This window comes from Cydia strobilella, chromosome 14, assembly GCF_947568885.1.
Source record: "Cydia strobilella chromosome 14, ilCydStro3.1, whole genome shotgun sequence".
Lineage (NCBI taxonomy): Eukaryota > Metazoa > Arthropoda > Insecta > Lepidoptera > Tortricidae > Cydia > Cydia strobilella.
Window position 1 is genome coordinate 10,316,012 of NC_086054.1, and position 142,753 is coordinate 10,458,764.

At 37.3% G+C, this 142,753-nt stretch overlaps 8 protein-coding genes across 8 annotated transcripts; 7 read left to right on the forward strand and 1 right to left on the reverse strand.

The window, feature by feature from the left end:
• The first annotated feature begins 778 nt into the window (after positions 1–778).
• LOC134747466 (acidic mammalian chitinase-like) lies at positions 779–9,257 on the forward strand. Its single transcript, XM_063682089.1, has 9 exons — positions 779–833; positions 3,189–3,371; positions 3,676–3,776; positions 4,043–4,174; positions 4,456–4,583; positions 6,417–6,537; positions 7,028–7,213; positions 8,107–8,232; positions 9,121–9,257. Exons 1-9 carry the CDS (start codon positions 779–781, stop codon positions 9,250–9,252), a joined length of 1,164 nt encoding a protein of 387 aa, XP_063538159.1. The 3' UTR covers positions 9,253–9,257.
• Positions 9,258–16,011: 6,754 nt separating this feature from the next.
• On the forward strand, positions 16,012–26,581 carry LOC134747467 (acidic mammalian chitinase-like). Its single transcript, XM_063682090.1, has 9 exons — positions 16,012–16,051; positions 16,830–17,012; positions 17,342–17,442; positions 20,123–20,254; positions 20,535–20,662; positions 21,363–21,483; positions 21,987–22,172; positions 24,819–24,944; positions 26,450–26,581. Exons 1-9 carry the CDS (start codon positions 16,012–16,014, stop codon positions 26,579–26,581), a joined length of 1,149 nt encoding a protein of 382 aa, XP_063538160.1.
• Positions 26,582–53,751: 27,170 nt separating this feature from the next.
• Positions 53,752–59,014, reverse strand: LOC134747468 (acidic mammalian chitinase-like). The gene is made up of 8 exons (XM_063682091.1): positions 58,824–59,014; positions 58,452–58,552; positions 58,077–58,208; positions 57,663–57,790; positions 56,326–56,446; positions 55,769–55,954; positions 54,151–54,276; positions 53,752–53,883 (listed from the first exon to the last, which is right to left on the reverse strand). The coding sequence occupies exons 2-8, from the start codon at positions 58,533–58,535 to the stop codon at positions 53,752–53,754; spliced, it is 909 nt and encodes a 302-aa protein (XP_063538161.1). The 5' UTR covers positions 58,536–58,552; positions 58,824–59,014.
• A 2,358-nt stretch (positions 59,015–61,372) lies between these two features.
• LOC134747470 (uncharacterized) lies at positions 61,373–62,779 on the forward strand. The gene has a single exon (XM_063682092.1). It carries the CDS (start codon positions 61,373–61,375, stop codon positions 62,777–62,779), a length of 1,407 nt encoding a protein of 468 aa, XP_063538162.1.
• Positions 62,780–69,965: 7,186 nt separating this feature from the next.
• On the forward strand, positions 69,966–79,192 carry LOC134747182 (acidic mammalian chitinase-like). The gene is made up of 9 exons (XM_063681767.1): positions 69,966–70,078; positions 72,936–73,115; positions 73,762–73,862; positions 73,980–74,111; positions 75,962–76,089; positions 77,107–77,227; positions 77,647–77,832; positions 78,313–78,438; positions 78,821–79,192. Exons 1-9 carry the CDS (start codon positions 69,994–69,996, stop codon positions 79,025–79,027), a joined length of 1,266 nt encoding a protein of 421 aa, XP_063537837.1. The 5' UTR covers positions 69,966–69,993; the 3' UTR covers positions 79,028–79,192.
• A 1,728-nt stretch (positions 79,193–80,920) lies between these two features.
• LOC134747471 (chitinase-3-like protein 1) lies at positions 80,921–85,053 on the forward strand. The gene is made up of 9 exons (XM_063682093.1): positions 80,921–80,999; positions 81,628–81,813; positions 82,087–82,187; positions 82,550–82,681; positions 82,862–82,989; positions 83,406–83,526; positions 83,844–84,029; positions 84,393–84,518; positions 84,853–85,053. Exons 1-9 carry the CDS (start codon positions 80,921–80,923, stop codon positions 85,051–85,053), a joined length of 1,260 nt encoding a protein of 419 aa, XP_063538163.1.
• A 6,052-nt stretch (positions 85,054–91,105) lies between these two features.
• Positions 91,106–110,632, forward strand: LOC134747472 (acidic mammalian chitinase-like). The gene is made up of 14 exons (XM_063682094.1): positions 91,106–91,188; positions 91,664–91,843; positions 93,404–93,435; positions 97,936–97,951; positions 99,095–99,174; positions 100,870–101,001; positions 101,469–101,596; positions 101,937–102,057; positions 102,916–103,101; positions 106,916–107,041; positions 107,304–107,430; positions 107,652–107,814; positions 109,644–109,785; positions 110,540–110,632. Exons 1-14 carry the CDS (start codon positions 91,116–91,118, stop codon positions 110,630–110,632), a joined length of 1,599 nt encoding a protein of 532 aa, XP_063538164.1. The 5' UTR covers positions 91,106–91,115.
• A 2,826-nt stretch (positions 110,633–113,458) lies between these two features.
• Positions 113,459–120,761, forward strand: LOC134747473 (acidic mammalian chitinase-like). The gene is made up of 9 exons (XM_063682096.1): positions 113,459–113,573; positions 115,023–115,202; positions 115,583–115,683; positions 116,621–116,752; positions 117,231–117,358; positions 117,830–117,950; positions 119,024–119,209; positions 120,327–120,452; positions 120,627–120,761. Exons 1-9 carry the CDS (start codon positions 113,459–113,461, stop codon positions 120,759–120,761), a joined length of 1,224 nt encoding a protein of 407 aa, XP_063538166.1.
• The last annotated feature ends 21,992 nt before the right edge of the window (positions 120,762–142,753 follow it).

Below are 142,753 nucleotides of genomic sequence, written 5' to 3' on the forward strand. Positions count from 1 at the left end.
AAGTGCGAAACGGGCTCACGTTGCGAGGGCTTCGTACCATCCCACTTTTTTACAACGTTTTTCTAGTTTTTCTTTGGACCGACCGGTTAATCGTGAATTTGATTATGCTGTATGTTTCTAGACTAATTTTGAGCGTGAGCTTTGTTTTATTATTCGTTTACCTACGGAACCCTAAAAAATTAAGATGACAGGGTTTTTTGTAGTTCCGTGCCTTAAAAGGAAAAAGGAACCCTGTTTTTTCGTACAAATCCTTAAAGATATATTTATGCGAGATAAACAAGAATTTAGGATGGCAAGAACGGTCGCTAATTCTAGATTTGAACAAATCCATAATAATTCAATGTTTTTAAGAATCATCAATAATCTGATGTTTAGATTAAGGTAATATTTTTTAAACTTAACAATTTAAAAGTGCTTGTTGCTAGGTCTATTTGAATAAAGAATATTTTGACTTTGACTTTGACTTTGACAAATTCCACCACTATTACAATTATGACAATAACAACTTATAAAAGCGTATGGTAAATTAGCATAATTTAAAATTCAGAATAAAATAAATATACACTTACATTTATATAGACTGGTTCATTTGTAATTATTTGCAATTTAATGCTTAATTATCATTGTTTAAACACGAAATACAATAGATTACAAGAGTATATAAAGGCGTAGTTTTTCAACTAAACCCCTAGTGCTATATTTTGTACAGATAAGATAGAGTTTGTTATTGTCATAAAAGGCATTTGAGTATCCGTATTTGCTCTATTAACCTTTAACAATGAAGGTTTTACTAGTTTGCGCGTTATTGTGCGTCGCCGGTAGCCTGGCTGCTGGTAAGTATAGGAGTAAGTAGGTTCTAAGTAGGTACATCATCTTCAATTCACTTTGTATGAATAATCTCTAATCTATTTATTTGTATGGTAAGCCAAGTCGAGCAAAAAAAGAGGCACGGCCGTACCATCCTTTTCTCAAAGCCATTCAAGCCATTTTAGACGTCCTGTAATTTTGGTCTGGCTAAAGCTAGACCCCTGAATTTTCAGTGACATATAGGGCATAATATGGCTTAGATATATTTCCAAGAACATTCAATTTGAACTTGTAGTTTAAGAATTATTGCACGTCAAAGTTCCTTAGTTTTGTCACTGACACGCTCACTCACTCACCTATCATCATAATTCTAAGGTACTTCTAGCAGACCCACAAGATTCAAATCTAAAACATAAGTAGGTTTTACCATATCAAGCCATAAAGAACCTGAAAATATTGCAATATCAGTCTCTTTATAAAGATTAAAGAAATGCATAAGTAAGTTTGTAGTCACATATAAATATATGCTATTACAAAGTTACTTTTGCAGTTCCTACAAATAGTAGGTAATACAAAGGTCTAAGATGTACGATGTGAGTATGAAGATAATTATGTACAATATGAGTATGGTAAGGATATGAATATGGTATAGGTTTTAGTACGAGTATAGTGTGGAATGGGTATGAGCTTTGAGAAAAGTGGTAGCTGACGTACGGTACAAGAAGTAGCACCCGAAAAGAAGGACTACTTACCTACAAAAAGATATCCCATGATATTACATGACATGACATGACATGAAATTACATGTAAAAAGATGCAAGTCTCGTAACGCAACTCTTCTACTAAAAACAAGTTTTGAGATGTAATGTGTAAGTCAGTTATTTTGGGCAGTGCCAGATGCTAATATAAAACCGTATCAATATTAGATTAGATATCTTTAAGTTTTAATACATATAATGACTTGGCAATCGCACATAATGCTTTACTCGTACCGTACTCGTAATAATGTGTAATGCCAAAGATAGATATAACTTCGTAATAGATGGATACAGTCTAAGGAAAAAACGTGCCTCGAAAATCAAGAAAATTTGATTCTCGTTCAGAGGGCGCTACGAGTTTTGGCCTACATTCGTATAGATGGCGTTGACGGTTTCGTTTGTTATTTAACAATTTTAACGCATATCAGTGAAAGAACATGGGTCAAAATCATCAAAATAATTAATGCAAATAAAAAAAATCATTTATCTATATTTAAATACATTTTATCGTATTTTTACAAATTTTCAATTTTAGTTTTAAAGTGTGTCGACAGATGGCAGTGAATTTACTGGGGTTACAAAATTTACTATGACAGTACCGCTCTAGTATAAGTTACTCTATGGTAATGCTCAAACTGCATGTGATTAGCGCAAGTGTTATGTTCAACTAAAATTATTTTTAATAGTTGACGATGATCCTTATGTCATTATACAGCCGTGCGATGGTCAATAATACGTATCAAAAATTTAAGATATCTAATATTGATACGGTTTTATTTTAAACATCCTCTGGCACTGACTAAACCGACTTGATTTCACATTACATCTCAAAACTTTTTTTTAGTAGAAGATCCGAATCGCGTTGCGAGACTTGCATCTTTTTACATGTAATGTTTTTGATGGGATATTGTTTGCTTTAGTATTTTGTGATAGGTTTCTTTCATTTCATTTGCAACACCTACTGACATGTGTAGGTACATTTATAAATTTTCATTTTCTAAAAGTTGTCAGGAAGAGATCACTTTTTAGCGATAAGACCTGTTATTGTTTGCTTCTACTTGTGTTGCTGTTTTCTAAATGTAATTATTGAGGTGTGCAATAAAGAATAGGGTATTCGTTTATACAAATACCCTAGGTATTCTTAATTCAATAATTCTCTAACACAAAAAGGCAACTACAAGACAGTTTAGAATGCCATTCAAATCGTGACCATAGTGCATCTCATAACAATCACAACAAGCCCCAAAACGGCTGGCATACATCGTTACATTACGGAGTTCCGTTGATCATTTTGTGGTCTAAATAATCAATTCACTTTACCTCAGACACTTTTATTGAGCAGAAATTGCTTGGCAACCTAGAAAACAAATCGTCGTTAGGGAGTTGTGTGATCTTATCAGTAGTTCCACTTTACCAGACAAAAATCGCTATGCATAATCCCTGTAAGATTTCAGTTCCTATCATCAGATAAATATATAATCCGAATCCGTTCAAAAATAACGGTTCTAAGGTAACAAACTTATAAAACCTTTCAAGCTAATTGAGAAGATCCTGAGGTCCAATTCGGCCATCCAAATGAAAAAAAAAGAAATGAAATATTTTAAATTAAGTAAACATTTGCAGCGAGCGGCGTAGTGGTCTGCTACTACGGTACATGGGCCAACGAGAGGACCGGAAGCGGCCGCTTCGGCGTGAGCGACATGCCCACAGATCTCTGCACGCATATCGTATATTCCTTCCTCTTACTTAACGGAACCACGGGAGGCATTATTGCCCCTGAAGAAACTACTAACGACGGAAAGAGTAGTAAGTGATCTACAATATTTACCCCTGCATTCTCTTTGATCACAAATATTGGTGTCCTATCTAGTCCTAAGATTATTAACCTTAGGTTATTTTTTGTCGAAATGGTGATTGGTGAATCACAAACTAGGGTTAAAACGACGAATAAGAACGAACTTTATAGACATTTGAATTTAAATATAGCATTGATTTAAAATATGTACAATTAAGTAATTTAGGTACGGGTAAATCAAATTAAGTGAATTTCTCGACAACAAAGATGAGCTATTGTAAGCGCACCCACAATGATTAATTTTACGTGTTGCAGATGCTGTTGCTGACCTCATTGCGTTAAAAGAGAAGAATGCCGATTTGAAAATCATGGTTGCTCTTGGTGGTTGGAATGAAGGCTCAACAAACTTCACAGCGGTAAGAAAACTATATTTGAATAATCCTATACTTATTCAAAACTTTGCCGTCGGTCAGCTGCTGAAGTACACAGACTTCTTTATCTGGTTCTGTCTCTTTATTTATTTAAGTAGTTACCTACCGCACATACTTAGCTTATCTCTTAAATGTTAATTTTATATAAAAGCTTCCAAATTTTGGATATCCAGACGATTGTACATGTGTAGGTTGAAGTTTTATACTATTAGACGGATGAGTAAAATTATGTATTTTTTGTATGTCTGCAGGTTGTCAACGACGATACTTTGAGGGCAAAGCTGGTCAGTAACTTGTATAACTATATTGACTCCCACGGCTTCGATGGTTTGGACGCGGACTGGGAGTACCCTGGACAAAGAGGTGGAGCAGACACTGACAAGGTACCTAACATACTCATAATTCTCTTCTTTTTCCCATTATGAGGGTAGCAATTTTTACTGATGAAACAATGGCAAGTCGGTTCTGCCTCCGCCATTTCTTTTAGTATATTATAGTACCTTCCTTTTTTCATTAATTTAACGTTCTTCCTTTTAGATTGTTTAGCCTCTCTTCGTTGCAATTAATCGGCTTTGTGACTAATCATAACAGTTTCCTCATCACTTAGGTACCAGGAATGACCTGGCATAACACATTAAAGTTGTTTAATATATGCATCTTTCAGGAAAAGTTCGTGGCTTTCCTCAAGGAGTTGAAGGAAGCTTTCGCAGCGAAATCTTATCTGTTGACCGCCGCCGTCGCCGTTACCCAGTCAAACATCGATTTGTCCTACAACGTCACCGAACTTAATGAGTAAGTGATGAAAAAAAATCTACTTACTTTTTCAACAGTTACGAAATTCAGATTACAGTCCTCTGTAATAGTTGTGTTTCTACTTTCTACACTAAGTTCATAAAAAGGGCAAATATGGCTTTCTCCTAACTAAAGGTTTCCTTTGGCAGAATTAATCTTTGTATTTCTATGATGTAAGTATTTAAGAAGTGGAGCCATCCAAATTTTCCAGTCCTGCCAAAGGAAATGTTTGGTTCACGAAACGCCGTATTTCATGAGCTATAACGGTCACTATATCCTAAAAAAAACAATGGAATAGGCGATTATTTATTTATTTATTTAAACTTTATTGCACATAAAAAAGAGTACAAAAGGCTGACTTACTGCCATTATAGGCATTTTCTACCAGTCAACCATAGGGCAACACAGAAAAGCGTCAAGGTGGGTGCAGTGAGAAAAACAAGTGCGAGTCGGACTCGCGCACGAAGGGTTCCGTACCATTACGGAAAAAACAGCAAAAAAATCACGTTTGTTGTATGGGAGCCCCATTTAAATATTTATAAAGTAAGTAAGTATTTATTTGCAAAGAATATATATATTATATATATTTATATTATTCTGTTTTTAGTATTTGTTGTTATAGCGGCAACAGAAATACATCATCTGTGAAAATTTCAAGTGTCTAGCTATCACGGTTCATGAGATACTACAGCCTGGTGACAGACAGACAGACAGACAGACAGACAGACGGACCGACGGACAGACGGACAGACGGACGGACAGACGGACAGCGGAGTCTTAGTAATTAGGGTCCCGTTTTTACCCTTTGGGTACGGAACCCTAAAAAAGATTAACTTTTTTTAAAAATATACAAATATTTGGTTTTCTTAAAAGCGAAATATGAAGGTAATTCCGGTTAGATAGGTATCACGGCTTAACAATTGCGGCCTTAGAATCTACTTAGTTTTGAAATTATGTTTCAAGAAATTCTAGTTCTAGGCTACGTGACGTTATCTTTTCCTGAAAAAAATATTGAAAATATCCACACAAACATTGCGACACACTGAATAAGCCAAGATTTGAACCTCCGTAGGCCGATTCAACCTCACATTTTGACATCAAAAATATATTATCATTTTGTTATCATCCGCCCGTGCGTGTCGCGTGAATGATAACTAAAGAAGATACGCTTTCCACATTTATTTGCTACTCTATTGCACGTGCATTATTATATTGCTAACACGCTCGCACAGTGACATTGACAACCGACATCATGGGCGGGACAGCTATATAATTATGCGCGTGCGATAGAGATACCAGCAGGCGGGTCAATGTACGAAACTCTATCTGGAAAGCGTCTCTGCTTTGAATGACATCATTTAGATACCAATAAGGTGTTAAAGTGTACTTTCAAATTGATCTCCTTTATTGAAATTTACGCACCCATATCACTTGGCTTTTGGCTACCACTACCCAAGGGGCCCACTGACTATCAGTCCGCCGGACGATATCGGCCTGTCAGTTAGAACAAAAATTTGACAGTTCCGAACAAATGACAGGCCGATATCGTTCGGCGGACTGATAGTCAGTGGGCCCCTTTATTAGTGAGATCTAGCTCGTAGGTAATACCTTAAAGGAAATGCCGTCGGAAAGTTTTCTAAATTGCGATTGTAAAATGTCGGACACTTCTCATAATATAGGTAAGTACTGTATGGAAATCAAAATTTGCACTTCCATTACGTTTCCTGTGAAATTTTCCTCAAATTTCCTAGAACTTTTTCAACTTTTTGGAAACGTTCCGCAACTTGCACATATGCACTTAGTTATACTTACTTAAATAATACCTTTTTATAGATACCTGGACCACATCAACCTGATGTGTTACGACTACCACGGCTCTTGGGATACTGCGACTGGAGTAAACGCACCTCTATACGCTCAGTTAACTGACGACGACTCCTCAGTTTTAAATGTCGTGAGTAATTAATCAATTTAAACTAAGCATTTCTTCTTCCAACGTATAGTTAGAGGGAAATTATGGATAAATGTTGACTTAACTTTTATTTATTTTTTGTTAAATGAAACAATTTTTCATAGTAGCAGAACCTTTCTTTGTACCCGACACTAACAGTCGGAGTATCTTCGCAAATGATGTTGATATCTTTACTATTATTCCTATTATTTTTGTGATATTCTTCAATCTTTATTTGGTAAGGGTTTAAGTAGTAACACCTCATAATCATAATTATAAATTTCCACTCTTCCACTCAAACCTGAGTCAAACACATTTTAGAAAAAGGTTACTTCTGTGGACAATACAATTAAAGTTTACTACTCTGGTATAGGTCTCAAGTACTGAAAAAAATTATCCCGCCTGTAAGTGTGCATTGTAAAAACTTGCTTTAAATTTTCTTACTCTGCTTAATAATAAAATGTGTATGACCCACCTATATTATTTATACTAGAACCACTCCGTTAACGTCTGGATCAACAACGGCGCGAGTCCCTCCAAGCTGGTGTTGGGTCTGGGAGCGTATGGAAAGACCTTTACCCTAACCAATCTGAGCGACACTTCAACCGGGGCGCCGATCTCTGGAGTCGGGGCAGCCGGCCCTTACGTCGCAGAAGCTGGAGTTTATAGTTACTATGAGGTAGGTAGGGTATCCATTAAGGTCCATGATGCCTTAGAAATCGCAAGAGATCGGAATGCCTGGAAATCTGCCATCCGGAAGCATGTGCTCCATTAGGAGGTCACGACCCTCAGCACTGAGAAGCAAGAAAGAGGAAGAGGGTGACTGCTAGTTATTGGCCCGTCCATAGTAATTGGCCACTCTTAACAAATCGGAAAGAAACATGGGCATAGAAATCTTATTGTTAAGAGTGGCCAAATACTATGGAGTGGCCAATAACTATATAGCAGTCACCCTATACTGCATGATGTGCAGAAAAGTTTTCAAATTTGCTAAATTTCCACATTTAAAACATTCTGAAACTTCTCATTTACCTATTTCCTATGAAATGTTCCTGAACTTTCCGATAACTTTTCAAACTATTTTGAAACTTTCCGCACATGTGTAGGTAGGGAGTTTTTTTCTGTTAAGAGTCTCAAAAACATATTTACCGCTATACGATCCAAGGTTTGTTCTTATTTTAAAACGACATGCAATAACATGAAACTATAAATATACATGAACATTCAAGTAACATATTATAGTTATGTCTGGTATTTAGGTTCCGTTACTAGAAATTGTAATACACAGCGAGCATATAGAAGTTACACATACAAAACTTGTACACGCCCTATTTTCTTTGTCGGTTTCTATTTATGTCCAGGGGGAATAGCCAAGATGTCGATCGTTTGCGGTACGACAACGAAACGCTACCTGTCTCTCTATCACTCTTCCATATTAGTGCGATAGAGAGACAGATAGCGTTCCGTTGTCGTAGCGCAGACGATTGTCATCTTGGCTAGGCCTCCTGATGTGCGAGGTGCTTGGCTGACGAATTGACGATACTGATTTAAAAAGTTATGCAATTATTTCAGATTTGCGAAGACCAACAGAACAACTCCGCTGAATGGAGCATCACCGAGGTGGATGGCAACTACGTGTATGCCAACAAGGACCTCTTCTGGGTCGGCTACGACAACCCTAGCACTATTAAGGCTAAGGTGAGTAAAAAGCGGCTGGATGATAGAGATTCAGAAGAACTTGCACCGATATCTCGAATCTTGTATGAGGAATAGATGAAAATTATATTTCGTCAACTAAAATTCAATGTATTCTTAATGTTTTCTTCTGTTTGATTAATATATACGTAGTCTAGTATTCTCAAGACTTATACCATCGTACCGCACTGGATTCATAAAGAATACATGTATTGTTTATTTCATGTAGGAAACGGACAGTGTCACTGTCAATCTCCTTAATACATACAGGATATAATAAGATAGAGCGGTACTGTCATAGTAAATTTTGTAACCACTGTAAATTCACTGCCATCTATCGACATACTTTAAAACTAAAAATGAAGATTTATATAAATACGTTAAAATGTATTTAAATATGGATAAATGATTTTTTTATTTGCATTAATTATTTTTATATGATTTTGACCCATGTTCTTTCACTGGTATGCGTTAAAATTATAAATTACAAACGAAACAGTCAACACCCTCTATACGAGAGTAGGCCAAAACTAGTGGCGCCATCTAATCGAGAATCAAATTTTCGTGATTTTCGAGGCACGTTTTTTCCTTAGACTGTATCCATCTATTACGGAGTTATATCTATCTTTGATACATATAATGAGTTACGTACCTACTTAGTTAAACGTTTTAATCGTGACAGCAAATCGGCAACAGCAACTCAATTTATCACGGAAATTGACAGTGAAATCACCCGATACCGCAGCTGCAGTCGCAAATGTCGCAATATAATTGCAACTTTTACTTAAATTTTCTCATGCTGACTGGAAATGTAGTATTTGCTAAATTTGCTTCATTTCAGATTTCTTGCAATCTTTTTTTCAATAAATGAAGGTTCCTTTGTTTTTACAGGCACAATATGCCAAAACCATGGGCCTGGGAGGCATCATGTACTGGGCCGTAGACTTGGATGACTTCAGTGGCCTCTGCGGAAAGAAGTTCCCTCTCATCAAAGCGGGCATTGCTGGATATAACTCTGCTTAACTTAAACAACACCTAGTTTTGCTGCAAAAAATAAAAGGTTTTCAATTATGTGGATTTATTGTATTAGTGTTTTATCGCACCCTGTTTTGGCGCTTCGTCGAATGCATCCTTATTAGTTGACGTTATTTACAATTTAAGTACTATATGCTATTACGATCTTTGCACATAGGTCGATTAAATCACATTTTCTCACAAATCTACCGGACAAGGAGTATTATAGTTTAAATTACAATTATTGAATTGAATTGAAATTATTTATTTCAGGCACAAATCCCATAGTACAAAAGTTATTATTTAGCTACCTATTTCTATTTATTTATTTAATCTTTATTGCACAACAGTAAACTTATCGTACAAAAGGTGGACTTAATGCCAAAAGCATTCTCTACCAGTCAATTTTAAGGCAAAGCAGAGAGATTGTGGGCGGTGCTACTACTACTAACAAAATATAAAACGCAAAGCTAAATTAAAATTCTAATTCTAATCTAGGTTAGTGTTCAATATGAAAAATAATAAGTACCTAAAACTAATTAACACTAACCTTCCATTCACTAACTCCATAACACTAACACTCTCCCTCATTGAGAGGACACCCTGGGCGGAACCCCCTGACCCCCCCATGACAGGACTCTGGACGCACCGACAGCATTGACAGCAATTACCTGGAAACTAAGAGATTACTTACCGTTGCCCCCGGGGCGCACCGTCCGAGAGCCCTTCCTTTCCCCCGGATCAGCTGATCAAGAGGAATGAGAAGGGACTCAGCACCCTAGGAGGTTTCCTGTCCGTAGCACCCCATATATAATAAAAAACCTAGCCTAAGATGAAAGATAAATAAAGATAATAATTTTGTTCATTGTGGTAAATAAAGGATATTGCAATTTGAAATTACTTTATTATTTATATTATATATTACAAGGTGCTAACAAATTAGCTACCGATATTTTAACTAGTTCTTGGGGCACGGAAGTGCCCTCGCCAAGACGAGCAAAGCGAAGCGCAAGGGCACTCTACCTACCTTTTCTCGAAGCGCTTCGTCATTTTTTGAACTCTCATAACTTGGGTTTGGATTATACCAGATAAACAAAATTCTCGGGATATGATGTCATTAGACTAATTTAACATAAAACAATTCAATTACATAGCTCGTATACTTTAGATCACTCACTCACTCACTCACTCACTGATGATCATAAAAACCTTTAGGGTACTTCCTGAAATCCTAGAAAACTGAAATTTGGTAAGACAGAAAAATTCAAAAACTTGAAATTTTTAGCCCCTAAGGGGGTGAAAAGGGGGGTGGAATTTTGTTTGGGGAATTAATAACCGCTGAACAGATTTAGTTGAAATTTGGTATGTAGATCTGTAGTTTTTGTTATGGGGAAGGATATAGAATAGTTTTCAACCCCAAATCACCCCGTAAGGGCGTGGAAAAGAGCGTTAGGGGGAAAAAGGGGGTTGAAGTTTGTATGGGGAATCAGTAAAAAGCAGATTGTGTAATTGATGCCTCCAGATACGTATTTCAGGATTTTTGAATAGCAAATTACCCCCAACCCTTTAAATTAGGGGATGGAAGATTGTCATAAACAACTTACAAAAAGAAGTGAAATCCCACCAAAAACATTTTCATGTAAAATGTTGCCAAGAAGAAACCATAAGGCTCGCACTGTTAAAAAGTTATCAGATCTCTTGTGGAGCCAAGCCTTTAACTCTACAAGCCCAACTTCACAGACTGCATCATGACATTCATTACAAGGCGTCCCCCCGTACCGCAAAAAAGACAAAAAAAGCATTTTTTTATTCCGAAAACGTGGAAAATGTCACTTGTATGCAAATTTTATTTTAATTGTTATTCTTTTATTTCATTTTTAACATGTAATATGAATTATTATGAATATACGAATATGAATATGCAAATTTTATTTTAATTGTTATTCTTTTATTTAATTCTTAACATGTAATATGAATTATTATGAATATACGAATATGAATATGAATATAGTCCAGACCTTGCACCCTGTGACTTTTATTTCCCCAAATTAAGAATTTAATGAGGGATTTTGACATTTAAGACTCCTGATAAGGCAGTTATTAGGTTATTACGTTTAATCATCACGTCGAAAACATGCAGTCAAATGATTGGGCCTCATCAGCCTCATGCTTCCAAAAATGGTCTGAGCGAGTGAATAAGTGCATAGAATGTAAGGGGAAATATTTAGAGAAGCAGTAAATATATTATTATGGTTATTTATAAATGGTTTTATTTAAAAGTTACGCAAAACTTTCAACGTGGCCCTCGTACCTACTTAGCTAGATTCCGTTTAACTCTGTCCCGAGTGGTTTGTGGTCATAAGCGTAAAATTTTCATAGAAATTTCCTAATGGTAAATTTTGTTCTGATGTTGAAATCAGTTTACTATAATTTTATTGTTACCGAAGTTACGTCGCTATACCTATTAATTTTTAACTCAATAGTAAACCCTGAAGTAAGTCAATAAAAATGAAGTACTGAAATCTGTAAAAAATATGAAGCAAATAAATGATAATAAAAAACTTTGGTATTTTAAACCCTTCCTCGTATTGTTTGCTCTATTACAAAACTGAAAGTTGTGTGAATTTATAAAAATATAAGAAAAAGAAAAGCTACTCAAAATAAATGGACTGCGTAATGATTGACTTCAAAATAGAATAGACGGTTACCTAATACCTAATCTAGATTCCCAAATCCAAACTTTAAAATGATATACCAATCCTATGCGATGTACCTACGAGTTAAGATGTGTAATTAGTATAGATTTAATAAACGAAATTAATAACTAGCTTAAATCTAAAATAGGCCCTTGAGGCATTGTACCTATATCGCATCGCTGTATCGCAATGCTGATACGTTGTGCGAGGAAGCCGCCAGCTCTTCGGTCACCAGTTACGTCAACCAGACGCTTCGCGATTTTTGCAAACAACTTGTGCGCGCTGGGACCCCATGAACCTAGAGTATAGTATAGTATAGATTGAATTTGTCGTTTTATCGTTTTATATTGTGTTTATATTATACACCTACAAGTTTATAACTAAAGCCATCATAGATACCTACTTACATGCATGCATGCCTAACTTTAAAAAAAACTAGATAATAATGTTTCATAACATAATTTAATCATTAACTTAAGACAATTTACAGTTCTTAGCTATCTACGTAAATTTCTTTGTTAATCATTAATACTTTGAAAAATCTGAATACGATAGACGAGAATAGCGAATCGTATCAATTAAACGAACGAGATGTATCAGGAAATTGAGTGTTCGGCAGCTATTGAATTGAAACAGACGGACGCCGGATCGGCATGAGCCGATAATTAACGGAGAGAACTGTTTGATTGAAGGAACGACGAGCGTTAATCTAAGTAATACTTCATAATAATCTCTGGCACAGTTTGTCAGGAGAAATGTTGATTCACGTTCTACTAATATGCTTAGTAGATGGCCCATTATGGAAATGTATAAACTAGCACAATAATGTATATAAAACGATTTCATCAAATCTAAGAGGTCTTGACCCCCGCTCCGGGTTTTTCCTGATGCAAAGGCTGTCCATCGCAATCCAACGCGGCAACGCAGCTTGCGTGATGGGCACAGTAGGTAGTTTTATACACATTTATTTTTAGGTTTAGTGATTAAGTTTAGTTTTTAATTAGTTTTACTATTACCTATGTACCTATTGTTATAAATAAATTTAATAATTTATATTAGATCAATTTATTTACAATAAAATCAGGATTTCTAGTAATTTTTCGTCTTGACAACTAACTGTAACCATGGCAATGACTGACACTAAGGATCATTTGCACCACTCATTAACCCCAGGGTTTACGGGTTAAACCTGGAATTACCGCATGATTACCAGTATAATTTGACACTGGGTTAACGGTATAACCGGTTAAACCCGGGTTATTAGGATGGTGCAAGTGTCGCTTAGAACAAACAAATTTACTGTTGCGTAGGTTACATACGTAACAACAGAATACATTTCTAAGTTCCAAATTAAAACTGAAACTGAATAAGTATGCCTTTCAAAGGTATCCTTGGAACTAGGTACACTTGAAACTATGCTGAACGCCTGATCGAGATAACCGACAACATTTCCTTAATACAAATCATACGATAGTGAACTCTTTGCTGTTGAAATAGGGAGTATGTAACAGCATAGATATGTTGAGGTTCCTGTAATAACACTTCGTAGGTTGAAGGGGTGTTCTAAGACAATATTTGCTGTTGGGAGTGCGATTTAATACGGAGCAATTCGCACCAGTATCTAGGGGGTATTTGTTCTGAAATGCGCATTTAATGAAAAAAACATTAAAATCGTTTCAGTCGAATCGGTGTTGATATTATGATGGGACAGAATTATGGTTTTAGAATAAGTACGGCTGGTGTGTTTAAGTGGCGATGGCGTGAATCCAACCATTTGCGCAGTATATTTGCATATTGAGGTTATTGAACCAGTTAGTGGCAACGAATTTGAATAATTTTATTTAGGTACATACGAAGTTTGCCTATACGTAAAACTATAGGTAACAATTACCTTTCTCTAAAATGAGTTGGTAATTTTCTAAACAAATAATAATCAATACTTTCAATAGTAAATTTACCGCTGCAAGTTTCGTGGAGCCGTCGTTCTAACCACCAATGGTATTTATGATTTTCGATTCGGCATTAGACTATCAGGGCAATTCGAATGCAGTTGATATCAAAATTGACACCTAACTGACGTCATTCAGTTATCGTGCATTTCGCTTTTAAGGCTCGCCCAAACACAAGGCGCGACGCAGCGATGCGGTCGCGCGGCGCGACCGCCGCCCATGCTAACAGGTTAGCGACGTCAAACAGACTGCGTCCCGCCGGCATCGCGCCCCGCTTCTGTCGCGACCCGTCGCGCGCGTCCTCGCGGCGCGGACGCGGCGGCCCGCGGCGGCACGCTGGGTCACATCAGTCGGACGTGAATGAGAAACCTTCCGCGCGCGCATGCTGCTGTATCGGGCACGAGTCACGCCCGCATCGCGCCGCGTCCGCGCCGCGTTCGCGCGCGCGATGAGGGCGTGTTGAGAGAGCAAGGCCGGCGCGATCCGCGCGCGACCTGTTTGAACAGGCATCACGCGGCGCGAACGCAGCGCGGACGCGGCGCTGCGTCGTGCCTTGTGTTTGGCCGAGCCTTTACTTGTCTGTACAGTCGCCATCAGATATATCGGTGCGGTGGATGTTCTCAAAAATATCTGAACACGCACTATTACGCCTTGGCAATTAGAGTCGTGTTCAGATATTTGTGAGCACCTTAGCCACTCCGATATATCTGATGGCGACTGTACATTTATAGGCGCGAGCGAGAAACGCGATAACTAAATACCTAACATTATCGACCTCGAAAATAACATTAATCGCTGCTTACTGGATCGTCAAAAATCGTCGTCTTTTTTCTCTTTATAAATCGATAGTCCTCGTGATTCTGAGTCTAAATAACCAAAAAGTTGATGGTTTTTCAAAAAATAGTAAATAGTACCATCTTTTCTGAAAACCCCCACTTTATATTAAATAAATTGTACAAAATACTATATATATATATATATATATATATATATATATATATATATATATATATATATATTGTATAAAGTACTATATATACTATATATTGTATAAATGAGAAAATTCTTAATTTACATACAAGATATATACAGTGGTACTACGTAAACGACTAGGCCCTTGAGGCATTGTACCAAGGATGCTGGCGGCATTTCCTCGCTGAATCGTAATGCTGATACGTTGTGCGAGGAAGCCGCCAGCTCTTCGGTCACCAGTTACGTCAACCAGACGCTTTGCGATTTCCGCAAACAACTTGTGCGCGCTGGGACCCCATGGACCTAGAGTTTCAACTCCAAATGGAACGAAATGATACTCTCTACCGAGGCTCTTATATTTATTACGTTTTAAAATTTCGGCGCTTTCCGCCGTTCCGCCCGCTTTTACATTAGTCCGTTGGAGGTGGGACGGTGCCAGTGTGTCTACGCAGGTAGAACATCCGTCCCAAGCTCCAAGGAACCAAGGACACCCCATCGGGCCTCTTGCCATCATACCTGATAATGCCAGTCGGCTCAAGAAGAGCGGGTACATTGATGGTGGCAAGAGACCGACGGATTATGTCATTAAGCGACCCATGTCTTGAAGTATCCATGGTGTCCCAGTCGGTCCACGTCCGTGACACAAGAGCATATGTGTGGCGTACACACCGAAACCCCGAGTCGCGGTTTTTTGTACAAATCCTTAAAGATTTATAGATAAATAAGAAGTTATGAAGGCAGGAAATAAAATGCGTATTACCTATTCCCATGTTCTTTTTAATTGGCACCTGTATCTACCTACCGTCGATAATTCTAGAAATTTAAGCAAATTTCACCAATATACAATTACGACAATAACAATACATAGGAAAGCGTATGGTAAATTATCATAATTTTAAATTCAGCGTAAAATAAATATACATTTACATTTATATAGACTGGTTCATTTGCAATTATTTGCGTTTTAATGCTTAATTATCAAGACAGCAGTTGTTTAAACAGGAAATACAATAGATTACAAGAGTATATAAAGGCGTAGTTTTTTTAACTGAACCCCAAGTACTATTTCTAATTTTATACAGATAAGATAGAGGTAGTAAAAGGCATTTGGATATCCATATTGGTAGCCTTTGCTCTATTAACATTTAACAATGAAGGTTTTAGTAGTTTGCGCGTTGTTGTGCGTCGCCGGTAACCTGGCTGCTGGTTCTAAGTTAGGTACATCATTTTCAACTCACTTTGTATGAATAATTTCTAATATATTTATTTGTATGGTATATTGATTGTTTTGTGTGTATTTTGTGATAGGTTTCTTTCATTTCATTTGCAACACCTACTGACATGTGTAAATTTATAAATTTTCGTTTTCTAAAGGGTGTCTGGAAGAGATCACTTTTTACCGATAAAACCTGTTATTGTCTGCTTCTACTTGTGTTGCTGTATTCTTTCTGTATTATTTTCTTATATCGAGGTGTGCAATAAAGAATAGGGTGTTATGTAGGGGCTATAATCTTTAACACAAAAAGGCAACTACAAGACAGTTTAAAATGCCATTCAAATCATGACCGTAGTGCATCTCATAACAATCACAACAAGCCCCAAAACGGCTGGCATACATCGTTACATTACGGAGTTACGTTGATCATTTTGTGGTATAAATAATCAATTCACTTTACCTCAGACACTTTTATAAGCAGAAATTGCTGCGGAACCAAGAAAACAAATCGCCGTTAAGGAGTTGTGTGATCTTATCAGTAGTTCCACTTTACCAGACAAAAATCGCTATGCATAATCCCTGTAAGATTTCAGTTCCTATCATCAGATAAATATATAATCCGAATCCGTTTAAAAATAACGGTTCTAAGGTAACAAACTTATAAAAGCTAATTGAGAAGATCCTGGGGTCCAATTCGGCAATCCAAATGAAGAAAAAAAAAATAAGTATTCCAAATTAAGTAAAAATTTGCAGAGAGCGGCGTAGTGGTCTGCTACTACGGTACATGGGCCAACGAGAGAACCGGAAGCGGCCGCTTCGGCGTGAGCGACATGCCCAAAGATCTCTGCACACATATCGTCTATTCCTTCCTCTTGCTTAACGGAACCACGGGAGGCATTATTGCCCCTGAAGAAACTACTAACGACGGAAAGAGCAGTAAGTGACCTACAATATTTACCCCTGGATTCTCTTTGATCACAAATATTGGTGTCCTATCTAGTCCTAAGACTAACCTTAGGTTATTTTTTGTAGAAATGGTAAATAGTGAATCACAAACTAGGATTAAGTAATTCACTTGTTCGACAAGCAAAACAAAAACGACGAATAAGAACGAACTATATAGACATTTAAATTGAAATATCTAGGATTGATTTAAAATATGTACAATTAATTTAGGTACAGGTAAATCAATTTAAGTGAATTTCTCGATAATAAAGACGAGCTATTGTTAGCGCACCCACAATGATAAATTGTATGTGTTGCAGATGCTGTAGCTGACCTCATTGCGTTAAAAAAGAAGAATGCCGATTTGAAAATCCTGGTTGCTCTTGGTGGTTGGAATGAAGGCTCAACAAACTTCACAGCGGTATGAAAACTTGTATTTGAATCACTACATAATATAAAACAAAGTCGCTTTCCGCTTTGTATGTATGTCTGTCCCTATGTATGCTTAGATCTTTAAAACTAGGCAACGGATTTTGATGCGGTTTTTTTTAGTAGACAGAGTGATTCAAGAGGAAGGTTTATATGTATAATTTGTAAAGGTTTTGTGTAAATTAGTTGAACTACCCGTGCGAAGCCGGGGCCGGTCACTAGTAATCTTATATTCAAAACTTTACCGTGGGTCAGCTGCTGAAGTAAGAAGAAGAAGAATTACATTTATTTCATGAGGCACACATACACTGGACAATACTATGAAAGAAAAAAAAACAATGGTAAAATCATTACCACATTCAAAGCAGAAAAATTACACACGGGTCCAGCAATGTTGCAGTAGGGAAAAGGTCCTGTCTCAGCATATTGTTGCAATTTGCAAACGAGGCAAATGCCAACGCTGTTATTCTGCCAAGGCCTTAGGGAGTGACATATAAATACTAGTAAGATATATAAATATATATAAACAAAAAACACAATAAATGAATAGTTATTGGGTAGTTACAATATTTTGATATTATAAAGGTGAAAAAAGAAATAAAAATTCCAGATGTAATTTGAATGTCAAAAAGTATTTCACGCAGTTTCCGTTTCAAACCGAATTTGGAACCTCAGTTTCTAATAAGAGGCGGCAAGTCATTCCAGCACTTGGTAGCGTGGAACCCGAAGCTGCCACGGAATCCAGCACCTTTATATTTCGGGGTAATGAGCGGCTTCAGGTTAGCTGTATTACGTTCGGTCCGCCATTGTTGTCACCAAAGTAATTTGTCCAAAAGATAGGACGGCTTGCCGTATTTAATTACACCAAACAGAAGAGTAGCTAAGTGAAGGTCTGGTGCACTGGATAGGTAAGGTGAAACCGAAGTTCGAGGGGGAATGTGGAAACTATAACGGGCACAGGCATTTTGAACCCTTTGGATCAGCTTTAGTGTTTTCTTGTACAAACACGGTCGGATAACTGTGTCACAGTAATTAAATTTAGACAGTACCTTCACAAAGTTTTATTCTCAGGTCTACAGAAATTAATTGATGGATCCCGTAAAGCACTTTCAACCTATAGAAACAGTTGCGGACCGTGTCCATAACGTGCTCCTCGAAACTAAGGTAATAATAATTAAAATACCAAGATTACGAGTAATAATACACTCGCTCAATTGGGATACCAGCAATTTGAACATTATCGTCATGCTGCATAAAGCTTGAAATTTGTTTTTTACTTCCAAGGACGAGGAAGTTGGAGTTGGCTGGGTTCAAGGCTAGGGAATTTTTCGCAGACCATTCAGCAATGTTCGAGAGGTCTTCATTTATACGATGGATTGCTTCCCCGACGTCGTGTTTATGAAAAGGGACCATCAACTGCAAATCATCAGCGTATAAATGAAATTTATTGTTTTTGATGTTTTTTGCAATGTCCGCTGAGTACAATATAAATAACAGTGGGTCAAGAATAGATCCTTAGGGCACGCCTCTTAACAGGCTGGGCGTCAAAATGTTCGGTCGGTGCCCCAACTTAAGTAACCAAGTTGCCATACTAATTGTATAGAAAAGTGGATACTTGTGTTAGGGAACCGACGATACGATCAACCCATTGGACTTCCTAAGCTCTACATGTTCCTGGCGATTGGAAAGATAACTATTGAAGAACTTTATAGCTGAATTATCAAAATCGCAAAAGGCTAACTTTGACAGCAAGAGTGCAATATTAATGGAGTCAAAAACACGAGTAAAAGCAGCGTCAATATTGTCCCATAGCCTTCGTCTTGAGATGCAAGGATATTATTTACGACATCCAGAAGAGCCGTGCTCGTGCTATGCTGCTTCCTAAAGCCCGATTGCATTACTGGCAGTAGACAAAAGAGTTCGCAGTATTGAAGTACCTGATCGTACACAGCCTTTTCCAGGACTTTAGAAAACACAGACTTTAGACTGATCGGTCGTAAGTCGCGAACATTGGAGGGACTATTAATTTCGGTATTGGCCGAATGACTGCAGTTTTCCAGATATCAGGGAAAGTTGATGTCAAAATAGCACTGTTAATCATTGCTGTAATAGCTGGCAACATTTCTGGCAAGGTAAGGATTAACATATCCAAAAAAATACGATCAATGCCCATAGCATTAGATTTAAAACCCATGATAATTTTGGATATTACATACTTATTGACCGTGCTCAACCTAAAAACTGCAGTGCTGTGCCTATGAAATTCGTTAAAGTCAACAGTGAAACGTCTTGGCGGTTTGAACCCGGAACGTCAAAAAAATGATAGATTACTTGTTCCGGATAATTTAAATGGTCAGTACCATATCACTCACATCAGATATTGACTATAAGCTGTTCCAGTTGAACGCAGTTTTTTTACGTACATTTTAAGTACACAGACTTCTTTATCTGGTTCTGTCTCTTTGTAGTCTCTTTATTTATTTAGGTACCTACCTCACATACTTAGCTTATTTCCTAAATGTCCCCGTGCAATGTGTGTTATGTGTATGTGTTTAATTCTATATAAAAGCTTCCAAGTTTTGGGATACCCAAACGATTGTACATGTGTAGGTTGATGTTTTATACTATTAGACGGATGAGTAAAATTATGTTCTATTTTTGTATGTCTGCAGGTTGTCAACGACGATACATTGAGAGCAAAGCTAGTCAGTAACTTGTATAACTATATTGACTCCCACGGCTTCGATGGTCTGGACGCGGACTGGGAGTACCCTGGACAAAGAGGTGGAGCAGACACTGACAAGGTACCTAACATACTCATAATTCTCTTCTTTTTTCCATTATGAGGGTAGCAGTTTTTACTGATGAAACAATGGCAAGTCGGTTCTGCCTCCGCCATTTCTTTTAGTACATTATAGTACCTTCCTTTTTTCATTAATTTAACGTTCTTCCTTTTAGATTGTTTAGCCTTTCTTCGTTGCAAGTAATCGGCTTTGTGACTAATCATAACAGTTTCCTCATCACCTAGGTACCAGGAATGACCTGGCATAACACATTAAGTTGTTTAATATGTGCATCTTTCAGGAAAAATTCGTGACTTTGATCAAGGAGTTGAAGGAAGCCTTCGCAGCGAAATCTTATCTGTTGACCGCCGCCGTCGCCGTTACCCAGTCAAACATCGATTTGTCCTACGACGTCACCGAACTTAATGAGTAAGTGATGAAAGAAAATCTACTTACTTTTTAAACAGTTACGGGATTCAAATTACAGTCGTCTGTAATAGTTGTGTTTTAATTTTGCTTGTTTGATTTCAAAGGGCATCTCTATACTCTGACCCATTTCGGCGACGAGTCATGTTTCCCTCACGGTAGGCCTCCCATTATTAAGAGGTCAACAAAAACACGATTTATACAAAATCTGTGCGACTTATATAAAAACAAGTTCAGGAAAATTATTGAGTTATAAAGCTATTTCAAAAAGTGGGGCAACTATCATGGAATTTCCCTATATAATCATGCGCGTGCGCTAGAGATAGCAGCAGGCGGGTCAATGGACGAAACTCAATCTGGAAAGCGTATCTGCTTTGGATGACATCATTTAGATACAATTAAAGTTTTAGTGTACGTTCAAATTGATCTCCTTTATTGAAATTTACGCGCCCATATCACTTGGCTACCACCGGCTTATCTAGCTCGTAAGTAAAACTTAAAAGGAACTGCCGTCGGAAAGTTTTCTAAATTGCTATTGGAAAATGTCGGACACTTCTCATAATAAGTATTGTATGGAAATCAAAATTTGCACTTCTATTACGTTTCCTGTGAAATTCCTAAAGCTATTCAAACTTTTTGGAAATCTTCCGCAACTTGCACATGTGCACTTATTTATACTTACTTAAATAATACCTTTTTATAGATACCTGGACTACTTCCACCTGATGTGTTACGACTACCACGGCTCTTGGGATACTGCGACTGGAGTAAATGCGCCTCTATACGCTCAGTTAACTGACGACTCCTCCTTAAATTTAAATGTCGTGAGTAATTAATCACTTTAAACTACCAACAGGTTTTCTTCTTCCAACGTATAGTTAGAGGTAAATTATGTATAAATGTTGACAACTTATAGATTTTTTTGCTAAATGCAACTATTCTTTATAGTAGCAGAACCTTTCTTTGAACCCAAGACAAAAAGTCGCAGTATCTTCGCAGATGATGTTGATGTCTTCATTATTATTCCTACTATTTTTGTGATATTCTTCAATCTTTACTTGGTAAGGGTTTAAGTAGCAACACCTCATAATCATAATTATGAATTTCTACTCTTTCTTATACCTGAGTCAAACACATTCTAGAAAAAGGTGACTTCTTTGGACAATACAATAAAAGTTAACGACTATATAACGATATAACGATATAATTCTCAAATACTGAAAAAAAATATCCCGCCTGTAAGTGTGCAGCGTGAAAATTTGCTTTAGATTTTCTTAATTTGCTTAATAATAAAATGTGTATGACCCGCCTATATTGTTTATACTAGAACCACTCCGTTAACGTCTGGATCAACAACGGCGCGAGTCCCTCCAAGCTGGTGTTGGGTCTGGGAGCGTATGGAAAGACTTTTACCTTGACCAGTCTGAACGACACTTCTACCGGGGCGCCGTTCTCTGGAGTCGGGGCAGCCGGCCCTTACGTCGGAGAAGCTGGAACTTATAGTTACTATGAGGTAGGTAGGGTGACTAATTGACTATCCATCAAAGTCCATGATGCCTTCGAAGTCGCAAGAGATCGGAATGCCTGGAAATCTGCCATCCGGACTCATGTGATCCACGTAGGAGGTCACGAGCCTCAGCACTGAGGAGAAGCAAGGAGAAGGAAGAGGGTGTCTGCTAGTTATTGGCCCCTCCATAGTAATTGGCCACTTTTAACAAATCAGAAAGAAACAAGACCATATAAGTCTTATTGTTAAGAGTGGCCAATTACTATGGAGTGGCCAATAACTATATAGCAGTCACCCTATTCTGATGTGTAGAAATGTTTTCAAATTAGCGAAATTTCCACATTTAAAGCATTCTGAAACTTCTCATTTACCTATTTGGGAGTATGGGGATCGAAATTGTCCGTTTCAAAAATAAAAATTTAATTTCCTATGAAATGTTCCTGAAGTTTCCGATAACTTTTCCAACTATTTTGAAACTTTCCGCACATCAGTAGGTACGTAGGTAAATAGTTTTTTTCTGTTAAGAGCACGTTAAAGGCTTGGCCAAACACACGGTATGATGTATGTCGGTCGGTATGGGTCCGCGCCACGTGGACGCAAGGGGCCGGCGGGACGCAGTCTGTTTGACGTCGCCAACCTGTTAGCATGGGCGGCGGTCGCGCGACGCGACCGCGACGCTGCGTCGTGCCTTGTGTTTGGCCAAGCCCTTAGAGTCTCAATAACCTATCCACCGCTATAATGAGATCCAAGTTATGTTCTTATTTTAAAACGACATGCAACAACATGAAACTAAATATGCATTAATGAACATTCAAGTAACATATTATATTTATGTCTGGTATTTAGTTCCGTTCCAAGAAATTGTAGTACACAGTAAATACAGTAATTATATAGAAGTTACACATACAAAACTTCTACGCGCTCTATTTTCTTTGTCGGTTTCTATTTCACTATCACTCTTCCATATTAGTGCGATAGAGAGACAGGTAGCGTTCCGTCGCAGATTGTCATCTTGGCTAGGCCTCCTGGTGTGCGAGGTGCTTGGCTGACGAATTGACGATACTAAAAAAAAAAGAGTGTGCGTATAATCTTTACGCGCGATTGAAGTAAAACTTCTTTGACGTTTACGATACATATCACTGAAATGGTTAAACTTAAACTTTTAATAACTTACATATTATAATGTTATTATATTTATTATTCATATATAGGTACTTTACAAAGAACTTACTTTTCTTTACTTTCTTTCTTTTTTCCCCGAAGATGTGGTTTCTACACAAAATGTGAATCAATTCAAAAATAAATTAGACAAGCATACCTCTACATCTACCTGTCAATGATAGCTGTCAATGGTAACTGGATACAGGCTATATCAGTTGTCACAGTTGGGGAGTGACGACCCCACGGACCCGAGTGCTCCAGAGAGTCGGTCAGGGTCTCCGTCTCCGGCGTGTCTTCGTCGGTCGGAGTGGACCCCAAGGGGACTCGCAGGACTCTCAGCTCTGGCTTGCCTTCATTGGCCGTCCAGAGGGGAGTCGTAAGAGCTATATGCTCCAGGGGTGGGAGTGTTAAAGGGCATATCGCCGAGAGTAACTTCGGAGAAAGCGCAGCACACCTCTCGACACCCCTGAGCCGCTCATGCCAGTGTTGCGCCTGGCCGTCTTTACGATGGCGCTTCAGGTGCCCATCTAACGAGTGGCGAGTCACCACCTGCCTCGATAACTTGTGCAAGCAATGTTATGGCAGGTGTCCGGACTTCTTTGCAATAGCCCAGTCTTTTTTCCACCTAAACATAAACCATAGACCAGTACTCTGTCCATATTCTCTACAATAGCTTCCAATGCCTGCTGAAACCGGTTCAAAAAATGTTATATTCATATTAATCATTAAAAATAAGCATCTGAATTTCATCATAATTTGTTATGTATGAAATTATATGGTAACTGAAATATGATACATAAATTTTACTCTCTAAATTTGCAAATTTTCTTGAAAAAACAGCATCTATCGTTGTAACAAAACGCGTTGGATTGAAGTGGAGAAGTATTTATTTATTTATAGTATTTTGGTATTTACTTTTATGCGATTTCTGATAAATTCTATAAAAACTAAAAAAATACCCAATTTGTACCTGCGTTTTTATATGTAGATCAAACAGATTATATTAAATACTTTTTATTAATACTATACTAAATTTACTTTCATTATTTTTGCTGCTCTTTCTAGTACTGAAAAAAATAATTTGTCATTTTTCTTGATACGCTTTGATTTTCGGGAATAATTTTTATTCAATTTAGTTAAATCAACTTAATTCAGTCATAAAATATCCTTACGATTGTTAGTAAATACAAATTTACAACTTTTATTTAATCAACCATGAAAAGAATAAAAAAATCCCTAAAAAATATTACCCTTGTGCCAGTTAGTTTGTCACTTTCCACTAGATGGCGTAGTGCAGTTAACGCTGACTGTACTTATACTCTATCTCAGTATATATAATTATTTACTCTATGATATGACATTTACTATTTTTGAATAGCGGAAACTATCTACATAGACTATAGAATGCTGAGCGTTACTTCCGTCAGAAAAAAATCTGAGTTACCCTCTACTTTTACTTCAATTACTTCAAATTTTTTGCAATTATTTCAGATTTGCGAAGATCAAAAGAAAAATGCCGCTGAATGGAGCATCACCGAGGTGAAGGGCAACTACGTGTATGCCAACAAGGACCTCCTCTGGGTCGGCTACGACAACCCTCACACTATTAAGGCTAAGGTGAGTAGAAAGCGGCTGGATGATAGAGATTCAGAAATATTGTTGAATGGGTATGACTTGCACCGATATCTCCAAATTCCAAATTCAAATTCCAAATTATTTATTTGTTAAACATAGGTACAACAGGTCTTAAATGTATAATACAGTATCATTCTGTTTCGCCACATGGCACACAAATAGCTACAGAGCCGTAGCGTGCAATTATAAACTAGTCTTAATAATTAAATATACACAACACAACAAATTAAAAGGAAATGAAATTTCCTGTGTGAGACAAAAAATCTTGAACAGAATAGTATGCTTTACTTACTAGGAAATCATACAACATTTTTTTAAATTTCTTTAAATCATCAATTTTTTAAATTTGTTTTGGCAGCTTATTATAAATTTTTGGTGCCATTCCAAAAAAGCTTTTTGCAAGTAACGCTGTTTTACATGATCTAGATTGTATTCTATATTGATGGCGATAACTATTGAAATAGGAGAATTGGTCAGGGTTATACTTAACATATAATGCGACTTCATATATATAGAGACAGGGAAGCGTGAGAATATTTAGCTTAATAAAATAGGGTTTACATGATTCCATATTTTGTATACCGCATACTGATCGTAAACACTTTTTTTGAGCTCTGAACCCTAATTCTCTATCAGTACAATTACCCCAGAATATAACCCCGTATCTCAAAGTTGACGTTACATGAGCGTGATAAGAGATTAAAACGGTCGACTGGTTTACTACTTTTCGCAAATTATGTAAGGCATATGAATATTTATTTAGTTTTTTACAAACATTGTCTATGTGGTTGTTCCAACTTAATGTTCCGAATCATGTATAAAGAATAGATGCAAATTATACTTCGTCAACTAAAAATCAATGTGTATTCTTAATTCGTAATTCGTTTATTCGTTAATGTTTTCTTCTCTTTGACTAATATACTTAGTCTAGTATTCTCAAGGCTTATATCATCGTACTGCACTGGATTCATAAAGGTTATATGTATTATTTATTTCTTGCAGGATACGGACAATGTCACTCTGTCCTTAATAGAATAAGTTACATAGTTAAATGTTTTAATCGCGACAGCAATCCGGTAACAGCAACTCAATTTATCAAGGAAATTAACAGTGAAATCACCCGATACCGCAGCTGCAGTCGCAAATGTCGCAATATAATTGCAAATTTTACTTTAATTTTCTCGGCAAGCTGACTGGAAATGTAGTATTTGCTTCGTTTCAGATTTTATGAAATCTTTGGGAAATAATTATATTATTTTATTAAATATTTTGATTTGTATTTTTTAAGTAGTCACACTACTATATTATTGTATAAATTATAAACAGTAATAAATGTCATATATAAATGAAAAAGGCAAGGGGTTCATGGCGTTAGCCGCGATAGCTAAAGACGCCGGTTCGAATCCGGCCTTCACCACTGGAGGGCTTCGTCACTTTTTCTTGAAATCTATTTATTTCTATAAATAAAGGTTCCTTTGTTTTTACAGGCAAAATTTGCCAAAACCATGGGCCTGGGAGGCATCATGTACTGGGCCGTAGACTTGGATGACTTCAGTGGCCTCTGCGGAAAGAAGTTCCCGCTCATTAAAGCGGGCATTGCTGGGTATAAATCTGGTTAACTTTAACAATAGTTTTGCTGCAAAAATAAAAAGTTTTCAATTATGTGGACAAATTGCAATCTTAATTGATATTAACAATTTATGATTTTATTATTTATTATTATTAACTGTACTTTTATTATTTTTCAATGTGACATTTTAATGGAGGTTTAATATTAGATAGTAATTTAATAATATTTGTACGCCATGTATTATGGTAAATTTAGGATTGGAAACATTATTATGTAACATCAATTTATACCCTTTTTTACACAAATAAACTATTCCTATTCTATTATATTCTATTGTCTTTGTGTTTTATCGCACCTTGTTTTGGCGCTGCCCGAATGCATCCTTATTAGTTGTCGTTCTATATTTACAATTTACCATATTCTATTACGCTCTTTGCACATAGGTCGATTAAATCACATTTTCTCACAAATCTATCGAACACGGAGTATTGGGTTAAATTACAATTATTGCATTGAATTGAAATTATTTATTTCAGGCACAAATCCCATAGTACAAAGATTCATTTTCTATTTTCTCATCATAACTATAACTGATATGTCGGTGGATATTCAAAATCCTGTTCAGCTCTTGACATAAATTAAATCATTATAAATATTCGATAATAGACCGATAGATTTTATTTTATTATTTATTTATTTTAAATGTTAAAAATTACAATTTAACAAAAACCTGTAATTAGTTTGACTTTGGAGTATCAATCTCTTTTTACACTTAGTTCTATAATTAGGTATATTAAGTAAAATATATATAACACAATTTGAGGTTACTTAATCTAAAAGTTACATGAAAATATAGTTTTTTTGGGTTCCAAGACTATATCCCCGGGCAAAGTGTTTAGTAAATAGGGTATACGTTTGCTAAGTGTCCTATCACCGTAGTAATTTGATAATCTAGGTATTGCCCACGGAAAGTGCCCTGGTGTTATGACTATGATTGGGTAATTTTAGATGTTCTTGGCTGCCATGGCTATTAATAGCTAACATAATTATATTTAAGTTTTGATGACAGTGGTAAAATTTTGCATACTTTAAACAGTTGTTTGTAGTCCTCTTTGCAATTATTCTTAACCTTTTTACTAACAAGTAGTTTAAAAAACGGATTTGTAGTAATTCTAATTTGTCTATATTAGTTTTAAACGTGAGGCCATAGCAGTCAAGACCAAAGCTAATTATTGAATCTACTAAAGAATTATAAATACATATTTTCTATTCCCGTACTTTTATTTGTCATTTAAAGGGTCGTGCACACCGTAGGTTTAGTTGTCAAGACAAGTATTTAGTATATTCCCCAAAAACTCATTAAAATTTGTGCATACACGCAATATCTTTCGTTCACTTAAAAAATATTATTGCCGGCGACTATTAATAACATGATTAGTTTGTAGATAATGTCCTAACATCTGGGAGACCGAGCTTTGCTCGGAAAACATAAACTCAAAAATGCGCGTTTTCCCAGAGATAATACCTAGCTAGATCGATTTTTCGTCCCCAAAAACCCACATATAGCAAATTTCGTCAAAATCGTTACAGCCGTTTCCGAGATCTCCGAAATATATAAATATATACAAGAATTGCTCGTTTAAAAGTATTGGAAAGATTCGGTCGATGATACATTTCTCTATTATTTTGTTACAGCTAGTTATGGGTCTGAAGTATAGATAAGGGTCTGATACTTATTAGAATAACTTTTAAAACTGCCATTCTTATGGATTGGACGCACTATTGCCTGCTTGAGTTTTGTAGGGTTTTTTATATTTACTGATAAGTTATCGGGTCTATATTATTTACAACTGTTTTTAGGTCAGACAGATCAAGCCGACTGATATTCACTGATAATAATCAAGTGAAATTGATATATTGATTAGACAACTAGGCAACACGAATAACCGAATAGGAGTAGGTAGGTACATATGTACCTACTTGCCTGATAATCATAAACAAGTACTTTTAGTCCACATTCGATTGTTAGAGGAATCCAATAATCACTTTAGGGCTTTTATAAGCGTGATCCACTCCACTCTTTTGGTGCTCGAAAAAGCTCGAAAGAGCGCTAATAGTTTCTGGGATGAGTTGTACTTTCAGCAGAGTTGAACAATATACTTTTATATACCAACCACTTTATTTAAATATATTTTTAGACCACGTTAAAAGTATACATAAAACAACTAACAGGGTAAAATAAGTTTAAGGCCCTCCGTGAAATATCGAAGATGAATAACAAAAGATAGCCAGGTGCGAAGCGGGCTTACGTTGCGAGGGCTTCGTACCATCCCACTTTTTTACAACGTATTTCTAGTTATTCATTGGACCGACCGGTAAATCGTGAATTTGATTATGCTGTATGTTTCTGGACTAAGTTTGAGCATGAGCTTAGTATTCGTTTACCTACGGAACCCTAAAAAATTAAGATGACATGGTTTTTGTAATTCCGTGCTTTAAAAGGAAAAAGGAACCCTGTTTTGTGGTACAAATCCTTAAAGATTTATTTATGCGAGATAAATAAGAAGTTAAAAAGGCAAGAAACAGAATGCTTATAACCTATTTCCATGTTCTTTGGCACCTACCGTCAATAATTCTAGAAATTGGAATAAATTCCACCACTACAATTATGACAATAATGATACTTAGAAAAGCGTACGGTAAATTATCATAATTTGAAATTCAGACCCGGGTAAAACTTATAAATAAGCTGGCCGGAACTTCGTCTGGTGTTCGAGCTGACATACTGCTGCGAACATCTTCTATGGCTCTTGTATACTCTCCAGCGGAATACTGCGCACCAGTGTGGTATAAAAGCGCGTACACCAGCAAGGTAGACGTTCGGCTGAACAGAGTGATGCGAACGATATCTGCCAGCTTGCTACCTACCCCCACCAGTTGGCGCCCCGTATTATCGCACATTGCTCCTCCGGACATCAGGAGAACTCAGGCTGCTGCGCGGGAATGGAACAAAGCATCTACACATGCTTTACCGATTAGAGCCACCTACCACAACCACCACAGGCGCCTGAACCATCTACCACAGGCGCGCCTACCATCTCGCAAACCTATTTGGTCTGACCACCAGCTCAGACAGTGCCAAGAGCCATTCAGTATCTTCGCGGAATGAAGAAAGCAGTGGCAACCACAGGACGGTGACTCCCACATAGACCCCACTAAACTGCCGACTGGCTTCAGAGACCTCCGTAAGATCTGGGTCATTATAGTACGCCCTCCTCCGTGAGTATCAGGATGGCGGGTGTACATCAACAAATGGAGCTGCGGTATACGTCAGGAGTTAGTGCTAGCAATGTGCCAAATGTGCGCCAAAATTGGAGCAATGTGCTCTTTAAACTCCAGAGATATTTAAGATATAAATGAGTCCGCCAACCTGACGTCAGGTTGGCGGGCTCATTTCCAGTTCTAGCTAATGGCTAGCTACTCAAGGGTGAAAGTACTGCCTACGGTTAGTGCTCGCAATGTGCTTCCACATGTATGAAGCACAATCAAATTTAGAGAGCGGTTAAAGAGTAATATGGAATTGAATAAGTATATATATATATAGACGCCTGCTTATTTGAATTGCTATTTCAAATAAGTATATATATAGACGCCTGCTTATTTGAATTGCTATTTCAATGCATTTAAAACACGGAGAGCGATTGATAAGCGTTTTCGAACATCGAACCTATGGGGGCTTACCATTAGCCCCGACGATGTAAGTTGTGCCATCCGCACGACCCAGAACTGAAAAAGTCCTGGAACGGACGGATTGCACAGCTTCTGGCTAAAATGGTTTCGATGCTTGAGACCTTGAGAGACTCTCGCTAGGTGTTTGGATCAAGGGTCAGATGTAGGCGATGATCTTGGACACGGCGCGCATAGTCCGGTGGTTCCTCTCTCTGTGGCCCTGAACGCCGGCAGCTTGGGCCCTGCCCGCTGCTGACGGCACCCTAGGTTAGGTTTTTTTATAATGTGTTTATACGTATTTTGTATTGTTTTGTAAGTGTTTTGATATTTTACTTTTATATATGTACATATTATAAAAATCCTAACTTAAGAACATTAATAAGATTAAAATAGATATTCATTTACAATACTGGTTCTATTTGTAATCATTTATGTTTTAATGCTTAATTATCAATAAATTAAAAGTGGAAAAATTCACTGTCTAGGGTGGGACTTGAACCCGCGACCATTGGATTAATTTATTTTTAAGCTTAATGGCATCGTTCGCAGACGTTTCTGCTTAATACAAAATTATCAAGATAGCAGTTGTTTAAACACGAAATACAATAGTATATAGAGGAGTAGTTTTTCAACTGAACCCCAAGTGCTATCTCAAACTTTGTATAGATAAGATAGAGGTATTAATAAAAGGCATTTGGATATCCATATTGGTATCCTTTGCTCTATTTACGTTTAACAATGAAGGTTTTAGTAGTTTGCGCGTTGTTGTGCGTCGCCGGTAACCTGGCTGCTGGTAAGTATAGGATTAAGTAGGTACATCATCTTCAATTCACTTTGTATTAATTATCACTAATCTTTTTATTTGTATGGTATATTGTTTATTTTGTGTGTATTTTGTGATAGGTCTCTTCATTTCATTTGCAACACCTACTAGGCCAAGCAATAAGAAGGTATAGAGGGAAATGCTAGGAACACAATTTTTGACTCCGTAACTTTGTTTGGACTAATTAGGAGGTGAACATATCAAAAGTCCCCGGCCGTAACCCTGGTGCCGGTGGGAGAGGGTGGATTGAAGATTCCATTTTTCGGTTTATTACTCAATTTTGATACCATATATGAATTCACCACCCCCGATTTATACGAAAATGATACCAAACCCGGCCTAGCAGCTTCACTGATGTAGATAATCAAGATAAAAATTTCAAGACCTTTAAGAGCGTATATCTCTTAAACTATATAAGATATCGAAAAACTTGACTGAATAAAATGTGTGTGTATGTGTATGTTTGTATTTATGTAATATATGTAGTTTATAAGTATAATAGTTTGCTTTTCTTCTAATTCATTGTTTTTTTTTTCTTTCTCTCCTTGCACCAATTGTGTCTCTGTTTGGCCCTATGGTTGACTGGTAGAGAATACCATTTGACATTAAGTCCGCCATTTGTACATTGTTGTATCTATTTTGTGCAATAAAGTTTAAATAAAGAAATAAAACTTGTAACAAATAATGCTTTATTGCACATAAAAATTTGATACATGGAATTTACATACACATTGACTTACATTTTAATGGAAAATAAACCTAACAAAGAAAACATACCTTAGGTAGATAAAAAATAATTCTACACTAATTCAATTTTTCAATTTCAATTTATTTAAAACAAAATGCAATTTGACAGGACTAGTTCATTAATAATTCATTACATTTCTATATCTAGGTTCGATTATAAATAATAATAATAATAAGCCCGCAGGGCAGCTTGTGGCGAGCTGTTGGGGTGTGACGACCCCACGGACCGAGTGCTCCAGAGAGTCGTTCAGGGTCTCCGTCTCCGGCGTGTCTTCGTCGGTCGGAGTGGACCCCAAGGGGACCCGCAGGACTCTCAGCACTGGATTGCCTTCATTGGCCGTCCAGAGGGGAGTCGTAAGAGCTATATACTCCAGGGGTGAAAGTGTTAAAGGGCATAACGCCACGAGTAACTTCGGAGAAAGCGCAGCAGCACACCTCTAGACACCCCTGAGCCGCTCACGCCGATGATGCGCCTGGCCGTCTTTACGAAGGCGCATCAGGTGCCCATCTTGCGAGTGGCGAGTCACCGCCTGCCTCGATAGCACTGTATAGCACAATGTTATGGCAGGTGTCCGGAACTCTTAGCAATAGCCCAGTATTATACTCCACTCAAATTTAAGCCATAGACGGACTCTTTCCACTTTTCTATAATAGCTCCCAATGCCTGCTGAAACCGGTTTACGGGTATCTATTTATGTACCCGTGAATGGGTTCCAGCAGGCGTTCTACATAACATCAAAACTCTCCAAACGGCCTCTACGTACGCCTTATAAAGGACCGGGCCTGAAAACCCGAGAGTTTGTAACGGAGATAATAATAATAAAAAAAAAAAAAAAAAAAATTTATGGACTGAGTACATAAAGATCATGTCAAAGATACATTAAATCATTTCAATAATTAGGTCAGTGACTCGTATATTTTTAAACAATCCCTCTCAATAACCTTCCAGTCCACTAAGTCTAAAATAACACCCCCTGGCTCAAAGGTCCCCATAATGCCTGCAGCATTCCTCCGCTAAACTGCTATGGAGACCTGTTCGACCAAGTACGACCCACAACGAGAATCACCACCCCTCTCCCGCAAACGCCGGCCTAATTCCCTAATTAATTGGCGGGCTTCTATACCCCACGGCCCCGCGGTCTCTACAGCCACCGGCACAAAGTCGTACGCCGATGCCAGTGCGGAGTAGTTAGCGTGTTTCTGCTTATCAGCAGTCTCCGCCGCTGCACCAGCACGACGCACGGTCTGCCCCAAATAGGATACAGGGAAGGTGCTCACGCAAGTGGCATCCCACAAGAGGCAGGGCCCTCTCCGCCACGGAACCAACGTCAAGCCATCCGGCCTCTTCCCATCCGTGCGGCTCAGATCCTGCGGCTCCAAAACACACGGCAAATTCGCAGAAACCATGGCCCGCTGCACAATTTCATTGATAAAGTGGTGCCTTGGAAAACGACCAGCGCAAGGCAACTACAAGACAGTTTAAAATGCCATCGCATGAAATGCCAGATCATGATTTGAATGATCAAATCATGATCATACTGCATCTCATAACAATCACAACAAGCCCCAAACCGCTGGCATACATCGTTACATTACGGAGTTCCGTCGATCATTTTGTGAGCTAAATAATCAATTCACTTTACCTCGAACACTTTTATGAGCATAAATTGCTATTCGCAAACTAGAAAACAAATCGCCGTTCGGGAGTTGTGTGATTTTATCAGTAGTTCCACTTTACCAGCACTTACAGAAATCGCTATGTATATCCCTGAAAGATTTCAGTTCCTATCATCAAATAAATATATAATCCGAATCAGTTAAAAAAAAAGGAGTTCTGAGGTAACAAACTTATAGAAACATTCAAGCGAATTGAGAAGATCTTGGGGTTCACTTCGCAATCCAAATGAAAGGAAAATTAATTTTCTAAATTAAGTAAACATTTGCAGCGAGAGGCGTAGTACTCTGCTACTACGGTGAATGGTCCAACGAGAGGACCGGAAACGGCCGCTTCGGCGTGAGCGATATGCCCACAGATCTCTGCACACATATCGTCTATTCCTTCCTCTCGCTTAACGGAACCACGGGAGACATTATTGCCCCTGAACAAACTACTTACGAGGGAAAAAGCAGTAAGTTATCTATAATACATATTTACCCCTGCAGTTTCTTTGATCACAAATATTGGTGTCTTGTCTAGTCCTAAGATTAACCTAGGTTATTTTTTGTCGAAATGGTAAATGGTGAATAACAAACTAGGGTTAAGTAATTCACTTGTTCGACAAACAAACGAAAACAGAAAACGACGAATAAGAAAGATCTTTATAGACATTTGAATTTAAATATCTAGGATTGATAGAAAATATGTACAATTAAATTAGGTACAGGTAAATCAATTTATCGATAACAAAGATGAGCTATTATAAGCGCACCCACGATGGTTAATTTTACGTATTGCAGATGCTGTTGCCGACCTCATTGCGTTAAAAGAGAAGAATGCCGATTTGAAAATCATGGTTGCTCTTGGTGGTTGGGGTGAAGGCTCAACACGCTTCACAGTGGTAAAAAAACTTATATTTGAATAATCCTATATTTAAAACTTTGCCGTCGGTGAGCTGCTGAAGTACACAGACTTTTTTATCTGGTTCTGTCTCTTTTTAATCTCTTTATTTATTTAGGTACCTACCTCACATACTTAGCTTATCTCCTAAATATTAATTTTATATAAAAGCTTCCAAGTTTGAGATATCCAAACGATTGTACTCGTACATGTGTAGGTTGAAGTTTTATACTATTAGACAGATGAGTAAAATTATGTTTTTTTTTTGTATGTCTGCAGGTTGTCAACGACGATACATTGAGAGCAAAGCTCGTCAGTAACTTGTATAACTATATTGACTCCCACGGCTTCGATGGTATGGACTTGGACTGGGAGTACCCTGGACAGAGAGGTGGAGCAGACACTGACAAGGTACCTAACATACGCATTATTTTCTTCTTTTTCCCGTTATGAGGGTAGCAGTTTTCACTGATGAAACAATGGCAAGTCGGTTCTGCCTCCGCCATTTCTTTTAGTATATTAGTACCTACCTTTTTTCATTAATTTAACGTTCCTTTTTTTAGATTTTTTAGCCTTTCTTCCTTGCAAGTAATCGGCTTTTTGACTGATCTTAATAAATTTCCTCATCATCTAGGTACCAGGAATGACCTGGCATAACACATTAATGTTGTTTAATATATGCATCTTTCAGGAAAAATTCGTGACTTTGGTCAAGGAGTTGAAGGAAGCCTTCGCAGCGAAATCTTATCTGTTGACCGCCGCCGTCCCCGTCACCCAGGCACACATCGATTTGTCCTACAACGTCACCGAACTTAACAAGTAAGTGATGACAGAAAATACTTACTTTTTAAACAGTCTGTAATAGTTGTGTTTCTACACTACATAAAAAGGCCAAATACGGCTTTCTATGAACTAAAGGTTTCCTTTGGCAGAATGAATCTTTGTATTTCTGTGATGTATTTAAGAAGTGGAGCCACCCAGATTTTCCAAATCCTAACAGTATCATGATAGCGTTGTTGGTTAGGTGGGACTCCCCTCTGCTGCAGCAGTGGACAAAACTCCACACTGCAGTAAAATAGGTAAATACGTAGGTATATGTAGGTTAAGATTAGCTTGTAATTACACTAACACTATTTTATAAATTAAATGTAAATGTATATATATGTATAAATAACTAACAACTATGGATTTATTTCCGAAATAAAATTATTTTATTTGTTATTTATTAGGACCAATCCTGCCAAATGAAATTTTTGGTTCACGAAACGCCTTATTTCATGAGCTACAACGGTCACTCTAAATATCCTATAAAAACAATGGAATAGGTGATTAACTTCTTTTTAAAAGATATAAAGATTTGGTTTTCTCAATAGCGAAATATGAATAGGGTATTTGACTACTAGTCAAATCAGTTTCTTTTTTCGAACTGTCAAAACGATTTTGCTAATATGGAATTTATATGAAACACTATCATGTGACGTCACAATCAAATGACCTACTCTTTATAGTTTTATACGGGTTTTAAAATAGAAATTGTGACTAAAAATAACTGCTGTCTACGTTTCTCTATTAATCTTCTGGTGCTTTATTTCATGCATGGTGTAAAATAATTTATTTTAATTACAGTCAAATACCCTATTGTACGAGTAGTCCTAGTTAGACAGGTATCACGGCTTAATAATTGTGGCCTTAGAATCTACTTAGGTGTGAAATTATGTTTTAAGGAATGCTAGTTCTAATAGGCTACGTGACGTTTTCTTTTTATGAAAAAATAATTGAAAGTATCCACATAAACATTGCGAGACACTGAATAAGCCAAGGTTTGAACCTCAGGAGGCCAATTCAAACTTACATTTTGATATCAAAATAATATCATTTTGTTATCATCCGCCTGTGCGTCTCGCGTGAATGATAACTTGATAACTAAAGAAGAGACGCTTTCCACATGGACTATCGTATATTAACCCGCCTGTTGCTATCTCTATCGCACGTGCATAATTATATTCCTGTCACGCTCGCACAGTGACATTGACAACCGCCATCATGGGCGGGACAGTTATATGTATAAACATGCGCGTGCGATAGAAATAGCAACAGGCGGGTCAATGTACAAAAATCTATCTACTTTGAATGACATCATTTTAGATACCATTAAGGTTGTAAGTGTACGTATAAATTGATCTCCTTTATTGCAATTTACGCGCCCATAACACTTGGCTACCACCCGCTTAGAAAGATCTAGCTCGAAGGTAATTTAATACTTAAAAGGAACTGCCGTCGGAAAGTTTTCTAAATTGGGATTGGAAAATGTCGGATACATCTCACAATAAGTATTATACGAAAATCAAAGTTTGCATTTCCATTACTTAAATACTACTTAAATACTTAAATACATAAATTTAATACGCCGAACGGAATCGTAATGGTTTCGTTTAACTGTAGGTCTCTAAAGAGATCCATTGGGCATGTTCGTCAACTTTGTCGTGATGCCGATATCGTCTTGTTACAAGAGACTTGGCTCCTGGGACACGACCTGAGCCTTGTGCACAACATCGATGACAAGTTCAGCGGCTGTGCTACCACTTCCGTGGACACGTCGGCCGGGGTACTGCGCGGACGGCCGTACGGCGGCTTGGCTATATTATGGCGAACGTCGGTTTTCTCCAACGTAACAAGAATAGAGTGCGACAACGATAGGATATTGGCAATAAAAATTGATTATAGTAGTATAAGTTTTAGTATTTTTAATGTGTATATGCCCTGCGACAGTCATGATAACTTAATGGATTTCACGAGCTGCTTGGCCAATGTAAGTGCAGCCATCGAGGAGAGTGATGTCGCGGCTGCTTATATCATAGGCGATTTCAACGCTCATCCCAGTGCTGCCTTTGGACGGGAGTTAAGCGACTTTTGTTCTGAGCAGCAATGGGAATGTGCGGACATAAATATCCTAGGTGTCAACTCCGATACCTATACGTATTTAAGCGAAGCGAATGGCTCTCGTCGGTGGTTGGACCATTGCGTAACCACTACGGCCGCATGGAGGACGATACAATCTGTTTGGGTAGGTAATGATGTTTCCTGGTCAGATCATTTTCCGTTATTCATTCGCCTAAACTTAAAAATTATATGTAACACTACGGCGGCTACACATAATGTAAATGGTCTAAAAAGTATATTGTGGGGTCAAAGGGACATAGAACAAATAAATAAATATGGTAAATATTGTTATGAACATTTAAAACGCATTGACTATTGTAAAAATGGACAGAATTTAGATAGTACAGTAATGATTTCCGAATTATATAACAATATTATCGATATTATGCAGACCGCTGCTACCGTAAGCTACTGTTCGCGTGCAGGTGCACGGAAAAAGGGCAGACAGATCGCCGGGTGGAACTACCACGTCAAACATAGCCATCTTATCGCTAGAATGTATTTTAATCACTGGGTAGACTGCGGGAAACCGCGCTCGGGTGACGTTTATAATAGCATGACAGAAAGTAGGAAAGTTTTCAAATATAAATTAAAATGGTGTCAGGATAATGAAGAGTCAATTAAAATGAATATTTTAGCTTTAAATAGAAAATGTAACAATTTTTCGAAATTTTGGAAAAATACTAAAGCTTTAGATTATAAGTCAAAACTGCCTTTAAGTATAAATAACATCAATGACCCTAAAGAAATAGCCAACCAGTTTGCGCGTCACTTTAAAGTAGACCCGCCATCCGACGTCGACAATGCGCCCGCTCCCCCCCGCCCTGTCCGGGGGACCTCCCCTGCTCCAACCGAGATGAGTCAGTTTACTCCAAAGGATGTCGCGGATGTTGTTAAACGTATGAAGAGAGGCAAGTCTCCGGGACACGACGGGTTGAGCGTGGAGCATTTACTATATGCTAGCGATGAAATGCCGAGAGTACTGGCTATCTTATTTAATCTGTGTATCCAGTTTAGCTACCTACCTGAAGCACTAATGAAAACTATAGTGGTCCCTATAGTCAAAAATAAAAGCGGTGATCTGTCTGACCTGAAAAATTATAGGCCAATATCCCTGGGCACAATAATTGGTAAAGTGCTTGAGAGGTTGTTGCAGCCCGAACTGACGAAAAACATAAGGTTGAATGACGCGCAGTTTGGTTTTCGTGCCGGCCTATCGACCGAGTCCGCGATACTTAGTCTCAAAACGGTAGTTAACTACTACATCAGTAAACATACATCTGTGTATGCATGTTTTCTAGACCTGAGCCGTGCCTTCGACCTAGTAAATTACGAACTACTGTGGACTAAGCTCTTGGGATCAAACGTGCCGGTAGACACGGTCAATGTTCTTAGGTATTGGTACGAAAACCAAACAAACAACGTGAAATGGGGCGATACCCTCTCTAACGATTATAGGCTAGAGTGTGGTGTACGTCAAGGGGGCATAACTTCTCCGGACCTATTTTGCCTCTACGTTAATGGTCTGATTGAGGAGCTGAGAGGTACCAGGACGGGTTGCCATGTTGCTAACATATGCGTTAACAACCTGAGCTATGCCGATGATATGGTGCTTCTCAGCCCCTCAAGCCAGGGTATCCAAAAATTGCTTACTATCTGCGAAACATTCTCAAAACAGCATTACCTAAAATATAATATTTTAAAAACAGAACTGCTCGTTTTCAGATACGGCAAGGGTCCGGAGGTAGTTCCGCCAGTTTATTTGAATGGTTCACCGGTTCGGGTCGTAGCATCTTTCAAGTACTTAGGCCATTTTCTAACGGAGAACCTTCGCGACGACATGGACATGGAGCGAGAGCGCCGCGCGCTCGCGGTCCGCTGTAACATGCTGTCGCGAAGATTCTCCAAGTGCACCACTGACGTAAAAATTACTTTGTTTAGGGCATTCTGTCAGTGCTTTTATACATGCTCACTTTGGTGTAACTACACCAAACGCTCATATAACGCGCTTCGGGTTCAGTATAACGATGCGTTCAGAATACTCATGAAACAACCTCGTTACTGCAGTGCTAAGACCATGTTTGCTAATGCGGGAGTACCTGATTTTTATGCAATCATGAGGTCCCGCATAGCTTCGGTCTGGGCAAACGTATGGCAAAACTCGCAGCAAAATGATATTCTGGCGCTGTTTACTGTAAACCCGAGCAATAACATCCTAAAACACTGGACGGCCGTGCACCTGAACCAAAATGGTAAATAATAATTATGTACTTATTTAAGGTATAATTTAACAAAGGATCTATTTATAGCTTCCGCATCATTGTATTGTATTGTATTTTTAAGTTTTATGTTACCTTATTTTATTTTACTGTATGAGTTTAAAACTTGAAATAAACAATATTATTATTATTATTATTATTATTATTATTACTTTTCCTGTGAAATTTTCCTCAAATTCCAACTTTTTGGAAACCTTCAGCAACATGCAAATATGCACTTATTTATACTTACTTAAATAATACCTTTTTATAGGTACCTGGACTACATCAACCTGATGTGTTACGACTACCACGGCTCTTGGAATACCGAGACTGGAGTAAACGCGCCTCTATACCCTCAGTTAACTGACAACTCCTCCTCAGTTTTAAATGTCGTGAGTAAATTTAATCACTTTAAACTAAGCATTTCTTCTTCTAACATATAGTTAGAGGCACATTATGGATAAATGTCGATAATACTTTTTTTTTTTGTTAAATGCAAATATTCTTTATAGTAGCAGAACCTTTCTTTAAACCCAAGACAAACAGTCGGAGAATCTTCGCAAATGATGTTGATGTCTTCATTATTATTCTTATTATTTTTGTGATATTCTTCAATTTTTTATTTGGTAAGGTTTTAAGTAGCAAAACCTCATAATCATAATTATAAATTTCCACTCTTTCTTATACCTGAGTCAAACACATTTTAGAAAAAGTCACTTCTATGGACAATACAATAAAAGTTAACGACCCTGGTAAATATTTACTGCCTTTTGCCCTTTGTCTCGTCTTGGCGGGGGCACGGCCGTGCCCCCAGATATATATCCCTTTTTTCTTATTTGAGTCTCAAGTACTGAAAAAAAATATCCCGCCTATAAGCGTGCAGCGTAAAAATTTGCCATAGATTTTCTTAATTTGCTTAATAATTAATGTGTATGACCCACCTATATTGTTTATAATAGAACACCTCCGTTAACGTCTGGATCAACAACGGCGCGAGTCCCTCCAAGCTGGTGTTGGGTATGGGATCGTATGGAAAGACCTTTACCCTGACCAGTCTAAACGACACTTCAACCGGGGCGCCGATTTCTGGATTAGGGGCAGCCGGCCCTTACCTCGCAGAAGCTGGAGCTTATAGTTACTATGAGGTAGGTAGGATGACTATCCATTAAGGTCCATGATGCCTTCGAATCAGTTCAATCAATTTAATTCAGACATAAATATCCTTACGATTGTTAGTAAATACAAATTTACAAGACTTTTATTACCCTAATCAACCATGAAAAGAATAAAAATTTCCCTAAAATATTACCATAGAGTAACTTATACTAGAGCGGTACTAACTGTCATAGTAAATTTTGTAACCCCAGTAAATTCACTGCCATCTGTCGACACACTTTAAAACTAAAAATAAATATTTATACAAATACGATAAAATGTATTTAAATATGGATAAATTATTTTTTTTATTTGCATTAATTATTTTTATGATTTTGACCCATGTTCTTTCACTGATATGCGTTAAAATTGTTACATAACAAACGAAACCGTCAACGCCATCTATACGGCAGTAGGTCAAAGCTAGTAGCGCCCTCTGAACGAGAATCAAATTTTCTTGATTTTCGAGGCGCGTTTTTTCCTTAGACTGTATCCATCTATTACGGAGTTATATCTTTCTTTGATATTACCCTTGTGCCAGTTAGTTTGTCACTTTCCGCTAGATGGCGTAGTGCCGTCAACACTGACTGTACTTATACTCTATGTCAGTATATATAATTATTTACTCTATGATATGACATTTACTATTTTTGAATAGCGGAAACTATCTACATAGACTATAGAATACTGAGCGTTACTTCCTTCAGAAAAAAGTCGTTGCGTAGGTAATCGTCTAAAGTACTTTTTTTACTTCAAATGTTTTACAATTATTTCAGATTTGCGAAGATCAAAAGAAAAACTCCGCTGAATGGAGCATCACCCAGGTAGAGGACAGCTACGTGTATGCCAACAAGGACCTCTTCTGGGTCGGCTACGACAACCCTAGCACCATTAAAGCTAAGGTGAGTAGAAAGCGGCTGGATGATAGAGATTCAGAAGTCTTGTTGAATCATGAATGGGTATGACTTGCACCGATATCTCGAATCTTGTATAAAGATGTATCGAATTTATATTTCGTCAACTAAAATTCAATGTATTCTTAATGTTTTCTCCTCTTTGACTAATATACTTAGTCTAGTATTCTCAAGGCTTATATCATCGTACTGCACTGGATTCATAAAGGATATATGTATTATTTATTTCTTGCGGGATACGGACAATGTCACTATGTCCCTAATAGAAGTGACAGCAATCCGGCAACAGCAACTCAATTGACAGTGAAATCACCCGATACCGCAACTGCAGTCGCAAATGTCGCAATATAATTGCAAATTTGACTTTAATTTTTTCGTCAAGCTGACTGGAAATGTAGATTTGTTTCAGATTTCTTGAAATCTTTGTGAAATAATCAAATTATTTTATTATATATTTTGATTTGTATTTTTTAAGTAGTCACACTACTATATTATTGTATAAATTATAAACTGTAATAACCTTTTATATATGACACCATATGTTCAAGAAAAAGGCAAGGGGTTCATGGCGTTAGCCGCGATAGCTAAAGACGCCGGTTCGAATCCGGTCTTCACCGCTGGAGGGCTTCGTCACTTTTTCTTGAAATCTATTTATTTCAATAAATAAAGGTTCCTTTGTTTTTACAGGCAAAATTTGCCAAAACCATGGACCTGGGAGGCATCATGTACTGGGCCGTAGACTTGGATGACTTCAAGGGCCTCTGCGGAAAGAAGTTCCCTCTCATCAAAGCGGGCATTGCTGGGTATAAATCTGGTTAATTTTAACAATAGTTTTACTGCAAAAAATAAAAGGTTTTCAATTATGTGGATTTATTGTATTTGTGTTTTATCGCACCTTGTTTTGGCGCTTCCTCGAATGCATCCTTATTAGTTGACGTTCTATATTTACAATTTACTACATTCTATTACGATCTTTGCACATAGGTCGATTAAATCACATTTTCTCACAAATGTACCGGACACGGAGTATTGTTTTTCTTTGAGGTCCAATGTTGATAATATATTGCACTATTTAAACACCTAACACAATATCGCGTGAAGTTACATAATTTGTGATTTATGTGGGTACTGGGTACGATACGAAATCACGGTTGATAAGAGAAACACTGGTAGTAGTAACTTTAAGATAGTAGTTAACAGGCTAATAAGATTTGTAAACTTACTGCTTTGAAGTGATTATATTTTGTATTAATATTACTGATTTCTAATTACATATGTATAACGGAGTTTATGGAAAAGATGTTGTAATAATTTTATTCTGCGTAATTTGAAAAATGGACGAAGTACATGAGAAACTACGTCTGTGACGTCACTTATCGAATGACATGTGGCATGATCAACCAGTAGCCAGGTAGAAATGGGTATAAAAGGGACCGACCGATCCATTATTGGTCATTCTTCGTCGCCAAAGGAATATTGAAAGTTAAGTAAATACTATGTTGATAATAATTATAATTGTTGTAATAAGTAGTAATAATAATTAACTTAATCATCTCTTAGTGAATTATATTACTATTAGTGATTGTATTTATTAGTTGTTGATGATGAGGTGAATAAATTGGATTATTTACCTTAGTAAAACAGTTTTATTTTCAATTACATCTGTTTATTATTTTATTTATCATACTTATAACCCAAATAACAACCAGTGATTGTTGTAGCAGTTTTACATAATTTTGAATCAAAGATAATAAATAACTTGATGACAAGTTTGAGATTAATATTTAAATTATTAATTTACAAAAAATTTACATTTACACCAACATGTCAGAGCACCTAAATAAACATTGTGGCTATAAAAGAACCCAATAAAATGAAATATGTATTAAATTTCCTATTTCGGTTGCAGAGGCATCTAAGTGAGCCTTTTAGTGACAATCATGTTGTAAAAGTCAAAGAGCATAACGTCTCGTAATAATTTCAACAAGAAGACTTTGAATATAAAACATTCGCGCACGTATTGTACTGCAGCTGCGTCGCTGAGTGCACCTGACCTGACTATGTTACGGCACAGGTAAAAGAATTTAAAACAGTATGTAAGCAATGATTCGATTTACAAATTGTGGTTTAATTGACCTGTAGGGCTAAATTTGTGCATTTAGATTTTATTGGTTTTCAAAATTTGTCTCATGACAACTTGAGCAAAGTTGCTTCCTTAAAGGGACTTTATAAAACTTGCGTACGTACTTGTATACGTAGCTACTTACGTAGTGTAGGTGAAATACAATCTTTAAGTTCTTATATGAGCACAATCAGCCAAGATGTTTGAAAACGAAATGAATACCTAACAAATTTGACATTCATAAGTATCTCGTGACGGGTATAAATTGAAAAATAATGATTTTTAGGGTTCCGTACCCAAAGGGTAAAAACGGGACCCTATTACTAAGACTCCGCTGTCGGTCTGTCTGTCTGTCACCAGGCTGTATCTCATCAGCCGTGATAGCTAGACAGTTGAAATTTTCACAGATGATGTATTTCTGTTGCCGCTATAACAACAAATACTAAAAAGTACGGAACCCTCGGTGCGCGAGTCCAACTCGCACTTGGCCAGTTTTTGTCGCGCTTTATTCTGTCTACTTAAGGTGACGAAGTAAGTAAGTAAATATTCCTTATAGTGCACCATGCAGCATTTTTGTGCGAAGGTGTATTTAATGAGTTTATAACGTTATGTTTTACTTAAAACATTATAATCTCGTAGAATCACAATCACCTTTCATTCTAAAAAACCTAGTTTAAAAAATCTTACTCCTAGTCAAAATTTTACTGACTAATTTTTCATCTCACGTATCTGTTAGAACATACCTGTTTAATTTAATTAATCTAACGTATTAGAATTGCTGTACTGTTCGTAACATAATACTGTTCGACTCGTTGAAATATGCTTGAAATGATATTCTTCGGTTACTTTTGTCATTCGTGTCATATTTTGTCCCGTGGCACGGATGCGGCGAAGCGGAATTCCGGTTTTGTTTTGTGACTCTGTTTGCAAATTCTATACAATACAATGCTCTTGGGAAGATGCTGACTTATTTTACAATTTTAATGTTTCCTTATTGAGGCGAGATTTATTGTATTTTCGATTGATTCAATTCAATTCAATTCAATTATTTATTCATAAAATTTTACATTTTATACGTCCGTCTGTTTACGATTACACATTACATTACATATTAAATATACATTAAACAACTATTACTATTACAACCTAAATACTTATTTACAAAAAGAATTCGTCAATGGTGTACAATGCATCTTTGACTAATTTTGTTTTCATTTGTCGTACAAATGAAGCATAACTCGGGGCCTGCTTTATTGCCGGAGGGATCTTATTATAAATCTTTGGACCAATGAAGATGATGATGATGATTTTTTCTTCTTTTAGTGTCACTCGTTGCTATCGCAACGAGTTACGGTTAGTTTTCAAGGCGAAAAACCGACCAGAAATCCTGATTATACTGTAATTAAATTGACCAAGGGCTAAACGTACATTTTTGTGCTAGTTATAATATAAGCCACTTCCATAATGGGCCATCTACTAAGTATATTACACCTGTTCGTTATGGCGGTCTCGGTGTCCGTCGAGTCCAGGACATCGGCTTGGTGGCTTTTTTGGCCTCGGTACACGTTTCAGCTGATTTAGTTGGGCGCATACTTGCAATAGAGAGCACCAATATCTGCATACCTTTCGCATCCGATGCCTTAGCAAAATGGGCAACATTATGTCCATCCAACGAACGTCCGGATAGCCCGGCCGCTCATAGGGGCTGGGATGACATCCTCTGCAGGCTACGTCACGCAAATTTACAGGCTGGTGCCTCGGGAACTGATCTGGCGCTTCTTAAGGCTGCCTCCAAGCCTGAGTCGGGTGCGTGGCTGCACGCCTTGCCATCCCCTCATCTAGGCACACTGCTGGACAACGATTCCCTAAGGATCGCAGTGGCCTTAAGATTGGGGTGCAAGGTGTGCAACGCGCACCGCTGCATTTGCGGAGTAATGGTGGAGGAGAACGGCCACCATGGGCTAAGCTGCCAAAGATGCGCCGGTCGTTTCCCCAGGCACCATGCTCTAAATGAAATCGTTCGCCGAGCGATGATCTCGGTAGGTGTTCCGTGCCTCCTGGAACCACCAGGGCTGTCTCGAACAGACGGCAAACGTCCCGACGGGCTGACGCTGGTTCCCTGGCAGAGAGGGCGGTGTCTTATATGGGATGCAACCTGTGTGAGTACATTTGCTGCATCCCATGTAGGACACACTGCTAAGTCGGCAGGCTCAGCGGCAGAGACTGCCGCCAAAAGCAAGCGCCTCAAATACTCTGCTTTGGAAGCCACCTATGACTTCGTGCCCGTCGCCGTCGAGACAGCCGGGCCCTGGGGGCGGGAGGCGCGTGAGCTCTTCCGAGAGCTTGGCAAGCGCCTCAGAGAGAAAGGTGACCCCCGTTCTGAGTCATGGCTCGTCCAACAGGTCTCCATCGCCATACAGCGGGGTAACGCTGCTAGTGTTATGGGGACCTTTGGACCCGGCATGGCTCAGAACGGATTTTAGTTTCTAATTATTATTATTTTTTTGTATTTCTTGTATTACAAATAGTACAGCTATAATGTAGTAATGTTATTTATATTTGTAAAATATTTGGTAAGAGAAAGTGAATATCGAACTTGTCACTATATTTATTTATTAAAATGCTCAAGCGTGCTAAGTATATTAGTATAACGTGAAATAGAAATAGAAATGTTTATTTGCCAGAATACGTTACAATTAGGTCTTAATAGTTTTAGAGTCAGTATTCAAGTTGACATAAAGCCAACATGCAAAACGTTTGTAAATTACATTAACAAGTAAGGTACATCAGGGGCCCTATTCGAGATGCACAACTGTCAGTTTCGGCTTCAACATCAGTTCAACAGTGGAATGAATCATTTGTTCATCAACTGTGGAAAGTATCATTTGGTACAACCAAAACTCGTTCATTGAAAAAATTATGCAACAAAAATCAACTTTGTTTTCTTACTACTATACGGTTTAAAATGGCTCTGAACTCGGCGTGGTTCGGTTTGGTTTCGTTGTCACCTAACTGTGTATTGCTAATGTCAAATTTACCTATTCGACAACACACGATTTCTTCCATTCAACTGAAGTTCAACACGAAACGTCACTTAACGCATGTCAAATACCGCTCCAGGTACATGCATATCATTTAAATAATCCTAATACAACAACGTCAATTCATTACAAATAAAATTAAAAATAGAAATACTTATAAATATGAATCAACATTTCTCCTGACAAACTGTGCCAGAAATTATTATGGAGTATTGGTATTACGTAGGTAGATTAACGCTCGTCGTTCCTTCAATCAAACAGTTCTCTCCGTCTGTTTCAACTCAATAGCTGCCGAACACTCAATTTCCTGATACATCTCGTTCGTTTACAATTAAAAATCGGCCCCATGGACAAGAATAGCGAATCGTATCAATATACGATTCGCTATTCTTGTCCATGGGGCCGATTTTTGAATTTCGACCGCTCGATTTCGTGTATTTCATTCAATATTATCTCCACTACTAATAAATTTAAAAACGACTCAATTGGCGTCGACGACGGTCAATACCACTAGATTCTATCGCACGTATTTCAAAATTTTGCATTTCGCCGTTTTCCACCAAAATCGAGCGATCGAAATTAAAAAAAATTCAAAATATTAATGAATACTATGAATAGCAAAAACAATTACGTAGATAGTTAAGAACTGTAACTTTAAGTTAATGATTAGATTATGTGACGAAAAATTATTATCTAGTTTTTTTTAAGTTAGGCATGCATGCATGTATTTTAAGTAGGTACCTATGTTGGCTTTAGTTATGTTATAAACTTGTAGGTGTATAATGTGGTCAAAAGACATCACAACATGGTACCCAAGAGACGGAAAAAGGGATGATGGAAGACAAAAAATGAGATTTGAAGACGAGTTCAGGCAGGTGGCTGGAGCCTTCTGGAGAAGACAGGCTCTGGACAGGGACTCGTGGAGGAATATGGGAGAGGCCTATGCCAAGGGCAACCAGACAAGACGTCTGCGGAGAAAGGCTAGCAGTAAGTAGGTGTATAATGTAAACACAAATTACACATCTTAACTAACTACGTACCACGTATATCGCATATATCATTTTAAAATTTGGATTTGGGAAGCTAGATTAGGTATTAGGTAACCCTCTATGCTATTTTAAAGTCAATCATTACGCAGTCCATTTATTTTTAGTAGTTGTTAATTTTCTTCTTATAATTTTGTAATTTCACACAACTTTCAGTTTTGTAATATAGAACTTAGGCTCTTAGGCAGGCTTAGGATCTTAGGCAGATTTAAAATTACCAAGATTTTTACTATAAGTTATTTGCTTGATATTTTTTTACAGATTCTAGTACTTAATTTTTTTGGCTTACAAAATTTGTAGGTATAGGCTATACCGGTATAGCTACGTAACTTCGGTAACAATGAAACTAGTGTATAGTACCATCAAACTGATTTCAACATCAGAATTGACCATTAGGAAATTTCCATGAAAATGTGACGCTTATGACGACAAACCACTCGGTACAGAGTTAAACGGAATCTGGTTAAGTAGGTCAGAGTAGAGTCGGACCAAGCTGCATGGCATAGCAATGACAAACTGCGGCATGTCATCATTAATTTCACATTTCTATGAAAACATGCCGTTTATAATGACACTGCCTCACTTTGCTATTTCCAAGTTGGTGCAGTTAGCTTACACGGACTCTTTGCATTTACTTTACAAAAAGCGAGGACGGAACCGAAAGTGAAAATTTGGATTGCTAAAAAGTTTAATCTAAGTATGAAGTTATAGTTTTGAATGATTCACGGTTAGTTTCACTAGACTTATATTGACCGGGATATAGACCGTGATTACCTTTTGTATTATTTGTGAGCTCCCGATATTTCGACGCAGTTACATGCATCATCCCCCGTCAGTCATGATGCATGTAACTGCGTCGAAATATCGGGAGCTCACAAATAATACAAAAGGTAATCACGGTCTATATCCCGGTCAATATAAGTCTAAGTATGAAGTTAACAAAACCATTCACACTGCCACCATAAGTTTAGTAAGTTTAGTTATTAGTTAAGTATTTTTGGAGTTTAATGGATTTTACTCCTTGAGATGATTTTTTATGCAGTGTGTAAATCAAATACGGGCGATAAATTAAACAAGATATAAAAGTTATCCGTGTAATCATTAAAAAATCTTATCTCTTAAATCTTGAAAAACTTCTTAATGTTTAATGTCATGTCATATTATGTCTTGTAATGTTTGCAGTACATTGCTGCTCGGTAAATTTAAAAGCTCATAATTAAGTGTAACTTAAAAATACTTTTTAATGCCGGGGCCACACTAACGGGAAACGCCGGGAAACGCGTTAATTATCGCGCTAATTCGACGTTTTTCATACGGCCACACTAGGATTATCGCAATAATCAACAGCGTTTCCCGCCATTTCCCGTTAGTGTGTCCCCGGCATTAAAAAGCCTTTTTAAGTTACACTTAATTATGAGCTTTTAAATTTACCGAGCAGTAATGTACTGCAAACATTACAAGGCATAACATGACATGACATTACGAGGTACGAGCTTTTTATAGTAACTGCCAACAGTGCCAAAAAGCGTTGACAGTTACTTTAAAAAGCTCGTATCCCATGACTTGTGTTTACATTGCGGGCCGATTTTGTATGGTTAATATTTTCATTGTATTTCTAAGCAAAATTTATCTCAATATACTTACTTCTTAGTTCCTATTTATGCTAACCATCGTTTGAATATTCGCCCTTATTGAATTTACATACTGTATGAATATTTATGGGGAGTCCAATCAAACGTTATGTTTCGTGCGCAACTTATCTTGCGCATCCCCTAGCAGCGGCTGCATGAAAACCTCAGAATAATGACTAAAGCAAAGAAGCCGGGCAAAAATAAAAGCTTGGTAAAAGATATCGTATTCACAACACGTTATTACTTTTTGTCTATGAGTGAGTGAGACAACAATCCGCAAGTTCTTTCGTTTTTTTTTTCAGTATTGTCATAAGATGAACTGAGGGAAATGTCAAATGGTCCTATGTGGTTCTATAATATAATCCAGCCAAATAAAATATAAGATCGTTATTTCACAGGTAGGTGACAACTGTAACAACTTGACATAGTCGTATTATTTTAGTTGAAATATTTCGGGATGTGTCAGCGGTCATCTTGGTTTATTTTAATTATATTCTTGCTATTCCTTAAAAAGATTGTTGGAAAACGTGTTGAGTTTTTATTTGTAATGGTTTGAAGTTCCCTTTGTGATAATGTCTTGTGTGATCGAGGGCTGTAAATCGCATACAGGAAGAAAAGAAAATACGCACGAACCGATAACCTTTAATCGGTGAGTTTTGTTCAATTTTGAAGAAATTAATTTATAGGACCTGACCCTAAACATAGAAATCGATATATTGTTTATGTAATTATTACTTGCATTCAAGTCTATATAGATTTTTGCATAAATTTTCGAACTTTTCTGCTAAGTATGAAAGGTTATATTTTTGGCATAGTGATGTATCGACCTCAGATCAATAACCTATCGACATTTACAGCTTTCTTATAGTTTGGCCCAGGACTGTCTCATTTTAATTGATGAGTACAGTCAAGGGCATAAATATATATACATTCCCAAAGTCTCAAAAATATGTGTATGCTCAGACAATAAAATCGTGTTCACATATTTTTAAGCCATTTGTCTGGATCGATATTTTTGCCTTCGACTGTACCTATAGTTTTCTTTGTTCTTACTTACTGACAGATTGTGTTTGCCAGACTATAGTTTAATACTAAAAACCGGTCAAGTGCGGGTCGGACACGCGCACCAAGGGGACCGTACTTTTTAGTATTTGTTGTTATAGCGGCAACAGAAATACATCATCTGTGAAAATTTCAACTGTCTAGCTATCACGGTTCATGAGATACAGCCTGGTGTCAGACAGACGGACAGCGAAGTATTAGTAATAGGGTCCCGTTTTTACCCTTTGGGTACGGAACCCTAATAAAATAGACATTAATGATCATTGATGAATGTTCCTTTTATTAATATTGTTGGTGACAAAACTCAACTTTTTATTTCAGATTTCCAAAGGACGAGGAATAGGGGATATTACTGCAATGTTCTGCCACCAGAGTGCAGCACTAGCTTTTTTAGTGCACTGTAGAGTAACTTATTTATACTGTACCTTTAACAGGTTTTTGACAAGTTTTCAGGGGACCTACCGGAAAACTCGAATCCGAAATTTCGTTATCTAGCTGCCTCTTTATCGCTCGAATACGCAAGAGTGACAGAGATGTTACATAACGAAAGTTCGATTTTCTTGTTTCGCGATAGACCCTCAGATTGTGATAGTGGCGCCACCTACGCCGAGTTTCGCGTAATATTTCCTATTATTAAATAAAAAAAATATATTACACGAACGTTTTTTTTTTTCATTTCCTATTTGGTACAGTCAGCTGCAGAGAAAAGGTACCCCACGTCCATACTAATTTACAGAACTTTGTATGCAGGGGGGTGCCTTTTCTCTGCAGCTGACTGTACATGACTAGAAACTATACTTAGTCTTTTAGCATTAGAAAAAACGGTAAACCATTTCCACGTGTCTTTTTATTGACAAGTTTTTTTATAAATATAGCAATATTTTACTTATGAAAGCAAAAGTATGTAAATGATCGTATATTATATTTGTTGTGACTTATTTTCAAAGTGTTTTTCGATAAAAGGACACGTTAAGATCGTTCGCCTTCTTTCTAATGATAAAAAAACGAGAGGTATAGTTAGACGGTTCTGAGTGGTAGACTGCAAATGAGATAAAAGCTATATTAGGTACATTAATTAATCCAAATATCAGGCGGCTCTTTGATTCCAAGGATTGCATAATTTTTATACTTTTTAATGATTTTTAGAATATGAAAATTATAAAAAGTATAAAAGTTATGCAATCCTTGTATTCCACGCATTTCATTTTATTTCAACGAGCCGCCTGCTACAGATTTCTTGAAATTGCCGCGTTTTTTCTGGTTCAACTTTCATTATATGATTATTCTTTTACACGGCACATAAACTGAATAAATAAATGAGAAATAACAAGCATATATGCATCTCTTTTCGGCACATTATCTAATTCGTAAGGAAGTAAAGTACGGGTATACATATTTGCGAAGCATTTTTGCCCGACTTCTATGCTTTAGTCATTATTCTGAGATGAAAACTATTTATCCAATGTCAACAAGTAACAACTGGTAATATTCGAAATTTAGATCGGAGGATTTGCGTCGGAGCTGACACACACACACACACACTTTTTTTTGAAGTACGTTTTTGCACTACAAAGTATTTTTTGAAATATATTATTGTTAAAAATGTTGGAATCCAAATTTTAATAACGTAAATCTGGGAAATACTTAGGTATATTGAATAGCAATTGAATAAAATTTCATCACAGCCCAAAAATAGGCAATCCCTACCTATGTATAGTATGCATACGTGCATAATGTTGAGACCAGACAAGATGCAAATACACCTAAGTATTCACATTTGCATTTATAATTGATAAAGAAGATGCTCAAAGTACTGCAAAACTCTCGGATTTAGTTATCTTCAAAATTGAAACGAAAATGGACGATGATATTGCAATGCTAATACAACTTTAACTGTAACTATTTAGAGTGGAAATTGATTTGCACCCAACTCGATACAATATTGAATTTCAGTAGAAGATGGAACCAACATCCATTAGGGCGCCTTCTGATATTTTAAAAATCGGAATCGCGAGAATATTTTCGTTTACAGGAATTTCCTTCGATCTTTGTTGTATAGGATTCTAAAGCTACGAAGAATTTAGACTGCTATTGTATCTATCTACTTAAATAAAATTTAGATTGCTACATTGTATAAAATGTACAAAAAAAACTGGTACAGTCGCTATCAGATATATCGGATCAGCTAAAGTGCTCGCAAATATCTTAACACTATTTTCAAGGCGTTAGAGTGCGTGTTCAGATATTTTTGAGCACCTCTGCCGCTCCGATATATCTTATGGCGACTGTTCCTTTTCAAGCAGTAGGTAACGTACATATACGGACGTGGTCGGCTCGAACCCTGGCATGTAAAATTAAGTTTTTTAGGTACCAAATATCATTTTAATTTTAACTCGACAGCTAATTTAATAATGAGTTTAGGATACCCGGCATAGCAGTACGTCTAGACCGCGAGCCAGGCGTAAATTTCGTCAGTCACCGCCTCCCTTTATAGACTTCATTTGCTGCCATTCCTCAACCCACCTACGGAGCGGCAGCTGACGTTCACGAGGGTTCATCATACATAGCCGTTAACCACTATACGAGTTTTAGCCCGGGAGGCGATTGGTCATGGAAATCTGTTCCTTGCCCGCGGTCTAGTCGGGGATATTCGCCGATGCCCGTACGGATGACATTTTCGCTATTATGCGTAAAAGAGCGGCATCCCTATTGCAAAGATTGCAGGGTAGCGCCAACGGTCGCCTAAACGCATTTGTCGTCAGAGTGGACTGCCCACTGATGAGGCGTTGGAATCAATCACATGAACCCAACCCATCATCAAAATAAATAGTGAGAATCAGTTTTAGGTATTTATTGTTTTTCATATTGTACACTAGCATAGACATAGGTAGCTAAATAATAATTATTGTACTAACACTATATGGGATTTGTGTCCGAAATAAATAATTTCAATTCAATTCAATCATTGTAATTTAAACCTACTCCGTGTCAGGTGGATTTGTGAGAACATGTGATTTGATCGATCTGTGGATAGATCGTGATAGAATATAGTAAATTGTAAAAATAGAACGTCAACTTCATAAGGATGCATTCGGGAAAGCGCCAAAACAAGCTACGATAAAACACCAAAATACAATGAATACCTACACATAACTGAAAACATTTTATTTGCAGCAAAACTATTGTTAAAGTTAATCAGAGTTAAACGCAGCAACGCCCGCTGAGATGAGAGGGAACTTGTCTCCGCAGAGGCCGTTGAAGTCATCCAAGTCAAGCGCCCAGTACATGATGCCTCCCAGGCCCATGTCTTTGGCATATTGTGCCTGCGAAAATAAAAGAAACCTTATTTTCTCAAATAAATAGATTTCATGAAATCTGAAACGAAGCAAAGTACCCATTTCCAGTCAGCTTGATAGAAAATTAAAGTAAAAGTTGCAATTATATTGCGACATTTGCGACTGCTGCTGTGGTATCGGGTGATTTCACTGTCAACTTTCGTGATAAATTGAGTTGCTGTTGCCGATTTGCTGTCACGATCACGAGTATAGAAATACTTCTGAATCTCTATCATCCATCCGCTTTCTACTCACCTTAGCCGTAATAGTGCTAGGGTTGTCGTAGCCGACCCACAAGAGGTCCTTGTTGGCATACACGTAGCTGTCATCTACCTGGGTGATGCTCCATTCAGAGGTGTTGTTCTGTTGGTCTTCGCAAATCTGAAATAATTGCATAATTTTTTTAATCAGTTTCGTCAATTCGTCAGCCAAGCACCTCGCACATCAGCGGTATCAGCATGGTTACATTTTTATCGCCTGTCACTATGCCTGTCACTTTCGCACTTACATACTTGTTAGAACGTGATAGGCATGGTGACAGGTGATAAAAATGCGTCCGCGCTACAACGGAACGCTATCTCGTCAGGTGACAACAAAACCACTAATTACTAAAAAATAATTAAATAAAACTCAACCTTATTTATATATATTAGTGAGTTTTGGTTGTCACCTGACGATCTGTCTATAAGAGTAATAGAGAGACAGATAGCGTGTCGTTGTAGCAGCGAAAACAATCGTCATCTTGGCTAGGTCCCTTGGGTGCCTAGCCAACGTCCCTAGTAGCGTAGCGTAAACGATTGCCGATTGTTGGCTAGGCACCCTGGATATAAATAGAAATCGACAAAGAAAATAGAGCAAGTAGAAGTTTTGTATAGTTTGTCAAAGGACTGTCTCATTTCAAACATAGACAGAGAGAATCATACTATCTTTGTACTAGCACCTGAAAGAAAAGGATGAGTATAGTTTTTTTTTTGTTCTTATTTACTGACTATTTGGTTTGACCAACTACTGGACAGTCCTTTGACAAACTATATGTTACTTGAATGATCATGCATAATAGAGGGCTACCGCATTTAATTTCGCCGCTAGGGGCGCTAGTGTAGATGGAGGTCTTTCAAAATGGCAAATGCATAAAAGTTTTGGGGGTTTCAAGCTTTTTTATCGGGAATTTTCACTCCTTATTCATAATTGTGGTAAATCTTTGTCCATGTTTGATTAATCATGGTAAACAATAGTGCCAACTAAAATATAAGCAAAATTAAACAGGTTGAAAAAATGGCACATTTAGACGTTAAATTACCTTTGTATATATTAGATCGTATTGATTTTATAAAAATAAGCATAGAAGAATTTTGAGATCTGTTTTTCTGGACCTACATCTACAGCGGCGCCAACTAGTGAACACAAAAACGGTAGCCCTCATTGCAGCATGTCGTTTTTAAATAAGAACATAACTTGGATCTTATAGCGGTGGATAGGTTATTCAGACTAAACAGAAAAAAACTACCTACAGATGTGCGAAAAGTTTCAAAATAGTTGGAAAAGTTATCGGAAACTTCAAGAAAATTTCATAGGAAATTAAGGAAATTTTCATTTTGGAAACGGAAAATTTCAATCCCCCATGCTCCCAAATAGTTAAATGAGAAGTTTCAGAATGTTTTCAATGTGGAAATTTCGCAAATTTGGAAACTTTTCGTCAGTACATACGGTATACGGTGACTGCTGTAATTATTGGCCACTGGCCACTCCATAGTAATTGGCCAAATGGCCACTCTTAACAATAATACTTCTGTGGCCTAGTTTCTTTCTGATTTGTTAAGAGTGGCCAATTACTAATATGGAGGGGCCAATAACTAGGAGTCACCATACCTACCTCATAGTAACTATAAACTCCAGCCTCTGCGACGTAAGGGCCGGCTGCCCCGGCTGCAGTGAACGGCGCCCCAGTTGAAGTGTCGTTCAGACTGGTCAGGGTAAATGTCTTTCCATACGATCCCATACCCAACACCAGCTTAGAGGGACTCGCGCCGTTGTTGATCCAGACGTGAACGGAGGTGTTCTATTATAAACAATATAGGTGGGTCACACACATTTTGAATCCATTCGAGTTTTTCCTGTAGACATCGCAAATTAAGAAAATCTAAAGCAAATTTTTACGCTGTACCCTTACAGGCGGGATAGTTTTTTTCAGTTCTTGAGACTCAAATAAGAAAAAACCGGTCAAGTGAAAGTTCGTTTAACTCTCGTGTACCACGGGTTCCGTACAAACTTTCAAATATCTCATGGTCATTTGTGTTGGGTTCAAAAGAAAGGTTCTGCTACTATAAAGAATAGTTGCATTTAGCAACATAATTGAAATTTAAGTCAAGATTTATCCATAATTTACAAGAAGAAGAAGAAATGCTTAGTTTAAAGTGATTAATTACTCACGACATTTAAAACTGAGGAGGAGTCGTCAGTTAACTGAGGGTATAGAGGTGCGTTTACTCCGGTCTCAGTATCCCAAGTGCCGTGGTAATCGTAACACATCAGGTTGATGTAGTCCAGGTATCTAGAAGAAAGGTATTCAGTATTAGCTTTGAGTTACACATAAGGCCACCATACAAAATGTATTTTTAGGGTTCCGTACCCAAAAGGTAATAACGGGACCCTATTACTAAGACTCCACTGTCTGTCCGTCTGTCTGTCTGTGTATCTTATAAGCCATGATAGCCGTGATAGCTAGACAGTTGAAATTTTCACAGATGATGTATTTCTATTGCCGCTATAACAACAAAACTAAAAAGTACGGAACCCTCGCAGTCCGACTCGCACTTGTCCGGTTTTTTTTTTCTTTTTTTTTCGATTTCTCGTTGTGGGATGATGAGTCAGGGTGTATTAATGTGAAACTTAACATAAAATAACGCCGCTGATTTTTTTTAAATTATATTATTAATATTGTAGGGGTTCTAAGTATTGATTTAGAGGTGCGTCCATACTTTCCGGTCCTATAAACACAAATAAAAAATAATCATTTAAAAAATTAGTAATACACTGAATCGTCGCTTCACAATAAAAAATCGAAACTAAATAGGAAAAAAAAAATATTTTGTATGTAGGGTACAATTTTCAAAGTGCGGTAGCGACCCCTAAAATCTATTTTAAAATTCTGGGAAAAAAATAGTACATTAGTTTTTTAGATGCTACATTAAGCGGGTGCCCAGTAGAAAAATATAACTTCAACGAAATAAGGACCACCCCAATATGCAATCTCTTAAATGCTTACGGCGCTCTCTCGGGCTGTTTGTGTGGATATTTTCAATAAATTTTTAGAAAATAAAAACGTCATTTAACCTAGAAATATAAATTTCTCGAAAAATAATTTAACATCTAAGTAAATTCACAATTTAGCCGTGAAACCTGTCTAACTAGGACTACCTTCATATTTCGCTATTTAGAAAACCAATTTTTTTTTTTATGTTTTAAAAAGAAGTTGATCGCCTATTCCATTGTTTTTAGGATATTTATAGTGACCGTTGTAGCTCATGAAATACGGCGTTTCGTGAACCAAATATTTCGTTTGGCAGGATTGGTTCTTAGAATCAGTAAAATCTCCACTTATTAAATACATCATACAAATACAAATATTAATTCTGCCAAAGGAAACCTTTAGTTCAGGTATTTGGCCTTTTTATGTACTTAGTGTAGAAACAACTACTGACAGACTACTGTAATCTGAATCCCGTAACTGTTTAAAAAGTAAGTATAGATTTTCTTTCATCACTTACTCGTTAAGTTCGGTGACGTTGTAGGACAAATCGATGTGTGCCTGAGTGACGGGGACGGCGGCGGTCAACAGATAAGATTTCGCTGCGAAGGCTTCCTTCAACTCCTTGACCAAAGTCACGAATTTTTCCTGAAAGATGCATACATTAAACAACTTTAATGTGTTATGCCAGGTCATTCCTGGTACCTAGATGATGAGGAAATTTATTAAGATCAGTCAAAAAGCCGATTACTTGCAAGGAAGAAAGGCTAAAAATGTAAAAGAAACAACATTAAATTAATGAAAAAAGGAAGGTAGGTACTTATAATATACTAAAAGAAATGGCGGAGGCAGAACCGACTTGCCATTGTTTCACCAGTAAAAACTGCTACCCACATAACGGGAAAAATAAGAGAATTATGAGTATGTTAGGTACCTTGTCAGTGTCTGCTCCACCTCTCTGTGCAGGGTACTCCCAGTCCAAGTCCATACCATCGAAGCCGTTGTCGTTAACATAGTTATACAAGTTACTGACAAACAATGCCCTTAAAGTATCGTCGTTGACAACCTGAAGACACAACAAAAAAAAGAAGAAAATTTTTCTCATCCGTCTAATAGTATAAAACTTCAACCTACACATATACAATCGTTTGGATATCCCAAACTTAAGCTATGTCAGCTAGGTAACTAGGTAAAAGATTAAATAAATAATCTAAAAGAGACGGAACCAGATAAAGAAGTCTTTGTACTTCAGCAGCTGACCGACAACAAAGTTTCGAATATAGGATTATTCAAATACAAGTTTTCCTACCGCTGTGAAGTTTGTTGAGCCTTCTTCCCAACCACCAATAGCAACCATGATTTTCAAATCGGCATTCTTCTCTTTTAACGCCATGAGGTCAGCAACAGCATCTGCAACACGTAAAATTAACCATTGTTATCGAGCTCATCTTTGTTATCGAGAAATTGACTTAAATTGATTTAGGTACCTGTACCTAAATTATTTGTATGTTGTATGTATGTAAATACATTAAGAACATAATTTGAACGAATCATAACCCTAGTTTGTGGTTCACCATGCACCATTTCGACAAAAAGTAACCTAAGTTTAATCTTAGGGCTAGACAAGACACCAATATTTATGATCAAAGAGAATGCAGGGATAATACTATAGATCACTTACTGCTTTTTCCCTCGTAAGTAGTTTGTTCAGGGGCAATAATGCCTCCCGTGGTTCCGTTGAGCAAGAGGAAGGAATAGACGATATGCGTGCAGAGATCTGTGGGCACATCGCTCACGCCGAAGCGGCCGCTTCCGGTCCTCTCGTTGGACCATTCACCGTAGTAGCAGATCACTACGCCGCTCGCTGCAAATGTTTACTTAATTTAGATATTAATCTAGAATTCAGTTTCTTTTTTTTTTCTTCATTTAGATTGCCGAATTGGATCCCAGTATCCTAGTATGATATAATTATGATAGTGAGGAGGTTCTCAATTCACCTGACTGTTTTTATAAGTTTGTGACATCAGAACTCCGTTATTTATGTTAATTTATGAACTGATTTACAGGCACTCATAGCGTTTTTAGGGTTCCGTAGCCAAATGGCAAAACACGGAACCCTTATAGATTCGTCATGTCTGTCTGTCTGTATGTCCGTCCGTATGTCACAGCCACTTTTCTCTGAAACTTAAGAGCTCTTGGTAAGTAGATGTATTCTGTGAACCGCATTAAGATTTGCACACAAAAATAGAAAAAAAAAAAAACAATAAATTGTGGGGGTTCCCCATACTTGGAACTGAAACTCAAAAATTTTTTTTTTTTTTCATTAAACCCATACGTGTGGGGTATTTATGGATGTCTTCAAAAATGATATTAAGGTTTCTAATATCATTTTTTTTTTAAACTGAATAGTTTGCGCGAGAGACACTTAGTGTTCAAATGCCCCCATTCTAAAATAAGAAAATGATAAAACTGAAAAAAATATATGATGTACATTACCATGCAAGCTTCCACCGAAAATTGGTTTGAACGAGATCTAGTCAGTAGTTTTTTTTTAATACGTCATATAAGTCGTAAACCGCAATTTACCTTTCACTCACGTTTCACATAAAAAATACATTGTTAAAATTATGTAATGTACGGAACCCTCGGTGCGCGAGTCCGACTCGCACTTGGCCGGTTTTTTTTTTGTAAGTTCTGTTTGATAAAGTGGAACTACTGATGAAGACCAGAATACAACTCCCCAACGGCGATTTGTTATCTAAGTATATTAAGGCTGCGAAGCAATTCATGCTCATAAAAGTGCATGAGGTAAAGTTAATTAAGACCACAAAATGATAAACCGAACTCCGTATTATAACGATGTATGCTATTTTAGGGCTAGTTGTGATAGTTATGAGATGCACTATGGTCACGATTTCAATGACATTTTAAACTGTTTTGAAGTTTATTTTTTCCGTTAAAAGATTATACAAATACCGTACTCTTTATTGCACCCCTATATAGAAGAAAATAATACAGAAAGAAAACAGCAACACTAGTAGAAGAAAACAACAACAACAGGCCTTATTGTTGTTGTTGAAAGAGACTTTCAGACAACTTATAGGAAGCGAAAATTAGGTATTGCAAATGAAATGAAAGAAACCTATCACAAAATACACACAAAACAATCAATATACCATACAAATAAAAATATTAGAGATTATTCATACAAAGTGAATTGAAGATAATGTACCTACTTAGAACCTACTTACTCCTATACTTACCAGCAGTCAGGCTACCGGCAAGGCACAACAACGCGCAAACTACTAAAACCTTCATTGTTAAAGGTTAATAGAGCAAAAGCTACCAATATGGATATCCAAATGCCTTTTATTAATACCTCTATCTTATCTATTCAAACTTTGAGATAGCACTTGGGGTTCAGTTGAAAAAAACTTTTATATTATAGTGTTGTAATCCATGATGAAGATTGTCGTAAAGACTTAGAATTTTTAGGAACGAACAATAATAACAGGAGCAGCTGGAGTCGATACTGCGGTGTTTCAAGTTTAATCTAAATAGAAATTTGTACTCCCAGGTGACTTACCCCGTTAGTCCGTAGTCCTCGTCTATATTTTCCAAAATTTTAATCTTCTAACCGGATGTTCAATTTCTTGCGGTATGCGGAGGGAGCGATAATATTATATGCGGAATCAATATAATAAAGGTTAGCGGGGCGGAATCAATATAATATACGCGGCATAGACATATATATTACTTCGAAAAGACCGGCCTTATTGAGCACCACGAATGGGGCCGATACATTGGAATCAAAATAGCATTTAGTTACACCAGCGCGCTCAGTCGTGTGGCGAATTGCGCAGTGAAAAGGCGTCACCATTGGTGTAAACAAAGTAGGTATAAGCGTATGCATGCAATTCCGACCGTACACTGAATTTGACATCAAAAACAACAAATGTCAACACGACAACTGCCAAAGCGTATAATATAAAATAAATAATTTATAAAAACATAATAATTAATAGAAACTGCGCTAAATTTTTATAGTAAATTGTGTTACGAGTGATTATACAACATAAAATAAAAATACCTTCGATCGGTTCGTATACAAATGGTTAATGGTCGATGACGTTTAGTAGTAGCCGGTCGATTTGCATTTTACCATTGGCAATTACACGGAGGCTCAAGTATGACACCCCTCGACTGAGTATGGGCGGAACCAGCATCGCCATGGTAAAAGAGATGAAATTACTTGGTGTAACCATCGACGACAAGCTGACTTTTAACAGCCATGTTTCGAATGTCTGCAGGAAAGCGATAGCAGTCTATAAACAGCTATCTAGGGCTGCCAAGACAGACTGGGGGCTCCATCCTGAAGTCGTAAAAATAATATATGTGGCAACCGTAGAGCCCATCATACTGTATGCCGCTAGTGTTTGGGCGCATGCTGCAAACAAATTGGGTGTCCAAAAGCAGTTGGCAGTGGTGCAACGCGGAATGGCGCAGAAGATATGCAAGGCATACCGCACCGTGTCCCTCAACTCGGCGCTGGTTCTGGCGGGGATGCTCCCTCTTGACCTCCGAGTCCGAGAGGCGGCTTCGTTGTACGAAGCCAAGAAGGGAGAGTCTCTGCCTGCCCTGTGGCCTGGAGATAGAGAGGTGGAACAAATGGCATCCGCAACTGAAATGCCTCATCCTGCGGATCGCGAAGAATTGAGGGTGGTTCGCCTGGTGAACCAAGACGATGTGAACTCGAACAGTGAGTTCGATGTGCGAATATTTACCGATGGCAGCAGGCTTGAGGGCGGGGTTGGAGCCTCACTTTCTATTTGGAAGGGAGAAACCAAAACCAAAGCCCACAAGCTTGCTCTATCGAGATACTGTACGGTTTACCAGGCGGAGCTCCTTGCCCTGTGCAGGGCCACTAGGGAAGCAAAGAAGTATGCCGAGAAATCGTATGGAGTCTACAGCGACTCTATGGCAGCCCTTCAAACAATACAAAACCACAGTTGCCTTCACCCCCTCGCTGTAGAGGCCAGAGAGAATTTAAAAGCTATGTCTCTCCAGGGTAAGGTAGTCACCCTACACTGGATTAAAGCTCACGCAGGGTTAGAAGGCAACGAGCGGGCAGACGAGTTGGCGAAAGGAGCAGCAGTAGGCTCCAAACGAAAGCCGGACTATGACCAATGCCCGGTTTCATTCGTCAAGCGTAGCATTCGCATGTCGACGCTTGACGAATGGAATCGGAGGTATAAGTCTGGCGAAACGGCTTCCATCACGAAGTTATTCTTCCCAGATGCAGTGGCGGCTTATAGGGTGACAAGGAAATCAGAGCCAAACAACCTAAAGACGCAGTTGATGACGGGACACGGTGGATTCTCTGAGTATTTAAACCGCTTCAAGTGCAAGGAGAGTCCATCGTGCGTCTGTGACAACAATACGCAAGAAACGGTGCCACATATAATATTTGAGTGTCCAGTTCATGATAGTGAGCGCTTTGATATGGAGCAAAAAATTAAAATTAGTATAACTGCCGACAAACTACACAACATAATGGCTAGTGCGGAAATGGACCAATTTATAGAGTTCTGCTTAAAAATTGTGAGAAGAGTCGTAAAAAGAAATAAAACTAGATAGAAATATATGTTTTTAAAATATAGTAAATATATTTAAGAAAAACATAAAAAACCCAGTAGGAATAATCAAAAGAGAGAGCCAAACTCGTGTCATAAGAAACGCACAATATGTATATTAGATTTAAGATAATAATACAATAGCGAATATATGAAAAATGTAACATAGATAATAATATTAAATATAAGCATGTAATAAGAAATTGTATAAAAAGCGCTACCCATGCAGTGAGCACTCATGAATAAAGTTCAAACCCTGTTTCCTTATTTTTCCAGAATAGTAAGTAATAAGTAATAAGCTGATAGGTGGGACTACCCACATAAGGAACGAAAGAGATGAATGAAAGAAAGATCAAGTATGAAGTATGCTAGTACGAGAGGTATACAAGCGAGAACTGGTATGAATGAAAAACTAGCTAGGCAAAGTCTCCGATCATGTTGGAGGAGCACTGTAAAAAAAAAAAAAAAAAAAAAAAAGTCAACACGCGCCGTTTCAAGGGCTGCCTAATTGATTGCGGTTTGATAATATGTTTAACCCTAATGTACGCCACTTTTTTACATATTATTAATTATAATTTAGATTTTTATATAAATACTAGGTTTCTTTCTTATGGATCTCAAAAATATCTGTCTCGTGCAATACTTTATCATAGTAGTCTGTTTCTGTGGAAACTTTTTGTTACACTAAGCCTTTATTTTTTAACTAGTTGTATGTTTGTTGCTATTTTTTACTCGATGTCATACATAACACACGCATTTTTTATACTTATCACGCTAAATGTTTTTAACCTAGTCCTATACGAACCTAGTTCTATTTATAAATGACCAAAAAAATAAATTTAAAATTAGGACTTCTCAATGCAGGCTCTCTAGGGACTAATCATAACGAATTTATAGTTGCAGTTCAAGAGCGTAATATAGACATAATGGCTATAAATGAATCCTGGCTTCGGGAAGGGGAAGAGGGGCGGGCACCTGTCTTGCCGAACTATAGCCTGCGCCACGTCCCACGGCCTCGCTCGGTGCGCGAACGCGGTGGCGGCGTCGGCTTTTACATCAGGAAAGGCATTACTGCGCGGCGCTGTGCTCATCCCTCTGACTCCGTAGTTGAACAAATGTGGCTTAAGTTATCTATTAAAGGTGTAGTTTTACTTCTAGGAACAGCTTACCGGCCACCATGGTTAGACATTGATACTTTTATAGATTCACTAACTGAAACTATTTCCTCATTCTCTAGTTATGACTATATTACGTTAATGGGAGATTTTAATGTTAATTTGTTAAATAAAGACCGAAATTGTACTAAACTCACTCAATTTTTAAACTATTTAAATTTTACACAATATGTTAATGAGCCAACTCACTTTACAAGTCATAGCAGTACATTGATAGATTTGATTTGTAGCAACATTGCCGTTTTAAACACTCAAGTAGACTATATACCTACTCTTAGTCACCATGCATTCCTAACTTGTGAACTAAATATAAAGAAAATTAAACCTTTGCCTCAGCAAGTTATTCTAAGACCACTAAAAGATATTGATTTACTAATATTTAACAAATCTCTTGAATATATTCAATGGGACAATATCATTTCACTATCAACCGTAAATGATATGGTCAATTCTTTTAATAGCATAGTTTTATCTCTGTTCGACTTATATGCACCTCAAAAACTGGTTATTATCAGAGAAAGAAGCTATCCTTGGATAACATATACGATTAGGGAAATGATGCGCCTGCGTGATCAGGCTCATAATAGGTTTAGGGCATCTGGATTAGATGAACATAAAAAATACTACACTGATTTAAAAAGCTGCGTCAACAAAGCTCTATTTAATGAAACACGGGCTTATTTCAACCAAAATATTAACCATAATGCTAGTAACTCTCGGTCTCTATGGAACAATCTTAAACGTACCGTGAAAATAACTCATAACTCTCAGAACCATGAAATTCCTACTCATTTACGTGACCCAGATCTTATTAATTCACATTTCCTCCAAGTTCCAGGCAGTCCTGTAGCTCCACAACCATATCAGGCTTACTTTGAATCCAACCACTATCATACTTCATCATTTAGGTTAGAGCCAGTAGATGAGATCTCTGTGTTTAAAATAATCAGATCACTTAAATCCTCTGCTCTGGGTGATGACGGTATTAACTTAGATATGCTACTTCTAACTCTTCCTCGTTCACTTAGTACAATAACTGTAATAATAAATAAATCCATAACATCATCAGTCTTCCCCGATGCCTGGAAAGTGGCTTTGGTAACGCCTCTTCCTAAAAAAAATAATATCACTAGTTTTAAAGATTTGCGACCAATAAGCATTCTTCCTTGTATATCTAAAATATTGGAACGCATTGTATACACACAGTTATATGCTTTTCTTGAAAGAAATCAAATTCTTCCTATTCAACAATCTGGGTTTCGTAAATCGCGTAGTACGGCAACTGCACTTCTTGATGTAGTAGACAATATACTATCTGCACAGGATATGGGCAGGGGAACTATAATGACACTTCTTGATTTCTCACGTGCCTTTGATGCTATTAATACAAAATTATTGTTATCCAAAATGAAATACTATGGCGTTGAACCAGACTCAATTAAATGGTTTTCGAGTTATCTTAATCGTCGAACGCAAGTTATCAAACTTACAGATAATAACGGTATGTTTTTGAAATCCAAACCATCTATTTTATCTAGAGGAGTGCCACAGGGGTCGATCTTAGGCCCGCTTTTATTTATCCTATATACAGCTGATGTCCGTGATGTAATAAAACATAGTAACTTCCACATATACGCAGACGATATCCAAATCTACATCCCATGTGATCCTGCTAATGTGGCTGTAGCAGTTGCCAAAATAAATGAAGACTTAGATAACATAACAACTTGGTCATCATCGAACTCTTTAGTACTTAATCCTAATAAATCAAAAGTTATGATTTTTGGCTCCAAGCATCAAATAATACAAATAGATAACCATAAACCTATCATTTCCATTTCAGGCGAAGAAATAGATCGTGTTTCTGAATCGCGTAATCTAGGTGTTATAATGGATGAATGTCTTCGTTTTGAAAGTCACATAGCAGATATTGCCCGAAACTCATTTTATAGACTTAAGGTCCTCTATAGAATCCGTGATTTTCTTAGCGTAGACCTTCGAGTCAACCTTTGTGATACGCTAATACTCTCAAAGTTTGATTACGCGGACGTGGTTTATGGACCACGGTTGTTAGCTAGAACTGAACGCATTATACAAAGAGTCCAGAATGCATGTGCACGTTACTGTTTTAGAATCCCTCCACGAACGCACGTGACACCTTACTTAAATTCATCAGGCATTCTTAAAATGACTTACAGAAGAGAACTTCATCTATCTTCCTTGTTGTTTGGAGTATTAAAGTTTTCAAAACCCGAGTACCTCTTCCAAAAGTTCACCTGGCGTTCAAACACTTCTATGAAATATGGTCTTAGATCGGTCAACAACAAATTAGTAACTTTTCATTACTGCACATCCGCATTTCGAGGTAGTTTTAAATACACAGCAACTAAGTGCTGGAATAATATACCTCCGCCATTAAAGATATTAAATTCTCTTAAAAGTTTTAAAACACAGCTTAAGCGACACCTTCTTCAGATTCAAAATGAACTATCTCTTGGCGGTAGAGCAATACCCTCTTATCTTTGATTATAGCCCAGCCATATAATACATACAATAATGATATTAAATATAATATTATTTACAAATACGCACATTCACACTTTACACTTCAGTATCAGTCTTACCTACGTATAAATATATATCTTAACCAACAAAAACACAAAAAATCCGTTATAATTTTATAAGTACTTATAATAATACTACACACTCAACAACACAATGCACACTTTCATTTCATACACCTTCCATATACCTATTCTTTATCTTTCTTTTTCTCATTTAATGTTCTTAATACTTAAGGTTTCTTTTTTTTTCTTTTATCACTTAAAACTTTTTTTGTCTTTATTCCTTTTATTATGTAATAGGTACTTAGTGTTTCTTTTTGTTTATAGGATCCGACTGAAAACCAGCGTTGCAGTAAATTTACTGCAACATTATGCTGAGTCGAGACTCCTTTTTAACATCACGCTGTCTTTAATGCCAATGTCAATTAATTTAGTTAAGAAGTAATGTATCTAGTTAGGTACATTAGTAAACTATTAACCTACATATTTTATGTTTCATGTTTTGTGATGTTAAATAAATTTTCTCTCTCTCTCTCTCTCTCTCTCTCTCTCTCACTGCGCAATACGCCACACGACTGAGCGCGCTGTTGTAACTAAATGCGATTTTGACTCCAATGTATTGGCCCCATTTGTAGTGCTCGTAAGGCCGGTCTTTACGAAGTTAATATATATGTCTATGATACGCGGTTTCGCTGTGTATCTTGCGATAATTAATTTGCAAGTGAAGTTGTATTTCGCGTTTAAACAACTGACGTCTTGATTGATAATGAAGCATTAAGACGCAAATAATTACAAACGAACCACTATATATTTATTGACCTCTTCATTTTAAATTATGATAATTTACCGTTTGAAGAAACGTCATTTTTGACACTGACATAATATATCTAATCCATATCGTTTCTAGAACTAGTAAATGACGTATCTTATTGTTCGATTTGGCCTGATTGTATTTTCATCATCATAACAGGGTATTTGACTGTATTTAAAATATTATTATTTTACACCATGCATGAAATAAAGCACCAGAAGATTATAGAGAAACGTAGATAGCAGTTATTTTTAGATACAATTTCTATTTTAAGACCCGTATAAAACTATAAAGAGTAGGTAATTTGATTGTGACGTCACATGATAGTGTTTCATATCAATCAATCTTTGGTTATTATGGCTCCATCAATATTGTCGATGATTCCGCCAACGTCAAGGTTTAGGAAGGCACGTGCTTTATGAAGACAATTGGCCGGTGAATATCCACGACGCAGTTCACTCAGATGAGAATCAAATGTAGATCTACCAGGACAAAACAAACATATATTATTAAAACTAACTATTACAAATACAGGTTATTGTTTTTAATGTGTTTAGCTAAAACGTTCACAAAAGGGGAGGTAACTAATGTAAGGAGGAAATTAATGTTAACAGGACGGGGAATTTTAGGGGGGAGGATGTCATACAAGGGGGTGACGAGACGATTACAATTCCAAAATACGTGTTCGAGAGTACCCTCCGCCAAACCATAGTGTTTCATATAAATTCCATAGTAGCAAAATCGTTTTGACAGTTCGAAAAAAGAAACTGATTTGACTAGTAGTCAAATACCCTATTGTAGTGGTGGAATTTGTTCAAATTTCTAAAATTATTGACGGTAGATACAGGTGTCAAAGAACATGGGAATAGGTTTTACGCAACCTAATTTCTGTTGCTGCCTTCTTATTTATCTCGCATAAATAAATCTTTAAGAATTTGTACAAAAAAAAACAGGGTTCCTTTTTCCTTTTAAGGCACGGAATTCCAAAAACCCTGTCATCTCATTTGTGTAGGGTTCCGTAGGTAAACGAATAATAAAACCAAGCTCACGCTCAAACAGTCTGGTTATAACTAGAAACATACAGCATAAATAACGAATTCACGATTAACCGGTCTGTCCAAAGAAAAACTAGAGAAACGTTATAAAAAAGTGGGATGGTACGAAAAGCCCCCGCAACGTGAGCCCGCTTCGCACTTTTCCGTCTTTTGCTATTCATCTTCGATATTTCACGGAGCGCCTTAAATTAATTTTACCCTGAACAAGTTTGAGAACAAATCAAACTATTTTATTAAATATTTTGATTTGTGTTTTTAAAGTAATCACACTACTATATATAAAATAAAAACTGTAATAGATGTCATATATTAAAGAAAAAGTGACGAAGCCCTCCAGTGGTGAAGGCCGGATTCGAACCGGCGTCTTTAGCTATCGCGGCTAACGCCATGAACCCCTAGGCCACCCCGCCACGGCGGTGCCCGTCTGAATTTCTCGACTATAGGCCATCTTAGTAAGACTAGGCGTCTTTGACCACTTTTTCACTTTTTCTTTAATATATGACATCTATTACAGTTTTTAATTTTACCCTGTTAAGTAGTTGTTTTATGTATACTTTTAACGTGGTCTAAAAAATATATTAAAATACGTATATTCATAGGTATTATGAAATTCATAGGTATTAGGTATTATGAGTGGAGAAAACGAGGGGAGGCCTTTGCCCAGCAGTGGGACACCAAAGTAGGCTACTAAAATAAAAAATAAATTATGAAAATTGTATTGTTCAACTCGAATAAAACTACAAGGTTTCACCTTGAAACTGTTAGCCCTCTTTCGAGCTTTTTCGAGCACCAAAATGGTGGAGTGGGTGACTACTAATCACGCTTATAAAAGCCCTAAAGTGATTATTGGATTCCTCTAACAATCGAATGTGGACTACAAGTAATTATTTATGATTATCAAGCAGGTAGGTACATGCATATCTATCTACTCATATTCGGTTCTTCGTGTTGCACTTGCGTAGATGTCTAATCGATACCTATATCAATTTCACTTGATTATTATCATTGGATATCAGTCGGCTTGATCTATCTGTCGATCTATTATACCTAATGCTCTATTATCTTATATTTAATTTACTGTTTTATGTTAAGAGCTGAACAAGGTTTTTTTTATATCTATATAGGTACCATATCAGTTACAGTTATGAATGGCAGTGTATTTTCCTATGGGTAATTATCCTAACAGCCTGATAGCTTACTCGAAGGAACTAAATAAAAGATATAGCTATTCCATTAAGGGCAAAATAAGCATTTCAGTACGTAGTATCTCAAAAAAAATACAGTCTACAAAATGCTAACTGCATGCATGGTAGTCATGCGCATACTGGTGGCTTTATGACCTAATGAATCATGGAAATACCTTACATGAAATTACTTTCTTGTAGGTCCATTTTATATTAAAATGCCTGCCTCAACGTAATGAATTTGGATGACTTGCAACTGATTGATTTGACGCATTTGGAATAATTGATGTTATTAATCATTGTGCAATTGCGCAGTGCGATGAAGTATTATTAAAAGGTTTGATTAGAACCCCCTTATGTTATCTCAAAGATAATATTTACATCGGCAAATTAGCAATAAGATTAGTTACGTGTTAGCAATTGCTTGCAATGACTCGTTTACTCTTTTGCAGTGCGCTGCTGTATTTTGGCGGCAGCTTGGCTTGGCCTGGCTTGGGAACATCCTCAGAAAATGGTATGTAAATTTCATGCCATTCATTTCTAATTTCCTTGTACCTTAATAAACATTTTTAAATAGGTACTTAATAGATATATCTAAGTCAGAGTCTAGTATATAAAGAAGACTCACAAGCTCACACTCCTGCACCACGCCGATATAACCTCGATAAGATAAGGCCGATAAGATCCCGTACACAGATAAATAAAGATCTAAAGCTTAAATAAAGCATTTTGCACGTCTAAAGCTAAAATGAAAAAATAGTAGGTAGGTACAAAGGTTAGTTTCATAGACAAGGTTCCACGTAGAAACCTAAATCAAAGTTCCCAGCAAAGTACATTTGTATCAAAGAGAATATATACGATAGGTACTGGCATAGTAAACTTTGTAGTCACAGTAAAACTGCCATTATCGACAGATCGACATATGATTTTTTTATTTGTATTTAGTATTTTTATATGATTTTAACCCATGTTCTTTCACTGATTAATTTTTGTTGTATGTGTTAAAATTGTTAAATATCAAACGTAACCGTCAACGCCATCTAAACGGAAATAGGCCAAAGGTTGGTACCGGTGGTAGCGCCATCTGTGCTAGAATCAAATTTTCTTGATTTCCGAGGCACGTTTTTTCCTTAGACTTTATTCATCTTATACGGAGTTATACAGGGTGGCTAAAAAATTAGTGCATTCCCATTGCCAGGGAGGTTTTGTTTTTTTCATTATGATGCAAATACACCCACCTTCGAGAATTTCTGTTTAGCCCTGTATGGTTGACTGATAGAGAATGCCTTAAGGTATTAAGTCCGTCATTTGTATGTACTTGTTTTTATTGTGCAATATCAATCGCTGTGTGCAATAAATTTTAAAACAACAAATCTTAATCTAATCAAAATCATTCATTAGGTAATTGATGGATTTGTGCACTAGATTAGGCATTGATTTATATAAGTGATAACGTGGACTACCTACCAACCTATCTATATACCTACACATAATTTATGCTTATTATAAAGGGGGAAAAGGAGAAAGTAGGGAGTTGAGAGAAATGGGAAAGTGAAAAAGAAACCTGACTGACAGAAAATAAAAATCACTGTAGATAATTTTTACAAAGTTTGTTTAAACTTTGTCATTTTTAACGGTTCCGTACCAAAAAGGTACAAAAAGAACCTTTATGGTGCGACTCCGTCCGTCCGTCCGTCCGTCCGTCTGTCTGTCACATTGCTAAATATCTCGAGAACTATCGATTTGAAATTGGGAATAGTTATGTACAATCATTTAGGAGCTCAAATTGAACATTACAAAGCATTTTTTTTTTACTTTTTTTCGTAGTGAAAAAAAAACGGAGTCATGAAGGAAAATATGAAAAAAAAATTATCTCCCCCCCTTATCTCCGAAGTTTACCAACGACAAATTTGACATAATAATAGCATTATCATAAATATTACAGGAAAAATATAATCACACTTCTACCAAAAAAACTTTTTTTTAACAGGCTAGATGACAAATTTTCATTAATGGTAAATGATAAATATCAATCGATCAGGTTTATTTTAAGGATCAAATGTCTATATGGGGCCCATTGCATTAAAGCAATACAAAAGTCAGAAATGATAGTCAAAATCCGACACTATTCCTTCACTCGCGAAACGCTCCTAATAAAACGATAAGTGAAGTTTAGTTTAGTTTATTTATCACATTTATACAATTTTCACACAGGTAAAATATACGTACATTTCAGCTTGTACTTACTTGTCGTATAATGATCGTTTTTTTTAATAATAATAATAAGAATTAGAATTGAACATAAGTATAAATGAAGTTACAATTAATATTAACAAAACTGTGCAAATAGAAATAAATTAAAAACGCTAAAATGTCACAATAGTAAAAAATAAAAATATAGAACAATGTCAATACAAGAACACGAGAAAACAATGTAAATGATGTCAATATTGAAAAATAAATGAAAATGAACGTGACGTCAAGGTCACTCATTTTGAATGTATGGACAAAATAAGAAAATTGTCGGTGAAATATTGCGTTTATGTATTTAGTTGCCGTACAATCATTTTTTGGATAAAATGTAAGGAATCGAATGGTACCCGTTTTTTTTTTCCTTTTTGGACGTTAAAAAATTACTTATATTTTGAAACTTTCAAGTCCTGTATTTTTGTATTATTTCCATATATCATTTTAATATCTACAATATTGTGATAAATTGCTCATTTTCTATCTATGTTACTAGATTTTGTTATAAAATTCAACATGTGTCATCATTTTATTTTTATCATCCCTATTTAAAAAAAAACATTTACTAATTTAATTTGCAATTTAAGGTCCTTTGCGGGTATTTATTATAATTGAAATTTCTGTGAGATTACACTATAAACACCTTCTTTCAAATAAATCAAAAATTGTTGAAACCGGTTCACATGATAAATAATTATTATCCCTGAAAAACCAACATACATTCAGGTCGCGCAAATTAGTTAACCAATTTACCGATTGGACTTTCTCTGATCAGATCGGGGAAATCCTGAAGAAAGGCCAGGTCAAGAGCACCCTAAACCGGCGAGCGTGTATGAGGAATGTTATGAAAGTGAAGGAAGCGAAAGAGGTATGTCAGGATCGTAGCAAGTGGAAATCCGTGGTCTCTGCCTACCCCTCCGGGAAATAGGCGTGATTATATGTATGTATGTATGTATGTAATTTACCGATAGATGGCGCTGTAAACAATTATTACCCATTACAATTGTACTTCTGGTCAAAAGTCTTTCGTGATTATAGTTACATGAGAAAAGTTAAAGTTTGTACGGAACCCTCGGTGCGCCAGTAAAACGAACTCGCACTTGGCCTGTTTTTTTTTCAATCAGACGGTGTGATATTCTGTTACTACGGTGAATGGGCCAATACGAGACCCGGAGCCGGCCGCTTCGGTATCAGCGACTTGCCCACGGATCTCTGCACACACATCGTCTACTCTTTCCTGACGCTAGACGGTCCTACGGGGAATCTGACTTACCCTCTCGAATCAACGCATGAAGGGAAAACTAGTAAGTTACATTTCTGCGTTTTTAAAATCTACTCTCATTCATCCTGAATCCTTAAAATTGTAATATCCTCAAATTGTATAGATGCCTGTCAACGGACAGCACACATAAAACAATAACGATACCTACATGCTAAAAAGACATCGCATTTGATTGCGATAACGATAACTAGAACGTACATACATACGTACGTACCATATTTTGACAGTATTTATTTGTATTTGACAGTAGCCTTCCCATATTTAAGGTTAATTTTTTTTTTTTTTTTACTAGCCTAATTTAGTGTCCCACTGCTGGGCAAAGGCCTCCCCTCGTTTCCTCCACTCGACCCTGTCGTTTGTAGTGTCTTAAGTGTGTGTATTAAGGTTAATAAGCTCTAATTTAAGCAAATAGTCTTCGTGAATTCGGTGTCGGTTCCCGTTACAGTGTCGCGATTTCTATGGACTTTTCCCATATGATAAAATGCCCAACGCGCCTAAAGAAGTTTTCACTTTAAAAAATCGATTTCCTGCGACTTTTTTGATGTATTACCTATTCGATGTAATGAAAGCCATGCATTTGCAATCATTATAACATTGTCGGTATGCAGCTGAAAGTTTTCGTCATTTCGGTGAGTAGCGACATTAATTGTTTGTACATCTGTTTTCAGATTCCGTAGCGGATCTTATAGCCTTGAAACAGTCCAATGCCAATTTGAAAATCTTGGCTGCTGTTGGTGGTTGGGTAGAAGGTTCGGATAACTTTTCACCGGTAAGAACATTATGAAATATCCAAGAATTCAGTTCTAATATGACGATTCTGCATGTATTTATTAACATGTCATTCGATATAATATCAGCTTCACTAGATTATTATTCCACTGATCAGGTGGTCAACGATGATATTCTGAGGGCAACCTTCATCAGAAACTTATACGACTACATCGATAGCAATGGCTTCGATGGTTTGGATTTGGACTGGGAGTACCCTTCGCAAAGAGAAGGCCTCGACTCTGACAAGGTTAGTTTTAATAACAAAACTTCCGTGAGACATAGACATATTAAATATATTAATAACGGGTCACTCACGTGTTTTAGGTTAGTTTTGGCTAAATTTAAAGCGTCCGGCCACTACTATTGCCCACTACTCCAAAATTTTACACGAATGGACTAAAATGTTAATAATGTTGAGTTAATTTGAATAACATTTTCCAAGGTCACACATACATAGTATTTTTACAAGACCTAAGTAAGTAAATATGTCTAGCTGCTTTATGAGTTTATGACACAAACCTTCCCTTTGAACGCTTTACGTTTTAACCTTTTGGACGCCAACGACGGATGTATCGGCACCGCAGGTCCAACGCCAAAGACGGATTAATCGGTCACAGACCACAGAGCAACATAGACCTACGTGCATGTGCAAAAGTTCAATTTCAGTTATGACGCTTCGGGGACGTGGCGTCCGAGTGACAGCTTTTGTGTTTGACACGGCGTCGAAAAGGTTAAACAAAAACGTCATTGGCACGCCAAGGCTCCGGCAGGGGTGCGAAACTCCTCCTTTCGGGTATTCTCGGCTTCGTGCGGCAGGTTCAGCTCCGCATTGCTCCGAAAAATTATTAGGGTTGATACAACTTGACGTCCCTTTGCGTGCACGACCACACTTACCATGTCAGGGAGTATTGGGATCCTCGGTGTCGACATCTCCAGTGACGTCCAATTCCGTAGCCACCTGGAAGGGAAGGCTGATCTGGCATCCAAAAAACTCGGTGTGCTCAATAAAGCACGGCGATACTTTACTCCGGGGCAAAGACTGCTGCTATATAAATCGCAAGTCAGACCCCATAATATGGGCAGGAGCACCTGGATGCCAGCTTGGACCCTTCGACTCAGTCCAAAGGCGCGCTGTACGAATCATTGACGATCCTAAACTCACAAGCTCACCCTTAAGTCTAAGGAGAAACTTCGCCTCCTTATGCGTGTTCTACCGCTTGTACAATGGGCTGTGCTCTGAAGAATTCTATCACCGCACCGCTCGCCATCGGCAGGGTGTTCATCCTCACACCCTAGCACCTAAATGGTCGCGTACTGTGCGGTTTAAGAGGAATTTCCTCCCGCGTACGCTTCGGCTGTGGAATGAGCTCCCTGCTGAGGTTTTCCCGAGGGGCTACAGTATGGGGTTCTTCAAAAAAGGAGTGTACAGGTTTTTAAAGGGTCGGCAACGCGCGTGTAATATCTCCGGTGTTGCAGGCGTCCATAGGCTACGGTAACTGCTTACCATCAGGCGGGCCGTATGCTTGATTGCCACCGACGTGGTATATAAAAAAAAGATAAGATAATGACTTGAATTTTGACAACCCTAAATAGTCGAAAGCGATACTTACTTACTTACTCCTCTGGCGCAGCGACCCAAAGTGTGTCTTGGCCTCCAACACGACAGTTCGCCACTGATCCCGGTCCTGTGCAGTTTCGAGTTGTGAGTCGAAAGCGAGTGCCATATATTAGAATTAAGGGACAGCATGATTCGTCCGTCCGCTGTCAAACTTCGGTTTTGTAGGAAGTTTCCTTCTCTGTGCGGTAGAACTATTATTTATTCTGTGGTTCCGTGCACAAGCGAGCTAATGTTAATTGAAAGTCTGAGATTGAAAGTGTGAAGGTTACTTTGACAGGGTATGTCATAACCTTGTAACCTATAGTTGTCCATGGCGCGGTAAGCATGACTAGTAACGACGACTCTAGGTGTTCTTAGCATTTAAAAGGTTAAGCCCACCTTTCTACGTTTTATTTTATTTACCTACACTTTGGAATTTTAATCAATAATATTAACAGTACTATAAAATAAACAACTGCTAATTAGCGTATATGTTTCAGGAAAAATTCGTTTTGTTGGTAAAGGAGTTGAAGGAAGCGTTCACGCCTAAAGGATACCTACTGACTTCCGCTGTCGCCGTCACCCAGTACCACATTGACCTGTCATATGACGTCCCAGAACTCAATAAGTACCGATTTAACCCCTTATTTATAAAACTTAGCCTCTGTTAATTTTTTTCCATTTCTAACAAATACAAATATCGAAATGACAAATAGTCTGACCAAGCTAACTTATCGTGCAATATTTGCAATGAGAAAGTGTCATAAAATATCAGTTCTATGAAAATATGACGCTTATAATGAGTCTTCCTCACTTTGTTCTATGCAAGTCGATGCAAAGATAAATTACATATACTCCAACGACAAACGATTATCAAGGACTTGTTAGACTTGACAGACAAACAATAAATAAATTGTTTGAAGGAAAAATATTATCTGAATAATCTAAAGTCATAAACTGAAATATATATCATATATATAAGGAAAAGTGTGGCGGGGTGGTCTAGAGGTTTAACGTGTATTAGCCCGGATTGCTAAAGACGCCGGGTTCGAATCCGGCCTTCACCACTGGAGGGCTTCGTCACTTTTTATTAAATATATGTCTATTTCAGTTTATAATTTATTTATAGTAGTGTGACTACTTAAAAAAACACAAATTAAAAATATTTAATAAAATAATTTGATTTCGCCCCAAAGTTGTGAATCTAACGTCAAGCTCAAAAACACTGATTTAAACTTGCAGGATTTTGCCATATTAATATGTTTATTATTTACTAAATATTTTTATTTGTGACTTTTCAACCAAAAGATACCACATTGTCGCTTGTCGATAGGGTTGATTTCTAGTTGTAGCTATAAGGAAATAGCGCCTTACTGACAAGCGACAGTAAGTAGCCTTTTGGTTGAAAATGGCACATTTGTTGTTACGAAGACAATGTCGTCTTCGAAACGTCGGGGGTAATTTTAAGTATACTGCGAGCCTAGGTTGTCCGGTCCGAGCTAGGTAGGTAGGGAGCCCATGTCGGGTAAAAATAGTCATAATATTTATTCATTTCATTGAATTTATTTTCATGTATGTAGGTACAGCCTAAACCTGTGTATGACCTAAATTTGACTAAAACCCTACTTATATGTACGTTTTACAGATACTTGGACTTCATAAACCTGATGACGTATGATTATCACGGCACCTGGGAGGAGCGGACAGGCGTGAACGCGCCACTTTTCCCCCAGGAAACTGATGATCCCAATCTCAACTTGAATGTGGTAAAAGCAATTCTATTGCTAGAGCAAATGCCACCACTTTTTATTTAACGTGACTTAACATATTATTCACTGACAACGTTTTCGAAGCGCTACGTTCGAAGCCGATCCCAGCGTTTTCCCGCTTTGTAGAGGAAAGTGACTACGAACAGAGAACTCGCCGAGCGTTTTCTCGACACTCAATTTGTTAACACATTTATAGTTTGTAGCAGTAGAATGGTGTTAGACTTTGCAATGTAAGTGTGGAAATGCTAAGGCATATCTAAACATCAAATTTCTGTGAAAATAAATTCTGTCAAAGTCGGTGCAAAGTTAGTTAGATGATCTCTAGCTTAATTTTAAATTGCTAGGCCAAAAAAATTATCTAAAATTAATTCAAGCTATACTCAGCAGTAAACCACCTACTGATATGTCTAATACAGAACCACTCTGTCCACGTCTGGATTAACAACGGTGCGTCCCCATCCAAGCTGCTCCTAGGTCTGGGAGCATACGGAAGGACCTTCACTCTGACGAGTTTGGACAACACCGGGATTGGGGCGCCTTTCGACGGACCCGGTGTGAGCGGGCCTTATACTGTGGAAGACGGGTTTTTTGGTTACAATGAGGTACGTGCCCTTGTGTTTTTGTTCTGAATCTAACCAATATAACATTAGTTAAACTTTAACGCTAATAGACTTGATAGATTAGAACTTCATGACATTAGTAACTTTTGTTATTTACCTTATTACTGTCGCGATTAGAACGTTCAATCCGACACTCATTCGCGTCGACGCCGTGCAGCAGTACGTTGGAACATTTGCTGCAGTTGCCGTCCAAATGTCACCTATGCTTCTGCAGTCACCATCCGAATGTTATCTAGACGTTAACAATTGACAAATGTCACTTGGCCTCCTAATAACATCAACAGCCAGGGCCGGATTTAAGGGAGGGCAACCGCTCCACAAAAGAGGGGCCCCCACAATAGACTACGGAAAAATCATTTGGGGCCAGGGGGCCTCCACTCCTTTGTTTCCCCATTTAAATTTAAATTTAAAATATTCCAGTTTTCGTTAATGGACCTGTTGAAATATGTAATTTTTTTTTAGCTCTGCGAAGACCAGAAAAACAATCCTTCTGCATGGAACATCACTGAGGTGGAGGGAAACTACGTGTACGCCAACAAGGACCTCTTCTGGATCGGCTATGACAACCCAAACACTATCTATTCTAAGGTAAGATTTATAGGTACTTATATTACTATGTACCTATACATACTTATATTTATCTTATGAAACGCACGTTTAACGGGTTCAGTTCTGAAGTGAATTCTGACGACGAACCACAAACCAAAAATGGAAAAAGGACATTAGAACGCTTTCGTATATCAAGCGGTCAACGGTGAATATCTTGACCGCTCTCTGTCTGATATAGCCAGCTGTACGATATGCTGTATTCTCAGAATCCGGAAATATAATAAAAGTAATTGGGAACTAATTTCGTAACGTACTCGGTAGTTTTAATTTTACACGCCGATAAGTTGGCTCTCACATCTTTGGTGAAAAACTACCTCATTTATTTAGATAAAATTTCTCAAGTTTTCTTTTTTAATTACAGGCACAATACGCCAAGGAAATGGGTCTTGGCGGCATCATGTACTGGGCCGTGGATTTGGACGACTTTAACGGGCTCTGCGGAGACAAGTACCCGCTCATCAGACAGGGCATCGAGGGATTCAGATCATCTGCTTCTGTTATCAGTGTCACCAAGTTATTATTAATAGTATCTCTGTTTAATTGTATTATTAAACTTAGGTTTTTGTAATATCAGTAGTAGGATGTAAATAGTAAAATGTGAATAAAACTACTAAATTGAACAGGGTGTTTTAGTATCGACGAAAACACCCTGATCAATTTAGTAGTTGGGGGTTGGGTTAGGTTAATAAGGGTCAATAGCATTATATACCCTTATGTTTATTTCTTATGGATTAAAACTCAACGCTTAGTGTAAGCCATTTCAGATATATGTTTTTTTTTACCTGAGTATCAAAATCCCTTATACTGGGTCAACGTGGGTTTTTAACCTTTTTTTTTCACTAACATGAGCATTACCAAGGTCGAAAGACGTCCAAAACGTGGTTATACAGTTCAGTGGACACCCTGAGTTTGGTGTTCTTCGAGCGAACTCTCCTTGCCCACCTTGCGCAAGGAAGTCGCCAGCAGGTCTAGGGGGGAGCGGAAAATTGATATAAGTTGATAAGAAGTTTGATGCTTGGCAAATTTTTTTTCTCTAGAAGAGGGGGGAGTAGGGGGGCGGCTGTATGGGCGACGCTCATGCCTCTACGCCGCCCTCACTCGCACAGCACATGCCTTCTTGCTTCCTCATAGTTTTCACACGTCAACTAAAAATACCTACTTAGTTGCGATTATCTAATACTAGCCTTAGCCCGCTACTTCCTCTGCGCGGAGTTAGTAATTTGGGTAGCTTATTTTTTATCCAATCTGCTCTTTATCGATTTCCCATACAAACTTCCATCCCCCTTTTCACCCCTTAAAGGATGAGTTTTGGGATAAAAACTACCCTATGTCCTTCTCCGGAACTCAAACTATCTCTATACCAAATTTTAACTAAATCGGTTTAGCGGTTTAAGCGTGAAGATGTAACACACAGACAGACAGACTTTCGCATTTATAATAGTACTAGCTTTTGCCCGCGACTTTGTCTGCGTGGACTGAGTAACCGCAGCTAGAGTAAGAATAGCGCCTGGATAAAGTCTAATAGCAATCATTCAATTTGAGCATATGCTTAATTGTTTACACAAAAATCTCAGGCATTTCATTAATTATTTCAATTCCACCCCGCTTTTGACCCTCTTAAGGGATGATTTTCGGGATAAAAACTATCCTGTGTCCTTCTCCGGGACTCAAACTATCTCTATGCCAAATTGACAGACAGAGAGACAAACTTTCGCATTTATAATATTAAGTATGGATAGTATGGATTTTAACTAAATCGGTTCAGCGATTTAAGCGTGAAGAGGTAACACATAGACCGACAGACAGACTTTCGCATTTATAATGGTATATGGATGTACCTAGTTATTTATGCTGTTCCAGTTTCGCGAAACCTAACTTGCATATCGATATCTGAATCACGACTTGCGGTTTTATTTGATTGTTATCTGTTGTTTATCAGTCGGTTTGATATATCTAAAACAGTGAATTATTCAAAAATTTATATCGCGATGGATTTTACGTCCGATTAAGTAATAATCGACCAGCTTTCTCGAATATTTTGTATAATTGATGTAACAAGCTCAGCAGGAGTTTATGTAGTTAAACCAATTTAAGTAGTTACAAGAAAGTTTGACACTATACCTAATAATAAAAGGTTGATTTGCTATAAACTGAGAAAGTCACACATTGGTAATATTTGATTTGAACAAATGAAACGGTACATTTGCTTGTTTCACCTATGATCTGCACGATTATTATAATTATCCTCTGATAATTTTTAGAGGAAACAATTCTTGTAGGTAGAAACCGCATCAATGCCAACATGTAGATTAACTAAAATATATAATACTTAATCGTAATTCGTTTTGAATTGGACCCCTGAATTTTATCAAATATATTATCTTAACGATAACATATATATAAAAGAAATACAGTAGGTAATAAAATTAGTTACGTATTATTTAGCTATATAATACATACAATGAAGTGTTTACTCTTTTTCGGTGTGTTGCTATTGTTTGGCTCGGCTTGGCCTAGCTTGGGAGCATCATCCAGAAGTGGTAAGTAAATGTGAATTATAAATATCAGCCTAGTAAATTATTAGGAGTAGCCCACTGCTGAAAGTATTTCTCCTTCTAGTGATGCTTTAAGTAAATGTAAATTCTAAACATCGGGCTAGTAAATTATGAGGAGAAGCTGACTGCTGAATATTTCTCTCCTTCCAGTAAAGCTTTATCTCAAGAAAAAGAAAAAAGACAAGGATCTGATGATCTAAATCCTGAAACATAGATGGATCTCTTCAAATGTTATGGTGCATCCACACCGCAGTTAACTATTGTAAAGTTACACTGTGTAACGTACGTTCACATTAGATAACTCACCTACCTAGTTACTTACTGTTGCACAGTGTTGCTCCACAATTGCTCCACGATAGTTAACTGCGGTGTGGATGCACCATTATAGGCACGCCTATAGTGATTTGGTTATTTGCTCTCCATCATTCGGGTTTGAATCAGTCAGCTTTACCTTAGCTTAAAGCATCGGGTGGAAGCGAAAAAAAAATCACCCGGATTCGTTGAGTTATTGATGGATTTGAGAAGTAGCTTTCCTCTCGTTTGAGGGAGAAATGAAAAAAGAAACTGGACTAATAAAAATAAGAATGACAGTAGTAGCGGTATAATTTTTCAGAATCAGTTGACGTGGTATTCTGCTACTACGGAGAATGGTCCAACGACAGGCCCGGAGCCGGCCGCTTCGGCGTGAGTGACCTGCCTACGGACCTCTGCACGCACATCGTCTACTCGTTCATTTTGCTTGACGGGCCTACGGGGAACCTGACTTACCCTGTTGAATCCACGTTTGAAGGAAAAACTAGTAAGTTAAACTAATTATCTGTATTCTATGGTATTTACGACGAATTAGCCAACGCAAGGCCCTATGTTCACACAACGCCATTTTCCCGAGACTGCAACGCTACACAGTCGCAATCCGGTATAACATTTATAACTTTATAAGTGTTCCTTTGGCGCCAAAGTTTTTGTTACCGTACTTTGTGCTCTGCATATTCGAGTGACAGAATTTCGGTGTTAGATTTTGTCGGTAAGATTGTTCGTATTGTTATAACGATTTACAAACATTTGTTTTCAGATGCCGTTGCCGATCTCATAGCCTTGAAACAGTCTAATGCCGATTTGAAAATCTTGGCTGCTGTTGGCGGTTGGGTAGAGGGTTCTGATAACTTTTCGCCGGTAATATAATTTATGGAATAATAATTATCTAACTAAATTATCGAGCTTTATCAATGATCTGTTATTTAGTTTTTTTCTCATTGGCAATATAAAGAAAATGTATCAATAATTTAATTACGTTAATATTTGTTTTACAAAAAAGGTTTCACAAAATAGTTTGGCATTTTACGCCATCATTTTATGGTGTTGATAGTTCCACATCACCAAGATCCTGACGAATCGAGAACCTAATTTTCGGTTCGGTTAAAAACGTGAATCATAAGCAATAGATTAATTAATGCTAATGAATATTATCGAAAATAATATTATTACATATCTTTACTGCTTCATTGAAGTATTATTTCATTTATTTCTCTTGTCAGGTGGTCAACGACGACGCTCTTAGGGCGAACTTCGTCAAAAACTTGTACGAGTACATCGACACCCATGGCTTCGATGGCTTGGATTTGGACTGGGAATACCCTTCACAACGAGGAGGATTAGAGTCTGACAAGGTTAGATGTGTTTACGAATGATGTCTTAAAATAATTTAGGTTTGGTTAACTAACCCATAACTAATAATTATCCTATAAGCCCACATATATATTTAGAAACAACAACGGTACCTATGTAGGGTATTTTGAGCCCTCTGTCATTCTAGAAATCCACTAAAAATATTTCTTATCTAATTTCAGGAAAAGTTCGTTTTATTGGTAAAGGAGTTGAGGGAAGCCTTCACTCCGAAAGGATATCTACTGACTTGTGCCGTGCCCGTCACCCAGGAACACATCGACCTTTCCTATGACGTCGTAGCACTCAACGAGTACGTGAGGATACAAAAAATCTTACTTAAGAAACCATATTTGCCAAAAAGTCCACATATAAAAGATAGTGATGACCGGATAGAGTTCCCAAAAACATATGCGGCACGCTAGAAAAAAAAGATAAAAAAGGCCCTCATAGTCAGGACTGTGGAAAAAGTTGAGAAGTATGCAGTAGGTATTTCGCTGATTGGCGGTACCGGGAAACGCACTACGAACCTGCATTAGCTTCTATACCTACGTACTGATGTCACAACGATTTTGCATTAGCAAGTCGGGAAAGAGCCAAAGAGTGATTAGAATAATCCGATATACTTAATATTAATACAAAATTTAATTCATAAGATTAGACTCTACTCCTCAAAACAAAATATCTGAGCAAGTATTTGGACCAGGCTAATAGACATACGTGTTACAGATACCTGGACTTCATAAACCTGATGACATACGATCTTCACGGCACCTGGGATTCGGAGACAGGCGCGAACGCGCCTCTTTTCCCGCAGGAAACAGATGGCCCTGATGTCAATTTGAATGGTGTAAGCAATAGGAATGTTGACAATTTTTTTTAGAACTATTTTCATTTTATAGATAGACACGTAATTATTACAAAAAAATATTTATTTATTTTTATTTATTAGTAATTTTAAATAAAAAATCGAGTTTAATTCGTTTAGTTTGTCGCTCTAAGCTGTCACGTAATCTTGAAGATGACGTCACGATGTGATAAATAAACAAACTGCTCTGCGCATTTCAAAAGCTGTAGTATTTAATGTCTCTTTAAAATATGAGGTTTATAGTGGTGGTGGCACAGTTTGTTGCTGCGAAGCTAACTAAATACATAATATATATACAGAACTACGCTGTCCACGTATGGATCGAGAACGGCGCGTCTCCATCCAAGCTGCTGTTTGGTCTAGCATCCTACGGGAAGACCTTCAACTTGACCAGCCTGGATAACACCGGCACCGGGGCGCCCTTCGACGGGCCAGGTGAAGGTGGCCCTTATACTGATGAAGACGGCGTTTTGGCTTACTATGAGGTGAGTGGTCTTGTACTTCTTACCCTCAAGCTCTGATAATCACCTGGCATCAGCCACTATACCACCTCCTCCCCTGTGACAGCAACCATGGATATGGTTCTATTAAGATATAATAAATAACTATGTAAGTTTCTGTTACTGCATTGACATGAAGCTTTTTTAGCTTATGCTCTTTTTTGAGAGAGGCTAGAATGTTCTATGATGAGTTTTCTACGCCAAAAACCATCTTAAAATCGACCATTAAAAATTCGGCACCTGTAAGTGATATTTCCAAGTGTCACTAAATACAAATATTACTTGCTTGCAACGTAGCTTGATTTTCTCAATGATTGGTTTGGATATTGCACAGACGTTTGTTTTTAGATCTGCGAAGACCAGCAGAACAATCCATCTGCATGGAACATCACTGAGGTGGAGGGCAACTACGTGTATGCCAACAAGGATCACTTGTGGGTCGGCTACGACAATCCTAACACTATCTATGCTAAGGTAAGATTGTGGCAATTTTAGTATGCATTTAAAGGTACCATTTGAAATTCATGTTCATCGTATCATCGCCTTCAACGGTCTATCTAATCTAATATGAAATTTAATGTTTGTCCAAAGGAACATTTTTAATAACTCTGCAGTCTGAAGTCCTTAAATTTTGAGCTTGTTCAGCAAACTATAATACCAGGTCCCGATTCAACCGATCGTAAAAGTACAACGAAAAAATCTAACCACGCTATTTAGTTTAGCTCTGACTTCACACACCGTAGATCTCTTGTGGAGAACAACCTTCTTATTCTGTTATTTATTTCTCATGTTTCTTGTACATTTACAGGCACGCTTCGCCAAGCAAATGGGTCTAGCCGGCATTATGTACTGGGCCGCGGATTTGGACGACTTCAACGGCCTCTGTGGGGACAAATTCCCTCTCATCACAGCGGGCGTCGAGGGATTCAAATCATCGGCTTCTATTGCCAGTGTTGCAACGTTATTATTAATAGTATCTGTATTTAATAGTCTTACTAACTTGTTTTAGATTATTAATAAATTTTTAGGTGTTTTTTAATTCCTAACATTTGCATGCATATAAGGACACCTTTGTACACATATTCTTGCAAATAAATTATTCTATTGTCTTCGATTCTAAATAAAAAGTGCGTTGATTTATTTGATTCAAGAGTAGGTATCTTAACCTTATTTTATAATGATATAATGTGTTAACAACTTCAGATAATGTAGGTACATACTTATAAACTTTTATTAACCTTCGGCGAAACATATTCAATTGAATATTATAAATCAAACAGGATTAGGTTAGGACAGATTGAAATTTTGATTTTCCGATCGTGTATGCCGCCTACACTACGATATCAAATGCACCTAAGTATTGTCCAATAACTGAAAATTTTAACGTGGTAGATATGTGCATATAAACCGTAAAAAACATCACGTAAGTATTGTGCCTTACTGCCATAGTGAAAAGATACAAAAGAGTGTAAGTTTTAATTACGAGACAGTTCAATAAATTAAAAATCCTTTTAAATTATGTTACGAGTCTCAACTCTAATCCAAAATTCTGCTTTAGTTTTATACAAACAATTTATTTAATCGTATTGCTTATAATAACCGGGTCGCATATATAATAATTAATTGCTTATTAAGTAGGTAATAATACAAACAATAAAATTGGTGTTTATTCTTATTTTTATTACACGTCTTTACTAAGTAAATATTCTATACATTGTATAATTATACAGATGTGAATCACAATGAAAAAATCAACGATGGTCAATCAACTGGCCAACAACGTGGGACTCGAACCGTCATCCTTGGATTGCCGGTCCAGTGCGTTACCAATTCCGCCAGCTTGACCAATTTTTTAGAACTGCTTTCATTTTATAGATAGACACGTAATTATTACAAAAAATATATTTGAAAATTAATTTTAAATAAAAAATCGAGTTTAATTAGTTCAGTGTTTATATTTCGCGCCTTAACGCTCCAAGCTGTCACGTGATCTTGATGACGTCACGATGTGATAAATAAAAAAAGTGCTGTCAAACTGTCACCTACCCTAAAAAAATGTTTTTGTGATTTTATTGTACGACTGTCTATGCCAAATTTCAGCTTTCTAGCACTAACGATCACGTAGCAAAGCCTCGGATAGACAGACATACAGACAAACAGACATCACACAGACCGACATGGCGAAACTATAAGGGTTCCTAGTTGACTACGGAACCCCAAGCGATATTAACCCTTATAATGACAATATTCATTCGATTCTAATATAAAGTTGAAGCGGCTTTAGGGCGATTAGAACTTACAAATTGTTGCCAATTTAATTTAAATTTGCTATCACCGTTGCTTCTTGACTCGTGCCTACCAAAGATTAATTGATTTAGATACCTTAGATTTGTAAATCACATTAGGGCGCCGCACAGCACCATCTTCTTCAGCTGTCAAACGCGATGGCACAAATTCTTGAATGGCAAAAAATTTGAACAAATTCCACCACGGTAAATTGCGTACGGTAAATTATCACAATTTAAAATTCATAGTAAAATAATAAAATAAATATAATTGAATGGCTCTTCTTTGCACACCTCAATAGAAGAAAATAATACAGAAAGAAAACAGCAACACCAGTAGAAGCAAACAATAACAGGTCTTATCGATAAAAGTGATTTCTTTCAGACTACCTTTAGAAAACGAAAATTTATAAATTTACACATGTCAGTAATTACGAGTATATACTTACCAGCAGCCAGGCTACCGGCAACGCACAACAATGCGCAAACTACTAAAACCTTCATTGTTAAAGGTTTATAGCGCAAAGGCTACCAATATGGATATCCAAATCCTTATCTATAGAAAATTTGAGATAGCACTTGGGGTTCAGTTGAAAAACTACGCCTTTACGCCTCTTGTAATCTATTGTATTTCGTGTTTAAATAACTGCTGCCTTGGTTGATAATTAAGCATTAAAACGCAAATAATTACAAACGAACCAGTCTATATAAGTCTGCCAATTTTTGCGGGGGAGGGAAACGTCAAATGTATACGTAACGTCAAAATAGTCATGTCAGATAAACGTCAGTCCATACATTGTGTATGACCATTGGCCGACCTCCAAACTAGTGCGCGACTCGTGGCGCGAAGTCGCGAACGCGAGTGTGGAGTCGATTTCGCAGATCTGTGACGCCCACTCCACACTCGTGTTCGTGGCTTCGCACATCAATCAAATGATGGTTTAAATATATTGAATTTTTACTCTTATTTTTACCTAATTGTTCTATGGACTTTTGTCTGAATTAGTGATTTTATTTATTTATTTTTATTTAATACAAAAGGTAATCACGGTCTATATCCCGGTCAATATGTGTAGTAAAACAGGAGGAATTCCCAAAGCAATAAAGAATGCTGTAGGTTCAATTTATGCTGAGAAAGTCTTCGTAGAGTTCGACGATAAAAGTACCTAACAACCTCGGCATTAATGAGTGCCTTTCATGCCTTTTGGTTAACAATCTACTATTACTGAATGTTAATCATTCTGTTTTCTAACTGCTTATCGGCGTATCATTTGTCTTGCTAGGTGGTCAATGACGACGCTCTGAGGGCAAACTTCGTCAAAAACTTGTACGAGTACATTAACACCAAAGGCTTCGATGGTTGTGATGTGGACTGAGAGTACCCTTCCCAAAGAGGAGGCCTGGAGACAGATAAGGTTAGATGTATGTTCTAGTTCAAAACGTAAGTTTCACATAAAAATTACATTGTTTAAATTGTGTAATGTACGGAACCCTTGGAACGCGAGTCCGACTCGCACTTGGCCGGTTTTACCTTTAGTTCATATTTAACGTTGGGACTACTTTTCGCTGACTAAATTGCATTAGGCAGGTTTTGTCTATGTTATCCTTTAAGTTGTTAGTATCTGACTATTTAATAATGTTTTTGACGGTATTATTGACCTCATTTTCGTGATCACTATTTGTGTCTAATTCCATAAATATGCCTGTCATCAGCGAACAGTATCATTATTATTATTTTTTTATTATTTTTATTCATTACATTTCACAGCATAACAGTGATCCAAAGCACTGTGAAACCAATAGACATTTCATACACATAGTACACAAATCAAAATTAACATATAACAGAAGAAGGCCGTTCATTCCTCGTCTCGCAGAACCTCAAGCATTCATAACACACGTCCAACCATCCAACCATCATGGAATGATGGATTGATTTGGTAATGCCATTTATATAGAGAAGATCAACAATGGACCAAGAACACTGCCTTGCGGTACTCCATATCTAATTTTTCGGCGTTCCAACGTATATGTTATCTCCCCTCTAGATTTCATACATATCTGGACAAATTCGGTATATTGTTCTCTATTTTCTAAATGTGATTTTAGGAGTTCTAAAACGCGATAACTCGGATCCTTAAAGATTTACTTATGCGGGATAAATAAGAAGTGGAGAAGGCAAGAAACAGAATGCGTGTAACCTATTCCCATGTTCTTTGCCACCTGTGTGGCTGTATCTACCTACCGTCGATAATTCTAAAAATTTGAAAAAAGTCCACCACGGTAAATTGCGTACGGTAAATTATCACAATTTAAAATTCATAGTAAAATAAATATAAATTTACATTTATATAGACTGGTTCGTTTGTAATTATTTGCGTTTTAATGCTTATTTATCAACCAAGGCAGCAGTTGTTTAAACACGAAATACAATAGATTACAAGAGTTTATATAAAGGCGTAGTTTTTCAACTGAACCCCAAGTGCTATCTCAAATTTTCTATAGATAAGGATTTGGATATCCATATTGGTAGCCTTTGCCCTATAAACCTTTAACAATGAAGGTTTTAGTAGTTTGCGCATTGTTGTGCGTTGCCGGTAGCCTGGCTGCTGGTAAGTATATACTCGTAATTACTGACATGTGTAAATTTATAAATTTTCGTTTTCTAAAGGTAGTCTGAAAGAGATCACTTTTATCGATAAGACCTGTTATTGTTTGCTTCTACTGGTGTTGCTGTTTTCTTTCTGTATTATTTTCTTCTATTGAGGTGTGCAAAGAAGAGCCATTCAAATCATGACCATAGTGCATCTCATAACAATCACAACAAGCCCCAAAACAGCTGGCATACATCGTTACATTACGGAGTTCCGTTAATCATTTTGTGATCTAAATAATCAATTCACTTTACCCCAAGCACACGCCCAAATTTATGTACATACATCCTCCGCTACGCTCCTTTGGAAATTCCCCATAATCACTACAAATATTGACCAAATTTTAAGAGATTGACTGCACGATTGATTCATCGCGAAACCTTGTCTCTACCTTAGAGCCACCAGCCCTGCGAATCGCTGTTTACCTCCGCCTAGGCTTAAAGGTATACGAGCCACACGGCCGTAGTCGATGCACTCCCCATCACATCAGGATGCGGCATTTTGTGGGTTTCCGTGTATCGTGATATCCTGGGGTCCGGACACACCTATGATATCCGCCCAATGATGAGGGGATGGTATCACAACTCGGGTATCCTCGTCTTCGTCGTCGTCATCCGTTCAGCTTCAGCACTACAAGAAAATGTGTCACTGTACCCTACCTACAAATAATAATTTGAGTTGGTGATCATAATTAATCTGGCGCGAAATGCAGGCTAAGTTGGAGGTATCGAATAATACCATCAGTGAACTGCTGCGTTCTGAATTAGCGTTAATACGTATTAGTGCTAGTTCGGAAAGTAGGTCAGAGATAACTCTAACAAAGCCGTGTGTCACGTTGCGCGGAATGCGTCCATCGGCGGTTTCGAGTCCGCGAATGCTGATGCGTCGTCGATTGCTGAGCATGCGATCGCAGACCCGCGCCCCGCCGCCCGCCCGTCTACGTCACCGGGGACGCGCACGTCACGTGAGGGTACGTTGACCCCACAACATTCCTACGCCGCTACTGCCGCTAAGCTGCCTGCTGTGTCCAAGTCTAAGCAGCGGCCGACGAAAGGGGTGCAGAGCCTTCGTGAACCTGTTCACAAGGATCGATCATAGCCGACTCTAAAAGAGTTGGGATGCCACAAAGATGGTTTCAAAAAGGTGGAGAAGAGAAAGAAGCCAGCCCATCAGAATCAGTGCACCGACTTGACCCAACCATTTGCTGCGTCCTGCAACACCAACGACGCTGCTGTTTGTGTCCCGATTACACTACTATACGAAGGTCGAGGAGATCGTAAAGTATGTATGAGTCCAGTCCGGATTCATCCTGAGGGTGGTGAAGTTGGCGAGATTCCAACTGTGTGAATTTTAATTCTTTTGTGGTGAGCGTTCCGGCTGAACATCTAGCGACCTTCACCAAAGAGGAGTTCTGGCCGAAGAGTGTCAAGTACCGGCGGTACCGCGGCCGGCTCCCTGACACTGCGGGGTTGCGAACTGCATCGCAGCCATAATTGTATGGTTTTAGTTTTTAGTTTCAAGATATATTTTATAATAATATGTATGCTAGTTTTAAGTTATTTATTTATGGGCCAATAGTTGCCTGAAAATAAGGAATTTCATTTCATTTTATAATTAGTTCCATTTCGGAATGCCTAAACTCGATGTTAAAAATACCTTATTTTTAAAATACCTACCTAATGGCCATTTAACCCTAGGTCAGAGTACCAATGTTGGACGAAATTAATATATTTTCAACAAATCAAGCATTTGCATAAATATACAGCAATTTGGTGATATGGAACTGCTAATGAAGACGAGAATGGAACTCCATAACGACAACGACTGTGATGCACTATTTATGATCATAGTGACATGATTTTAATGGCATAACTTCTGTTTAAGATTATGTACCAAGAATCCGAATTAAGGAATTTGAATAAGCAAGAATTTAAGTATATACCTACCGTTATGAATGACATTGTTCTCATTAATTTGGCGATGTGTTGATGAATTGATTGTTATCTCAAAGATAAAATACACCTATATATATATATATATATATGTGTGTATAGATATCTTTGAGATAACGGGCGTATATATGGGCACTGTAGAAGAAATATTACTTAGTTAGATTTTAGCTATTGCTTGCAATGACGCGTTTACTCTTTTTCGGAGCATTGCTGTGTTTATCCGGCAGCTTGGCTAAGCCTAGCTCTAGAAGTGGTAAGTAATATTAGAGGAGAAAATGCCACCCACCATTATTAATAATCTAATATGTTCATTCACGGTTTCAAAACACGGAAATCAGCCATAGCTTAGGTAAATTGTACTACGACGCCGGTAATGGACGGAGTGGCTCCTTTGGCAGTCATAGTAGTTGACTACGTCATTTTAGTGTATATTATGTAAAAGTGAGAAATGTACTTTTTTTCCCTAACCAGACTGGGGCTCTACTGGGTGTGGCGAGGGAATTGAACTAATGGGAGTTTTGTTGCTGGTTCGCAAAAATATACCATAAAAGCATGTAGGCATTTTGTGGCTACTAGGCAGTAGTGATTAGAGTATACCGCTGGTCTGTGGATTTGGGAACAGGATTACCTGTCAGTTTTGACAAAATACCTACAGGTATTTCTTACAAGAAACGCTGTAAAAATTAATGAAATAAACTCATTTGTATTTTGTATTTAAAAAATTTCAGACTCAGTTGTATTCTGCTACTACGAAGAATGGTCCAACGAGAGGCCCTCAGTCGGCCGCTTCGGCGTCAGCGATCTGCCCACGGACCTTTGCACGCACATCGCCTACTCATTCATTACGCTCGACGGACCCACGGGAAACCTTACTATCCCTGAAGATACTTCTTATGAGGGCAAGTCCAGTAAGTGATCTAACCCTATTACCACGTTTGAAGCAAAAAGTAGTAAGTTAAAGTAACCACTCAGTGGTGTATTCTGCTACGACTTCTACGGCAAATCAATAGGCTTGTATATTCGTTGGAAAAGGCTCACGAGGAACCTTATTTTATCCTCTTGCATCTCTGTTTGATCTATTATAGATATTATAATCATAAAATTGAATAGGAGAATTGAATAGGAATTCATGAAAATTTTGATTTCTGATTCTGACACAACACACATTTTTTATGCAAATTGTCCAATGTACTCTCCCTCTGTACCTACTGTATAAAGGATGACTCACGTTAGACCGGGGCGTGACCGGGCCGGAGCTTCCGGCGCGTTGTTTTCTATGGAAAGCATTACGTCATGACCGGGGCTCGGGAGTGCGACGGTGCGGGCACGGTACGGGCCCGGGCCGGTCATGCTATGTGCAAAGGCCTGACATCCCGGGGCCTCCTGACAAGCCATTGCTCTTGGGGTGGTATTCCACTTGTTGAAGATCTGTGTCCAACGTGCATTGCGTCTCACTCTCTCATTAAGCAAAATGTGAAACGCAAATACACGTTGGACCAAGATTGGACAGATGGAATACCACCCTTCGCAATATGCATGCCCGGGTGTGTCGGAATATATTTGCCAAAATAAAAAGGTTGCAAAATGTCATAAATTTGTTTCTTAAATATGATGGTTTAGCTAATTCGTTAATTGGTCGGTTTTTGTTCATGACATCCCGGGGCCTCCTGACAAGCCAGAGACTCAATTCTTCTCTTGGGGTGGTATTCCACTGTTCAAGATCAGTGTCCAATGTGCATTGCGTCTCACTCTCTCATTAAGCAAAATGTGAAACGCAAATACACGTTGGACCAAGATTGGACAGATGGAATACCACCCTTCGCAATATGCATGCCCGGGTGTGTCGGAATATATTTGCCAAAATAAGAAGGTTGCAAAACGTCATAAATTTGTTTCTTAAATATGATGGTTTAGCTAATTCGTTACTTGGTCGGTTTATGTTACTTGGCGCAAAGAGAAGTTAATCAACAATGACTTTCAATCTCTTTAAAAAAGCACATTACCATAATCTATTTTAGTCACACTGGCTCTACATTTTACTTCAGATAGTTGATAGCGCCAGACAGCCTGTTGCCTAAGAATTTTATTGCCAATTTTAATACTTCCGTTCATTTTTTGACTTAATTGCATTGAAATAAAAAACGTTCCCAAGAAGCAGAGTTTTAAGAAGTAAGGAATGCCGTTTCAAACATATACCTAGTTGGAATATCATATTACAGACAATAAAATAAATTATATAATAAGTATACATGTCGTTACGTAAGATTTATTACAAGCGATTTAGCTAAGTATTAATTTGACTCTTACGTAATAAATATTTAAAATAAGAGAAAATTCCTATTTAAAATACCTTACATTTACAACAAAAAACTAATTCATAAATAATATATTACCTATAAATATTTTCCAAACAACGCTGTCATCCGTTAAGATTCATGCAGTCTTTATTATTTACTTTTCCATGTTAGGTGTTGCTAGTCCCAACACGGGCGACTCGGATGTATACGTCAAAATTATATAGGTTAGATAATGTCTTGATTTATTTTGTGAAATATGGAGGTGTTGCTGAAATGTAATTTAGTCGGATTATATTAAATGAGATGCCTATTGATGTTACTGCTTGTAAAAATAATTCAATAATGAGCATGTAGGTTAATAGGGAATATTACACAAAACTTTGCGTAGCGAGCGTCACTAGCACAATAAAAAAATCGGTTTCTGCCTCTCTATCACTCTTGCCTATTCAATCGATAGAGAGGCAGATAAAGAAATTTAGATTTTCGCGGTTCGCGGTAGGCCACTTGTAAACAGACCTGAGAAACAAACCGCCTTGATCATAGACATAGTATAATATACAAGTAGTTATATACGCGCTACCGAGCGACCGGGGGTAAAAGAAAGAATATTCATATAAAATTTGGCAGCATAGGATTTTTTCTCTTTCACTCTTATAAATTCGGTATTTCGCCATCGCCTCCTATATATGATGCTACCCAGTCGGTGATAGGGACAAAGCATTGCACTATTTTCTCTTTCCTCTTATAGGAATCGCAATAGGACTATCTTTCTCTATCATAGAGTGTCAGTGGGCCTTGATGTATAATGTCAGTGAAAACTTGTCAAAAAACTGTTGAAGGCCTAGTATGTATAAGTTACTTTAAGAGTTAGTATTGTGCACCAGTGCTGCACTCTGGCGGCAGAACATTGCAGTAATACTTCCTATTAAAATGCCTGCCTGCAAAGAGTACAAACATAATATTATTTCATTGTATTACTCATAAAGGGATATTTATTGCTAACTGCGTGTATTATACACCATAGCGTGTAAGTAACGTATACATATTATGCCTTAAACAGTTTTTGACAAGGTAATTTGTTAACAGGTGGCCTACCGCGAAACGCAATAATCGAAATTTTGTTATCTGCCTCTCTGTTGATCGAATATGCAAGAATGATATACAGGCAGACCGAAATTTCGATTGTCTTGTTACGCCGGTTACGCGGTAGGCCCTGTGATTGTGCTAGTGACGCCCTCTACCTATGCAGAGTTTTGCCTATTTTCTGTCTAAAATTACCCAAAGGCACTAACTACTGAAATAATACAATAGTACTCTTCGTATATTTTATTGTTCTTTTTTAATATTAATGACTAAGACGTGGAACGCGTAATTTCCCTTAGGGGAGCCGCCAGACATCCAAAATAAAAATTTCATCTATGTGCCTCTCCTCCGCACAGATATATATAAGATCGATAGAGAGGCAAATATATGAACAAATGAAGTGGTTCGCGGTTATAGCCCTGACTGTGAAGTATGAAACCAGGCATACTGCGTGTGTAACAATATTAAACTACAATTCTGCCATGGAGTATGCTCTACAGCTGAAACATAAGAAAGCGTACAACGAAACTAGTGATAAATATAGATATTTTTTAAACTAGTCTAGAATTGTAAAGAGTCTGTGCGGAAAGAGAAGAGTCGTGGAATGTATAGGTCCCAATACATTCCACAACTCTTCTCTTTCCGAACAGACTAGACATTATATAGATATTTCCTATATATTCATTAAAGCTAAGGTGGTTCTGCTGTGGAGCATGAGTAGCATGACACGAATCCCCTAGCCTGATCCTCTAGGGATCCTGGTGAATTTGGGGCCTGAACCCTCAAGCCGTAAAGCTGCAGCGTTTACATTACGGCAAACATATATAATTGTTAAAGGTTTTCTTGTTGTTCAAACCGCGAGTTCTCAGTCCGGTCCGGGGCGAACTACTAGTTGTATATCAAACAACAAAGAATAAACATTTATTGAATATATCCTGCTTAGACGTGGCTGCTACGGTCTTCAGGATTTGATTTGCCATGTGATCATCGCTTTCCGGTTGCAACTTGATGCCATCGAGGAATGTCCATGGTACATATATGAAAAAAAAAAGTTTATTATACCATTCATTGTACCTATCACAATACCTAATACTACTAGAGGGCACCTGTTACATTATTTTGGCTATCTGGTTGTCTATATCAGCCATTCTCAAAGTGTGCTCCGCGGACCCCTAGGGCTCCGCAAAGCCTCTGTTGGGGCTCCGTGAGAATACTTGTAATAATAAGAAAAAAAAAACAGTTTTTCTATAGGTATATCTGGTCCATAGTGACGAACGAAAATTTTAATTTGGGGCTCAAATATATCCTGCTTAATCGGTTCAGTAGTTTCGGAAAAAATAGGCTGTGACAGACGGATAGACAGACAGACAGACAGACGCACGAGTGATCCTATAAGGGTTGCGTTTTTTCCTTTTGAGGGAACGGAACCCTAAAAAATAACTTCTACTTAACATAGCGCTGTTTCTTTGTAAATAATAATATTTAATGTATCTACCAATCCTATGATACGACCTCTGTTCATGGGCTCTGCTCGTTTGCCTCCTATATTTAAAAAAAACCGGCTAAGTGCGAGTCGGACTCGCGCACCGAGGGTTCCGTACTTTTTAGTATTTGTTGTTATAGCGGCAACAGAAATACATCATCTGTGAAAATTTCAACTGTCTAGCTATCACGGTTAATGAGATACAGCCTGGTGACAGACAGACAGATGGACAGACGGACAGCGGAGTCTTAGTAATAGGGTCCCGTTTTTACCCTTTGGGTACGGAACACTAAAAATAACTTCTACTTAACATAGCGCTGTTTCTTTATATATACTGTATAGTATTAATATTTAATTAATCTACCAATCTTATGTCGATACGACCTCTGTTTATGGGCTCTGCTCGTTTGCCTCCTATATTAAAAAAAACCGGCTAAGTGCGAGTCGGACTCGCGCACCGAGGGTTCCGTACTTTTTAGTATTTGTTGTTATAGCGGCAACAGAAATACATCATCTGTGAAAATTTCAACTGCCTAGCTATCACGGTTCATGAGATACAGCCTGGTGACAGACAGACGGACAGCGGAGTCTTAGTAATAGGGTTCCGTTTTTACCCTTTGGGTACGGAACCCTAAAAAGGGGCAAATGCGAGTGGGACTCGCCCACCAAGGGTTCCATACAAAAGTATCTTTTTTTTACGTTAACTTAGAAGTTAGATTTTTTCACTGTCAAGGGGCTATATAGACCTGAGTAGGTATATGATTTTAATTTCAAGTCTATTCCTCCACGCGTTCACCAGATAAAGGGTCTTGAAATACACTCAGACAGATAGACGGACGGATGGACAACAAAGTGATCCTATTAGGGTTCCGTTTTTTTCCTTTTGAGGTACGGAACCCTAAAAAATAACTTCTTCTAACATAGCGCTGTTTCTTTGGACATACTTGTATGGTAATATTTGATTTACTCCGCTTCTTACTTATTTCAGTTCCTTTTACATTCTTATATATAGTCCTCCATATCGTGTCCGACAACGGCGACCTTTACAATTTCCTTTGATGAGCACGTATATGGCTCGCAAAACCGACTTTTGTCTTAAATATCCGGTCGCACTGTGCACAATAAAGCTTTACGTTTTTACATAATACGTGAAAGACAAGTCTAATGCATACTAATAATATGTAGGTATTAGGTATCACAAAGGCGAAAGCAGGAAGCTCTGTCCGATCTGGTTCCTATACTAAGCTGATTCAAGCGGCACTACACTACACCATATCACACCTATTAGCCAATACCTTACTTAGTACATCTTATGTTGTTATGTTACTGACGCGCGGACCGCGCGGTAACACGATACATTACATTCAAAGTGTTCTTGCATATTTATTCATACATTTGGTATCTTTCTAAACATAAGATCACTATTTTTTCTCTTGACATGTTTATTTTACTATTCGAAAAACATGACAGCATCAAATATGTAAATGTCGTAAAAAGTATATAAGTAAAAAGGCTTAAGAAAAGAGCCCGCAACATATTATTATTATTTGTTAGACCCTTTAGTCTTACTTCAGACCTTTGCTTCAGACCAACTACACTAGAGCAATAGAAAGGTACAAAAATGAAAAGTATTTTGTTTTGTTTTTGTATGTTTTTGTATTTTACTTTTATATACATATTGGAGTTTTTAATGATTCACGGTTAGTTTCACAAGACTACAAAGTTACAAAAAAAAATATTGTATTATTACAAAAGGTAATCACGGTCTATATCCCGATCAATATAAGTTTATATACATATGACGCTTCGGCTGTGGAATGAGCTCCCTGTCGAGGTTTTCCCGAGGGGCTACAGTATGGGGTTATTCAAAAAAGGAGTCACAAACCTACATATGTGTACCAAATTTCAACTTAATTGGCCCAGTCGTTTCGGAGAAAATAGGCTGTGACAGACAGATAGACAGTCAGACAGACGCACGAGTGATCCTATAAGGGTTCCGTTTTTTCCTTTTGAGGTATTGAACCCTAAAAACGGCAAAAAAATCACGTTTGTTGTATGGGAGCCCCACTTAAATATATATTTATTTTATTCTGTTTTTAGTATTTGTTGTTATAGCGACAACAGAAATACATCATCTGTAAAAAATTTCAACTGTCTAGCTATCACGTTTCATTTGATATGTAACACGGTATAGGTAGAAAAACTTTATTTTTTGATTTTCTCATTTTCTCATCGTCGAGCGGCCCCACACTATCGGTTCGTGTTAGTCGTGAGGCCAAAAACTGACAGAGAACTGTTAGTGTGTGGCCTTTTGCGGTTAACTGACAGGCTGATATCGTCCGGCGGCCTGGTAGTCAGTGGGCCCCTTAAGAAGTAAGAAGCTCTATTTACCGAATCTCTCTGACGGTGATGAATTGAATCCAAAGATACTTTAAATATATACATAAGAAGAAATTGGACAACCGCCCCGTAGTTTCTATACAAACCTAGTTCCATTTTCCTCTTTGAATATTGATATTATGGAAATTATTTTTATATAATTAGATGTAGAGCGAAGGAAGATAGCTATAGTTAATAAACATCTAATTTTATAAAACTATATTCGTAATAATCTAGAGAGGAAAATGGGGACTATATTTGTATGGCGAACCGATCATCTCCATTCTTCTCAATAGCTTTATATATGCTTCGGCACATTATTATACTTATTTGTTATACACAATACACGCATTGTATATCTTACCTTAAACAGAGAGCCAGACGATGTTTGCTGGTTATTGGTTCCTGAAATCTAGTTATTTGTTTGACCAAACGGTGTTTAATTGTCGTGAATGGCTTCGAAAGAGTCTTGCGTCATATGAAAATAATCAAAAAAATTGTCGTCGTAGGTCCAAAGCTGCTTAAGGAGCCCGCAGCAGCCTCTTCATCTGCCGTTACGGCAGCAAGGGACAAAATTTTAATTTTATTCGGCCTTTCCATTTTTTCTCCTAGTTATCACTATCAGCAAACAATTATTTGTGACATTTGTCATAAACAGTCCGTTGCTCGGATATTTAACTAGTGTCGGGTGGCCCTGACGCCCCGGCCCCGGAACGCTCCGGCGACGGTGGCGCTCCTGATAGCCCCTGTGTCGGATCGCTCCGGCCCGCCCCGGTCCGGTCACGCCCCGGTCTAACGTGAGTCATCCTTTACGCTTCACATGTATTCGATTAATCATAATGACTTGCGATGACTACCCTGTTTAATTAAACCGTATATGAACATTTTGTTTTCAGATGCCGTCGCCGAACTCATAGCCTTGAAACAGATCGATCCTGATTTGAAAATCTTGATTTCTGTTGGCGGTTGGACAGAAGGTTCGACTAACTTTTCGGCGGTAAGAAAATATATGACATAATAGTTGTCTAAATAATATTGCTTAAAATAATTATCCTTTTCATTTCTTTTGGTCTCAAAAAGGTCATTGCTGTTCTAAAAGTTTTGCCGAAAATGATACGTCTCTACACTAGAGCATTTTACGTTCCAAGTATACCTTTTTTTTACGATAATGCATTTGAAATTTGGGTTTAAACTAATTTGTTATAAAATTTCCATTCCATAAATAACGATACTTTTGCCTAAATTGTTAATTGAAAGTTACCCTCAAGAAATATTATAAAAATTTATACTTAGTCAAGTTTTTAAAAAACACATGCATTTTACTTTCCTCGTATTCGAAATGAAAAGTAGAGTGTTCAACACGGGTAAAAGGCATCATTTCAGCCTCGGACTATTGGCGCTCTCACTGCGTTCGAGTGCCAAACTACCTCATAATCATAATAATGATAATCATAATCATTTATTTCTTTCTTTAATGTGTATGTAATAAAGATGTATAAAATTATAAATACATTTATTTACATACAAGATATATACAGTGGTACTACGTAAACTAGGTCCATGGGGTCCCAGCGCGCATAAGTTGTTTGCAGAAATCGCGAAGCGTCTGGTTGACGTAACTGGTGACCGAAGAGCTGGCGGCTTTCTCGCACAACGTATCAGCATTGCGATACAGCGGGGAAATGCCGCCAGCATCCTTGGTACAATGCCTCAAGGGCCTATTTTAGATTTAAGCTAGTTATTAATTTCGTTTAAGATGTATTAATAAAACAATTTTTGATCAGCACATCCTGCCTCAATAGGCATAGAAATAACAAGTATTACCTATAACTATGACTAGATTCTTATGAACTATCATGCAGCATGCAAAAATAATAAAGTTCCGACCTTATACTACATTATACTCAATTTAATAAATATGCTGCATATAGTCTAAAAATTCTTTCACAGAGTAAAAAGCATTTTATACCAAAAAGTCCAACAAATATTTCCTAAATAGAGGCATATCGGATTCTCTTATTAAATTGGGTAGCTTGTTATACAATTTGGGTGCCATGCCATAAACACTTTTTGCACGCAAGGCTGTTTTTGATTGCTGATATGAGATTTTGTGTCCCTGTCGCGCACTATTATAAGCAGGAAATTGATTAATATTTAATTTGACATACATAGCAATTTCATAAATATATAAACATGGCACAGTTAAAATTTTCTTATTAATAAAATATGGCTTGCATGAGTCAGGTAACTTTAGTCCACAAGCAGAACGCAGACACTTCTTTTGAGCCATAAACACCAGTTCTCGATCAGTTGAGTTGCCCCAGAACATGATACCATAACGCAATGTAGCTGTTACATATGCGTGATAGGCAGTAAGTACCTCAGTCCGACTTGCAACTTTATTTAAATTATACAATGCATATGAAAAATTATTTAACTTCTTACATATAGTGTCAATCTGGGTTTTCCACGTCAGTTTATTATCTAAATTTATTCCTAAAAATTTCGTATTATCAGTTTCCTCAATTATATAATTATTATATGTCACAGTTATATTATCAATCATATTGTGTTGTGTCTCGGCAGTAATGAGTGCCTTTCATCCCTTAGTTAACAATCTACTATTACTGAATGTTAATCATTCTATGTATGTTTTCTAACTGCTTTATCGGCGTATCATTTGTCTTGCTAGGTGGTCAATGACGACGCTCTGAGGGCAAACTTCGTCAAAAACTTGTACGAGTACATTGACACTAAAGGCTTCGATGGTTGTGATGTGGACTGGGAGTACCCTACCCAAAGAGGAGGCCTGGAGACAGATAAGGTTAGATGTATGTACTAGTTCAAAACATTTTACGCGCCTCTATTTTTTCACAAATGTTATGTTAAGGTAATAATATAGGTACTAGTAATGTAGCGGGAGTCGGGAGGGGTAGACCACAGCGGACTTTCTCTGATCAGATCGGGGAAATCCTAAAGAAAGGCCAGGTCAAGAGCACCCTAATCCGGCGAGCGTGTATGAGGAATGTTATGAAAGTGAAGGAAGCGAAAGAGGTATGTCAGGATCGTAGCAAGTGGAAATCCGTGGTCTGCCTACCCGTCCGGGAAATAGGAATGTTATATGTAGGTATGTAATGAAGATTAGATATACAAGCTAACTAAATGTCCAGCTTCCTTATGATACGTACCTTCATAAACCATATTGTGACCTCTCTTACTTTCATTTTACAACTTCAAATGTGTGTGTAAATAAATGCACTGTAAAATAAAATATTGCTTATTGATTTTTAGGAAAAATTCATTTCGTTGATGAAGGAGTTGAAGGAAGCGTTCACGCCTAAAGGATATCTACTGACCGCCGCCGTGGCCGTCACCCAAGATGACATTGACCTGTCTTATGACGTCGTAGCACTCAACAAGTACGTATGTAAACAAAGAGTACCGAGAAATTACTCTTCTTAAAAGAAAGTCCCTATTAGACAAGTCATCACCTACCTGCATAGCGGAGAATGGAAAAAGTAGAAAAGTATGCAGTATATAAGCTTGCGGGGAGCACAACACACACCCACTTCTCCGACTATTATTTAAAATATCTACTGAAGTCGCACTGATTTCACATCGGCGAGTCATAAGAGAGCCAAAGTGTGATCACTTGATCAGAAGAATTTGTCGTCATAAAAACACTTTTTTGTCTTTAGGACCCGTTCTTTAGTTTAGGCTAAAAAAAACTTATTGAACCATTACTTATACGTTTCACAGATACCTGGACTACATAAACCTGATGACATACGATCTTCACGGCAACTGGGACACAGTGACAGGCGCTAACGCCCCTCTTTACCCGCAGTTAACTGATGGTCCTGATGTCAATATGAATGTTGTAAGCAATTGCTTTGCCTCTTAAGTAACCGCATAATTAAATAGATATTTTTGCATTTATATAACAATCCACATAAAACAGAAGGTACTAATAGTTGGACAAACTCTAATCAGTTTTTTCACATACCGATCAGCGAGTTTGGACTTGGTGAGTGAGTAAATGTGAAAAAAAAAACCGGCCAAGTACGAGTCGGACTCGTTTTTCAAGGGTTCCGTACATAACACAATTAAAGCAATGTATTTTTTATGTGAAACGTGAGTGAAACGTCTTTAAAAACCCTGTCGGATCAAAAATTAAGTAATTAAGTCCGACTCACGCTTGACTGCACATTTCTAATAGGTTTTCCTGTGATCTATAGGTAAAGATCGATTTTGTGTATTTTTTTTTATTTTAGACCCAGTAGTTTCGGAGATAAAGGGAGGGGAATGTTGATTTTTTGCCTATTTTCTTGAATAACTTCTAAACTGTTTTTACTAAAATTCTAAAGAAAATATATTTGACATTCTCACAATGAGAACACAACACAAATATTCGATATGTAACACAAGCTTGAAAAACTTTATTTTTAAATTTTCTCATTTACCCCCAAAAGTGGCCCCCGTGTTTAAAATTAACTTGTTTACGTTACATGTCCGTCTTTGGGTCATAAACTTACATATGTATACCAAATTTCAACTTAATTGGTCCAGTCCAGTAGTTTCGGAGAAAATAGGCTGTGCAAGACGGACAGACAGACAGACAGACGCACGAGTGATCCTATAAGGGTTCCATTTTTTCCTTTTGAGGTACGGAACCCTAAAAGCTACAATGAATGAGTTCTCAGGTATTCGGCAGTTTTCACATGTCTTATTTCTACAGAACAATTCTGTCCACGTCTGGGTCGAAAACGGCGCGTCTCCATCCAAGCTGCTGCTCGGCCTAGGAAACTACGGAAACACCTTCACCCTGACCAGTCTGAATAACACCAGCACTGGAGCACCTTTCGACGGAGCCGGAGAAGCCGGTCCCTATACTAGCGAAGCCGGCACTTTGGCTTATTATGAGGTAACTGGCCTTGTATTTCACAAATTGGTTCAGATAGAATTGAGAGAAAATACTCTGTTAAAATAAAATAAAAAATATATGTTCTATTTTTATTCCAACAAAAAGCATGGAATGGCGTTTATTATGACTCCGCTTATACTGACCAGCCGCTTACTATGACGTACATAATTACTGTGCGAAGTTTGGTTTTCATATAAAATTCTTTGTGACAAAGTCGGATAAGATGACTTCACTTATAGTGACCAAAGAGAATTTGCTATGACCTATAAATCCTATTTTCATGAAATTATGTCCGGTTATACTGACACATTCGCTGGTTCTCGTGGCCGTCCCCACGTCTTTCCCTGCGAGGACGTTTGGTGCGTGCGTGGCGTGTAACTCAGCGTACTACGTAGGCGAACAACACGCGAATGCGAAGCGAAGCGATGCGGCGCGGCGCGGCGGGCCCACGGCGCAATTGTCAATTACAAAATTGACAAAATTTCTGGAAAATTGCTTGTTAAATGTAATATTTTGTGATACGCGTAATTGTAGATTTGTCGCGACAATTTACATATTTGTATAAATTCTCCATTACAATTTTGTCATTTGTAACTTTTGTGATAAAGTTAGAAATATGTATTTATTACAACTGGGCGTGGATTTCAGATTTTTTACCTTTATATACACCTGATAGTCTACCTTAATACCAAATATCAAGTTTCTAGGTCATCTGGAACTGGGTTAGGTGTTAGTCTTAAATGCGTCCGCGCAATTGCAAATGCATGGATAACAGACAGTTGCAGACCCATTTTCAAGAAATATAATATTTTACCTTTAGCATGCATGTATATCAGAAAAGTTTGTCTGTTTGTCAAAGCTAATATGAAATATTTTAAGTTACGCTCTGACGTCTTTGAAGGAAATCAACCAACACAGTACAAAAAATTGCTTTATTAACCTCCTTGTCATGTTGACATTTATAAGCGTAATGCATGCAATATAATTATTGAAAATAATAAGCTTCCCGACAATATGAAATTATTGTATTAATTATTTAAGACATAAATAACGAGATAGCTTCAGGAACATTGTTTCTACTCTGTTAATAATTTTAATTCTTGTGCTGTGGATGTTACCACAATTTGCATGCCAAATTGCTGAATATTGTTACTTAATATTTATAAGGACACCTTTGTACATACATATTCTTGCAAATAAATTATTCTATTCTAATTATTCTATTCTATTCTAATCTAATATTATCAAGATATGATTTTTTCCATCGAATAGTGTGTTGAATAGCTACTACAGAAGAAAAATGTCCCATCAATATTTATATTTCATATATTTAAGTATGTACAAAACATTAATTACTTTTGTTGTAGGTTATTTTCATTTCATCATGCCCGACCACTTCTAGTTCTACATGACTGTACTACTGACATTCATCTTTTGTTTAAAATTCCAACTATTTTATCTAGATAATAATTGGCCAAGCTCGAGGCATTTAGTGTTCCGTGCGCATAGTTATACTTTACAGAGGTTGTTTGCCTGTTTTTAGTTAGGGTCCCGTAGTCAACTAGGAACCTTAAAACCAGACGTAGCTTCGCCATGTCTAACCATGTTTGAACCATGGGTCAAAAGTATGAAAAAAAAACGTGACTGTAGAGTTTAATAAAGACATTAAACCAAAACTATAGGCAACATGATCGGACAAGCCGTTTTTGAGTTATTGCTTATCGCAAAACGTCTTCCTTTCATAGGAAAACGACGTACAAAGCGCTGTGAAGGTATTCCATTTTGCTTGTTATGTGCAAATGCTACTTACTTATGTTAGTTCTACGTTTTCGTTTCGTAATTCCACGTTAAATTAAACGTAGAAGCTACCGTGTCGTTACCGTGTCGTTACCGCGTCGTTAAGAGATCACAGAAAATAAAAATTTCAATGAACCATTTTTTTTTAGATTAAGCCATTTGTAAGAAACAGTTTGGATACGGCAGTGCTAAGGAAGTACTAAGTAGTCAAAGTAAGTGATCTTCTTCGGCGGGAACGGGCTCGATTAGATGCATAGCCTGCATCAAAAGTACGTCGCGGGGACGGTAATTTGTGTTTTGAGAAAGTATCCTATGAAACTCAGTGACACATTCATCCTCAATGTAGTCATTCGCAAGTATATACGAAAAGCGAGCCATTATATCGACAAAAACCTAGGAGATAATTTATAGGAGTTGTGCAGTCAAAACGGCAAGTGCAACGTTACATCCAAGCGCTCAGACTCGAATAGGTAAATTTTATGGTTCACCATTATAGCTCGGTATTCTATACTGCTTCAATTTGAATTAAATTTAGAACTTATTATTTTGATTTAATTTTGTTTCTAGTTCCATTACATGCCATAAATAGACTAATATTATTTAGAACTGCTAAAAATGTAGAGTTTGTCTAAGCTAACAAAGTGAGAGAGTGTAATAAGTAAGTAGTATAAGAATGAGATAAACGTCATATTTTCATAGAAATTTGACATTAATGATGACATAGTGACACTCGGGCTCTATCAATAATTGGACGTTGTTTAGAGAAAAGGATCTAATCCACAATTTGTTAAAAAAAATATCTTTCTTTCAACTAGAAAATCAATTAATTTAAATGTCATAATATTTTATGGATGAATCCTTTTCGATAAACTACGTTCACTTGATACTGAATTCAGTCAGTTTTTATAATTAAGTTTTTATAATGTTTTTATAACAATATAAACCGCATTAATGTTATTACTCTACTTAAGCTGTCAAAAAAGTATAAGTTATGAGTATAACTGAACCTAAGTAACCTAAGATCAGGCTGCAGTTAAAAAACTAATAAAGATAAGGTTAACCTGATAATTTTCCCGCCGTCTCCATACTCGATTTAGTTGGTTACTGGCTGGTTAGCTGCCTGTTAGCTATAGTTTTTCCTAACATTCCCAGGACAGAGGCGAATCTTTTTGTATGAAAACTTGCAGCTTTAAATGCATTTTTTATCGAAACTACTGCAGTCTAAAATGAAGTTAAAATCAGTCTATCGACTCAATTTTTTGCAAGCTTTCTAATGGTTCCCCACTCGATTCTTACAAATAAAATAAAAAAACAGATTACCCCTCTCAACCCCCTAAATTACCACCTAAAATAAGAAATAACCGGTTTTGACTTATTTACAATATTAGTGGTGGTAATTGCTGTAACTGTTTCAAATTTTAGGTATCTATGTCAAACGGTCTCTGAGAAAAACGCATTTAACTGATTTGCAAGACCGAAGTGATCCCATAAGTGTTCCGTTTGTCAAAACAAAGTTTTGCACGGAACACTAAAAATGAAACTGATGTAGATAAATTCAAAAAAACAAATGACGGATTATTTAGTTATTTCAAATGAAAGATGATTTAGTTATCTTCCCGGTTATTCGTAACTAGATAATTTTTGCCCATCTCTGGTCTCTGTTCATAACTATGACGTATGAGACCACCTAATAGTCTACCCTGTTGCCAAATTTCAAGTTTCCAGGTCATCTGGAAGTGGGATAGGTTTTTGATCAATAAGTGAGTCAGACAGTCACAAAAACGGTCAGTCGGTTTTTAAACGTGAATTTATCAACTGTTTGGTTTTCTAGTCGGTTGATAGGCCAATAATGGAGCATGTGGCATGTGACCACCATTTTCAACTTGTTTAACATTTCTACGCTAATAACCCTCATAATATAAACCATTACAAGACGGTAATGGGAATGGGTGCCTTAACTCGGCGATCAATATCGTTAACCATTATAGCTTGGTTTGACATTTGTTTTACTTTTTAGATCTGCGAAGACCAGAAGAACAATCCTTCTGAGTGGAACATCACCGAAGTAAAGGGCAGCTACGTGTATGCCAACAAGGGCCTCTTGTGGGTCGGCTACGACAACGCTAACACTATCTACGCTAAGGTAAAATTGTTGCAAGATTAGCATTCATTTACAATATCCGCTAGTCTTATAAAATCTAACCTAATCCTAACAGGTGGTTTGATGTTTAACTTTACACACCATTAGTCTCTTGAGGAAAATAACTAATAATATATTTAGATATAATTCTAATATTTCTTACAAATCAAAAGACTGGCTCAGGAAAGAAAGGACTGGCAATTACTCCACCGACAAGAGCAAAGCTCTTAAGTGATGATGATGATGATTTCTTACAAATTTACAGGGACGCTTCGCCAAGCAAATGGGTCTAGCCGGTATTATGTACTGGTCCCCAGATTTGGACGACTTCTACGGCCTCTGCGGGGATAAGTTCCCGCTCACCATAGCTGGCGTCAAGGGATTCAAGGGATGTAAATAATCTCACTAAACAAACTTGTGCAACGTTTTCAATTCAATTCAAAACATTTATTTGCACAAATAAGGGAAAAAACTAGAGGTATACAAAGCTTTCATTCGCATTCCTCATTTTAAGAATATGTACTTACATATACATGTGTAATTTGGATGTGAAAATTAAAATATAAACAAAATTATTAAACTGATCGAGAGTACTTATTATGCAGTGCTTCAGGTATGTTCACGGAGTTCAGGACAGACGGCTTTCATGCCATTATGCGTAAACGTGCGGCATCCCTGATGCGACGCGTGCGCGCCAGCCCCAACAGCCTCCTACGTGTAGTGGCCAGCAGGCTGGATTGCCCGTTCCAGCACCACTGGATGAAATTACTTGTCCGGTGACAGCGGGTAATCTAGACTGCGCAGTTGATAGGTTAGGATTTTTAGTTTTAGTTTTTTGTTTAGCCTTAAGTAATACTAACATTATCCTTGTTTTGTTTTTGTTTTGTTATTTGGTAAGTACTAACCAATGTTTATGGATACCTAATGTGTCTGAAATAAAGTTTTTCAATTTAAATTATTGAGCTTATCTTCAGCCTTCGCCGTGTTCGCCTAAATATACAGTGTATTTTTAAATGGGATACAAACGATTGATTCATCGCGAAACCTTGGCTCTACCCTAGAGCCACCACCAGCCCTGCAAAATCGCTGTTTGCCTTCGCCTGGGCTTAAAGGTGTACGAGCCACACGGCCGTAGTCGATGCACTCCCCATCACATGAGGATGCGGTATTTTGTGGGTTTCCGTGTATCGTGATATCCTGGGGTCCGGACACACCTATGAATGATATCCGCCCAACGATGAGTGTCTGTTCGCGTTACTGGTTATCACCTTTGGCAAGATTTATATTATTGTATATATAATATAATATATATAATGTAAGTAGTATGTATGTATATGAATTTTCTTATTGTAGTTTGTGTAATTATTGTTGTATACTTGAATTTTAAACTTCTAAAGGTATTTTTTTTCTAATGCTATTAGTTTCTTGCACGTCCTAATTGGTTAATTTATGTGTCCTTTCTCCACTAACTAAAGGTTGTCTGGAAGAGATCGCTCTCTAGCGATAAGGCCGCCTGTTGTCACCTCTGTCTTCATGTATTATTTGTGTTTCCATGTACATTTTTTCTGAGGTTGTGCAATAAAGAGGATTTGTATTGTATTGTATATATATCTTTGAGATAACGGGCGTATATACGGGCACTGTAGAAAAAAATATTACTTAGTTAGATTTTAGCTATTAATTGCTTGCAATGACGCGTTTACTCTTTTTCGGAGCATTGCTGTGTTTATCCGGCAGCTTGGCTAAGCCTAGCTCTAGAAGTGGTAAGTAATGTTAGAGGAGAAAATACCACCCACCATTATCAATAATTTAATATGTACAGGTAAATTGTACTACGACGCCGGTAATGGAGGGAGTTGCTCCTTTGGCAGTCATAGTGCCCGACCACGTCATTTCAGTGTATATTATGTAAAAGTAAGAGATGTACTTTTTTTCCTAACCAGACTTGGGCTATACTGAGTGTGGTGAGGGAATCGAACTAATGGGAGTTTTGTTGCTGGTTCGCGAGAAACATACTATAAAAGCGCAACCTTATATGCCTAGTAGTGATTAATATATAGCGCTGGTCTGTGGATTTGAGAACAGCATTACCTATTGGTTTTGACAAAATATCTGGCTATAGGCTGAAGTGCGTTCCATGCGTGAGTACGCAGCAGCTGTTAATACCATGAATATACAACAACGAGTTGTTAAAAAAAGTTTCTGATCAGTTGCTAAATACTGAACAAAACCGTGAGCCTTTGCGGATCTTTGTCACTGGTGGGGTCACATGAGTTTTAGGGTGAAAGTTTTCTCTGTACCTGCAATAGGGAAAACTTTCACCCTAAAACTCATAGTAGAACAGATTAATGTACTCGCCAACAACTTAATTAGCAAAACTGTGAAGGTTACAGCGCCAACTAGGGTAGCTGTAAGGCTAATCGGGGGCGCTACATTGCACTCCACATTTGCTCTTCCAATCGAAAAAGGCAGAAACGAAACGATGCGTCTTTTGACCGGTGAACGCATCCAAAGGGAAAGACAAAGATTGGAGTGGAGTACAGTGGCTTATCATAGATGAGATTTCCATGGTTCCGTACACTACACTTCGCAATGTACATCTCAGATTACAGCAGTTTAAGGCGAATGATAATTTCTTCGGCGGTGTTAATATCCTACTGTTTGGAGACCTGATGCAGTTGCCTCCCGTGCCCAAATCGGCTGGCGGCGCGTACTGCTTCAAGCAACCGCAGATGTTAGAGTCCGAGGTGAACTTGTGGGCGATATTTAGTTTTTGCGAGCTACCTCAGAATATGAGGCAAGCAGATGACACATGTATTGTGGACATTTTAAATAGTTTACGGGTCGGTCAGCTTACAATGCAGCAACTGGAAGTGTTGGATCGTCGTCGAGTCCCACTTGTCGGTCAATTTTCAGTCGGCGAATGCGTACGCATATTTCCCACGACCCAGCAGGTCAATGATTATAACAACATGATGACCAACAAGCTGGCACAATCATGCTTGATGTATGATATTGTGGCGGTAGACGTGTCTCAAGAGGCTAAAACCTATGGACAGACACCGAAGGCGGAATTTATATCTTCCGACCCGAACAAAACAGGAGTACAAAATAATAATACACTCACTCATTGGCCTTCAACATCAATTAAATAATATTTTAAATATATTGAATTTTTACTCTTATTTTTACCTAATTGTTCTATGGACTTTTGTCTGAATTAGTGATTTTATTTATTTATTTTTATTTAATACAAAAGGTAATCACGGTCTATATCCCGGTCAATATGTGTAGTAAAACAGGAGGAATTCCCAAAGCAATAAAGAATGCTGTAGGTTCAATTTATGCTGAGAAAGTCTTCGTAGAGTTCGACGATAAAAGTACCTAACAACCTCGGCATTAATGAGTGCCTTTCATGCCTTTTGGTTAACAATCTACTATTACTGAACGTTAATCATTCTGTTTTCTAACTGCTCATCGGCGTATCATTTGTCTTGCTAGGTGGTCAATGACGATGCTCTGAGGGCAAACTTCGTCATAAACTTGTACGAGTACATTAACACCAAAGGCTTCGATGGTTGTGATGTAGACTGAGAGTACCCTTCCCAAAGAGGAGGCCTGGAGACAGATAAGGTTAGATGTATGTTCTAGTTCAAAACGTAAGTTTCACATAAAAATTACATTGTTTAAATTGTGTAATGTACGGAACCCTTGGAACGCGAGTCCGACTCGCACTTGGCCGGTTTTACCTTTAGTTGATATTTAACGTTGGGACTACTTTTCGCTGACTAAATTGCATTAGGCAGGTTTTGTCTATGTTATCCTTTAAGTTGTTAGTATTTGACTATTTAATAATGTTTTTGACGGTATTATTGACCTCATTTTCGTGATCACTATTTGTGTCTAATTCCATAAATATGCCTGTCATCAGCGAACAGTATCATTATTATTATTTTTTTATTTTTTTTATTCATTACATTTCACAGCATAACAGTGATCCAAAGCACTGTGAAACCAATAGACATTTCATACACATAGTACACAAATCAAAATTAACATATAACAGAAGAAGGCCTTTCATTCCTCGTCTCGCAGAACCTCAAGCATTCATAACACACGTCCAACCATCCAACCATCATGGGATGATGGATTGATTTGGAAATGCCATTTATATAGAGAAGATCAACAATGGACCAAGAACACTGCCTTGCGGTACTCCATATCTAATTTTTCGGCGTTCAAAAGTATATGTTATCTCCCCTCTAGATTTCATACATATCTGGACAAATTCGGTATATTGTTCTCTATTTTCTAAATGTGATTTTAGGAGTTCTAAAACGCGATACCTCGGATTTTTTGTAGAAATCCTTAAAGATTACTTATGCGAGATAAATAAGAAGTGGAGAAGGCAAGAAACAGAATGCGTATAACCTATTCCCATGTTCTTTGCCACCTGTGTGGCTGTATCTACCTACCGTCGATAATTCTAAAAATTTGAAAAAAGTCCACCACGGTAAATTGCGTACGGTAAATTATCACAATTTAAAATTCATAGTAAAATAAATATAAATTTACATTTATATAGACTGGTTCGTTTGTAATTATTTGCGTTTTAATGCTTAATTATCAACCAAGGCAGCAGTTGTTTAAACACGAAATACAATAGATTACAAGAGTATATATAAAGGCGTAGTTTTTCAACTGAACCCCAAGTGCTATCTCAAATTTTCTATAGATAAGGATTTGGATATCCATATTGGTAGCCTTTGCGCTATAAACCTTTAACAATGAAGGTTTTAGTAGTTTGCGCATTGTTGTGCGTTGCCGGTAGCCTGGCTGCTGGTAAGTATATACTCGTAATTACTGACATGTATAAATTTATAAATTTTCGTTTTCTAAAGGTTGTCCGGAAGAGATCACTTTTTATCGATAAGACTTGTTATTGTTTGCTTCTACTGGTGTTGCTGTTTTCTTTCTGTATTATTTTCTTCTATTAAGATGTGCAAAGAAGAGCCATTCAAATCATGACCATAGTAGCTGGCATTCATCGTTACATTACGGAGTTCCGTTGATCATTTTGTGGTCTAAATATTCAATTCACTTTACCCCAAGCACACGCCCAAATTTATGTACATACATCCTCCGCTATGCTCCTTTTGAAATTCCCCATAATCACTACAAATATTGACCAAATTTTAAGAGATTGATTGCACGATTGATTCATCGCGAAACCTTGGCTGTACCCTAGAGTCACCAGCCCTGCGAATCGCTGTTTACCTCCGCCTGGGCTTAAAGGTATACGAGCCACACGGCCGTAGTCGATGCACTCCCTATCACATGAGGATGCGGCATTTTGTGGGTTTCCGTGTATCGTGATATCCTGGGGTCCGGACACACCTATGATATCCGCCCAATGATGAGGGGATGGTATCACAACTCGGGTATCCTCGTCATCGTCATCGTCATCCGTAGCATCATCGGTTGCCTCAGGGACCTTCTGTTGTCCTTCCCCCCCGCAACCGAGCATTTTATTTATGTGCCGTACTAACATCTTATCGTTCCATTTCATTAAGTATCTGCAGACCCCTGGTCGCTTTTCCACCGTCCCTTTCAACCAGCGTGGTCCACCGCAGTAGTTCTTTACGTACACTGACTGTCCAGTATTAACAACTGAACATTTGAGTCCCACACAGGCTTGAGTTGGGCAAATGCAGCTATTGCCTTCATAATTCTACTTTCGACGCCTTCGTCTGTCCTCCCCGACATGTTAGTGTACTGCCGACATATACAAACTTGGAGACTGATTCAAGGCGATCGTTTTGTACGTAATGTACTATTACCGTAATGGATTCCCCGCACAATTAAGTAATAGAATAATTATTATGACTATATGTTGTGTTGCTGAACGGCTATATCTCGGTACCAGCATTTCAGCACTACAAGAATATGTGCCACTGTACCTTACCTACAAATAATAATTTGAGTTGGTTTATCATAATATTCATAATTAATCTGGCTGAAATGCAGACTATGTTGGAGGTATCGAATAATACCAACAGTGAACTGCGTTCTGAATTAGCGTTAATACGTATTAGTGCTAGTTCGGAAAGTAGGTCAGATAAGTCTAACATAGCTATGTGTCACGTTGCGCTGAATGCGTCTATCGGCGGTTTCGAGTCCGCGAATTAGGATGCGTCGGCGATTGCTGAGCTTGCGACCGCTGACCCGCGCCCTGCCGCCCGCCCGTCTACGTCACCGGGGACGCGCACGTCACGTGAGGGTACTTTGACCCCACAACATTCCTACGCCGCTACTGCCGCTAAGCTGCCTGCTGTGTCCAAGTCTAAGCAGCGGCCGAAGAAAGGGGTGCAGAGCCTTGGTTCACAAGGATCGATCATAACCGACTCTAAAAGAGTTGGGATGCGACAAGGATGGTTTCAAAAAGGTGGAGAAGAGAAAGAAGCCAGCCCATCAGAATTAGTGCACCGACTGGACCCAACCATTTGCTACGTCCTGCAACACCAACGACGCTGCTGTATGTGTCCCGATTACACTACCATACAAAGGTCGAGGAGATCGTAAAATATGTATGAGTCCAGTCCGGATTCATCCTGAGGGTGGTGAAGTTGGAATTTCGACACAGTGTGAATTTTAATTCTTTTGTGGTGAGCGTTCCGGCTGAACATCTAGCGACCTTCACCAAGGAGGAGTTCTGGCCGAAGAGTGTCAAGTACCGGCGGTACCACGGCCGGCTCCCTGACACTGCGGGGTTGCGAACTGCATCGCAGCCATAATTCATCATAATTTCAAGATATATTTTATAATAATATGTATGCTAGTTTTAAGGTATTTATCTATGGGCCAAATTGTTGCCTGAAAATAAGGAATTTCATTTCATTTTATAATTAGTTCCATGTTGGAATGCTCATGTCGTAAACTTGATGTTCAAAATACCTTATGTTTAAAATACCTACCTAATGGCCATTTAACCTTAGGTCAGAATACCAATGATGGAAGAAATTAATATATTTTCAACAAATCAGGCATTTGCATTTATACATCAGTTTGGTGATATGGAACTGCTAATGAAGACGAGAATGGAACTCCATAACGACAACGACTGTGATGCACTATTTATGATCATAGTGACATGATTTTAATGGCATATCAAACTGTTTTTTGAAGTCACTTTAAGTTCTGTTTAAGATTATGTACCAAGAATCCGAATTAGGGATTTGGATAAGCAAGAATTTAAGTATATACCTACCGTTATGAATGACATTGTTCTCATTAATTTGGCGATGTGTTGATGAATTGATTGTTATCTCAAAGATAAAATACACCTATATATATATAGATATCTTTGAGATAACGGGCGTATATATGGGCACTGTAGAAGAAATATTACTTAGTTAGATTTTAGCTATTGCTTGCAATGACGCGTTTACTCTTTTTCGGAGCATTGCTGTGTTTATCCGGCAGCTTGGCTAAGCCTAGCTCTAGAAGTGGTAAGTAATATTAGAGGAGAAAATGCCACCCACCATTATTAATAATCTAATATGCTCATTCACGGTTTCAAAACACGGAAATCAGCCATAGCTTAGGTAAATTGTACTACGACGCCGGTAATGGACGGAGTGGCTCCTTTGGCAGTCATAGTAGGGGACCACGTCATTTTAGTGTATATTATGTAAAAGTGAGAGATGTACTTTTTTTTCCTAACCAGACTGGGGCTCTACTGGGTGTGGCGAGGGAATTGAACTAATGGGAGTTTTGTTGCTGGTTCGCAAAAATATACCATAAAAGCGCAATCTTATGTAGGCATTTTGTGGCTACTAGGCAGTAGTGATTAGAGCATAGCGCTGGTCTGTGGATTTGAGAACAGGATTACCTGTCAGTTTTGACAAAATACCTGTAAGAAAAGCTGTAAGAAGTAATGAAATAAACTCATTTGTATTTGTATTTTGTATTTAAAAAATTTCAGACTCAGTTGTATTCTGCTACTACGAAGAATGGGCCAACGAGAGGCCCTCAGTCGGCCGCTTCGGCGTCAGCGATCTGCCCACGGACCTTTGCACGCACATCGCCTACTCATTCATTACGCTCGACGGACCCACGGGAAACCTTACTATCCCTGAAGATACTTCTTATGAGGGCAAGTCCAGTAAGTGATCTAACCCTATTACCACGTTTGAAGCAAAAAGTAGTAAGTTAAAGTAACCACTCAGTGGTGTATTCTGCTACGACTTCTACGGCAAATCAATAGGCTTGTATATTCGTTGGAAAAGGCTCACGAGGAACCTTATTTTCTCCTCTTGCATCTCTGTTTGATCTATTATAGATATTATAATTGAATAGGAGAATTGAATAGGAATGCATGAAAATTTTGATTTCTGATTCTGACACAACACACATTTTTTATGCAAATTGTCCAATGTACTCTCCCTCTGTACCTACTGTATAACGCTTCACATGTATTCGATTAATCATAATAGCGATAACTACCCTGTTTAATTAAACCGTGTATGAACATTTTGTTTTCAGATGCCGTCGCCGAACTCATAGCCTTGAAACAGATCGATCCTGATTTGAAAATCTTGATTTCTGTTGGCGGTTGGACAGAAGGTTCGACTAACTTTTCGGCGGTAAGAAAATATATGACATAATAGTTGTCTAAATAATATTGCTTAAAATAATTATCCTTTTCATTTCTTTTGGTCTCAAAAAGGTCATTGCTGTTCTAAAAGTTTTGCCGAAAATGATACGTCTCTACACTAGAGCATTTTACGTTCCAAGTATACGTTTTTTTTACGATAATGCATTTGAAATTTGGGTTTAAACTAATTTGTTATAAAATTTCCATTCGGATATTTAACTCCCCATTCTATAATTAAATAACGATACTTTTGCCTAAATTGTTAATTGAAAGTTACCCTCAAGAAATACTATAAAAATGTATACTTATTAATAAAATATGGCTTGCATGAGTCAGGTATCTTTAGTCCACAAGCAGAACGCAGACACTTCTTTTGAGCCATAAACACCAGTTCTCGATCAGTTGAGTTACCCCAGAACATGATACCATAACGCAATGTAGCTGTTACATATGCGTGATAGGCAGTAAGTACCTCAGTCCGACTTTCAACTTTATTTAAATTATACAATGCATATGAAAAACTATTTAACTTCTTACATATAGTGTCAATCTGGGTTTTCCACGTCAGTTTATTATCTAAATTTATTCCTAAAAATTTCGTATTATCAGTTTCCTCAATTATATAATTATTATATGTCACAGTTATATTATCAATCATATTGTGTTGTGTCTCGGCAGTAATGAGTGCCTTTCATCCCTTAGTTAACAATCTACTATTACTGAATGTTAATCATTCTATGTATGAAATAAAACTATGAAAACGGATTATATCGCGTATATTGAATTTATAATACATCCCGACGTTTCGAACTCTTTACAGCGTTTTCATAGTTTTATTTCATGAGTAACTATCGCGGTAACCGAAGACAATATCATTCTATGTATGTTTTTTAACTGCTTTATCGGCGTATCATTTGTCTTGCTAGGTGGTCAATGACGACGCTCTAAGGGCAAACTTCGTCAAAAACTTGTACGAGTACATTGACACCAAAGGCTTCGATGGTTGTGATGTGGACTGGGAGTACCCTACCCAAAGAGGAGGCCTGGAGACAGATAAGGTTAGATGTATGTACTAGTTCAAAACATTTTACGCGCCTCTATTTTTTCACAAATGTTATGTTAAGGTAATAATATAGGTACTACTAATGTAGCGGGAGTCGGGAGGGGTAGACCACAGCGGACTTTCTCTGATCAGATCGGGGATATCCTGAAGAAAGGCCAGGTCAAGAGCACCCTAATCCGGCGAGCGTGATGTATGAGGAATGATATGAAAGTGAAGGAAGCGAAAGAGGTATGTCAGGATCGTAGCAAGTGGAAATCCGTGGTCTCTGCCTACCCGTCCGGGAAATAGGCGTGTTATATGTAGGTATGTAATGAAGATTAGATATACAAGCTAACTAAATGTCCAGCTTCCTTATGATACGTACCTTAATAAACCATATTGTGACCTCTCTTACTTTCATTTTCATTTTACAACTTGAAATGTGTGTGTAAATAAATGCACTGTTAAATAAAATATTGCTTATTGATTTTTAGGAAAAATTCATTTCGTTGATAAAGGAGTTGAAAGAAGCGTTCACGCCTAAAGGATATTTACTGACCGCCGCCGTGGCCGCCACCCAGGAACACATCGACCAGTCATATGACGTCGTAGCACTCAACGAGTACGTATGAAAACAAATGAAAACAAATCATCCTACCTGCATAGCGGAAAATGGAAAAACCGGACAAGTGCGAATCGGACTCGCCCACCGAGGGTTCCGTACTTTTTAGTATTTGATGTTATAGCGGCAACAGAAATACATCATCTGTGAAAATTTCAACTGTCTTAGCTATAACGGTTCATGAGATACAGCCTGGTGGCAGACAGACGGATAGGTACAGACAGACGGACAGACGGACAGTACCCTTTGGATACGGAACCCTAAAAAGTAGGAAATTATGCAGTATAAGTACGCCTATCATTTAAAAATACCTACTGATGTCGTACTGATTTCGCATCGGCGAGTCATAAAAGAGCCAAAGTGTGATCAGAAGAATCTGGCGTCATAAAAACACTTTTTTATCTTTAGGACCCGTTCTTTAGTTTAGGCTAAAAAAATAACTTATTTAACCATTACTTATACGTTTCACAGATACCTGGACTACATAAACCTGATGACATACGATCTTCACGGCACCTGGGACACAGTGACAGGCGCCAACGCCCCTCTTTACCCGCAGTTAACCGATGGTCCTGATGTCAATATGAATGTTGTAAGCAATTGCTTTGCCTCATACATAATTAAATAGATATTTTTGCATTTATTAACAATCCACATAAAACAGGACGTACTAATAGTTAACTTAGACGAACTCTAATCAGTTTTTAGGGTTCCGTACCCAAAGGGAAGGTATGTGAAACTGTTTATAATAAGTATTGTGTAACATCTTTAAAACCAGGCTCGCAATAAAGTATGGACATGATTAGGGTAAAAACGGGACCCTATTACTAAGAATCCGCTGTCCTCCCGTCTGTCTGTCTGTCTGTTTGTTTGTCTGTCTGTCTGTCTGTCCGTCTGTCACCAGGCTGTATCTCATGAACCGTGATAGGTAGACAGTTGAAATTTTCACAGATGCAGTATTTCTGTTGCCGCTATAACAACAAATACTAAAAATAGAATAAAATAAGTATTTAAGCGTGGCTCCCAAACAACAAACGATTTATTTGCCGTGTTTTGCGTAAAGGATGACTCACGTTAGACCGGGCCGTGTTCGGGCCGGAGCTTCCGGCGCTTCGTTTTCTATGGAAAGCATCACGTGATCACCTAAAAGATAAGTAAGCGCCGGAAGCTCCGGCCCGGTCACGGCCCGGTCTAACGTGAGTCATCCTTAATGGTACGGAATACGGAACCCTTCGTGCGCAAGTCCGACTCGCACTATACCTATCAACTAGTCTGGACTTGGTGAGTGAGTAAATGTGAAAAAAACTACAATGACATTCTTGACATTCTTTAATATTATATTTCTTCGTTGACATTCTTTAATATTTACTGTTTTAAATTTTATTATTATTGTGAATTATCTTTCTGTTCTTATTTATTATTTTTGTAATTGATTTGATTATTGAAGCATGAATACCTTAAACTAGCGCATGTTTAACTTAGTTTATATAGGTAAACAAATTCGTACGCCTAGCGGCAAAACATAGCGTTCGCAATATGCTCTAACTATAAGACCAATACAATGTACCTATGTTATAACGAATAAATGCATTCTGATTCTGATTCTGATTCTGAATGAAAGAGTACTCAAGTGCTCGGCAGTTTTCACATGTCTTATTTCTACAGAATAATTCTGTCCACGTCTGGATCGAAAACGGCGCGTCTCCATCCAAGATCCTGCTCGGCCTAGGAAACTACGGAAAGACCTTCACCCTGACCAGTTTGAACAACACCAGCACTGGTGCACCTTTCGACGGGGCCGGAGAAGCCGGTCCCTATACTAGCGAAGCCGGCACTTTGGCTTATTATGAGGTAACTGGCCTTGTGTTTCATAAATTGATTTAAGATCGAATTAAGAGAAAATACCCTGTTAAAATAAAAAATATATACATGTTTGTTGTATGGTATGTTCTATTTTTACCCCAACAAAAACATAAATGTCAAATGGAAGCCAAGTTCAATACAGTGGCATCCGTTTATTATTTAGATAAATTATCTAGATGAAGAGATAACTGACCTCGTTTCTTTTTTTTATTTTTTATTTATTTACATACAAGATATATACAGTGGTACTACGTAAACGAAATTAATAACTAGCTTAAATCTAAAATAGGCCCTTGAGGCATTGTACCAATGATGCTGGCGGCATTTCCCCGCTGTATCGCAATGCTGATACGTTGTTTCTTATTAAAGTAAGCTTATTATAATAAATGTATATAATATGTCACGTTACGTTTCTTTCCATAAGTGTATTGAATAGCTACTACAGAAGAATCATATATTTAAATATGTACAAAACATTCATTACTTTTGTTGTAGGTTATTTTCATGTCATCATGCCCGACCACTTCTAGTTCTGCATGACTGTACTACTGACATTCATCTTTTACTTAAAATCCCAACTAATTTATCTAGTTAAAAATGAAACTGATCTAGATAAATTCAAAATAACAAATGAGGGATTATTTAAGTAGTTATGTCACATAAAAGATGATTTAGTTATCTTCCCGGTTATTCGGGTTATTCGTAAATAGATAATTTTTGCCCAACTCTGGCTCTGTTCATAACTATGACGTATGAGATCACCTAATAGTTAACCCTGTTGCCAAATTTCAAGTTTTCAAGTCATCTGGAAGTGGGATAGGTTTTTGGTGGGATAGGTGATCAATAAGTGAATCAGACAGTCACAAAAATGCTGGTTTTTAAACGTGAATTTATCAATAACTGTTTGGTATAATTGGTTGATAGTCAGGCCAATAATGAAGCATGTGACATGTGACCACTATTTTCAACTTGTTTAACATTTCTTCGCTAATAACGTTATAACCCTCATAAAATAAACCATTACAAGATGGTAACGGGTACCTTAACTCAGCGATCAATATCGTTAACCATCATAGCTCGATTTGACATTTGTTTTTCTTTTTAGATCTGCGACGACCAGAAGAACAATCCTTCTGAATGGAGCATCACCCAGGTAGAGGACAGCTACGTGTATGCCAACAAGGACCTCTTGTGGGTCGGCTACGATAACGCGAAAACCATCTACGCTAAGGTAAAACCGTTGCAAGATTAGCAGCATTCATTTACAATATCCGCCAGTCTTATAAAATCTTACCTAACCACCCTAACAGGTAGTTTGATGTTTAACTTCACACACCGTTAATCTCTTGTGGATAACAACTAATAATATTTAGATATAATTCTAATGTTTCTTACAAATTTACAGGCACGCTTCGCCAAGAAAATGGGTCTAGGTGGTATTATGTACTGGTCCCCAGATTTGGACGACTTCTACGGTCTCTGCGGGAATAAGTTCCCGCTCACCATAGCGGGCGTCAAGGGATTCAAGGGATTTAAATAATGTCACTAAACAAACTTGTGCAACGTTTTCCATTCAATTCAAAATATTTATTTGCATAAATAAGGGAACTAGAGGTATACAAAGCTTTCATTCGCATTTCTCATTTTACCATATTATGGCGTACAAATATTAAATACTTAATTTTAGTACAGAGCAAAATATGTACTTACATGCATGTGTAATTTGGATGTGAAAATTAAAATATGAACAAAATTATTAAACTAATCGAGAGTATTTATTTTTGAGCTTATCTTCATCCTTCGCCGTCCTAAATATACAGTGGATTTTTTTAATGGGGCACTGAGGACACCTACCAGATCCCGGAGATCTTCCTTAAATATTACTTACATACTTATTATTATTTATTTATTACTTACTTCACTGGCTCAATGACCCAAAAAGATTAGTATATGTTATTATCTTGGACTCCGATACAAAAGAACGCCATGCTGCCCTATTATACGCCACTTACCGTTACCTTACCTCTGAGTCCTTGCGGACAGGTAAAACTTATTAATGATTTTTTTTTTGGTTTTGTAAAAAATGTACAGTAGCAAAATAGTAAATTTAGTCATTTATTTTTTATTCCAATTGATTCCATTTCTGTTCAGGATCAAAAGCTTCTTAGAGACCAAGACACTAGAAAGGCCAGAAATAAATGAAAATGTTCTTTATACATTTAGTATAAAAAAAAGGGTTTTTTCATGATCTTTTTTTACGCCAATCATTATTATTTAGGCTTGAGGATAATAAGATTATTTGGAGACATTACAACCATTATAGAGACAGAGCAGGATAAAGGAAATGTATTGTGATGTGTCCATAGTCCATACTCATGAGCATAATAGGACTGATTGGCGTGAAAAAAAGCATATTGTGAATATTTTTAAACCTTTTTTTCACAAACCTAAGATTCTTCTAAGTCGCGAAAAAGGGTGTGTAATGCTTAATATAATTTAAAAAAAACTACACTAAACATACGTCCATACGTGCCATACGTGCTGATGATACCAAAGTTATGGGTAATCCATTAGTAACTCATAATATTATCCAAAGTGATTTAGATCGCATAATTCAGTGGACTAAAGACTGGCTTATATCACTAAATGCTGACAAGTGCACAGTTCTACACATAGGAAAAACAAACCCTAAACTAAATTACCACATTTACTCTGTTCCCCATCAAGCAGTAGTAGTAGTAGTCAAAGAGATCTGGGCATCATTGTTTTACACAACTTGAAATGGGTCACGCATATCACCAAAATCACCAAGAGAGACAATTCTATTCCATGTAATTACTAAGGACCTATTTATTAGAATATAGTAAGTAAGTAAGTAATCATTTATTGTCAGATTGTGCATGCAGTATACAGATGTTACAATAGTATCTTAAAAGACAGAGTCAATTCAATATTAGTATAGTTTACATATACTTATACATTATAATTTACATGTCAAGCGATCGATTTTGTTCTGTTCTGAGAAAAAAATCATCGAGATTGTAAAAACATTCAGTTAACAGAAAGGTTTTTAACTTAGAGAAAAATTTGTTGCTTGGTAACTCTGTCCATGACATAGGAAGTACATTGTAAATGCGGACAGACATGTGGTAGCAACTTTTCGTATTCACTTCTAATCTACTTTTTGGGACAATTAAAGCTTTATATGTGACTGTGCGCTTTCCAATGTTACATTTCTGATCAAATAATTCCAAATTGCATTTAACGAATTTACACATTTCTAAGATGTATAAGCTCGGAACTGTCAAGATTCCATACTTTTTAAACAACGGCCTGCATGACTCTGACCACCTGACTCCCGCTATAGCCCTCACGCATTTTTTTGTGCTATGAATTGTTTTACATTTGTGCCATTTCCCCATAATACTATTCCATAGCGCAGTGCAGAAGCAACATAGCTATGATAAACAAGTAGCGCGGTTTTGTCAGAAGTGATACGCTTCAGTTTTTTTATGGCATAAATAAATTTCTACTAAATAAAGTTCTAACCTAACCTAACTATTTCGATTCTGCGGGGGCCGCAGTTCTAACCATATCTACCTAAAATTATTTTTGCTAGGTAATAGATAATATAGATATAACTATTATGAGTAGGTATTATGACTTCTGATTATCAATTCATTAGAGTTTATCTGTGGCATTATCATATCAAAAGATTTGAATGTTTGTCATTACTCATTAGGTATATATATTACCTATCGATATACCTACATTTTTATGTTTATAAGTTTTAAACATTCAATAATTTCACGGTTTAGGCTCACTTGTTTATAAGTTTTTTTTGTCAGGTTCAAGATATCATTGGAGGACTTTTCAAAATTCACGTTATATTTAGTGATTCTGTTTTCACTATCATAAATATCATAATATAGAAGTTATTTAAAGAACAAAAAAGAAAGAATATACATATAGTACAGAACAGAACATCATACAGAATTCAAAGAGGACTCAAGGAGCCTAATGATGTTGTTAATTATTGTTTATCACCAATAATGATGATTATTTTTCAAATGACAAGTAGAAAATAACATTTTTGCATAAAATTTGGTCACCCTACTCAATGTGACGTCTTGTCGCTTTCCATACAGCGTATGTCAAAAGTCATAGGGTGACCATGATTACTTAGTATAAGACTAATTATTGTACTTGAAAAATAAGATCTACCATATGATAATGTGGATCATTTACAGAGTCAGAAAAAAGAGGTTTTGGATCACGACCCAGAAATCACCCTGTATATTTCATGTACTTACATACGTCCAATTTTATGACCCAGACGCTTAAGACAATCGACGATCTCCTTTCAAATAGTAAATGTCTGGATTCTCGTAAACTTTCCATTTCAGGTTTAATTTGAAAGTTTATTCATTAAATTACTAATGTGCAAGATTTGGGACTAGTTGATGAATGGATGGATTAATGAAATGATGAGTTGGTAAATAAGTATACGCTGATAGCTCCCAAAGTTATAGCGCACAAAAGAAAACTTTAACATCCAAAGGCGAACTTTATGTCAGTTAGTAAGTAGATAATTAGTCTAGGTATAATCTAGTACAGGTATTTAAATTTTACTTAGGTAGGTATTTATGTATCATAAATATCATAATATTCATAATACAAATCAGTCGTTGTTAATTTCATCCAGCCCAAACATTTTTAAATGTACCTACTTCTGATTTCATCTCAATGTTCACAATTAAGGACACTTTCCGATCACGATTGTACGTCTGGCAAAAAAAGAGTAGAATTTAAAAAGTGGTAACACTGTAGTGTCGTCCCGTTTTTCTTAGATTGATTTGAAAGGGACGACACTACAGTGTTGCCACTTTTTAATTTCTACTCTTTTTTGCCAGACTGTATGCCTATTTCATATGACTTTAGTGTTGCAATTAATGCATGATATATTTATGAATATAAATTATTATTATTTTCACCAATCATATCCTAGTTATTTATACCTATATCAAAACCTAATTAAACCTTACAACCAAACTGCCTTTAACTAAGGGAACATTCACATGCGCAATAACATAACGACTTAACTTAAAATAACTTCTAATTTCAACCTTACAGCGTCAGAAATACGGTTGAAAACCTTTATATGATATAACTAAGTCTGTGATTGCTCAGTTGGTTCAGCGAACGGGATGTTAACAATGCAGTGGTGTGATTCACAAAATATAACTTTGACTTCGTCATAGGCCAGTATAAACCTGGAGGCCAATTCTAACGAACATTTTGATGACAAAATGATATCTATTTATTATCATTCGCCTGTACATCTCGCTCGCGCCAATAAACCCGGTTTCACAACGTTGATAAATGTCGCCTGGGGTTGCCAATTCACCGTACAATGCTGATCCAACAAGTACATAAATGTGACATTTTCAACCAAAAGGTACCACATTGTCGCTTGTCAATAAGGTTGATTTCAAATAAGTACCCTTTTGATTGAGAATGGCACAAATATTGGCGCTATGTACCAGGTCATCAAATCCAGAAATGTACAGGAAATTGTCAGTGTGTGAAATACTTAAAGCGCCAGATCACGAATATTTAATTTTCACCTCAGCAGCTCGAACAAGCCTACTTTCGTCACTCCCTGGAGTGAGGAAAGTGCGACTTTCCTCACTTCAGGGAGTGAAACAATGTAGCTTTTTAATTTAGTGAAGGCCATGAACTTCATACTTTTATTACATTTTTTCTTATGGTATGGTATGGTACGGTACGGTACGGACCGGTCCGGTCCGGTCCGATTCGGTCCGGTCCGGTCCGGTCCGGTCTCGTCTCGTCTCGTATCGTATCGTATCGTACATATTATAATACTTTTTTTTTCTGTTTATTCTGTGTAATTCGAAATACATTTTAACCTAAATATTTATCAGTACGGTTTTTACTCACTATTATTTTTAGTCGCTTTTGGCGACATGTTTCGGATTCTTTGGGAATCCATCCTCAGGCACGAGTGTCCGCGGCGGTTGTACGTCGTGCACTGCCCGCGCCGCCCGCCTCGTCGCTCGTTGCGCACGCGCTGATGGGGCGGGGGCGGGGGCGGGGGGCGCGGGGCAGTCCGCAGATGGAGTCGTCAAGTGAAGGTCTGGTAGGGCGGCTGTATCGAACGAAGTCAAGCACACTGCACTCACTATGTCCCCGCGATCGTCACAACACACTTGCCGCTTGACCCCTTTTAACCTTTAATATGTTCTCACTACTGAGGTGAAAAATTATGTGTGCAACACGAGAGCAAAGTTATTTTACATCTCGTTTTTTTGAGTCCCTCGCTACGCTCAAGATTCTACCTTTAGAATCTTTCTCTTTCTCGGGACTCAAAATAAACACTCGCAAGAAAAACCAACTTTCCTCTCTTGTTGCACAAATAACTATTTGACAACTTTCGGGCCTAAAAAAAATGGGGATAAAAAAAGGCCAACGAAATTGTGTAATAATGTATAGTATGAGTTTTCTCAAATGATTTTTACGCCTAATCTGTTGAACGTTGAAAGACCCTAATCTGTTAAACAAACGCCATTGTTTCTTTTGTGTGAGCGGCGGGCTTCCTATGGAAAATGATGGACTTTTCGTTGCATCTATCATCCCGATATATTTTTACTTTTCAATCGGCATTTGTCGTAGTACGATTGTTATCTTAGCTAAGCCCCCAGGGTTACTGGACATGGCTCATAGTCGGGTAGATTTTTTTTATGAATATGTATAGACCAAGAGTCGTCCCAAATGGTATCGGGATGGACAGACAGCGATTATTATTTCAGCTTTGGACTCTCTCGAGGGACGGGCCCGTTCGCATTTGCAATATAGGAGAATACTACTACTTATTGTCTGTTTTTAGATTAGGGCTACAAATGAGCAAGTTGCAGAAAATGCGAATAATTTTTAAGAAAAAAAAACCGACTTCAATCGGGGATGCCACTGAAAGTTCACTTATTGTTGATGGTGCACTCTTAGATTCCAGACAATGAAATGAAAAAGACAGCATATTTTGCCTAATTATTTAGAGAAGGAGGTAAAACAACCCACTTTTATAGTAGCATTTGGTTTTTGTAAGGGTCGCAGTTCAAACCTAACCTAACCTACTTTTCTGATAGCATTTCTTTTCTGTAAGGTTCACAGCTTTAACCTAACCTAACCTACTTTTCTGATAGCAGTTCTGTTCTTCAAAACCCACCCACCAACCTAACCCACTTTTCAAGTAGCATTTCCAGGTCCGAGTCCGGGTCCAGATCCGAGTCCGGGTCCGTGTCCGGCTGTCCGGGTCCAAGTTTGGGTCAGAGTTCGGTCCGGGTCCATTCTGATCATCATCAGCAGTTCCACTTGATCAAATGTCACTTTTTTTAATGTAAATGCTGGATTTGTTGATGAAAATACAAAAATTACTATATGTATGCCTTTCACATTTGAGGAGTTCCATCGGTTCCTCGTGGGTCTCATCTTCAGAACTCGAGCTTGACAAAAATATGTCTTAAAAACTTAAGTTACTTAACAAACATAAAGAAGAGGAAAAATCGCCAAACGTAAACTATGCGTCATTAAAGAGTTCCATTCTGATCATCATCAGCAGTTCCACTTCAACAAATGTCACTTTTTAAAATGGAAATGTTGGATTTGTTGATAAAAATACAAAAATCACTATATGTATGCCTTTAACATTTGAGGAGTTCCCTCGATTCCTCATGGATCCCATCATCAGAACTGCTTTTTGACAAAAAATGGGACCAATCTGTATATATATACTTACAATCAAAAAAAGATTTTTTAAAATCGGTCCAAAAATGACGGAGTTATGGAGTAACAAACATACAAAAAAAAAAAAAAAAAATACAATCGAATTGAGAACCTCCTTTGAAATCTTGAAGTCGGTTAAAAAGTGAAAAGTTCTCGAAAATTAACAAAAATTATAGGATTTGGGAATTTTAAAATTATGATTCTTAAACAACAATAAGAGAAAATTTCCGAAGAAGAAGAGGGAATTTTCTCAATTTTAAAAATCCAACAGCACATCAGTAGTAGGTTAGACCTCGCTTATTCTTGCTTCAATTACTTATTACGCCTGATTTTCCAGTAAAAAAGTACATACAAAATAAACTGAAATAGTTATCATTCCTAAATATACTAAACAAAAATTGCCCAAGCCTTCCAGTGCACGAATATAATATACTACTATAATAAGATTATCTCATGTTATGAGTACGTTACCTTTATTAAACGACTTCAAGATTTCAATAGGAGGAGGTTATCAATTCGGTTGTATGTTTTTTTTTTCAGACTAAATTTAGCTGAGTGAAATTTATAGTAGATTTTTTGAAAAATATAATTTTAAAACTTTTTTTGTAATGTTTTAACCGAATTACTCAAGCTAGTTCGATCTCCAAAAACAGCCACCCAGGGACCATTTTAGGGTGAAATAACACTAAAAAAAATCCCAGCGAATGATCAATCATTTTCTGATGAATTGATCCTACGTGATGCTACAAACTTTATGCTGCTCTAATATTGAATATTGTGTGTAAAACGGTTACAGTAATATGAGCTTAAATATACCAGCATAAGGTTGGGTTTTTCTTGTACGTGGTGGAGCCAATTTGACGTTTGCAACTTTGTATGTTTAGAGATAAGAACCGAAATGGGAACAAATGTAGCATTTACCTCTTGATATTTTCAGACATGATCAATATGCTTATTTTCTACATTTTTAGTTGCATTCCTAATAAATAAGAGTTCAATACTAATAAAACAGTATAAATACAGGGTGTTTTTATTGCATGGCATTCATGGCATTTGCCCTTGATTGAAACGTATAATGAATTTTTAGAATCTTATAACGATGAATAAAATGTAATGCTCTTATTTATTTATTTAGCATTTAACATGAACAATATGTCTGAAATTTGTAACATCATGTTGTATTAATTAAATTTTTAAATCATATCCTGTTTGTAAATATTTTACATATAGTTGTAGTGTGTATGCTTATTATTAGCTAAGTGTGTGATCTAATTTTACATATGTAAAGATGGCCATGAATGTTTACCACACTTAATGCAAATAAATATATTTAATTTAATTTACAAAAAATCAATATAAAAACTACAATTTTGCGTTATAAATGGTTACATGATTGATTTCATAAAGTTTATTTGATAGAATGTAGGTACCTAATCAAAAATATCGTTGTAGGTTTTGTAAATTACATAAACATAATAGTTTTCATAGCTTTTCCAATAGTGTCAGTACCCACAAACTGCTATAAATTCAGCTAGTGTAGGACCATCAATAAATCCCGGGCATGGTATAGTATCTCTGAAGAGGAGTAATGTAATGCTGATAATAATGCCATCTCTGGGTTATGCTGGACATATATTCCTCAGCCGTGGTGCCCTGCTGAGCTAAAAAGCGGTATCTCAATTGAAGATTGCATGCAAATAAGTACCTTAAATTTGAATCATAACGTTCCATTTCCAGTTCATTCGTTTTTGAGATACCGCCTTTAGCATAAGGAGGGCTGAGTGTGGCTAGATATCATTCTTGTGTGTAGATAGTAGAAAACAAAATATACCAAAACAAATATTTAAGCAGGTAACTTAATCGTATTTAATTAAATCTAGAAGAATATATTTTAATAAAAAATGTTTTGATAGTGTTACTAACCTTACGTTGCAAATGAACTAGGAAACAAAATAAATTTGAAACGTAAAAGTAGTTTTTTTAATATGTAGTGCAAACACCGTACAATGACAGACTGACGTATTTAGACGAATAAAAAAACCAAATGACGTTTGGTTTGACGGGAAATTTTGAAATTATTTCTAAGTTGTTTTTTAATATAAATTCCGTTTAAACATATTTTTGGTCAGATTTATGTTAAGATATTAACAAACAGCGTTTCTTTATATCACAACCAACCTTGTAAGTTGTGTTGAGTTGTGCTCTTACTCATTCAACCAAACCAACGCAGGCAAGATGAAAAGCAATGCCGGCCGGGCCGCGCCGAATCTGTGTACCTTCTTGTATGTACATCGGTATAAGGGCAAGGTAAGTAAATTTTCGAGTTTATAATATATATATACCTCCTGAACATTTATTTATTATTTCATCTTTATTATCAACTTAAAGCTTTGATAGAGGCTTCGGGTAAAGCATATTTATGAAATGTTGGCGATGGAACATGGAACATTGTAACATTTCAAATAACAGCCGTTGAACTAGCACCATTCTTAGTGCCCGTAAGGCCCGTCATACACGTTGCTCTGATTATCATAATTAAGATACTATTTTCCGTGCCTAGGTCTTAATCTGATAAATCAACTACAACCTGCCAAAATTAGAAAGACATACATCTACTGATAAAATCCAACCACAATACGTTACCTTTGTCGACATTTTACATGAATAATATCCCGATTCACTGATTTCTTGTTACCTAACATTAAATGTGACAATAGCACACCCTTAAAATGCATGCTCAACACTTGTCCTGTTTCGCTGTAAAATAACCTTTTTATACTTTTGATAACATCTTAACTGTTAATATATTTTCAGGTATTAAAAAGCTTTCAGAATAAAGTTGCGACACGGCAGGTATCGTGCTTTTCTTCGATAAGTTTTTCGATGTTGTCAATGGCAATTTCAGTGAACCTAAAAAAGGAAAATCTACCTAATCTAATGCGCTGTAACACCCAGATCACCGCACCACAAATTGTGGATAAAAGCTTGAATGTTCTCAAAACTATGAAATATGCGACAAAAATGGATCTAAATTAAATCAAAAAAAGTTGGATCAAACTATTGAAGCTTTCCAAGTTATTTTGGGATCAAGAAGAAGAAATGAATTAGGTTGCCTCTAATTATTGTTTAAAACATAGTCAGGAAATAAATTGTTACATACTTGCTGTTAAGTTATTTTCACGGAAGTGCGCTTAAAGCGTCGCTGTATTTGCATGTGTCTTAGTTACTTGGAATGGAACGTATGTAAATAAGTAGGTACTTATAAATAATATATTGTACTTGATTCAACATAAGTTTTCATTTATTTATTCTGAAAAACTGATTTATGTAGTTTTCTAAGCAAATGGAAATTGGTACGACAAAGATTACTACATAAATCAGTTTCCAATATTAAAGTTGTTACATGTAGGTAAAGAACCCATAAGTACGTGTGTGTGTGTGTGTGTGTGTGTGTGTGTGTGTGTGTGTGTGTGTACATGTGTGCGTGTTTACTGCATATACAGTCTCATTAGTTGAGAGCAGGACCGCTAGGGGCAGCACTAGTAGAGACGTGAACGTGAAATGTCCGAGAGTTTCTTATCTATTACAGTAATAACATATACTAATCTATGATCCCGGGGTCCGGCCGGCGGTGCGTGAAACAAGGACCCCCGTCAGACGTCTGACCTCATTCTGTTCCAAAAATACATAATTAGATTTCGAAGTTTTTTGGTTTTGATAGTTTGTTCTACGATAATTTCAGTACATTTGTTCTAATTAAAATGAAAATAGGTAATAATAGCGTAGTTGACGTAGTTTTATTTTTTAAGTTCTAACATGAACAGGATCGCCCTTGATCGATCATCCTCATGGAGTTCGAAGGCCCAAAGTGATTTGCAGGGGGGTTTATACTGGTCAACTCGTATGCAATTTTCTCAATTTGGACTTATTTGGGTACAAATTAAAATCTGCTCGAAAGGTCCTTTAATTCGAAAGTATATTCGAGAAGAAGTCGGTGAGATATCGCGTCAGCAAAAAAGTTACCTCTACAGATTTTATACAAAATCAATATGAAATATCAAAAACACCAGGGAATAGGTAATAACCAGGGGGGCAAAACTGATCCTTTCGGGCATTCTCGGCTCCGTTCGGCTCAGCATTGCTCCGATTCCGAGCAATTATTAGGGTTGGCACAACTTGACGTCCTTTTGCGTGCACGACCACAGATAAGATAATGACTTGAACTTTGACAACCCTAAATAGCCAAAAGGTATATTACCATACATCTAAATTAAGTTATCTTCCTCTTTATCAACATGTAACCCTCTCTCTATTAACCCTCTCTCTATCAAATTTCGTATCCAGTTAACTTAATAATGGTTTACACGATACCCATCAGTAATGTAGGTATAATACCATTAGTCAACAAAGTAACGTACCGTGACGTTAACCCTGCCGCTGCTGCCCTAATTCAGAGCGCTGTAAATCCGTCACGACCGTCACGGAAGCCGTTGCACATTGAAATTGATGACCAGTTGGTCACGCGGACGTCCGCTAAAGATTAGATTAGGCAAATAAGCAAAGTATAAATAATGAAGACTTTATATACAAACTTACATATACAAGTACTTTATATTTTTAATTCAGTCTTCGAAATTAAAATTTCTGTAAATATTAATATTTTGCATATCAAACGCCTGCTCCTTAGAATTCAAGGCTAATTACAATGGCTAAAGCTGACATTCTGATGGTAGCAACACTGCAGCAGCGGAATATAGGCGACGTCACTGTCAATTTCTTTGATAAATTGCGTTGCTGCCGTTGCCGCATTGCTATCGCTATTGCAACATTAAATCCGTCACTCATTTTATCAAACAGATTGACAATGCCATCGTCCGTTTTGTGCCACTGTACATGCACCGTGTGCAAGTGCAAGAGTGCTATATGGATCTCGGTAAGAGTAAATAATAACTAGTTTCTACTCTAGTATTTATTTTTACCGAGTGCTTAAAATACTGCTGCAACATGTACCTACTCCTGTCCCAACCTATATAAAATTCCTATGTATCAGCAACAAAATAAAAGGGTACCGCGAGACCGCGACACACTTTCAATTCAATTTGCATCTGCAATTGCGGGATACGTCGCGTTAAACGGGTTTACATATTAAAACAAAAGAGGAAACCTCATGAATGTCTAGCTTCTCTCAATTTAATTTACATACGCAGCCACGATGGAAAACGCGACATGCAACCAAATTAATGTCATTTTAATTTTTAGGGTTCCGTACCTCAAAAGGGAAAAACGGAACCCTTCTAGGATCACTCGTGCGTCTGTCTGTCTTTATTATATATAGTTTAGAAATTATTTAAGAAAATAGGAAAAAAAATACCATTCCCCCCCCCCCTTTATCTCCGAAACTACTGGGTCTAAAATTTAGAAACAAATACACAAAATAGTTCTTTACCTATAGAATCTATAGATGACAGGAAAACCTATTAGAAATGTGCAGCCAAGCGTGAGTCGGACTTAATTACTTAGTTTTTGATCGGACCCCTACGCGTTTCACATACAAAATACATTGTTTAAATTGTGTAATGTACGGAACCTTTAGAACGCGAGTCCAACTCGCACTAGGCCGGTTTTTCTTGGGTGACTATTAATTGTTATAGTTACCTGTGGGTTTATGATTTTATGATAAATATATTAGAAGAACCCTACTCTTGGTTCAGCAGAGATGTGGAGCAGATAGTTAAAACGCTAGTTTACGTGTGGAACAATATATTACAAGTTATTGACATAACATTAGACATCAGTACTTGTCGTAATAAGTTTACTATGCATTGTGCCAGTAGCACACATATGCAACCTCCAATAAAATATACATCATGTTTGTACGATATATACTCGTATCTTATCATTTGATGTTTACTAATCGTTTTTCGGTGAAAGATAACAACATGAGGTAACCGGACTAATCCCAATAAGGCCTAGTTTCCCCTCTGTACGATCGCTTGCGCTCCTTAATCAGTGCGTGTATTCGTATACAATCATATGAATGTCAAAACCATGTCAAAACCTTAATAGATATTATAATAAAATCAGAATACCGCTCCTGTTCTACTATAGAATCTTGGTTCAAATATTCCACATAATTTACAGTTTGGCGCAGTTCTATCGAATTCCCGTATTCACCTCGTGTCTTCCGATATATAAAGTATCGTGACCGGGTCGCGTCAGTCGCAATTAATGACCGACCGACTGCCAGAACAAATTGCAGGCACACGTGACCAGTAACGCGAGCCAGAGCTTAAGGTGCTGGTGCAGAGTTGCCAATTGATACTGGTATTTTTCAGCTAGAGATTGATGGACGGTCTACATACTTCATAAGTCGCACCTTACTCCTTTGTAATAAAGCCAAAAATTAAAACGTATCTTTGAAGTTGACTGTACAGTAGCACTTCTCATTTCTCAACACTTAAATGCATGATTTTTTCTTTTTGCCTGAAATTAATATAAAAAAGTCGATTTTCACTGCTAAACCAGTGTTAGAATTTACATAGGGTAAATCATAATTTATGTAAATTTATACAATTATTGGTAAAAGGTATATAATCTTACTATCATTAGAAATTTAAACTATTTGTAATATACCTATCATACAGATTTTAAATATAAATAATTGCAAACCCCGAAAAACCGCCTAAATTACATATGCGTAGTCAGTCGAGAAATTTGGCTTGTTTCAATTGTCCTCGGTCTACCCTACTTCTTATTTAAGTACCTACACGTATATCAAATAAGAGAAAATATATCATTTCTTAGTTACATACACAACGTTTAATATTTATTCAACCTTCATTAATATCCACTCCTCGTTAATATATAATACCTCATTACAGCCAAAACGTTTGTAGAATGAATAATAAGTCTTTCCACTTGATTAATCCAGAATACCATTGGAAATATATTATTCAACTTGTATACGTTGCACGTTTATGCCGTCGGTTATTATTAGTATTAAAACATTCTCTCACATGAATATGGAGAACATTAATCCCAGGTAGCAAAATGACGTAAAATGACGTCAGCGACGTCATTATGACGGCATTATTACGTCATTATGACGTCGCTGACGTCATTTGACGTCATTTTGCTACCTGGGATCAAATCAAACTAAATCAAATATCGATTATTTTCAGGCAACTAAGGCCTATATACCTTATAAATACCTTACAAATAACATACCGTACACACCGTGTACACACACACACACACATTACATTACACATTGTCCAGCGCTGTCCTCTGCATTCATACTCTGGACCACCGGAAGACCTGCTACATCTTAGAACCCATGCAGCTGCATGGCTGAATACACTGAATGTTAACATCTGATTTTAGTATTATTTTGTTGTTTTTTTCATTGTTTGCCTATATATTATGTACCTGCGCCATACGACTAAGTAAATAAATACTTTGACTTTCCGTAGGCAGTTTCATTGATCGACTAAAGTTTACAGCTAACGAGCTAACACAAAACTGAAAGCGTGATGAGGCATTTAAAGTTTAAGTTTTTGGGCGAACTTGAACTCAAGGTAGCCGCCCTTGATACCACTCTATGATGATGGTTGGGTCAATACAACAGGGAAATACATAATATTCGTTTTCTACTCGTCGACTGTAATGGTTGAATTAAGACTTCGTATACCAAACTGAAATCGCATACTTTTCACTATGGGATCACGATTCAACTGATGCATTCATGATTCATATCGAACGCTTTAATCAACTATAATTTTGACCAATCACGTGCCGCCACGGTCAAGAGTGCGAAACAAAACGATAGCTCAAATTATTTATTTTAGGTTTTTTAGTAGAATCAATTTCTTCATAAGTCAGTAACGCGCATGTGACACCCTAGATATAACAACATCCATAGACTACGAAGACCGCTTAGCGTTCCTTGTTAGTCTCCATAGGCTACTGTGGCCAAACTCGAGAAAAAAGCAGTCCAAAAAATTAATTTTAATTTACTTCACAGAGCGTTAGTGGTTTATTTCATTATAAGCGATATTATTTGTTCACAGACTTCACAGAGTTTTATTTCAAGGGAAAAAATATTTAACCACATTTTTGTCGATGAGTCTCTACATAATCAATGATAATTCTGGTGGTTTGATAGTAGATAGTAGTCAGGGGCCTCTACCATACAACCAAAAATTATCAAAATGTCGAAACATTTCGTCATAAAATTATCCAAAGAAATGAGGGAGACTGATATTGACCAGGTTGTAATTGTGTCAATCAGTCTAACCTTCGTCGAGTAATATCAGCACTCGGGGGAAGCGAGGCAGATAGGCACAAGGGGCAGTTTTGAACACCCACGCTAATTCCTTAACTAAAAACTTATGTTCACCTTCTGCAACACTAAAACGTGGCTTTGTATGTGTGTGTGAGGTACTAGGGGTCCCTTTGTTTGACATAATTATTGAAAGTCATAATGTAATGATTGTCATATTATCATTAGTCATAATTCTGAAACCGTTAACTTTTCAGGATTTTCCTCGGGTTATCCTATAGATAGGTTAGGTTTGTTTAATGGCAATCCTTAAAAGTTACGCGTTTCCGAGAAAAACCCGAAATTAATATATGTATCACATAATTTTTTGCTGATTCTAGGAAATAAAAGCTCTGGCAAACCGTTAAAAACATATGCAACATGAATAAGTCACACTCAAAATTGTTTGCTGGTTCTAGGAAGAATAGTAAAAAATATATAACATCGATTTTCACTGCGAAATCAGTGTTAGAAGTTGCACCAATCATATTTATGTAAATATATAATTATTAGTAAGAGATATAGGAAAAATCTTACTGCCATCAGAAAGGTAGACTATTTGTGATATTCCTATTATAAAGTCTTTAAATATAAAATAATTACAAACCCCGAAAAATCTGCCCAAAATCACATACTAATTAATTAATCACATACATAAAAATCATGAACTTTCGGATTTTTCCAAGTTTTCCGACATTTCGTCTTAAAACAAATGTAATTATTATAAATTCAAATATTGCATCCAATTCAGTAAAAAATCGGAAAATGGATAAGTTTTTGGAAATAATATACAGGAACAAATAGAATTTGTCTAATTAATCTAATTATGCATAAAAATTCACGTTTATGTTGTGTAGGCTGCATCCTACACTATGCATTTAAGGGTTAAATCCGTTACTATAGGCTACCCAGTTAAAAGCTGAAAATACGGCTCATTAATTTTTCCTCTTAAACGTTAAATAACATTAAATAGGAAACCTGCAGCGCTGAAATACTTACTTCCATTTCTCAAACTTAGTTGCGGTCACAGTTAACTGCTCTTTTTATCATCCTAAGCGCTTCAAGTTTAGACATTTTTCAGTTCTCTCTTGAATTTATTGCAGCTTTTCTAAAAATATAATCTTTCACTTTAAACTGCATTTCCGTCTCGTGAGTTAGTAAAATAAAAATGTTTAAGTATGGGTTTTATGACGGACACGTTTGCTTCTGAGGATATTGATTTATACTCAAACAATATTAAAGCAAGGCGTTAAGGAATCACACTGGTGACTCCATATTCGAAAACCGCATCAGTTTGAGCAGAAAATGTGACTTAATCCCTAATCCTTAAACCCGTGTTGCACACAAATAGCAAAGCCATAGAGGGTGGACATTGTGGTTACTTTCTCATATAATATTGTCTCAGATTTTTTTAATACAGTTTTCACCCCTCTTCACCCTACTCAAACACCATGGAATAGTTATTTGTTTTACAAGGGGGCAAAGTTGTTGTTTAACCTCTCGTGATAATAGATACTGATACCCGAGCAAACGAATGATACCAAAATTGAACCACGAGCACAGCGTAGAACTTCCAGCGCGCTAAAGATAAAAACTTCGCCAAGGGTAACTCTAGCTATTAGCAAGGCAGCCATTAGTAAAGCAATCATGAATAATTAGGATTTTCCACTCATTAAATATTTCTCGCTGCGAGCTCTCATTTAGCCATTTCTAGAAGAGTGAGATAAATGGAGGCACATTCGAAATCAGAAAGTTGTATATTTAAATGTGATCCAATTTTGACATCAATCGCCCGGGCATCCCACTCATACTTTTATATTGGTGCGAGCGAAACGCAGATTTTAAAGATCAAATGCGGCTTTATTATTGTTGCAACCTGATTCTTATATACAATAAAAACTTACTTACTTACAGAGCCTACCCTATCCCTTAAGTAGAGCCACTTAAGGGACGGGGTAGGTCATAGATTAATGAGCCATTAAGAAAAAACGGGACTGGCTTGATAAAACTTTGTTGTTTTTAAAAACTAATTGCCTATTTTTAATTAGCTTAATTATTTTGCATAGATGGATTACAAATGTTCAAAGCTAAGTCATGTGTTAAAAAAAACATCTACTTAAAAGCAAAAAACTGAAAAAGAGCAAATGTGCATGCACACGGAGGTGTATGCACACGGGATGGAGCAAACTCGGATTACACGCATTTAGGACCAAATGAAAGTGTTAAAACGGTTTCGAGCTTGCTGGCAATTAATTCCTCAAAGCGCTATTTTTGAGCTAATTTCATTGGCCTAGAAATAAAACAAGGACTAAAATAAAAATATGCTTACATCTACTCGCTTCAAATTTTTCCACACAAAAACCTTTCCTATAAAAATACCCAAACACGTTTCTGAAAATCACCATTAATTTATGAGGTGACGGTATACCGTATTAATTTCCGCTCATACGAGTAGTAGTCCAATGAAGATGGAGTGGGCCGTCGATCAACTCGGGAAAGCTTTTCTTTGTCGTTAGAAGGATGCCTGACAAGTCTGACACGTCATGCTATGGCCGATTAACGAAGCGTGAAAAAGTATTATGTGTCATCAGACAACGCATTTTTATGAAAGTACTGGGTCAGTATTCTGCCCCACCATGCTTTAATAACAGTAACTGGAAATCAAATTTGAACTTTTTTGCGGTAGGTACATTCTACCTACCTACTGTCCGCGCGCTAAGTGGAGGGGCGTGCGCCGCGCCCGCACGTACAAAATGACACCAGTAACCATCACTCTGTCATGACGCCCAATTCCATTCTTAACATTCCTCAGCCGTGCACGGAATTCGCGCGCGGACAGTAGTAATTTAACGAGTTTTCCAAAGGCCGTTTTAAGAAAACCCCAAGTGAGCGGTATATTTAGAGTTGTGCCGTTCTCGGTAACATTCCCCATTTTGTATGGGGAATGTTACCGAGCGAGAAATCTCCCCATCTTGTATCTTAGTATGTCCCATGAAAGTGTCATTAATAATGAAAGGTACCTACGGCCTAAGTACCTACTAATCAATAAAACCACTATAAACGGTCTTGGAAAAGTATGCTGAAGCTTTTGCCACTGCCAGTTTATTAAAAATCTTCTGATGCAGTGTACCTATTGGTCACATAATTTGAGACGTAGGTAACCGACGTAGCTTGAATTTTACCTGTTGATACTTAGATAAAAAGTAGTTAAAATTAAAAGTGCTACAGAGAACAGACACAAAGCAGGATCAAACGAATTTATTTAAGTAGTTAGCACCGAGCGTGGTCAAACTCTGGATGCACAGCGTAGTAAAATGGAATTTAAAAGTCATTACCGACCAAAAAGTTTCGCGAACGCGGGAAAGCTGTGCCATGATTGGGTTGACAAGCTGAAAGCATGAAAACATGTAGGATAAAAGCGATGGATAGGAATTTTGGTAAATGGGTAAAACGAAGGTAAAGCGCAATCAAAACCAAATCCCCGATTTGACCCTATGTATATGGTTAATGTCCTCTATCATTAGCCTAAAACTAGAAAACCAATACTTACGCAAAAAATTCAGCCAAAATTCTAGAACCTTGGTTCTATGCATCATTACCTGCGTAGCTTTTCATTTAAACATTTTAATCGTGCTGCGGCATCTATCTACTTCGTATTCGTACTTGGTTAATATTCTGCACACAAAAACATAGAATTAAAGAATAATAAAAATGAGGATATTACCCTCCCGCAATATATTTTAATCTTTTAAATTTCAAATAATCCAGAAAATCCTGTTTGAAAAATGTACGTTTCGGGCAGGAAACGAATTTCATACCCGACTCCTGATTTTAATATCTGTCAGAGCCAAATGAGATATGGGGAATGGCAAAGCGGAGCGCATCAAAATTTCATTTATTTTTGCCCGTCGGAAACCTTTTCAAACTTAAATATCTCGAATGACGACTGAGGGTTCTAGTCGTTTTTAAGTGTTATTATAAAGAATGTTGTTTGTACTTTTACTTGAAGAGGATTCGCATTATTGGCTAGATCAATAACTTGCTAATATAATTATTAAGGTTACTACCTACGTAGTATGGAACCAAGATAATGAAGTTTGGGAAATTGAGTTAAGTGTTGAGTGTGCCTAGAAGGATCTCAGTCTACCGTGTTGAAAGGCACTACTAAAATCAAGGAGGACAAGGGCAGTAAGCTTTTTTGGATTCTATAATAAACCGAATACCATCGGTGACTCTAACCAAAGCGGTAACTGTGCTATGCCCGGGGCGAAATCCAGATTGGAGGGGATTAAATAAGGAAATTTTATTAAGATGAGATAGGAGACATCACCTTTAACCCTTTGGACGCCAAGAACCCCTAAAGTGGTCGTTACTAGTCGTGCCCACAGCGCCAAGGACCACTATATGGGTTATGGCGGACGCTGTCAAAGTAACCTTGACACTTTCAAGTAAAGTTTACATTCGCTCGCTTGCGCCCGTTACCTTGGCATGACAGTGACGTTTTTGTATATGACAAAGCGTTCAAAAGGTTAAGTACGATTCCCACCGAACGGGCGGTCAGCGCGCATTTCACATTTGTACAGCCGCAAGCCGGTCGGCTCCTCGCGGACGCGACCGGCTCCGAAGCGACTCCATCGCTTTTCTGCCATACATAATAAATATAGGCACATTGAAAATGCGCTCCGGCGCGGCTCGACTCCAGCGGGTCGGTAGGAATAGTACATTAGGATTAGTTGTTTTCGTTTCAAACTTTAAATTAAAGAGGCTTCTAGCTGCTACGCGAGCTACGTTCTCAATTGCTTGAGGTTAAATTAATTTAAAAAATAGATATATTTTACAATACTTTTATTTTTATCTAAGTATCTTAATTTAGGTACATCGTTAATAATGTTATTCGTGTTTATACTTAATACACACGCACTTTATACTTAACCTAATTAAACTTAGCCTTCTGAAGGGAAACTCGACATAGTTTTACGTAACAGCCCGTTTCAGCTGTTACCTATGTTACCTGGCCATTTTCATTTCCAAATACGTTAAATAAAAAAATATAAGTACCTACTAAAATCAGTCACTGGTCACAACAGTTACAAAATATTATTTATCTACGCACATATCGTTAATGCTCTAAAATGCGTTCAGAAACCGTAGGAAATGACCAGCATTATTACAACCAATTTTACTATGAGAACTTTCTTATCTGTGGTAGTAGGTAAAATCTGTACTTAAATGTTATTACCTACACTACATTATAGATTTTAAGGTTATGAGTTTAAATTAGTAAACAGCTGTCGGAACTCAAGTGGGTCTCTATTCTAGTATCCATAGATATTAAAACAGTTATCTGTACGAAACGTAAATTCAGTATGTTTTTTTAATATAAACCGCACGACATTTGATCTCGAGAGACATGAGAATAGGGACTTCATTCGTTTGTCTGTAATTCTAAAAACAATACACTCCTTTTTTTTGGGCAGTCGTGTAAAAAAAAATCGTCTTGACGGAAGATCGAATTGCCGCCATTACTGTTGTCATTTGTTTGATGGTTTTTTGTTTTACTTGAATATATGAGTAGGTTGTTTCTGTATTTGTTCAAATTTATTTTTTATTTACATACCTAGTCGGCTCATAAGTTCTGTCATATACATAGTATCAAATAAAATCAAAAGTTTAAGTTTATTCCGTATAATTTGTACAGCGTTTGAAAGCTTATAAACTAGAGAATCTAAATGTATAACATTTATTCAAAATGACCGCCATAATTATCTACACAGGCTTGAAGTCTTCGTGGCCAGTCGTCAATGGATTCACGCACCACTTTCATGTCGATATTGGCCACTGCCGTAGCAAGAGATTTTTTCAGCGAGTCTAGATTTGCATGAGGTTTTGAGCACACCTTTTCCTCTAAATACTGCCATATTTTATAGTCTAAAGAATTAAGATCTGGGCTAGAGGAGGGCCAATCTTCATGCCGTATAAAGTCGATTTTATTGGAGGCGAGCCAGGCTTGTGTAGACTTTGCCTTATGGGCTGGAGCAGAGTCCTGCTGGAAAACCCAATGCTGGTTTAGAAACATCGTATGGGATAGTGGTTTCACAATATTAGTCAACACCGTGTCTTGGTACACTTTGGCACTAGTTTTTACTCCTTTCTCACAAAAATGCATACTAGTGACGCCCGCATAAGAAACTCCCAGCCAAACCATCACAGATGAAGGGTGATGACCTCTTTGAATACGGGGAATGCTATTAGACGCTTCTTTACTATTGCGAGCGTACACTCTATCATTTTGTTTATTACAGTTTTCTTCTATGTCAAAAATTTTCTCGTCCGAAAACAGTATACAACGGTGCTTATTTTTAGCGTACTTCTTCAATAAAGCTTTAGATCTTTTAAGCCTTAAAGCTTTAAGCCGACCATTGAGAAGATGGCCAGTTTTTCGTTTATAAGCACGAAGTCTCAGGTCTTGATTAAGCACTCTTTTCACCGTGTTTTTGCTCAAACCTATCTGGAGGGCCATAACTTTTTGTTTCCTAGCGGGATTTCTGGCAATTCGTGCCCTAATTGCTTGTACAACCGCTGGAGTCCTAGCTGTACGCGGACGACCGCTTCTTTTCTTGTCATTTAAACTAGAGACCTCACTGTATCTTTCTATGGTACGATACACAAATCTTAGAGAGAATTTTAAATTTTCAAGTAGCTTAAAAATTTTAGTCGGCGAGTGACCACAACGATATAGTGCAATTATTGCGGTACAGCTATCTTTAAGCGTCCACTCCATGTTGAAGAAAACAGAAAATTGCAAAATTATACTACTCAAATATTTAATAAAGATTCGAAATTCAAATGCAGAACGGTTTTCGTTTTAGGAGTTCCAAATTTAAATTTTAAAGGCCAGTGACAGAACTTATGAGCCGACTAGGTACATACATACATATAATCACGCCTATTTCCCGGAGGGGTAGGCAGAGACCACGGATTTCCACTTGCTACGATCCTGACATACCTCTTTCGCTTCCTTCACTTTCATAACATTCCTCATACACGCTCGCCGGTTTAGGGTGCTCTTGACCTGGCCTTTCTTCAGTATATTTTTTTATTTGCATTATTTTAATATCTATAGATAGTCTATAGATATTTTACAGGTAGCACTAGTAGCAATGCAGGTCATTTCCCTATGGCTTCTGAACCCATCTTAGAGTACTTATGGTTATGATATGTGTGTAGATAAAGTAGTGTATGCAACTGTACATAATTAGTCTTTAAAACACAAGTGCGGTTTTATGAAACGAGCGTTAGCGAGTTCTCATTATGTATCAGTTGCATAAACTACTATTATAGTTGAGGTTATAAAATCAGCAATTTAAATTTAAATCAAGGTAATCCTTAGGTGATACTTTGCGCTTTGAAAT

Excerpts from the sequence above, each read along its gene's own strand:
- LOC134747466 (XM_063682089.1), top strand. The coding sequence starts at position 779 with ATGAAGGTTTTACTAGTTTGCGCGTTATTGTGCGTCGCCGGTAGCCTG. Across the intron at positions 834-3,188 it reads CGCCGGTAGCCTGGCTGCTG|CGAGCGGCGTAGTGGTCTGC; the intron begins GTAAGTATAGGA and ends AAACATTTGCAG. Across the intron at positions 6,538-7,027 it reads ACTCCTCAGTTTTAAATGTC|AACCACTCCGTTAACGTCTG; the intron begins GTGAGTAATTAA and ends TATTTATACTAG.
- LOC134747467 (XM_063682090.1), top strand. The coding sequence starts at position 16,012 with ATGAAGGTTTTAGTAGTTTGCGCGTTGTTGTGCGTCGCCG. Across the intron at positions 20,255-20,534 it reads GTGGAGCAGACACTGACAAG|GAAAAATTCGTGACTTTGAT; the intron begins GTACCTAACATA and ends TGCATCTTTCAG. Across the intron at positions 22,173-24,818 it reads GAACTTATAGTTACTATGAG|ATTTGCGAAGATCAAAAGAA; the intron begins GTAGGTAGGGTG and ends CAATTATTTCAG.
- LOC134747468 (XM_063682091.1), bottom strand. The coding sequence starts at position 58,535 with ATGGCGTTAAAAGAGAAGAATGCCGATTTGAAAATCATGGTTGCTATT. Across the intron at positions 58,209-58,451 it reads GCTCAACAAACTTCACAGCG|GTTGTCAACGACGATACTTT; the intron begins GTAGGAAAACTT and ends TTGTGTCTTCAG. Across the intron at positions 53,884-54,150 it reads CTAGCACTATTACGGCTAAG|GCACAATATGCCAAAGACAT; the intron begins GTGAGTAGAAAG and ends TTATTTTCGCAG.
- LOC134747470 (XM_063682092.1), top strand. The coding sequence starts at position 61,373 with ATGGTAAAAGAGATGAAATTACTTGGTGTAACCATCGACGACAAGCTG.
- LOC134747182 (XM_063681767.1), top strand. The coding sequence starts at position 69,994 with ATGACTCGTTTACTCTTTTGCAGTGCGCTGCTGTATTTTGGCGGCAGC. Across the intron at positions 73,116-73,761 it reads AACGCATGAAGGGAAAACTA|ATTCCGTAGCGGATCTTATA; the intron begins GTAAGTTACATT and ends ATCTGTTTTCAG. Across the intron at positions 77,228-77,646 it reads CCAATCTCAACTTGAATGTG|AACCACTCTGTCCACGTCTG; the intron begins GTAAAAGCAATT and ends TGTCTAATACAG.
- LOC134747471 (XM_063682093.1), top strand. The coding sequence starts at position 80,921 with ATGAAGTGTTTACTCTTTTTCGGTGTGTTGCTATTGTTTGGCTCGGCT. Across the intron at positions 81,814-82,086 it reads CACGTTTGAAGGAAAAACTA|ATGCCGTTGCCGATCTCATA; the intron begins GTAAGTTAAACT and ends ATTTGTTTTCAG. Across the intron at positions 82,682-82,861 it reads GAGGATTAGAGTCTGACAAG|GAAAAGTTCGTTTTATTGGT; the intron begins GTTAGATGTGTT and ends ATCTAATTTCAG.
- LOC134747472 (XM_063682094.1), top strand. The coding sequence starts at position 91,116 with ATGACGCGTTTACTCTTTTTCGGAGCATTGCTGTGTTTATCCGGCAGC. Across the intron at positions 91,189-91,663 it reads TAAGCCTAGCTCTAGAAGTG|ACTCAGTTGTATTCTGCTAC; the intron begins GTAAGTAATATT and ends AAAAAATTTCAG. Across the intron at positions 99,175-100,869 it reads GTTCGACTAACTTTTCGGCG|GTGGTCAATGACGACGCTCT; the intron begins GTAAGAAAATAT and ends TTGTCTTGCTAG.
- LOC134747473 (XM_063682096.1), top strand. The coding sequence starts at position 113,459 with ATGCGACAAGGATGGTTTCAAAAAGGTGGAGAAGAGAAAGAAGCCAGC. Across the intron at positions 113,574-115,022 it reads GCAACACCAACGACGCTGCT|ACTCAGTTGTATTCTGCTAC; the intron begins GTATGTGTCCCG and ends AAAAAATTTCAG. Across the intron at positions 119,210-120,326 it reads GCACTTTGGCTTATTATGAG|ATCTGCGACGACCAGAAGAA; the intron begins GTAACTGGCCTT and ends TTTTCTTTTTAG.